This window comes from Loxodonta africana, chromosome 5 (genome assembly GCF_030014295.1).
Source record: "Loxodonta africana isolate mLoxAfr1 chromosome 5, mLoxAfr1.hap2, whole genome shotgun sequence".
In the NCBI taxonomy this organism is placed as follows: Eukaryota; Metazoa; Chordata; class Mammalia; order Proboscidea; family Elephantidae; genus Loxodonta; species Loxodonta africana.
The window spans coordinates 162,611,624-162,755,802 of NC_087346.1; the positions used below are offsets into that span (position 1 = coordinate 162,611,624).

Sequence of the window (144,179 nt, forward strand, 5' to 3'; positions counted from 1 at the left end):
TATGGATTGGAAGTGGCCCCCGTGACTTACCGGCTGTGACTACAGAGGAGCCAAGTCTGACAGGTTTTCATGAGGGAACTACTCTCGTTCATGCTCTCTCTAGGAACCCACTCCTGCCTTTGTTGTGGTAGGAAGAAAGGCAGCACAGAGTGGCACCTGTCAGTCTGGAAACACGTGACTTCCCTCCCACCTTAGCAGCAGAACAGAGTTGGCCGTGTGGGCTATCTTCCCCTCCAAAGAGCTGAGTGGCAGCCAGACAGCCAACTTCCTGCTTCATGTCATCTGGGAATGTTCCTACTTGTGTAACACCCCTGGGGACCAAGGGGATGGTTGTTGGCCATAAGAGGGTGTATGTATCAGCACAGGTGGCATAACGACAGGGGGTCAGAGTCTCAAGGACGTGGTGGCTCCGCCACTTCTAAGCTGTGCCATCTTCAAAACAACTTACTGTCTTCAGGTCCAATTCCTAGCACCTCTCAGCAGTGAGAGAGCACTCTGAGCCCCCGTAATTCTGGCCACTCCTCAGGGGCCACAGTATGCTTCTGGGATGCAAGCCTATCTTCTCCATCCATGCCAGCGACAGGCTCAGGGCACATGCTGCATTAAGTACACAGTGCATTCCCAGATGCCAGGAACAGGCTCAGGGCACAGTCTACCCTAAGTACATACTGCATCCCCAGATGCCAGCGACAGGCTCAGGGCCCAGTCTGCCCTAAGTACACACTGCATTCCTAGATGCCAGTGACACGCTCAGGGCACAGTCTACCCTAAGTACACACTGCATCTGCAGATGCCAGTGACAGGCTCAGGGCACAGTCTGCCCTAAGTACACACTGCATTCCCAGATGCCAGCGACAGGCTCAGGGCACAGTCTGCCCTAAGTACACACTGCATTCCCAGACGGCAGCGACAGGCTCAGGGCCCAGTCTGTCCTAAGTACACACTGCATTCCCAGACACCAGCGACAGGCTCAGGGCCCAGTCTGCCCTAAGTACACACTGCATTCCCAGACGCCAGCGACAGGCTCAGGGCCCAGTCTGCCCTAAGTACACACTGCATTCCCAGACGCCAGCGACAGGCTCAGGGCCCAGTCTGCCCTAAGTACACACTGCATTCCCAGACGCCAGCGACAGGCTCAGGGCCCAGGCTGCCCTAAGTACACACTGCATTCCCAGACGCCAGCGACAGGCTCAGGGCCCAGGCTGCCCTAAGTACACACTGCATTCCCAGACGCCAGCGACAGGCTCAGGGCCCAGTCTGCCCTAAGTACACACTGCATTCCCAGATGCCAGCGACAGGCTCAGGGCCCAGGCTGCCCTAAGTACACACTGCATTCCCAGACGCCAGCGACAGGCTCAGGGCCCAGGCTGCCCTAAGTACACACTGCATTCCCAGACGCCAGCGACAGGCTCAGGGCCCAGTCTGCCCTAAGTACACACTGCATTCCCAGACGCCAGCGACAGGCTCAGGGCCCAGGCTGCCCTAAGTACACACTGCATTCCCAGACGCCAGCGACAGGCTCAGGGCCCAGGCTGCCCTAAGTACACACTGCATTCCCAGACGCCAGCGACAGGCTCAGGGCCCAGTCTGCCCTAAGTACACACTGCATTCCCAGACGCCAGCGACAGGCTCAGGGCCCAGTCTGCCCTAAGCACACACTGCATTCCCAGACGCCAGCGACAGGCTCAGGGCCCAGGCTGCCCTAAGTACACACTGCATTCCCAGACGCCAGCGACAGGCTCAGGGCCCAGGCTGCCCTAAGTACACACTGCATTCCCAGACGCCAGCGACAGGCTCAGGGCCCAGGCTGCCCTAAGTACACACTGCATTCCCAGACGCCAGCGACAGGCTCAGGGCCCAGGCTGCCCTAAGTACACACTGCATTCCCAGACGCCAGCGACAGGCTCAGGGCACAGTCTGCCCTAAGTACACACTGCATTCCCAGACGCCAGCGACAGGCTCAGGGCCCAGGCTGCCCTAAGTACACACTGCATTCCCAGACGCCAGCGACAGGCTCAGGGCCCAGGCTGCCCTAAGTACACACTGCATTCCCAGACGCCAGCGACAGGCTCAGGGCCCAGGCTGCCCTAAGTACACACTGCATTCCCAGACGCCAGCGACAGGCTCAGGGCCCAGTCTGCCCTAAGTACACACTGCATTCCCAGACGCCAGCGACAGGCTCAGGGCCCAGGCTGCCCTAAGTACACACTGCATTCCCAGACGCCAGCGACGGGCTCAGGGCCCAGGCTGCCCTAAGTACACACTGCATTCCCAGACGCCAGCGACGGGCTCAGGGCCCAGGCTGCCCTAAGTACACACTGCATTCCCAGACGCCAGCGACGGGCTCAGGGCACAGGCTGCCCTAAGTACACACTGCATTCCCAGACGCCAGCGACAGGCTCAGGGCACAGTCTGCCCTAAGTACACACTGCATTCCCAGACGCCAGCGACAGGCTCAGGGCACAGGCTGCCCTAAGTACACACTGCATTCCCAGACGCCAGCGACAGGCTCAGGGCACAGGCTGCCCTAAGTACACACTGCATTCCCAGACGCCAGCGACAGGCTCAGGGCACAGGCTGCCCTAAGTACACACTGCATTCCCAGACGCCAGCGACAGGCTCAGGGCCCAGGCTGCCCTAAGTACACACTGCATTCCCAGACGCCAGCGACAGGCTCAGGGCACACGCTGCCCTAAATACACACTGCATTCCCAGATCTACATCGTTCCCACCTGAGAGAAGCGATGCAGCAGTAGGGCAGAATGATGGTTTTTTGATGGTTTTTTAAAATATCTTGAGAATTGCCATGTTGGTGTTGTTAGGTACCATATGACCTGGCAATTCCACCCCTGGTTGTACACCCCAATGAACTGAAAACAAGGACAAAAAGATATTGTACACAGGCATTCATTGCAGCACTATTCACAAGAGCCAAAAGGTGGAAACAACCTATGAGTCCATCAACAGATGGGTGCGTGAACAAAGGTGGTCCATCCATACGATGCGCTATTACTAAGCCATGAAGAGAAATGAAGTCCTAATACATGCTGACACGATGAGCCTTGAAGACATGCTGAGTGAAATAGGTCAGTGACAAAAGTGCGATCCCACTTATATGAACTATGTGGAGTCCCTGGGTAGCACAAATAGTTAAGTGCTAGACTACTAACCAAAAAGTTGGTGGCTCAAACCCACCCAGAGGTGCCTTGGAAGTCAGGCCTGGTGATATTCCAAAAGGCCACAGCCTTGAAAATCCTGTGGAGAAGTCCTACTCTGCACGTGTGAGGTTGCCATGAGTTAGAATCGACTTGATGGCACCTAACAACAACAGCACCATCCACGGAGACAAAAGAAGATCAGAGGTTACCAGGGGCTGGGGAAGGAGAAAGTGGGGAGGTAACAGAAAATCTCGGTGTCACCTTGTGGCAGCCACCCCTGAAAAGTGTGATCTGAGATGGAGGTCCGACCTTGAGCACAACTATACACCTGGGAGCAACTTCCTAGAGTTCCTAGGGAGAGGGGCTGTGTACTGCATCAGATTCTCAAGAAAAACAGGACCCTATGTGGTCAAGCCCCCAGCCTAAGGGGAAGGACTCTGTCAGGGCACCGGACATCCAGCTCTGCCTTGAATGTGCCAGTGACCTTGGGCTGACCAGGGCCCCGTCCCTCATCGGCAGGGAAGGGGCATGACCCCATGCCCCCAGCTGCCCCGGCCCTGACATCTGGAGTCCTTTGAAGAGGAGAGCCCTCCTGCGGGCAGCATGTCTGTACTGGTGGCTGCCAAGCACGCAGCCCTGGGTGGGGATGCTGTGTCCTCTTGCATGCAGGCCAGGTAGAGTCTCCCTCTTCAGGATCGTGTGCCCGCGGACTGCCTGGATCATGGAGGCCTCGCCAAGCCCTGCAGCCACCTCAGCTCCTGCCACCAAGCAGTTGGTGTATCATGCTCAGCTGTGCACTCAGATCAGGGTGGATCCCTCTGAAAACACGTCCCTGTAATTCCAAGACTGTGCAGTCAGCTTAGCAAGCAGCTGGGCTGAAGGGGACATTCGGATCCAAGTTCTTCTGACATATGCATCCACCAGGAAGGCGGTGTGAAGAGTAAGGAACCTTGGTGAGCCAAGGGTGTCCTGCCCTGCTGCTGGGAGATGAGGCGGACAGTTGGGATGAGGCCTGGTGGATAACATCTGCCCTGGCCATCTGTGGACCCGTTAGGGGTCTCAGGCCTCAGAGGACCCCCGGGGCTGTGGTTAGGGAGGGGTGAGCAGCAGGTAGGCCCCACGACCCCCAAACAGGAGCATGGCCACCCTGGGCCAGATCTGCTGCAAACATGTACTCTTTGTCCTGTTGTTGTAAGTCTGCTGTGACTCGTGGTGACAGTGTGGTGACCTTATGTACAACGGAACAAAATGCCACCCCGCCCCGCACCATCCTCTTCACAGTTGATGTGTCCGAGTCCATCGTTGTGGCTATTCTGTGAATCCACCTCTGTGAGGGGTTCTCGTTTTCGCGGACCCTCTGCTTTACCAAACGTAATGTTCTTTTCTGGTGAGTTTGGCCTATGAGGCATCTTTTAATATTAGGATTTACAAGTGACATTAAAGAACCCAGATATTTCTCATAAGGTCTGGACTCCTGGCTCCTGAAAAATCAGAGCACCCCCAGGCCTGGACACTTACAGCCACGTCAGGGCAACTGAGGCCAGCCACTCCCCAGCCCAGCGGCCATGGCCCCCCTCCCACTCACCTCGACGTCCACTCTGAGCTGGTGGCACCTGATCCAGCCAACATCCTCAGCTTACGGGTGAAAATGCAGGCCTGGAGGGGCAGTGACCGGCCAAGATCTTGCACCAGGAGTGGTTCGGCTGCTGCTTTATGGCAGTGTGGCCTGAGAAGGATACCCGGGTTTCACTTTGAGCTCTCCTGAAGCCCACCCAGTGGCCCGAGCAAGGCCCTTCATCTTCCTGAGCCCAGGACAGCCCTCCTTTCTGGTCTGCAAGTCCCTCAGGGGCTAAGTGGGGACAGTGTTACTGTCCCCACAGCACAGAGGAAAATGGGATGGGTTTGGCATGAAGCTGATGCCGGGAAAGGCTAGTTCCCTTCCTGCCCTTCCCAAGCAGGGCGTGTTTCCAAACATTCCCCAAGAAGAGGAAGAGAGGGGGTGGGCTGGCAGCTCCCCCCAAGCTCACAGTTACCAGGAGGTGAAGTCTGGGCTCACCAGGCTCATTCATTCACCAACCACCCAGCATTTACTGAGGGCCAGCCCCACCGTGGACACAGGGTCCAGGAGAGAACGAGACAGAACAGCTGCCCTGGGGAACAGGACTTTGCATTGGTTAGTCGGCAGATGAGTATTCATCCAGCCTCTCTTCTGCCCCAGGCTCTATGGATCCTGCCTTCACCTGGAGGCACCTGTCTATTGCTGGGTCTGGGTTTCCTCCATGTCAGGCCTTTGCTCCCCTGCCAGTCCACGTGGCCCTTTTGTCCTGGGTCTCTGCCCACCACTCCCCTCTGGTCCCCCTGTCCATTGTTTTTCTTCATATGTTATCTCTGACCTTTCCAAAGTCCCTGAGGGAGGTGTCAAGTACATCCCACTGTAAAGGGCAAACCTTTAGAGGTGCAGTTGTGTGAGGCCAGGTATATGAGGCAGGTGTGCAAGGCAAGGTGTGTGAGGCCAGGTGTGTGAGGCCATGTGTGTGATGCAGGTGTGTAAGAACATGTGTGTGAGGACATGTGTGCAAAGAAACTGGTGGGGGCCCAAACAGGACCCTGCAACTTACTTCACCTTCATACTTTGAGTCAAGCAGGAACATGGATGGAAAAGCATTTTTTCCTACTGCATAAATAAAGAGTTGTTGTTATTTGACTTGAGTATTCCAGAGAGGTGACACAGGCCACCTGGATTAGGAGAAAGAGATTGGCGTGCAAAGCCAGAAGAACTGGGCTGGTGTCCAGGTCCCGGAACTCATTACCTGTGAGGCTATGGGAAAATCACTTTCCTTCCTCAGTTTACTCACCTGGCAAATGGGGGTAATAAGATACTTGCGCCAACACCTGTTGCCAGCATTAACAGGTGAATTGCATGAAAAAACACTTTGCAAACTGAGAAGTATTGTGCACATGGCTTATTCATGTCACTAGTTGATACATGTTTATTATGTCCCTATTGTGTGCCATTAGGAAACCGTGGTGGCATGGTAGTTAAGAACTACGGCTGCTAACCAAAAGATTGGCAGTTTGAATCCCCCAGGTGCTCCTTGGAAACCCCTTGGGGCAGTTCTACTCTGTCCTGTAGGGTCGCTATGAGTCAGAATTGACTCAACAGCACTGGGTTTTTGGTTTGCGTGCCATTAAGAACAAGGTAATTCATCTTCTAACAATCTGGAAAAGGTCCCCAGGCTGAGAAAAAAAAAAAATTGCTTGTCAGATGGCAGTACTGTGCACTCATAGATTACGATTAACAACAGCGAGTGAGTTGGCATGGCAACATTGCGCTGTGAGCTGCTAGGAGGTTCTTAAAATAGGCATGCCAGAAGTGTGGCAGCAGCCGAGATACGAGGAGGCTCCGTGGCCTAGCTGCTCTGCGGACTGGGTAGTGGTACTGGAACCTGAGCAGTAACTAGGAGACCAGACATGGAAGCCTGGGAAACATGCACCGTTGTAGTGGAGACCGCCTTAGGCTTTCTTTGGACAAACTTCACGCCTTCGCCCATTTGCAGGCAAGGAAGCTGAAGCACAGAGAGGCTAGGTGACATAGCCAAGGCCAGACAGCTGCTTGACTGCAATCAGGCCTGATGTCTTTGATGGGGTCTTTCCAACTGTGCCACGATGCAGCTTTCCTGACACAGAGTTCTAGATCTGGGCCTCGTGCAGTCCACCTTTCAATGATTACAGTCCACATGGAACCACTCTACAGCACGTTTCAGACCAGGAATTCTTTGCTTTTATGTAGAATCCACGACCTCCTTTTTCCTTGAAGGGCCCTGAATCTCAAGGTACCTGTGAAACTCACCTCCTTTTGGTGAGGTATAGATGACTGGGGTTTAACTTCCCAGTGAAGAAAATCAAGAGCAAAGCTGGAGACTGAGGGATTGGTCTGAGCTGTGATTTTTGTGAGCTCAGCTGCCCATCACGCAGAGGACAGGGAACCCAAACGCTGAGAAGTTGCGGTCCTCTCCATTGGCTTACTCAGCATTCCCTGAGCAAACGTCACAGACTCCTGGAGGCTTTCAATCCCAGCTGGTGAGCTCCACAGCTCTGCTAGCTTTCCAAGGTGAAGGTACGGTGTGGCCTGGAACACGAAACCGTCTGAAAACTCAGTCAGCTTCTGAGAATAGGGTGCTAGACGTTTTCGACATACTTTAAATACTCAACGCTTTTCTCTATTGAGACAGTGCCAGACAAAGGAAAGGGCATGGGCTGGGCGTCTGGGAGGCGACTGTGGCCCAGGCTCTGCCCTGCCCTCCCTGGGCCATCCGTAAGAGACAAGGATTGCAGCTGCAGTTCACACTCCCCCTCAGAGCCTTCCAAATAAACCAAGGCTTTTCCCTCTCCCCAGGCCACTTATGGCAGCTTGACTTGCGATGGGGCCTGGGGCCTGGGGCCGAGGCAGGGATCTTTTTAAAAGCTCCCTCCCCAGGGATTATACAGGGAAGCCAGGGGGAGACACCAGACTCTCCTCTCCAGATCCCTTTTCAGTTCTCTCATCCACCGTGCTAATTAATTTCCAAGGTGCCTCTGTGACTTTCTTGCCTGTTAGACTTACACTTATTTTGACTCCTCACTAGGAAGGAAATGTGTACTCGGAGCTGACTGGAGGAGAGGACTCGTTTTCAGAATATTCTGACTGGATCGCTTTGTAACGGTCACCTTAGAAGGTGCTTTAAGCAGCTAATGGCTGTTACGAAAATGAAACGCAAGACATGACATTCCTTTCCGCTCTGCCAAGACAGAGCCTGGGGCTGAGCTCTGGGTAGTTAAAAACAACTACGTGAGAACGCAGATAATGCAATCAGTGACGGAATACACTCACTAAGTCTCTTGGGCATAGTTGCTTCCACCCTAACAGCTTCTAGAAATAGTTACTCTAAGTTCACTGTGACGTCAAATTTACCAGTTGTGCAAGGAAATAGAAGGAGATTATTAATTGGCCTCTGTCATGATGGGTAGTTGTATTCATACCTGGCTTTGAGACAAACTCTTTGGAAATTCTCTGGTACTTTAAGGAGGTGGAGAAGGAAAAACCCTTGGGATTTGTGACTGTATTAAATCCTCTTCCCTGTGTCAGGAGAATTTCTAGAAAAATGTAATCCATGCCTTGGATATAAAACTGCTTTCAAAAGAATCCAGTAGACTCAGGTTTGAAGGAGTTGGGTTTTCTTGATCCCATTTGATCTTCTCCAAAACCGTCTCTGACTTTGGCAAGCAAAGCTCCCACCCAAATCTGACTCCTGCATCCTTGGCGTAAACGCAATACCTAGTCATGAGAGCTACAGAAGAGTTAATGCCGTGGAAATAAGGTTTGCTCCAACACCTTTTCATTTTACTTTATTTATTTATTTTTGTCTCTGAAAAACAACCTGAGGCTGTGCCGACGGTGAGCTGATGACGTCTTCACAGGAAGGGAGAATGAGAGAAGAGAAAGACAAGTGTTAAATGGTTAAAAATCACTAAAACCTTGATACCGATGCTTTCTTTTTTAAGTACAGTAATGCAGCATAGTGTTTGCAAACATGGCACTGAAAGCAATGGAACAAGGACAAGACCTGCCTCCAACAGAGAACCGTGGGGACAGACACCCTGGGTTGGAGCCACGGCTGTGCCACCAACCAGCTGTGCATGCCTGGATGGGCACTTCACCCTCTCAGCAGATGTGCTGTCTACACAGGTGACAGCTACCTGGCAGGGAAGGTGTGAGGATTAGCAGGACAGCACACGTGTTTTAAAGTATCCAGCACATGTTGGTGCTCTGTGGGTCTTGGAGACCTTCCTTCACCCCTGAAACTGTCTCCACACAGAGATGTTTCATGGGGTGGGAGGATGACAGGCATACACCCCACAGCCTGGACTGGGTGGCAGAGCTGACCCCCCCTCGGTGCAGGCCTTCACAGCCAGCCCTTGACAGCGAGGCAGGGAAGGGGCATGGATGTCACAGAGCTTGCAAGTCTATTTTGGCAGGCTGCCCCCTCCAGGTAGATGTGGCCAGATCACGTGAAAGGCTTGCGCACACACATCAGTTTGAAAATCATGCGCTCCCCCACAGGCCCAATGCACAATAACCATTCACCTTGCAACTGCATGAACCCAAAAGGACGCCTCTGTGTTCTCATTAAGGTCCCTGGATGATGAATGTGGTTAGCATGCTCGGCTGCTATCCAAAAGTTTGGCAGTTCAAACCCATCCAGTGGCGCTATGGAAGAAAGGCTCGGTGATCTGCGTCCGAAAAACCAGCCTATCAGCAGAGCTCTACTCTGACACACGTGGGGTCACCGTGAGTCCGGATCAACTCGATGGCAATGAGTTTTTGGTTTTATTTTTTGGTGCACCCACTAATAAATCCAAAAGTCAGAGTTAGACAGTCCAGGTTCTGCCCCATTCCAATGAGAAGAATCCGTTCATGGAAGTAGTCCAGTGACAAACAGCCTCCTTCATCTCAGATGCTCCTTCAGCAGGGCCCCCCCTCAGGGCCTCTGAGAAGTGGGGCGTCCCCCAGCACTGCCTGCAGTGAAATGAACTGAGGGGCTAGTCCTCAGGGCTCGTCAGACTCCAGTCCAGCCCTGACCCAGGCTCAACACTCCCTCCTGGGCTCCCAAGATCTGCGATGATTGCTACAACCTAGTGCAGAACAGTCTGGCATTTTATTTTGTTACCAAAATGTATTTTTCTATGTTAGTCAAATGTACATTAAAATGCATGCTTGTTCACAATTAAAGTTTTCCACCTTTTTAAATGTTTATCTTATTGATGGTTCATTCCAAAGAACTGTAGACTCTGACAGAATTCAAAAAGGCAATGAATCTGAGACTCTCTCAACTTTGGGTTGAAAATACATAATCTTCTCAGCAGCTGAATCCATTTTGCCTAATAATGAAGTGATTTTCTGTATGAGCATTACATCCTACGTGAGTTTTCTGTTGCTGTTGTCGCAAATTGCCACGAATTAAAACCACACATATCATCTCCCAGTTCTCCAGCGCGGGCATCCCACCCGGGTCTCACTGGACTAAAGTCTAGGTGTCAGCAGAGCTGGTTTCTTCTGGAGGCTCCAGGGGAAAATCCATTCCCTTGCTTTTTCAGCTTCTAGAGGCCGCCCACGTACCTTGGCTGATGGACACCTCCCCCGTCCTGAAAGCCAGAAACGCAGCATCTTCCATCCCTCTCTGGCTCTGACCTCTGGTTCTATTGTCACGTCCCATCTCTGAATCGGACCTCTCGTCTTCCTCATTCACTTAAAAGGACCCTTGTGATTATATCGGGCCCAGCCAGCTAATCCAGGGCAATCTCACCAAGGCAAGACCTTTAACTTAATCACATCTGCAGAAGCCCCTTTGCCCTGTGAGGTGCCATATTCACAGGTCCGGGGATTAGCGTGTGGACAGCTTTGGGGGCTGTTGTTCTGCCCGCCACAGTCTCCTGCCAGCTGATCTGGAGGCAGTCAAAAAGCACACTTTTTAGAATCAGAGGGGCCTGCGTTCGAACTGTGTTTCTGCCACTAGCTGGCCATGTGACTTTTGGCAGCTCACTAACTTCTCTGATCCAATTCTCTGATATCTAAGATGAGTTCGGTATCCATTACTGACCTCACAGATTTGCTAAGAGTATTACATACTGGTAATAAATTCCTTTTTATCATTTTGGAAAACATTCTTTTTGCAATTTGTAATTTAAAAACTCTTTTCTTATTTGCTTGAGACAAGGCCCCTTGGAAAATATGATGTGTGACCTGAGCCAGCCTCTCTTGTCCCCCTGCTGCCTCTGGCCATCCCCTCCGCTCACTGCCATCACCCCGAAGGCTTCACAGTCTGATAGGACAACCTCTAGCTTGTCCTTCACCAAATGCCACAGTTTCATTCTCTGAGAGAGCTTGGGCTTGCAGGGCTGGGAGCAGTTAGGGCAGGTGGGAGTCTTCACCTTACCTGGAGGGACTCTGGTTGGCTCAGGTTCCCCTGTCAGTCTCTGCCAGGTAGTAGGTGCAGGTCCTAACTTATACTCTTGGCTCTGTCTGCCACACTTGGGGACTGGCCTTTCAGTGAGGGGTGCTGTGGAGATGATCCAGACAAACCTGAGTTGGAAGGAGCCTTAGCAGAAGGTTCTACATGGTCTTCACCAAGAAGTTCCCTTACCTACAATGTGCTGGGAATAGCGTCTCACAGGACTGAAAATTTGAAAACACTTCTGATGTAGCCTAGTGCCCTGCATCCTTAAGCATGGTTAACCATGATTTCATGACCCAGTATCAAAGAAGGACAGGCAAGTCCCTAGGAGACCATCTCTGTGTATCCCAGGAGAATTCACCGACCCACAGATCCCACGGGGATGATTTGGAAGGGAAGATAACAGGAATTTTGTGAGCTCCCACTGGGTGCTGGAGGCTTCCCACATGTGTTCTCAATATCATCTGCAACACTGACCCTGTGAGGTACGTTATCACAGCCTTCTCTGACAGATGAGGAGACATAAGCTTTAAAGTCTTTCTCAGTAGCATTCCCAAGGTCACCCAGCTGGTGTGTGGCAGCAGCAGGAGTCTAACAGGCTTTGAGCACACACTATGAACTTGCTGGGTCTGGATGGATGAGTGAATGGACAACACGTGTCTGTCCCATGCTGGGCTGAACACAGACCTGTTTCTAGGACTATGCAGCTAGGAGCAGCCTATCTCCTTCAGTGAGTCTCCTCTCTCCCAGGTTGCCCTTCCCCTGCTGCCAACAGAGTGATGTGGGGGTGGGAGGCTTCAGAACCTGCCATGATATCCCAAGGATTTATACAAGGGACAGCGTGTACCAAGGCTTATGTATGTGGGGGGGGCGGTGAGGTGAACACACCTCATAATAAACTTCATAATAACACATCATTTCTATGAGCAGCACCCTCTAATTCAGGTTTTTTATTTTATTTGGGAGGGCCCAGGAGTCCCCAAGTTCAACTCTGTTGGGAGCATACAGTAAAAATTGGGGCCAGTTCTTAAGGCCTGTGGGTCAGAAACCGATTGGATATCCTAGGGTTCTTTTGGAGTGGGAAGACCGAACTTATCCAAAATGCTCCTAAAGCTGCACTTTGGGGCTGAGGCAGGCACAGGTTTACGGCACCATTGCCAAGAGCAGCAATGATTCTTTTCTTTTAGGAGCCATCTGCTAGAGTCCTTCCCTCTAACCCCTCCAGATGAGGAGACACAAAGGGGCCATTGCCTTTTCCAGGCCCTTTCTTTCTCTCTGTTTCTATCTTCACCTCCCCTCACCCCCTCCGTATTGAACTTCTCCCAGCTCCTCCAGTGCACCACATGTCTCACACATGGCCTGTGCTCCACCTCTCAGGCTCCTTCTTCTGGAACGTTCTCCCACACTCCCCTTGATCCATTTCTTCCACCTCATCCTGGTCTCCTTGTCTGTGTCCCTCAGCACCCTGTACAGGTTCCCGTCTTGGTAACTGTGACACTCTGGTCTTATACGCACCCCTTACTCTCCCCGACTAGAATAGCTCTCCTTGAAGGCAGGACCTGATGCAAATTCATCTCTGCATCCTCTGCCCAGCCAGAGAACCAGGCCTGGCTGGCAGGCTGTGAGACCCAGGTAGGCTGTGAGACCCAGGTAGGCTGGGAGAGAAAGTACCTTCATGGTGGAAAGACAGCTAATGTGGGGCAGTGTTAAATGAGGCCATGGCTTCGGTGTTTCTGGAGTCATCAGTTCATGGGTCCCAGCAAGAACCGGAACGTGAATCCGGGTTGTCTGGGGCTCCCAAGCCCATCACTCTGCGCTCTGGCCGGCCGGCGGCGCCGGTGCTGAAAGGACAGCTCCCGACACCAGGTGGGCGGGAGGCGCTGCGCGAGGCGCTGATACTCGCTGCGTTGGCCCCCAAGCAGTCCAGCCCTATGCGTCTGTACTCGCCCGCGGAGGACATCCGCAGCTGGCTGGGACCGCCGGGGCCCTGGGGACTCTCAGGACTCTCCGCCTGATAACAATCATGGAGAAACGAGGGATGGGATCTAGGGGAGACCCATGGCGCCAGGCGTTGGAAAGGGTAGATGGGAACCTCAGCAGAGCGACCACCCCCGCCCCCACTCCCTGGGTCTAAGGCGCTGGCGCAGCAAGGGTAGTCTCTCCGGAGCCTTGAGTAGTGCTCCTGGAATGAAGAGAATGTGTCCAGGCCACCGCACTGTGTGCGTCTCTGTGTGTGTGCACTCGTTGTGTGCCTTTTCTATTTAAGATCCGAGTCTCCATATTTCGGTGCGGATTTGTGTGTGGGCGTCTTCCGAGGATTATGAGAGCACAGGTGTAGAGTCCGGTCCTAAGTTTGCCTTTCTATGTGTGTACAAATCTCTTTGTTGTGTGGTGTCGCTGGACTTGAGCCTCATGTACGCGTGTGAGCCACCGGTGCGTTACTCTTGCGTGTCTGTGTGAACATGGTCCTGCGAGACGTCTCCTGCGGCTCTTAGCTCTGCGGGGTACACGATACGGTGCCTATTGTCTCCTCCCCCCCAGTCCAACGGCAGCTCCCGGAGGGCAGAGACTGTGTGTGCTGTGTTCAAGGCCAGGTCCCCAGCGCCTGCGACAGTGCAGGACACTCGCGGGCGCTCAGTTCACTGCTGGCGAATAAGTGGTGTGTCCCATGCGTGTCTTCGGCTGTGCAGTTAGTCTCGGTGTGATGCTGTGTGTGCGTGGGCTGAGGATGTCTGAAGTGTGTACTAGCGTGTATGTGTATGTGTGTGCACAATTGTCTGTGTGTGCGTGGGCGAGCCTGCGAGGGGAACGAGTGTAATTGACTCTGGTATGTGTGCGGACATGTTCTTGCGCGTCTCCGGTAATTGCCTGTGCGCCTCCTGCGTGTTTCTGTGAGCGCGCGCCGTGCCCGCGGCTCCCGCCCTTCCCTCTCTCTCCTCGCACCCTGCGCTCCGCCTGGGGGGCGGGAAGTGAGGGTGCAGCTGGGGCACTGCGGCTCTGCAGCCCGCCCTCCGCGCTGCGGCTCAGCCGCGTCACCGGCCCTCGCAGCCCTAGTCCGGCACCCGCCTTTCGATCCTTTGTAGCCAGCGCTTGCCTACCCACAGCCTCCCGTAGGCCCCGCCCCGGCCCGCCCCGGCTCCGCCCCGCCTCGCGCCCCGCCCCGGCCCGCCCCTCCCGCGCCGCAGTCGCGCCGGGGCCGCGGCGGGCCCGCACCAAGGCGCCGAGTGCGGAGCGCACCAAGGCAAGGGTCGGGCGGGTGCGCAGGCGGGCGGGCGGCCGCAGTTGGACGGGCATGGCGGACCGGCGACGCGCGTGGAACACAGAGGACGACCTGCCGGTGTACCTGGCGCGACCTGGCAGCGCGGCGCAGACCCCGCGCCAGAAGTACGGCGGCATGTTTGCGGCGGTGGAGGGCGCCTACGAGAACAAGACCATCGACTTCGACGCGTACAGCGTGGGCCGCCGCGGCTCTGCGCGCACGCCCCGCAGCTCTGGCCGGCTGGATGCGTCCGGCATTCCGGGCCCCGGCGGCAGCGAGGACACAGCCAGCGACCTGAGCGACCCCTCGGGCTCTGCCGTCAGTTCGCCCGGAGAGCGCGATGAGCGGCCGCCCGCACTGCGCATCCGCTGCCCAGCGCCCCGGGATCTGCCGCTCGGCCGGGACAATGGCCAGGTACCCTGGGGGCTCGCGCGGGCCGGGGGCGGGGCGGAGCCCTCAGGGCCACTGGGCTTGGAGCCATCTAAGCGCAGTCCCCTGCCCGAACGCTGTCGCCACCACCGGGCTTGAGGGAGCTGCGGGCCGGCCCCTCCCCCACTCTGTCTTACAGAGGTTCCGAGAGGTTTTGCGATTCGGCCTGGATGGCCCGCATAGCCCATGAGACCCTGAAGGGACTTTCGAGGTCCATTTCCCGTCCATCTTTTGCAGAAACAGAGAGCGAGGTTCCGAGAGGGGAAGTAAGTTCACTAAATCCACCGCATGGACCCTTAGAAAAGACCTTTGGCGGGCAATTAATCCAGGGCTCCCCAGTCTGTCTTATGCAAGCAAGTGGAGGCTCGTTCCGCATTCGTCCATCCATCACTCATTAGTCATGATAAAGTACCTGCTACTACCAGGCGCTGGGAGAGGTTAAGCGATGGCCTGCGGCTACACAGCTTAGAGCTGGGAGAGACCTTTGCTAAGCGCTGCCCGCGTGCTTTCCCGGGGAAGGGTTTGGTAAAAGATTGAGATCCTCAAAGCCCCAGCCCTCAAATTTTCGGCGGGTCGCCATGTAGGTGTTGGAGGTGTTTTTTGTTTTCTTGCTTTTTCTGTTTTTCCCTGAAAGTGGGAGAACGTTAGGGAGAGGGAGCAGCCGAGCTTGTTCCTATGAGTCTCTCCCTTGAGCTAGGAGACCCCGGATAACTGGGAGATGGGTAGATAGGAGTGCAGCTTTGAGAGGGTCTCCAAGTGGGTGAGGGTCAGGGCAAGGCGCCTGGCAAACGAAAGGTGAAGCGCCCTAAGCCAAAAGCCAGCGAGTGGCCCTGCATGAGCGCTGCTCCGCGACAGGCCTTGTGGGCACTGGGTGCACGGGGCAGCACCCTGGGCCCGCCCGCCGTAAGTTCCCAGGCGACAGATTCATTGTGAGAATTAACTCAGTTAATGTCCGCAGGTAGTGAAATGTTCAGTAATTGCCCATCGTTGAGTCTTATTATCATTTTTATTCCCCCTCCCGCCCCCCCACCCCCTGCCTTACATGCTAAGAGAGGCATAAAGTGAGTCCGGAGGAGGCAGAACTGGATCCAGACAGAAATCTGGGGGGGCTTGCTGGAAGGGCTGGGGCTGGGCCGGCCCACGGTTGCCAGGGCAAGGCAGTGGGTCTCCTCTAGCCCGTAGCCCCTCTGCTGCGGCTCTGTCTCCCCCGGTAGCTCGGGAGCTCTCCGCGGTCCTGAATCCGGCGTGGTGGGGGGAGGTCTTCAGCGGGGTTGTGTGTGTGGGGGGGGGGTGCTGGTGAGGGAAATGGCGAGAGAGTCCCCGTCCCCTCCTCCTTATCCCTTTATCTCCCCCTGACCACCCCATGCCCTGGGGGCCCGACCTCGCTTGGGCGCCAGGCCCCAGAGACCGAGCAGGAGGTTTCAGGCCGCGGACTGCAATGCTGGGTTAGCGTCGGGGAACCCGGGTTTTCAGCCCTCTTGAGCCTCAGCTTCTCCATCTGTGAAATGAGGGCAGCGGCCTTCTCCAGGCTCGCTCAAGGCGTGGTGGAGTGTCAAGCAGGCGCGTCCAGGCTGGAGCCGCGGTCCACGTCCCCAACGCCAGCACTGCCAAGGGCTGCCCCCAGTCGCTCCTGGGCTCGGGCCGTGTCACATCTCCCGCCCCTCTCCCCTTCTCCTTCCTCTCAGTAGTGCGGCCCCCTCCCCTTTCTCCGCTGCTGCCCGGAAGGACAAAAGGCGGCGCCTCTAGCGCGCGGGGAACTCCAGACGCTCTCGAGTTCGAGACTGTGGAGCGGAGGGACTCCCGAGCTCCCAGGGGGAAGCGTGTCATTTTCGCGGACCGAGCGGCCGCGGCGCTTGGGTTCCAGCCGCTCTGGTTCCGGGGCAGGCCTCGCAGCTCCTGCGCTTTGCAGTGGTGCCCCGGCCCTTCCCCCGCCCACAGGCTCTTTCCTGGGGAGAGAGGAGGGGTTTCTTCGGCGCATGCGCAGTGTTTTCCGGGTCGCGAGGCTGAGCGGCTGCAGTGCTTTGTAGCCTGGAAATAGGTTCGGGAACAGAGGTTTGTTTGGCCAATTGCGGACTGGTGCCCCTCCCCCATCCTGTCGCAGTCCTGTCCCCATCCCTGGAGCTTCCGGCCGAGATCCCCAGACCGACCCCTGGGGACGCCCTGATGCAGGGAATCCAGCAAAGCAGAGGAGGCGGACCGACGTAGGAGTCTGGGGAGGTGGAGTGTCCCCACCCGTGATTTCAGCTCTTCAACAATGAGCCACAGCCCAGCTCAGAGCCCAGCTGGGGGAACCTCCGGATGGAGGCAGGGCCGCAGGGGAGGGCGCTCCAGACCGGGTGTGCTGCAGCTAGTGCTCTGCACCTGGGGTGTCTGTCTTAACTCTTCCGAGGTCCCCATCGCCCGTCTGTAAAACGGGGAGAATATAGCCTAGTCTTGCTGGAACCCTAAGATGCTGATCTCTATGAACCCACAGTCCCACCCCCATTTCTAGGCCCAGGCACCTCTGGTCTCCTGTCCTGGGGTGGATTGGGCTTTGTGGGGTAGGCATAAGGGCTCTAGGCCTTACCCCTCAGGTGAAAGCTTTGCCAGGCCTAGCCCATCACTCCCTCTGGATGGCAACTTGAAAGTAGAGAAGGGCAGTCTTTTCACGGGGCTTCAGGCTTGATTTTGCAGAACATAAGGGTTTTTTTTTTTCAAGGGACAGGGGAGGCTGGGATTTTATTCTGCTTGCTGATCTGAGCACCAGTCCTGCGCTGTGGGGGCTGTACTGAGGACCCCCCTTTCTCCCTCTCCCCTCTTTTAACCTCTAATGTTATGAGGTTTATCAAGTCATGCTCTGGCCTCCTGCCCACCTCCCCCCCAACAGCTGGATGGAGGGCCAGGACAGGACTGGCCTCCATTCTGCACTGGGGAGCCGGAGCTGCTTGTTGGTTCTTTTCTTCTGTCACCCCCCCTCCCCCCGCCAGCCTTCCTCGGGGCCGTGGGGGCCTTAGTGCCAAAGGCCTGGCCCTCGGGGCACTCACGGTTTGCTCAGCAAGATCTAACAGTGACCAGTGGCCCCATTGCCGCTGCGGTACAGCTGGTCAGCCACTGACTGGGGTCTCTTCCCTCTGTCAGGGCTGCCCCCTTGCCTGGCACAGAAGGGAGGGCGGCTTCAGTGATGGGGGGGGCAGGGAAAGGCTTTCTGGAGGAGGACGCCCTGGAGGTGGGCCTGGAAGGGTTGTAAACTTTGTGAATAAAATCTTGTAGTTGGATGTACTGGCTAGAGAGTGGACTCCGCCGAAGGGGGCTTTGGGGCCGGGTCTGGAGGGCCAAGAACGCTCCCAGAAGCTTGGGAGGTTCCTGCTGGCCCACATTCTCTCCCCCACGGGCATGTCCTGGGGCCGCCCAGGTGCGGTGCCGTACACCTGTAGCAGGGCCCGCGGGAATCAAAGGCTGTCTCCTGCTTTTAAAAACCAACCCTCTCAATCGAGAGAGCGAGGCCGGGGCCCAGCCAGGGGCGCTCGCGGGGCGGGGGTCGGTCGACTGGGCGGGGCGGGGGGGGGACGAGGGGCGGAGTGGAGGGATCGAAGGGAAAGCGCTTCCTGGTTCGAGCCGAGAGGGGCGAATCCGGCTCTGCTCCGCGCCGCCGGGAGGAGCTCTGTGTCTGCAGCCCCCTCCTCCCGCCCTCGCCCTCTCTCCTCCCGCCTCCTCCGGGAACCGAGTGGCGCTGGCATCCGGAGCTGCGGCGGTGGGCCGAGCGGCCGGGCACCGGGCGCGCGGGCACTCTCGTCCCTCTCTTCGCCCCTCCCGGAGCTTTGTCCCCGCGCCCGCGGGGAGCGGGACCGAGCGAGCCGACAGGCAGCCGCGCCAGGCCGAGGGCGCAGAGGGGCCATGTCTTACCAGGGCAAGAAGAGCATCCCCCATGTCACGGTAAGCCGCCCGCCAGGCGCTCTTTGTGGGTGGGGTGGGGTGGTAGCCCCTGGTGTCCGGATCCGCGGGCGACGGCGGCGGGGCGGCCCCGGAGGCTTCCTGCGTCGCCGCGGGTGGGGCGGGGCCGATCTCGGCATTGCATCCCCCTCCCCCAGCCTCTGGGGACAATGGCTGGGGGGGCCGCAGGGCGAGGCGGGGCTGGAGCCTCGGGTCTCGCTCCCCGTGGGCTTGGAGCCCCCTCCCCCTACGGGATGTGCCGGAGGATGGCTGGGACAGGCAGGACGCGAGCTGAACAAAAGAGGGAGGGGCGCGGGATCCGAATCGCTTCCCCCGCCCTGGCGCAGTTACCCGGAGGTTCAGCTGAGCCCCTGCGCGCGACCGCACGCTGCCCGGCTCTTGCCCGGCCTCGCTGGGCCCCTTCCCGGCTAGAGGGAGGTAAAAGACCCCCCCCCAATACTGATGGAGTGGAAATCCCACTCAGAGACAGCGCCATGACGGAGGCCCCCCTTCCACTCTTCACGGCAGCCCAAGCCAACCTCCTGGGGTGACCCTGGCAGCTGCGGCCCAAAAGGGTTAACGCTGGCGGGGGCCGGCCGCGTGAGGCCGGGAGGGCGGTGGGGGCTGGGCAGCTGCGCTGCCTGTCCTTGGGTGTGGCCGGAAACAAAGGAACCCCGTCTTTGCGCTTTGTCTCTTGGGGTGTGGAGCTGAGGGGCGGGAGTCAGCAGGTCGCCCTCTTCGCCATCTCTGCTTGGTGTCGAAGTGAGGGAGGGGACCTCAGCGTTGGGCGGCGTGGGGGACAAGCCAGATGCTGGGGGGAGAATTCGTGTGCGTTGTAGTCCTCAGCGGCAAATGCGAAGGTCTGAGGGGAGACCCACGTTCTCATTTATCCGGAATCCGGAGCCCAGGGACAGCCCCGGCAGTTGCAGACAGGCTGGCGGGGAGGAGGGGCTGACACTTTTCCACTGCCCAGGGTGTCGCAGACCTGGCTTTATTTTATTTTATTTTATTAATTTTTATTGTGCTGTAAGCAAAAGTTTACAAACCAAGTCAGTCTCTCATACAAAAACTTATATACACCTTGCTGTACGACTCTACGGCAGTGGGTTTTTTTAGTATTCTCCTAGTTGCTCTCCCTCTAATGAGACAGCACACTCCTTCCCTCCACTCTGTTTTTGTGTCCATCTGGCCGGCTTCTGACCCTCTCTGCTCTCTCATCTCCTCTCCAGACAGGAGCTGAGACCTGGCTTTATTGAATCCTCACAACAGCCCTGTGTGGGGGTGGTGTCCAGATAGAGCTCCCAGGCTTTGGGGAGCTGGCTAGTGGAGGGTGGGGCAGAGCCGCCCTGACTCTCCTGCTTCCTACCTGGGTGGCCTTGCTTCTGTCAGCAGGCCTTTGCTGAACTCCCGCTCCAGATGTGTGGCCCCTGAGGGGGGAAGCACCTCTCATCTATGCGCAGCCCTGAGCTATGGACACAGGGGTGAGTGGCCAGTCCACAGACATGCAGTTGGCAAAGAATCAGCAGAAGGAGTGTGGCTGCCAGTGTGTGTGGGGGGGGGGGAGCAGAGGCATCTGTATGAGCAGGTCCCTGCCCTGGGGATGGAGGCGGGTGTTGGGGCCATAATGATGCAGGATGACGCGCCAGGAGCTCTGGGCTGGACCTAGGCCTGTCCCTTTGTCATGGTATGAGTGTGGCAGGCCTCTGCACCTCTCAGGACCGGGTTTCCCCGATAATGATCAGGGGACGTGGCAAGGTGGCCTTTAAGGCAGTCCTGGGGAATGCTGCCCCCTGGAGTTGTACAGTTTGTCAACCTGGCATGGTGGTTACCCTGCCTCTGCCCATCCAGCTGTGATGCTTAGAAGTGGACAGACCTGGATCAGCACCCTGCTGCCTCCTTAGGCCCCAGTGGTCTGGTGTCCTCAGTGGGTACCACACTGGCTACGCTGAAGGACTGTGAACATCAGGCGTGCGGCAACACAGGAACAGCTCACAGCCTCTTGCAACTCCTGCCCCACCACTTGGGTGAAGCAAGTGGCTGGCTGTGCACAGGAGATTAAAGGGTCACCTCCGGTGAGCATGGGAGCGGGGACAGATCCTCAAAGCTTGCTTGGTACCCAGGAAAGAGACATTCACGTCTTGACAGACCCACATTGCCACCCCATCAAGGGCAGGGAGAGAACAGTCCAGAGAGGGTAGAGTGGGCCTCAGCCTCTCCATGGGACCCTCTGATTCCTGAGGATTTTGCCAATGCTGGGATGGGAGCAGAACCCTTTCCTTAACCATCACAAGATAACAGCCAGTACAGGGCCTCCAGATGCTGCAACCTCGTATGTTCATAGTAGCAACAGTGTCAGGACAGTGAGGCTGGCTTGCTATGCCGTCCTAGAATTACAGTTCAGCAGAGACCCACATTTAAACCTGAAATCACAACCCAGTGTGGTGGGGATGTGCAGGGGGCTGGAAGAGGCCCCAGGAGGGGGAGGGAGGCGGAGGTCCACGTGGGGTCCCAGAGGTAAAGGAGAAAAGCAAGGACCCCCCCAACCTGGTTCCAGGAGGGGGAGGGAGGCGGAGGTCCACGTGGGGTCCCAGAGGTAAAGGAGCAAAGCATGTTAGAGGAACAGAAGGAAGACCCGCCCAACCTCTATTCCGAGTGTGGTTTCTCTGCACAGCCAGGGCGAATGCTGGGGTCAGTGAAGGTGTTTCTGACAGTGTGTGTAAATGTGCTTAAGTGTGTGTGTGTGTGTGCGAAGCAGGACTAAGATGTGGGGTGTAGGGGAGGCTGAGGAAAAGGAGGTGGGCTCTCTGCTGCATCTCAGCCTCACCTCCCCCCACCATGAGGACCAGTCCCAGCCCCTCTAAGCCTCTACTTTCTTATCTGGACAATGAGGCCAAGGTCCCAGCTGTGCCGGTGAATTCAGAGATGGCAAGATGGACACTGGAGCAGGAGAGGCGAGAGGGCGTGCCACACACGTTAGCGTGGGCAAAGAGCACCCCTGCAGGTGCAGGTATGATGAGAGCCTCTCCTCCCTTCCCCGTCACAGTGAGAGCACATACGTTCTAGGGGTACTGTGGCTGGCTAGGTAAGATGAGGGATGCAAAACACTTGGCTGCAGCCCCCAGGGATGGTTTAAAATATTCATTAGGCTCTCTCATCTGTGGGTTTTTTTTTTTTTAATTGCTCAGCTGGGGAGTCCTGGCCATAGCCCTGAGCAGACAAAGGCACACACCTCTGAATGACAGGGGGGGGCACCTGATTGTGGGGTCACAAGCGTCCCCATGAATGGTGAGAATCATTATTATTAAAAACAAGACTTCTGAGCACTGACCATTGCTGCGGTTTTGTGGGCCTGTACAGCATTTGACGGGGTTTCCGTGGCCTCTCACTCATTCTCAGAGAATCTGTGGGGCAGGCAGCAGACAGATCCCACCCTGTGTGAAGAGCCACTGGACAGCCACTCCCACTCAGGCTCAAGCAGGGAGGCTAAGACCACTGCCCCATTTGAAGTCGGTGTTGTGCATGTGTGTGTAAATGTGCTTGAGTATGTGTGTGTTGGCATGTATGTACAATTGTGTGAGAGCATTGGTGTGTTTATGTATGTGTAAATGTGTGTGTAAACATGCTTAAGTATGTGTATAACTGTGTGTCTGTGTGTATAAATTTGCACTTGTGTGTGCATGTGTTTGTGTGTTCTATCAGATAGTGAAAATGAACAAGGGAGAAAGCTGTCAATAAGTAAAATTACCACTGTGCTGAATTCCTGACTCTAAGGAGAACACATGCAAAAATTGCGTGAGGCTGGTTAAGCCTCTTTCCAAGGGTGACTTTAGGCTTCTTCTTTTTTTTTTACCCAGTAAACCCAGTGCCGTCGAGTCGATTCCGACTCATAGCGACCCTATAGGAAAGAGTAGAACCGCCCCATAGAGTTTCCAAGGAGCGCCTGGTGGATTTGAACTGCCGACCCTGTGGTTAGCAGCCGTAGCACTTAACCACTACTCCACCAGGCTATCTAGACAGTTTATTTCTTGCCTTTACACAAAAATCCGTCAAGCACAGACAGAAAAATGTGGCAGTAGTGAGGGTCATGGAGGAGCAGTGGACTAGTTTGCCAGAGATGAGGGTCACTGGGCTGCACGGGACATCAGTGCTGATTCTGCGCCCCAGGAATCTGGGCAGAGAAGCAGACACCCTCAGTCACATCACACTCGTGATCAGACAGGAAGAAGTACACCATTTTCTCAGGGAGATTAATTAATTTTTTTAGTCAAATTTTAAAAATGTCTCCAAGTGAACATGAAGGTGATGTTTAACACTTTCTATAACATAACTTCACACACATAGCCCTGACCTCCTGTACGCACTTGGCCAGGACTGAGTGCACAGAACATGTGAACACCTGGCACATAGTCTGCATGTAACAAACAATAGCTCCTTTCCCAGACTTGGGCTCCCCCTTTGACGAAATTAGAATCCAGAAAGCAGCTAGTTACCTCCAGGGGCTACCTGCATATGTGCTGTGTCCTCAAACTCTGCAAAATGTGGTGGCAAATAAGAGTGTCCACTTCATTATCCTGCCTTGACTGAGCTCCTCATGTGAGTGCCAAGTGCACACATATGGAAAGCTGGAGAATGGCCACAGTGTGGAGCTGAGCTCAGGGGTTGGAGAAGCTCAGAGAAGGGAGGCTCACCTTGGCAGGACAACAGGAGATGGCTCCATGAGGCAGGGTGCCAGGAGTGCCACCTTGAAGGACATGATTGTAGGGGGAGGAAAAGAGCACCAAGGCATGGGGCAGCGTGGACATGGCCTGCTGGGAATTGAGCAAGATGGAGTGAGCTCACATACATGGCTAAAGGAGAGGGCTCCTACAGGGTGAGGAACTGGAGGAAAACTGAGTGGGTTGGGGATGGTGGGATTCTACAAGGCATCGGAAGCCGGCTGAATGCACCAGAAGTGATAGGAATTGTGTATGGGTTTTCATCCTGGCTCAAATGATAACGGAATATTTAGTGATGGGCAAGTTACTTCCTCTCCCTGAAAAGTCCCACAGTAAGAGGGTTGGACTAGACAATTCAATTCCAAATTACAGGACATGCTGGCTGCACTCTGTGGGTTGTAGAAGCCCTTAGGAGCTCTTGGCCTGGGAGGATGGTGTACTAAAAGTAGTATGAAAGAAGGTAGATTCTGGAGGTAGATCCAGGTTTGAATCCTCGTTTTTCCACTTGCTGGGTGTGCAATATGCATCTACTTCCATTTTTGTAAAATGGGAATAATAACCACTCACAGGGTTGTTCTGAGAGTTAAGTGACTAATACACCTAAAATGCTTAGACTGGTGCCTGCACTTGACAAAGGCTACACGATCGGCTGTTGTTATGATCACCGTGGATTACTTGGCTTCATTCCGTTGCACACAGTCCCAGAGTCTCAGTTTTCAACCACATACACTCACTTACTTCTTGATCATGCTACACGAGGGCTGTGGATTGCTATAGCTTTGCTCCTCATTCTGGGGATGGTGGGCTGCTCCAGGTATCTCCTGTCTTTGAGGCCCAGGGTGAAGGAGCAGAGAAGATGGCAGAACCTGCAATGCCTCCAAAAGCTCTGCTCAGATATGGTGTAGTTCACACCTGGTCAGGTCCATCGGCCGAAGCAAGTGCCACGAGTTTGAAACCAGTGGTAGGATCCCAGAGTCAGTCTTTCTGGAGGAGATGCAAGGACAGATGAGAACATTCTGGCACATAGTAGATGCTCATAAACACCTGTTGAAGCTGATGCTGAGGTAGCCATGTGCTCATTGCTCAGGTGCTCTCTGCTCAGGTAGCAGACAGGCTGGTGTCTTAAGCTGGGTTCTCTACAGAAGCAAAACCACTGCAGCGTATAAATATATGTAGAGAGAGAGACATATAAAGGAAATGGCTCGTGCAGTTGTAGAGACTGAAAAATCCCAAGTTCATGGGCCAGGCTGGAGGCTTCTCCTGACTCATGTAGTTGCAGGTGCTGGTGAATCCAAATTGCAAGGTCACATAGCAGACCTCTGGCTGTGGAGGCCGATGAATCCCAAGATTAGCAGGTAAGCTGCTGGCTCAAGTCCCAAGAACTGGAGGTCAAATGAACAGGAGCCAACTGCAGGATAGAGAGGAAGCTAAAGGTAATAAGCCTTCCCAGAAGGGCCACATATATTGGATGCAGGCCACACCCCCAAGGAAAATCCCTTTCGACTGATTGGCTGCTCACAACAGATCTCATCATGGAGGTGATCATATTATATCAGATCTCATTATGGAGATGATTACATCATTAAAAAGCTATCAAACTACATCATAACTGCCAGGCCACTGAGGACCATGGCCCAGCCAAGTTGACACACAATCTTAACCATCACAGTCCACCCCTTGTCAACTTGGCACCTGTACACATCTCCTTAAACCATATATAATCTCTGAAAAAAGACAATTATAAAGTCATACTTGCACCTAACATGATTTAAGGAACACACATACAACTGAAAATGCACTAACCCTGTTTGCATCTTATATTTTATAAGTGAAGAAGATAAAAATATCTGATGAACAAAGCAGAAATACTCATAAATATTACAGTCCTTATTTCTGCAACTGGCCACGTGGTTCTAACTGGTATTTAGAACTGCGTTCTTCTGCCACCCATTCTGTTTGTATTCCCTTTGCCCTCAGCAAGCACCTCAGCAGGTTGTGGTTCTTTGCCTGGTGGGTTGACCCAAACCTTTGTTCCTGAAGGGTCTGGGTCATTAGTAGTCATGTCAGAATTGAGCTGCTGTAGTTTTCCGTTGGCATTAATCACGGCTAGTACTAAGGGACACCTTATGGGATCTCCTGCATTCCAGACATAGTCTTCTTTACCTCCATTATGTAATACCAATCCGATTTCCTGTTGGTAACCAGGATCAATCACAGCGGCCAGTATGGTAACTCCCTTAGTTGCCTGTTGATCCAGAGGCATAAGGAGCCCAAAGTGAGCAGGTGGCACCCTTAAGGTCCAGTTCCATGGAATCAATGTGTCTTCAAGTGGGAGCATTCCTTCCTTTGGACCTGAGACCTCTAGACCCGCAGAATATAGGGTCATGAGAACAGGAAGCAAAAAAAATTTGCGAATTGGTCACTAGGGGTAATAGTGAGTAGTGCCACTCCCATTCCATCCCTTGTTTCCTGGACTCATAAATCCTGGCTATGGGAGAAACAGCACCATATATTGGATGCTGGTCACATGCCCAAGGACACTCCCTTTCAACTGATTGGCTGCTCACAAGAGATCTCATCACAGAGACGATCACATTATATCAGATCTCGTTATGGAGGTGATTACATCATTTAAATCTGTCAAACCACTGAGGATCATGGCCCAGCCACGTTGACACACAACTTCAACCATCACAGATGGGTTTGAACAGAAAGGGATGGCATTGGTTCTTGGGTTAAATGGGAGCTAGGAGCAAACACCAAAGTGAGGTGTCTCATAGGCAGTCAGAAATGCAGATTGAAATGGGTGTGGGAGGCAAAGGCCAGAGGTAGAGAAGAGGGAATCACTTGCTCAAGTCCCTGTTAGAAGATATGAAGATGCAAGATGTGCCAACAGCTGCTGGCCCTCAGCCCATGTGAGCACAAGATACCACAGTGTACCAAACCAGTTGCCATGGAGTCGACCCCAACTTATGGCAACCCCATGTGTGTCAGAGTAGAACTCTGCTCCATGGATTTTCCATAGCTGATTGATTTTTCAGAAGCAAATCACCGAGCCTTTCTTCTGAGGCACCTCTGGGTGGACTCAAACCTCCAAACTTTTGGTGAGCAGCTAACCATGTTAACCATTTGCACCACCCAGGGTAGTGTGCTGAAAAATCCCCCTATTTTGATCATTATTTAAAGTGTATGCTGCTACAGCCAAGTCCACAACTTGTTCTGTAACCTCATCAGCTGGAGCACCGAGCCATCACAAACAGAGAGGTGTTGGGTGTGAGTAAAAGGTGCTTGGAAGCTCAAGCCCTGGAAAAGGAACAGCAAAGGCTGCTACCCCTTGAGCAGGCAGAAAACATGGTCAAGGCCGTGGACATCGCTGCAGTGCTGATGGTGAGCTGTGCAGTGGGTATGGGGCTGGTACAAGAGCCATGAGGTAGACAGGGCCACTCTGCAGCAGTGGTTGTCTGATGATGGTGCCAGGCCTGTTTGATGTTGCCTTGGGTCTTTAATTCTTTCAAGAAAGATGCCAACTTTTATACTATTTGAAAGTGTATACTGAAGACAGAGAGGTTGAGAACCTTTGCCCTGGAGAGGTGTGATGACCAAGCCACAGCTCTGCTCTAAGAAAGGACAGCCCTGAGCTGGTGTTTGTGGTTTGGGAAATGGGGTGGGATCTAGGATGCTTCTCAGAGCAGCTGGTCTAGAAAACAAGAGCCAAGCAGGTCAAGTGAAGAGGTGGTGGACGTGGACACATGAGGCTCCTGCCAGCTGGGCAGCCCTCGAAGCTGGACCCCTTAGTGGATGGAGGAGCTTCTCTGGGAGGCAGAGACTCACTCCCCGCCCCCCCCGCCCCATTTGGGCAACTCCTCTTTTGAGGGCTGAGCTTATCATGGAGGAGAAGATAGGACATGGATCAGAGACTCTGCAGGAACCTCAATCTGGAGGAAATTCCCCTTGTCATCATGCAAAAGAGCCACCAAAGGCAAACGTGGGAGCAAAATATGTCCTCCATGTTGTTGTGCACACTGTTCCTTCTGCTTGTCCACTGGAGAACTTCTACTTATCCCTCAAGTTTAGTGGACACCTTTGTGGAGCCCCCAGCCCCCCCAGGCACCTGCTCCTTTGCTGAGCTCCTGCAGGATCCAGTAGTGCAGTGGGTCTCAGTGTGGTCACAAGACCAGGAGCATCAGAAACACTGGAGCTTGTTAGATATGCAAACCCCGGGACCCACTTGAGACAGAATGTGCTTAAACAAGCCTCCAGGTTACTCCATAAGGTTTTCATTGGCTGATTTTCAGAAGTAGGTCATCAGCCCTTTCTAGTTTGTCGTAGTCTGGAAGCTTCACTAAAACATGTCTACCATGGGTGACCCTGTTGGTATTTGAAATACCAGTGGCACTGCTCCCAACATCATAGCAACGCACAAGCCACCACAGTACAACAAACTGATAGATGGACGGTGGACAATGAAAAAGGAAGATCAAAGGAGAATCGATGCATTTGAATTGTGATATTGATGAAGAATATTGAATATACCATGGACTGCCACAAGGATGAACAAATCCGTCTTGGAGAAAGTACAGCCTGAATGCTCCTTAGAAGTGAGGATGGTGAGACTTGGGCTCACTTTATTTGGACATGTCCTCAAGAAAGACCAATCGCTAGAAAAGGACATCATAAATGGTGAAGTAGAGGATCAATGAAAATGAGGGAAACCTTCTATGAGATGGATTGACACAATAACTACAACAATGGACTCAAACATACCAACAAACATGAAGATGACACAGGACCAGTAATGTTTCATTCTGTTATACATAGTGTCACCATGAGTCAGAGCCAGCTCAATGGCCACTAACAACAATCAGGGGACTCCAGAGCTCACTTGCATCTGAGAACCGGAGCAAGGTTTAGGTGTCAAACAGGTAAAGGTTGTAGTTTGAACCACCCTTGTTCTGGAACTTGTTGTTTTTGTCTTGTGCCATTAAGTCAGTTCTGACTCATGGTGACCCTGTATTTTACAGTGTAGAACTGCTCCACAGGGTTTTCTTGGCTGTAATCTTTATGGAAGCATATTACAAGGCTTTTTCTTCCATAGTGCTGCTGAGTAGGTTTGACCAACCAACCTCTCAGTTGCACCACCTGTGGACATATTCTGGAGCTTCAGGCAAGTTATTAACATCTCTGAGCCTTAGCTTCCTCATCTGTTACACAGAGAAAGCAGTAGCCGGTTGGACATGCTGAATATTAAGTGCTCGTAATGAATGTTAGGGGACCTGCACTGCTCCTGGGGCCTTTGACATAGTTGAAACTCCTCTCCAGAGGGCCTGAAGCTCAACAACTGCAGGAGTAGCAAGGCTTAAAGCAAGCAGAAATAATCCAAATACCCGATTGTACGGAAATGGCCATGACATCGTGTTATTTCACTTCACTGAAGTATCAGGCAGCCGTCAACAATGCTGTTGTTAGGTGCTGTCAAGTCAGTTCTGACTCATACTGACCCTATGTACAACAGAACGAAACACTTCCTGGCCCTGTGCCATGCTCACAATCATTGTTATGCTTAAGCCCATTGTTGCAGCCACTGTGTCAATCCATCTAATTGAGGGTCTTCCTCTTTTTTGATGCCCCGACCCTGTACTTTACCAAGCATGATGTCCTTCTCCAGGGACTGATCCCTCCTGACAGCATATCCAAAGTACATGAGACGTAGTCTCACCATCCTTGCTTCTAAGGAACATTCTAGTCATACTTCTTCCAAGACAGATTTGTTCATTCTTTTGGCAGTCCATAGTATAGTCAATATTCTTCTCCAGCATCACAATTCAAAGGTGTCAATTCTTCTTCGGTTGAAAAATTTTAATGATCAAGGAAGGTGCCTGTCATATTTCTTATGAAAAAAGCTGAGCAGAGAATTGCACAGAGAGAACATTCTCAATTATGTAAAAAGGGTAATAATTAGTGTTGGCACAGATAGATCGGTTGTCAGGGAAGACTTCCAGATATTAATGGTGGCACGCCCATAAGTTAATTCACTCAATAAGTATTGAGCATCAAATATAAGCCAGGCATGGAGATTATGTTTGAATACTGTAAATGTTTTTTTTTCTTCTTTCTGCCACTCTGTATGTCACCATTTAAAAAATAAGTGTGTATTATTTTTACAATGGAAGAAGAAATAGATGTGTTCTCAATCCTTCCCTCCTTTTCATGGTGGCTCCTTCTTTAGCATCACAGTGAGAGTCCCTCTCTCCTGTGTGCCTCCTGCCTGCTCCCTCAGACCAGCGCCTGTCCACCCTGCATCTTGCTGCTTGAATGGAGACTCAGGTTAAGATACTCCTTAGTTCTGGCTCCATGACATCCAAGCCATGTGAGCTTTGGCGATGCCTTCAACCTGAGCCTAGTCTCTCCTCAGCAAGGTGGGGATCAGATGGTCCCTGCCTGATGGAGCTGGGAAGGACGAGGGGAGGTGCTGTCCATATAGTGCTGCAGAAGCTCCTGGCACACAGTAAGGCTCCATGAAGGTGAGTGGTTGTTTGCATTCACTGCTCCTCTGTGCATCTTTGTCCTTGTTGTTAGCTGCTGTCTAGTCAGGTCTGACTCATAGTGACCTTATGTGTAACAGAACTAAACATTACCCGGTCCTGCACCATCTTCATGACCTTTGGTGTGTTGAGTCCATCATTGTAACTATTGTGTCAATCCATCTCACTGAGGGTTTCCTTTGCCTTTGCTTGCCCTTCATTTTACCAAACATGATGTCCTTCTTCAGTGATCAGTCCCTCCCAATGACACATCCTAAGTAAGAGAGTTGAAGTCTCAGCAATGTTCTGTTTTAGATCATAGGGTTTTCACTGGCTGATTTTTGGAAGTAGATCATCAGGTCTTTCTTCCTAGTCTGTTGTAGTTTGGAAGCTCCACTGAACCTGTTCACCATGGTGACGCTGCTGGTATTTGAAATACCAATGGCTAGCTATAGGGTTGCTATGAGTTGGAACTGACTTGATGGCTCCTAACAACAGCGGCAGCTTTAACATCACAGCAACATGCAAGTTACCACGTTATCAGTTAATATTAGTTAATGTATGAAAACTCTCTTCCCCTTTGTGTGTCTCTGTGTCTGTTCTGGTCTTTTCATTACACAGAAGTGATTAGGTTTAGGATCCACCCTACACTGGTATGATCTCATTAATTAAAAAAACAAACAAACAAAAAAAAACCCTAATTTCCCAACAGGATCACATCCGCAGTTACAAGGGCCAGGATTTCAGTACATATTGGGGGAGGGGAGACACAACTCAATCCATAACATTCCACTCTTTGGCCTCTAAAATGCACGTTCTTTCCATGTGCAAAACCACATTCACTCCATCACATCATCATTCATCATCAACTCCGTAAGTCCAAAATCTCATCTGAATCATTGAAATAAAATATGGGAGCTTCTCTGGATGTATCCCATCCTGAGTCAAAATTTCTCCATCTGTGGACCCATGAAACCTAGAGTATAAGTTATCTGTTTTCAAAGTGTAATAGTGGAGCAGGCACAGGTAGACATCCCCATTCCAAAAGGGAGAAATTAGAGGGAAAGAAGTGATCATGGGCACCAAGCAAGTCCAAAACTCAGCTAAATCTCATTAGCTCTCAAGGCTTGAAAATAATTCTCTGTTCTCCAAGACCATCTGGGAAATAGCCCTGCCCTCTAGACAATGGGCATTGGCCATGCTTTCTGGACTCTGGGTAGAGAACCCTTGGCCCTGGATGTCAGCCCTACCTTTCCATAAAGAGAAACCACACCACCCCTTTAAGATATTGCTTAGAAATCTCAGCTAAACATCCAAGTTCATCACTTTCAAGTTCTATGTTCCATAAAATATTCTAACATAATTTAGACAAGTGCTTTTCAACTTTATAACAAAGGTATTTTTTCCAATGTTCAATAACATGTTTATCATTTCCTTTTAAAATCTCACAGAAGCACATTCAGCATCCACATTTCTAGCAACATTCTGTTCATGACAATAGAAGCTTTCCCTATAAGATGCCCAGTTTCTTTCTGAAGCTTCATCACAATCGCTCTTATTGTCCATAATTCTACCAACAGTCTCTTCAAGGAAGCCTAGGTTCTTATAATCAAAAGCCTCTGCCCATTACCCAATTCCAAAGCCATTCCCACAATTGAAGCATTTATTAGAGTAGTACCCCAGTCCTGGTACCAAATTCTTAGTTTCCCCGGGCTGCTGTAACAGAAATATCCCAAGTGGGTTGTTTTAAAAAACAGAAATTTGTTTTATCACAGTTCTGGAGGCTAAAAGTCCAAGCCATGGTCTCAGCTGTGTTGATCCCTTCATTGTCAGTAGCCCTGGGTGTTCTTTGGTTTGTAGACAATTTTCACATGGCATCTGTCTTCCCCCACATGAAAACACCTGGCTCCAGATGCTTTGCTGTTGCTTGCTGGGTGGATGGGTCTCACATTTAACACCTCACTGGAGCTCTGGTGGTGCACTGGTTAAGAGCTTGGCTGCTAACCAACAGGCCGGCAGCTCAAATGCACCAGCCACTCCTTGGAAACCCTGTGGGGCCCTTCTACTCTGTCCTATAGGGTTGCTATTTGTCAGAATTGACTCAATGGCAGTGGGTTCAGTGGTTGCCGGAGAGCACTCTGCAGCCTTTGGAGTCTTCAATCTGCCTTCCCCCTCTGACCATACTCACAGCAGGTGATGGTGAGGTATGAAGCATGGGGGGTATGTGGTCAATAAAGAGCTGATGGAAACTTGGGGTCTACGTCACTTCTCCCACTCCCTCTACTCAGGAGGGAGCTAAGGTGGAGACATGCTAACCAGGCACAGCTAAGAGGACCGGAGGTAGGTTGGCACTGCATGAGTGCCACATGGGACAGGCTCGGAGTCTGGCTCCACCTCCTGGCTGTGACCTTGAGCATTTACTCCACCTCTGCTTCCTCATCTGCAGCAATGCTAAATCCCATCTACTTCTTAAGGTGATTTAAGAACTAAAAACCCATGTAATACAGAACTGGAGTTTGGTATGAGCCCAACAAATGAGGTTTTCTTAAAGGTAGAGGGTTTATGTTCAGACTTTTTGCAGAAGATGAGGCACAGTGGTGAAGAACCACAGTGCTGGGCTGAGGCACAGACACAGACATGGTGTCCCTCCTCCAGGCAGGCCAAGGCCCATCCTCCTTAGGCTGTGGGAGAGATTGGTTTTTTAAAACCCAATACTCAGCCCATCAGTGAGTACTTCTGACTATCTTCCAGGTTCAAGGGGCCTGAGGCCCTTACTGTAGCTGCTGTTGTCATGGAAATGGGCTGAGCTCTCAGAGAAGACCTGGAGCCCTGGGGACTGCCTGTGCTTTTGATTCACAGAGGAGGAAAATTCTGCCCTGTCCCACCCACGCGAGTGGCGAGTGGAGGGAAATGTGTGTTAATTAGATTCTGTCTCTGCCAGCTGGCACTTCCCCAGGCTGTCTTCCTGTGTGTGTGGCAAACGGTCATCAGTGACAACCATCCTCCAAGGGCAGTAAAGGCAAGTAGTGGTTTCTGCAGATGAACATGACTGTACCACTGCACTGGATGGAGCAGTTACTCATACAGGAGCTGGTGGGAGACCAGCAAGGGACCTGGGAGTGAGGAGGGTCTGGTTCATGGAGGTATGAGCCAGTCAGGGAGCTATGAAGTGTCTGAGCTAAAAAAAAAAAACCCTCTGAGACAGCATCCCTGGGCCCCGAGCACAGAACATTGTTGGTGTATCTGTTCACTTTTGACTCAGTGATGCTACATAACAGATGGCCCCTATGCTCTGGCTGCAAGCATTTGCTAACTGCTCACAGGTCTGGCTGGCAGAGCCTCAGTGAGGTTGTCTTCAGACTGACCAGGTGTGCCTCTTGATCTTATTCTGGAGCCCAGACTGAAGGCACTGCTGTGCTCAGGTCTGTGGCAGTCGTGGCAGAGGGCAGATTCTTTTGAAGGGGAGTGGAGGAGTGAAGACTTACTGCCTCTTCAGGCCTGTGCTGGGGTGGGCACTCATACTTATTCCACTGGTAAAAGCAGCACCTGGGCAGGCCCAGAGCTATGGGGCATGGGCATGCGCCCCACCATGCTGGAGAATGGCAAGGGGGGACGAAGAACTGCGAACAGTTGACACTGTCTACACAAAGGGTCTACAGCAAGATCACCTGGAGTGTTTGCTAATGACATAAATTCTTGGCCCACAGCCAATGAAAACCTGAAAAGGGGGCCTGGATGTGCATTTTTAGTTAGTAACCCCAGGAGCCTTAGAGATCGGCTAGATCATGGCACCACGTTGTGTGCGTGTGTGTGTGTGAGTGCAGTTACTGCCTCCTACATGAGCTTTGGAGGACTCATCACCTTCACATCTCACCTGGCTCTTCCTCCAGTGGAGCGAGTGATCCCACCAGCATTCCATGTGCAAACAACCACGTGCCTGCCAACGTGAGTCCTCCCTGACCCTTCTCAAGGCTCACTTCTGTGCTTGTCGTCTGGATAGTTAGGCCTTTTGTCTCTTCCCAGGAGTGATTGGTCACTTATTGCCCTGAGCTGTCCTTCCACCCCGACTCATAAATCTGGCGGCACATCAGAACCTGCAGCATCAGAGCCCTGGTGGAGCTGCCGTCTCAATGTGAGGACCCACATCTAAGACCCTGTCTGACACCCATACACCCAGATTCTGATATCTGCACTAGCAGAGCTTGTAGGGGAGGGCATAAGGAGGTTGCATGCCCTCCACCCTCCCCTGAACTTCCTGGAGTGGGAGAATCAAAGTCCTGAAAGGATGATACTAAGACTTAAAAGTTCTTGAAACCAGCTACATATATAGTAAAGCTTGTTGTTAATTGCCGTCGAGTTGGCTGACTCATAGTGACCCCATGTACAAAAGAACAAAACACTGCCCCGTCCTGCATAATCTTCACGATCCTCGGTATGCTTGAGTCCCTTGTTGGGACCACTGTGCATTATGAGTGCCTGCCAACCTAGGGGCTCATCTTCCAGCACCATATAGGCCAATATTCTGTTGGAATCTGTAGGGTTTTCACTGGCCAGTTTTCAGAAGTAGGTTGCTAGACCTTTCTTCCTAGTCTGTCTTCGTCGGGAAGCGCTGCTGAAACCTCCCCACCACGGGTGACACTGCTAGTATTTGAAACACTGGTGGCATAGCTTCCAGCATTATAGCAACACACAAGCCAGCACAGGCTGACAAACTGGCAATTCTGTGGGAATGTGAAGATGACACATTTCTCAGTGAGCAGAGAAAGGAAAGTGGAAACCGCAGGGCTGAACGAGGTCTGGGAGTCCCAGGAGTTTCAGGACCACGGACAGCACATGCCTCACCACTACGTGGAGCCTAGTGCTTAAAGGACCTGTTGGTTATATACGGTTTTTCTGGATGAAACGTTCTTCTCCCCTGTTCTTCTGTTTGGTGAATGTGTCCTCCTTCTTAGTCCCTGGCTCAGGCATCCTTCCCTGGCTGTCTCTTCTGACAATGCTGGGCCTCCAGGCGGCTGTGGTTGCTGAAGCAGCTATTTTTGGATAAGTGTCAGTTTGAAGATAATGGTGCCTCTCTTTTCTTCTGAAGACCTCAGCCCCTAGTGGACTTTATAAAGCCCTGAACATACCTTTGTGGTGGAGAGGACAGACTTCTTCCCACCATGCAGTAGGAAGAACAGACCCAGGAATGTCTAATGCTCCACTCATGGACAGACACTGATGCAAAAGATTCAAGATCAGGAGTCTCCCGTGCAGCTGAGCCTAGCTCTGTTGACTTGCTGTCATGGGAGTGAGAATGCTTAGAGTCTTAAAGGCTCATTTTTGTAAACAGAGCTCAACATGCTACTTAATGTTTGCAAAGAGAACAAAGGGGTCCTGCCAGCACCAGCCTTCTCCCAGCGGGGCTAGTGAGGAGAAAATAGCAGATCTGGAGATACCACCCTTTCCGGGGCTGCTTCTGTGACTTGACAAGACATTGGAGTAGAGACGCAATGACAGCCCAGTACCAAGGCAGAAGCCTCACGAGGAGGTGGAGCTGCGTCTCCGCGTTGCATTGTATGCTCTGCACTCGTCCAGCTGAGATTCCCCAGCAGTGGGGCTGGGCCTTCAGGAATTCTAAAAACAGGAAAGGATTATCTGTCAGTCTGCCTCTTTCTCCCTCTGACTTTCTCCCTTCCTTCCCTCCCTTTCTCCTCTTCTCTATTTCCTCTTTCTTCCATCATTCCTTCCTTCTTTATCATTCTTTTGTCTCACCCTCCTTTTCTCTCATTTCACTCCCTCCCTCTTTCAAACTTTCTGTTCCTCCTTCCTCCTTTTCCCCCTGCCTCTTGCCTATCATCCTCTCTTCTCCCTCTCAAAACACATTTGCTAAATATCACGTAAGACCCCTGGCAGACCCCTGGGAGATAAAGAGATGGGCCACACTGAGTTCTCCTGGCCCCGGAGGGACACCTGAGTGGGGTGTGCCAGGGCAGTGGGGACTGGGCACCTCCACAGTCTTTCCTGGGAAAGTCAGCTACCACCAGAAGGATCCCACTGCCGCTTGAATTGCTAGTCTATGGAGAATTTTGCATTTTCATTGTCAAACATTTCATTATTTGTCATTAAAATTTCCTGGAAAGTATTTTCGTAGCTGAATGACACCCCACCAGTAGTATGGCTGTGCATTGTAATCAATTCTGGATCACATCTTTGTGGTATAATTCTGTGATCCTGTTTGGGATATTTTCCTGAGGACAAATTCCCTGCAGTAAATTTCTGTGTCCAAGGGCATGAACGCTTTTAAAGCCCTTGGTACATGTTCCAGACTCACTCAGCACTTATTCTTGCTGAGAAGTCCCAGGGTACAGCATTGAGGAGACATAAAGACTACCAGTTACTGGAAGGATGAGTGGGTGAGAGGAAGAGCAAAGCATCCAAGGCAGAGGGAAGCGCAGAGCTCAGTGATGTCTTGGTTGAGATGTTTGATTCTTCTGTAGTGAAAACCCTCCCACTGCCATCATGATGGAATCCCTGGTGGTGCAAAAGGCTAACGTGCCAGCTGCTAACTGGAAGGCTGGAGGCTCAAGTCCACCCAGAGGCACGTTGGTAGAAAGGCATGGAGATTTGCCTCTGAAAAACCATCCATTGAAAACCCTATGGAGTGTAGTTCTATTCTGACACACACGGGGTCACTATGACTTGCAGTCAGTGGTAACTGGTTTACCATCATGATGGTCCAAACTCCCTTCTATGCCCAGCATTGGGGTCCCATGATCTGGCATCTGAGACCTCCCCAGACCCCACTCTCAGCCATGAGAGCCTGTTACATACCCCAGCGTGCTAGGCTCCTCCCTGCTTCATTGCCTTCCCCAGCCTGGAACCTCTTCTCTCTTTTCTGGAGGCTGGTTCCTGCTTGTTCTTCAAGCTTGAAAAGCATTGTCCCCCCAGAGGGCTGGGGTGAAGGCCTCCTCACAGCCCTTCCCACAACTGGCTATGACTCAGTCCCCCCAACCAGGCTGAACACTCCTTAAGAGGAAAAACTATTTCCTTTCCTTGCATACACCCTTCCTTAAACAAATTCTTCTCATGTGCAGTTCCTACCACCACAGGCAGAGGACGAGTGGTACCTATCGCTGCTGAGTGTTGGTGTGTGCCAGGGCTATGCAGAGTCCTCAGGGGCCCTGAACGGCTGAGTCACATGGGTAGCAGGTGGGTGGCAAAAGTGGAGCCCGCGTCTGTCTGGCTTCACAGCCTTGGTGTTTGCGTGAGGTGACGCAAGGACATGAGCCTTGTGGGCAGGACAGATGCCCTGCTGGTCTGGCCACTGCAGTCACTGTGTTGGAAGCCCTGATGGTGTGGTGGTTAAGAGCTATGGCTGCTAACTCAAAGGTTGGCAGTTCCAGTCCACCAGGCGCTCCTTGGAAACTCTATGGGGCAGTTCTGCTCTGTTCTGTAGGGTCGCTATGAGCCATAATCAACTTGATGGCAACGAGTTTGGTTTTTAGTTTGGTTGCTGTGTCACTGTTAAAGTCAAAGGTTAGGTTTTTGCTGAATTTTTACTAGACATTTTATTTCCTTTGAAGTAGATAAATAATCACATCAGTGCTTGCCTTGTTATCAAAAACATGTTGGCATCTGAGACCCCAGGAGCTCCTGGTGCCCAGCTCATAGTGTCTGGGAGTGGGTGGCACCTCAGAGACCCCAGGAACAGTCCCCTGGCACCTGGTTCCTGGTGTCTGGAGGTGAGTGGCATCCCAGAGACCCCAGGAGCCCCGGTGCCTGGCTCATAGTATCTGGGTTGGGTGGCATTTCAGAGACCCCAGGAACTGTCCCCTGGTGCCTGGTTCCTGGTGTCTGGAGGTGAGTGGCATCCCAGAGACCCCAGGAGCCCCAGTGCCTGGCTCATAGTATCTGGGTTGGATGGCATCTCAGAGATCCAAGGAGCTGCCCCCTGGTGCCTGGCTCATAGTATCTGGGTTGGGTGGCATCTCAGAGACCCCAAGAACTGTCCCCTGGCGCCTGGCTCATGGTGTCTGGAGGTGAGTGGCATCGCAGAGACCCCAGGAGCCCCGGTGCCTGGCTCATAGTATCTGGGTTGGATGGCATCTCAGAGATCTCAGGAGCTGTCCCCTGGTGCCTGGCTCATAGTATCTGGGTTGGGTGGCATCTCAGAGACCCCAGGAACTGTCCTCTGGCACCTGGTTCATGGTGTCTGGAGGTGAGTGGCATCCCAGAGACCCCAGGAGCCCCGGTGCCTGGCTCATAGTATCTGGGTTGCGTGGCATCTCAGAGATCCCAGGAACTGTCCCCTGGTGCCTGGCTTACGGTGGTCTGGAGGTGAGTGGCATCTCAGAGACCCCAGGAGCTGTCCCTTGGCGCCTGGCTCATAGTATCTGGGTTGGGTGGTATCTCAGAGACCCCAGGAACTGTCCTCTGGTGCCTGGTTCATGGTGTCTGGAGGTGAGTGGCATCTTAGACGCCCCAGGAACTGTCCCCTGGCGCCTGGCTCACGATGTCTGTAGTGGGTGGTGTCTTAGTCATCTAGTGCTGCTATAACAGAAACACCACAAGAGAATGGCTTTAACAAAGAGAACTTTATTCTCTAACAGTCCATTAGACTAGAAGTCCGAATTCAGGGCGCCAGCTCCAGGGAAGGCTTCCTGTCTCTGTCAGCTCTGGAGGAAGGTCCTTGTCATCAGCCTTTCCCTGGTCTGGGAGCTTCTCAGCCAGGAACCTGGTGCCTGGTTCACGGTGACTGGAGGTGGGTGGGGTGGGGTGGGTCTGAACATAGCTCCACCTTCTGGTTCTAGGGAGTGAAGAGTGATTGGTCTGGTCTTTGGTGCTTGGTGGAATCATGCCCTTTGGGCTGAGCCAGGGAAGTCCTCCATTAGCTGTGACAGCAGATCGTGGCCTGTGGGAGCCATGTTCTGGAAGCTGGTGCCAGCTGCCAGTGCCAGCCCCCTCTCCCCCATTTTCCTGGTCCTGGTCCAGGGGACCTGACACAGCTTGTCTGTGTCCTTGGCTTCCACCTGCAGTGAGATAGGGACCCCCCACCAAGAGTCTGAGCAGCCAACTGCATGGTTTGCTTCTGCCCTCTGTCTCCCGGCCCCTCAGGCCTCCTGGCCCCTCGGCTCTCCTGGCCCCTCGGCTCTCCTGACTCCGAGGATGTGAGGTTTGGTTAAGCTCTCCTCTCTGGGCCTGTGAAGCATCCCCTCAGCTCCTGGCGGAGATACTATTGGCAGGCTCATTGTGCCCATGGACATTCTGGGCACATTCCACATGGGTCTTCAAGGCTCTGGGAGCAAGCAGTGCCCAGGACCGGGCCAACCAGACCAACACACACCCTTACTCTGAACTTTCATAGCTGCCTCTCCCGCCCCACATCCTCCTCCTGCTTCCTGGAATCTCTTCCCAGATAAACTTGTTGTTAGCTGTCGTCAACTAGGCTCTGACTTATGACAACTCCACATACAACAGAACAAAACAAAACGCTGCCCAGTCCTGCACCATCTTCATGATCATTGGTATGCTCAAGTCTATTGCTGCAGCCACTGTGTATTTGAGTGCCTTCCAACCTAGGGGTCTCGTCTTCCAACACTATATCAGACAATATTCTGTTGTGATCCACAGGGTTCTCACTGCCTGGTTTTTGGAAGCTGATTGCCAGACCTTTCTTCCTGGCCTTAGTCTGGAAGCTCCACTGAAACATGCCCACTGTGGGCGACCCTACTGGTATCTGCATAGCTTCCAGCATTGTAGCAACATGTAAATCTCTGCAGTACAACAAACTGACAGACAGTGGTGATCCAGGCGAAGCCCTTGTCCCAGGCCCTGCCTCCAGGGAACCCACCCTGTCTCCTGCAGAAGTGTTTGCTCTGAACCCATATTGTCTGTTAGACCCTCCAGGGGCAGGGCTTAGGGAGGGGCTGTGATTGTCCATCGCCACGTCTCCAAGTCACAGACAGTAAGTACGCACCCCAAAAAACGCTCTACCCCTTGGAGAATTGTGAACGGACAAGTATCACTGACAGCCCCGGTGCCTGGTGTCCTCAGATGTTGCAAATGGGGGCAGTGCTCTTGGAGACTGCTTTGTCACATTCATCAAGAGCCACATCAAGGTTTGCACTGTTCGACCTAGTTGTTAAGTATCTCAGAATTTAGCCTGACAGGATTATCCAAACCAAGGAGAAAGCCCTGCATGCATGAATGTATTTGTTGCAGCCTTCGTAGAGCCGTGAACTTAAACATCCAACAATGAGGGAGTAATTACACATCTGTAGGCTAGACTCTGTGGTGGTCATTTGAGAGTTACGGTTGTGGGAAGCATGCTGTAATTTGGGGCACGCTTATGGTACGCAGACAGTGCCCCTCCCTGCTGTCCTGGGCTGGCATGTCATTAGTCTGCCAAGAGCTCCCGCCTTCCACCCTCCCTGGCCTCTCCCCAGTCTTGGCCACCTTATCCTCACCTGTTTTCTGGGTCTGTGCTTGCCTTGTCTGGCCTCCCAGATGAGGCTGGCACCCCTTTACTGTGCTCCTGTAGCAGACGCCCCACTTCAATCTCCTGCAGACCCCAAGGCACCACATGTCTGTCTGTCTGTCTGTCTGTCTATCCCAGGAGAGCAGATCTCACCCTATCTCTGTCTCGTTCCTAAGAGCTTGACCCTGGGCTGGGCTGAGTAACAGCAAACCTCTGGTTGGTGCCTGGGTGTGTGGGTGGGTGTATACTGTGACCCCGAATATGGAAAATAGACGGAGAAGAACTCCAGAATACCCATGGAGGCTGTGTTGGGGAGTAGCTTTTTTTCTTCTTCTCACTATCTTTTTTTTTTTTAAATACTTTTTATTGTGCTTTAAGTGAAAGTTTACAAATCAAGTCAGTCTGTCACATATAAGCTTATATACACCTTACTCCATTCTCCCACTTACTCTCCCCCTAATGAGTCAGCCTGCTCCCTCCTTCCAGTCTTTCCTTTCGTGACTGTTTTGCCAGTTTCTAACCCTCTCTACCCTCCCATCTCCTCTCCAGACAGGAAATGCCAACACAGTCTCAAGTGTCCACCTGATACAAGTACCCCACTCTTCATCAGCATCTCTGTCCAACCCTCTGTCCAGTCCCTTCCATGTCTGATGAGTTGTCTTCGGGAATGGTTCCTGTCCTGGGCCAACAGAAGGTTTGGGGACCATGACCGCCAGGATTCTTCTAGTCTCAGTCAGACCATTAAGTCTGGTCTTTTTATGAGAATTTGGGGTCTGCATCCCACTGTTCTCCTGCTCCCTCAGGGGTTCTCTGTTGTGCTTCCTGTCAGGGCAGTCATCGGTTGTGGCCGGGCACCATCTAGTTCTTCTGGTCTCAGGATGATGTAAGTCTCTGGTTCATGTGGCCCTTTCTGTCTCTTGGGCTCATAGTTATCGTGTGACCTTGGTGTTCTTCATTCTCCTTTGATCCAGGTGGGTTGAGACTGATTGATGCATCTTAGATGGCTGCTTTTTAGCATTTAAGACCCCAGACGCCACACTTCAAAGTGGGGTGCAGAATGTTTTCACAATGGAATTATTTTGCCAATTGACTTAGAAGTCCCCTTAAGCCATAGTCTCCAAACCCCCACCCTTGCTCTGCTGACCTTCGAAGCATTCAGTTTATCCTGGAAACTTCTTTGCTTTTGGTCCAGTCCAGTTGAGCTGACCTTCCATGTATTGAGTATTGTCCTTCCCTTCACCTAAAGTAGTTCTTATCTACTAACTAATCAGTAAATAACCCTCTCCCACCCTCCCTCCCTCCCCTCCTCGTAACCACAAAAGTTTGTGTTCCTCTCAGTTTATACTATTTCTCAAGATCTTATAATAGTGGTCTTATACAATATTTGTCCTTTTGCATTTTTATCTGACTAATTTCACTCAGCATAATGCCTTCCAGGTTCCTCCATGTTATGAAATGTTTCACAGATTCTTCACTGTTCTTTGTCGATGCGTCGTATTCCATTGTGTGAATATACCATAATTTATTTAACCATTCATCTATTGATGGACACCTTGGTAGCTTCCAGCTTTTTGCTATTGTAAACACAGCTGTAATAAACATGGGTGTGCATATATCTGTTCGTGTAAAGGCTCTTATTTCTCTAGGGTATATTCCGAGGAGTGGGATTTCTGGGCTGTATGGTAGTTCTATTTCTAACTTATTAAGAAAACGCCAGATGGATTTCTAAAGTGGTTGTACCATTTTACATTCCCACCAGCAGTGTATAAGAGTTCCAATCTCTCCACCACCTCTCCAACATTTATTATTTTGTGTTTTTTCAATTAATGCCAGCCTATTTTTGTGGGAGTGAGATGGAATCTCATCATAGATTTAATTTGCATTTCTCTAATGGCTAATGATCGAGAGCATTTTCTCATGTATCTGTTAGCTGCCCGAATATCTTCTTTAGTGAAGTGCATGTTCATATCCTTTGCCCGCTTCTTGATTGGGTTGTTTGTCTTTTTGTGGTTGAGTTTTAACAGAATCATATAGATTTTAGAGATCAGGCGCTGGTCGGAAATGTCATAGCTGAAAATTTTTTCCCAATCTGTAGGTGGTCTTTTTACTCTTTTGGAGAAGTCTTTAGATGAGCATAGGTGTTTGATTTTTAGGAGCTCCCAGTTATCTGGTTTCTCTTCGTCATTTTTAGTAATGTTTTGTATTCTGTTTATGCCTTGTATTAGGGCTCCTAACATTGTCCCTATTTTTTCTTCCATGATCTTTATCGTTTTAGTCTTTATGTTTAGGTCTTTGATCCACTTGGAGTTTTTGTGCATGGTGTGAGGTATGCGTCCTGTTTCATTTTTTTGCAAATGGATATCCAGTTATGCCAGCACCATTTGTTAAAAAGACTGTCTTTTCCCCAATTAACTGACACTGGGTCTTTGTCAAATATCAGCTGCTCATATGTGGATGGATTTGTATCTGGGTTCTCAGTTCTGTTCCATTGGTCTATGTGCCTGTTGTTGTACCAGTACCAGGCTGTTTTCACTACTGTGGCTGTATAATATGTTCTAAAGTCAGGCAGAGTGAGGCCTCCCACTTTCTTCTTCTTTCTCAGTAATGCTTTACTTATCCAGGCCTTCTTTCCCTTCCACATGAAGTTGGTGATTTGTTTCTCCATCACATTAAAAAATGACATTGGAATTTGGATCGGAAGTGCATTGTATGTATAGATGGCTTTTGTTAGAATAGACATTTTTACTATGTTAAGTCTTCCTATCCATGAGCAAGGTATGTTTTTCCACTTATGTAGGTCCTTTTTAGTTTCTTGCATGAGTACTTTGTAGTTTTCTTTGTATAGGTCTTTTACATCTTTCGTAAGATTGATTCCTAAGTATTTTATCTTCTTGGTGGCTACTGCGAATGGTATGGATTTGGTGATTTCCTCTTCGATGTTCTTTTAGTTGATGTGGAGGAATCCAAGTGATGTTTGTATGTTTATCTTATAACCTGAGACTCTGCCAAACTCTTCTATTAGTTTCAGTAGTTTTCTGGAGGATTCCTTAGGGTTTTCTGTGTATAAGATCATGTCATCTGCAAATAGAGATAATTTTACTTCCTCCTTGCCAATCCGGATGCCCTTTATTTCTCTGTCTAGCCTAATTGCCCTGGATAGGACCTCTAGCACAATGTTGAATAAGAGCGGTGATAAAGGACATCCTTGTCTGGATCCCGTTCTCAAGGGAAATGCTTTCAGGCTCTCTCCATTTAGGGTGATGTTGGCTGTTGGCTTTACATAGATGCCCTTTATTATGTTGAGGAATTTTCCTTCAATTCCTATTTTGCTGAGAGTTTTTATCATGAATGGGTGTTGGACTTTGTCAAATGCCTTTTCTGCATCAATTGATAAGATCATGTGGTTTTTGTCTTTTGTTTTATTTATATGGTGGATTACATTAATGATTTTTCTAATATTAAACCAGCCTTGCATAATTTTTCCTGGTATAAATCCCACTTGGTCGTGGTGGATTATTTTTTTGATATGTTGTTGAATTCTATTGGCTAGAATTTTGTTGAGGATTTTTGCATCTATGTTCATGAGGGATATAGGTCTGTAATTTTCTTTTTTTGTGGTGTCTTTACCTGGTTTTTGTATCAGGGATATGGTGGCTTCATAGAATGAGTTAGGTAGTATAGCATCATTTTCTATGCTTTGAAATACCTTTAGTAGTACTGGTGTTAACTCTTCTCTGAAAGTTTGGTAGAACTCTGCAGTGAAGCTGTCTGGGCCAGGGGTTTTTTTTTTTTGTTGGGAGTTTTTTGGTTACCTTTTCAATCTCTTTTTTTCTTATGGGTCTATTTAGTTGTTCTACTTCTGATTGTGTTAGTTTAGGTAGGTAGTGTTTTTCTAAGAATTCATCCTTTTCTTCCAGGTTTGCAAATTTGTTAGAGTACAATTTTTCATGACAATCTGATATGATTCTTTTAATTTCAGTTGGGTCTGTTGTGATGTGGCCCATCTTGTTTCTTATTCAGGTTATTTGTTTCCTTTCCTGTATTTCTTTAGTCAGTCTGGCCAATGTTTTATCAATTTTGTTAATTTTTTCAAAGAACCAGCTTTTGGCTTTGTTAATTCTTTCAATTGTTTTTCTGTTCTCTAATTCATTTAGTTCAGCTCTAATTTTTATTATTCGTTTCTTCTGGTGCCTGATGGATTCTTTTGTTGCTTGCTTTCTATTTGTTCAAGTTGTAGGACAGTTCTTTGATTTTGGCTCTTTCTTCTTTATGTATGTGTGCATTTATCGATATAAATTGACCTCTGAGCACTGCTTTTGCTGTGTCCCAGAGGTTTTGATAGGAAGTGTTTTCATTCTCATTGCATTCTATGAATTTCTTTATTCCCTTCTTAATGTCTTCTATAACCCAGTCTTTTTTGAGCAGGGTATTGTTCAGTTTCCAAGTATTTGATTTATTTTCCCTGATTTTTTTGTTATTGATTTTTACTTTTATGGCCTTGTGGTCTGAGAAGATGTTTTGTAATATTTCGATGTTTTGGATTCTGCAAAGGTCTGTTTTATGACCTAATGTGTGGTCTATTCTAGAGAATGTTCCCTGTGCGCTAGAAAAAAAAGTGTACTTTGCAGCAGTTGGGTGGAGTGTTCTGTATAAGTTTATGAGGTCAAGTTGGTTGATTGTAGCAATTAGGTCTTCCGTGTCTGTATTGAGCTTCTTACTGGAAGTCCTGTCCTTCTCCGAAAGTGGTGTGTTGAAGTCTCCTACTATAATTGTGGAGGTGTCTATCTCACTTTCCAGTTCTGTTAAAATGTTTTATGTATCTTGCAGCCCTGTCATTGGGTGCTGAAATATTTAATATGGTTATATCATCCTTGTCTATTGTCCCTTTAATCATTATGTAGTGTCCTTCTTTATCCTTTGTGGTGGATTTAACTTTAAAGTCTATTTTCTCAGAAATTAATATTCCTACTCCTGCTCTTTTTTGCTTGTTGTTTGCTTGATATACTTTTTTCCATTCTTTGAGTTTTAGTTTGTTTGTGTCTCTAAGTCTAAGGTGTGTCTCTTGTAGACAGCATATAGACGGATTGTGTTTCTTTATCCAGTCTGAGACTCTCTGTCTCTTTATTGGTGCATTTAGTCCATTTACATTCAGCGTAATTATAGATAAGTATGTGTTTAGTGCTGTCATTTTGGTGCCGTTTTGTGTGTGTTGTTGACAATTTCATTTTTCCAGTTACTTTTTTGTGCTGAGAAGCTTTTCTTTGTAAATTGTGTGTTCCTCGTTTTCATAGTAGTTGAATTTATGTTTGCTGAGTCGTTATGTTTTTCCTGGTTTTTATTTTGAGTTATGGAGTTGTTATACCTCTTTGTGGTTACCTTAATATTTACCCCTGTTTTTCTAAGTAAAAACCTAACTTGTATTATCCTATATTGCCTTGTTTCCTGCTCCGTATGGCAGTTCTATGCCTCCTGTATTTAGTCCCTCTTTTTGATTATTGTGATCTTTTACATATTGACTTCAATGATCCCCTGTTTTGAGCATTTTTTCTTTTTAAAGTTAATCTTAATTTGTTTTTGTGATTTCTCTTTTTGAGTTGATATCAGGATGTTCTGTTCTGTGACCTTGTGTTGTGCTGGTATCTGATATTATTGATTTTCTGACCAAACAATTTCCTTTAGTATTTCTTGTAGCTTTGTTTTGGTTTTTGCAAATTCTCTAAGCTTGTGTTTATCTGTAAATGTTCTAATTTCACTTTCACATTTGAGAGAGAATTTTGCTGGATATATGACCCTTGGTTGGCAGTTTTTCTCCTTCAGTGCTCTATATATGTCATCCCATTGCCTTCTTGACTGCATGGTTTCTGCTGAGTAGTCTGAACTTATTGTTACTGATTCTCCTTTGTAGGAGACCTTTCTTTTATCCCTGGCTGCTTTTAAAATTTTCTCTTTGTCTTTGGTTTTGGCAAGTTTGATGATAATATGTCTTGGCGATTTTCTTTTTGGATCAGTCTTATATGGGGTTCGATGAGCATCTTGGATGGATATCCTTTCGTCTTTCATGATGTCAGGGAAGTTTTCTGCCAACAGATCTTCAACTATTCTCTCTGTAGTTTCTGTTATCCCTCCCTGTTCTGGAACTCCAATCACACGCAAGTTATTCTTCTTGATAGAGTCCCACATGATTCTTAGAGTTTCTTCATTTTTTTTAATTCTCTTATCAGATTTTTTTCCAGCTATATTTTGGTGTCAATTCCCTTATCCTCCAGCTCCCCCACTCTGCATTCCAATTGCTCGAGTCTGCTCCTCTGACTTCCTGTTGAGTTGTCTAATTCTGTAATTTTACTGTTAATCTTTTGGATTTCTGAATGCTGTCTCTCTATGGATTCTTGCAGCTTATTAATTTTTCCACTGTGTTCTTGAATAATCTTTTTGATTTCTTCCACTGCTTTATCAGTGTATTCCTTGGCTTTTTCTGTAGATTGCCTTATTTCATTTCTGAGGTCATCCCTGATGTCTTGAAGCATTCTGTAAATTAGATTTTTATGTTCTGCATCTGGCAATTCCAGGATTGTATCTTCATTTGGGAAAGATTTTGATTCTTTAGTTTGGGGAGTTGTAGAAGCAGTCATGGTCTGCTTCTTTATGTGGTTTGATATCGACTGCTGTCTCTGAGCCATCACTAAGATATCGTAGTGATTTATTTTATATTTGCTCACTGAGACTTATCTTGTTTTGTTTACTTTCAGTATACGTAGATGGGCTACTAGATTGCACTTTCTTGAATGTTGTAGCCCTTGAATCACTTATGTCCTATTACCAGCTGGTTTGGGCTGTTACTAGATGTATAAGCCTAAGAGTCCATTCACTATTCTTGAGTAGAATCTGATTTTGGGTCACCACGTGTGTGGTGCAGACTGTCACCTATCCACCTAGAGGAGTAGTGGTGATAGATGTGTGCACCAGATTCTAGTAGCAGCAGAGAGGCACACTCCAGGGGGGCAGGATGCTGACAGGCTTCCCCCAAGTGCCAGTGAGGTAGATGTGTCTCTGTTCCTAAAGCACTTTGGTGAGTGGGCTCTGCAGCTGTTCCTTAGGCACCTAATGCAAGTACCTCTACAGATTGGTAGGTGTCACCATCCTCAGACCCCTAAGGCAGGAGGCTAGGTGGTCTGCAGGGAGCTTCAGCCCTCAGTTCCCCGTTGTGGGTCAGTGAGGGCTCTGTTGAATACACAGAGATATCAGACCTGGGAAACAGATCCCTATCAGAATTGCCTTTGCATTTTAATAGCCACCTTGTTCCCTGTAGGGATGAAAGCCCAAGACTGTGGATAACATATGCTTGGCTGGAGCTGGTTCTGTATTTTTAGTCCAATTAGGGAAGGATTTTTGGTCCCTGGGTTTTTTGTAGCTGCTTCTCTCAGGCCAGGAGAATGGGTTAGGAAAAGACCAAAAAAAAAAAACAAAAAAAAACCGCAGAGCACTTCACTCTCTGGCTCAGGAAATTCCAATGTTAATGAAGCTGCCTGGGAAGGGGAGGGAAGGGATCAGATAAATAGGAGAGAGTAGCACCCCAGAATATAGACAAAGTTACTTATCTTGTTTGGTGATGACTGTTTTATCTGAGATTCCCGAGGGGTGTGTAGCCTGTGTGTGTTGGCTGAGTCGAGATTGCCGCTGAGGGTCAGGCCCGCATCCTGTGCTTGTGCTGTCTCAGAAGCCGTGGTCAGTTCCTCCGCTCCCAGTCCAAAGCCCAGCGCCAACGTTCCCCGGCTGGGATGCCGCACTCCAGGCTCCAAAACCAGTCACTGCCTCCCGGTGACTTCTCCTCCTGTCAGCTGCATCGCTGCGCTGCCTGCGTGCACTGGCTGGGCTTCCCCCGAGGTCACTTCTGGTGGCTAGGGCTGCATCCTGTGTTTGCGCCGTCTCAGAATGCCATGCTCAGCTCCCCTGCACCCAGTCCAAAGCCTGGTGCGAAGGTTTTCTGACTGGGACGCTGGCTCCAGGCTCTGAAAGCAGTCATTGCTTCCCTGTGGTTGCTTGTTCTCAGTCTCTGTCACTCAGGTCAACTCTTTAGATCTGTGTTTGATGGTCAGGGTTCATAGATTGTCATGTATATGATCGATTCACTTGTTTTTCTGAGTCTTTTTTGCAAGAGGGATCCGAGGTAGCTTCTACCTAGTCAGCCATCTTGGCCCCGCCTCTCTCACTATCTTTTAAATTTTCCCTAAGTTGATCATTTCTGTATTCAATAGTAATACCTTAAGAAATTCCTGTTCACAAACACCCGGTCTCATCAACAAATAATCGGCATTAAAAAGGGGGGAGGAACTGGTGTGGATTTCACCAGCTTACAGAGAATGGGAACTGAGGCGGGGGGGTGGGGATTGGGAGGCTCAAACATACCCACTGCAAAAAGGCAGGTTTGAGGCAATCAGGCAAAATTGAACATGGACTGGTTGTCAGCTGATCTGAGGGCTTGTGTCAATCGAGTAGTTGGGATAGTGGATTCTGGTTATGTTTATTTAAAAAATTCTCACGGCTAGAGATAAATATTGCATTATTTAGGGGTGAAATGACAAGATGTTTGGGATTTTTTTTTTTTTTAATCAGCAAAAACAAATCAAGGCAGAAAAGAACACCAGAGGGATAGGACCAAACACAGTGGAGGCTGAAGCTGTTGATCCAAGTGGCAGGCCTATATGCTCTTTGTGCCAGTTCTTTAGAAATATTTGCAAATTTTACACTAAAAGTTAAAAAGGAAAACCTCTCCTGGTTTTCCCCGGTGACACCTAACGCTCTGCTTACTTTCCAGAGCGACCGCCTGTTCATCAAAGGTGGCCGTGTCATCAACGACGACCAGTCTTTCTACGCTGACGTCTACCTGGAGGACGGGCTCATCAAGTTGGTGATGTGGTGTCTCCCTGGGGTGGCCCTGTGGGGGTGCTGCTGCTCTGTCCAGCAGGATGAATCCTGGGGGCTTCAGGGGCAGACACTGGGAGGCAAGGGAGGCCCAAGCTCAAGTGCAGCAGAGACTGGCAGGTGCCCTAAGCTAGGCTTTTGCTCCACACCTATGCAGCCACTTCATTTAAAACTACAGGAACCTTGTGACCCCGCTTCTGTTTTTTACGGAGGGGAGGGCTGGGGAGGTCCAGCAGTAGCCCCATGTTGCCATTGAGTCTATTCCAACTCATGGTGACCCTATGTGTGTCAGAGTAGAACTGTGCTCCATGGGGTTTTCAATGGCTCATTTTTTGGAAGTAGACCACCAAGACTTTCTTTCGAGGTATCTCTGGGTGGACTCGAACCTCCAACCTTTTGTTTGGCAGCCAAGCATGTTAACCTAATACTTCCCAGTAAATTCATTTCTCTGCCTTCTGCCTGCCCAGGCTTTCCAGAATTGGGCTGAGGGGGTCGGGGAGGGAGGAGGTACGTTTGGCCTTCATCCACAGCCTGGCACATAAAGAAAGACATGTGTCAGTCCTGGGTTTCCCTTTGCTGTCTTCATCTTGGTTTATGAGACCCCAGGCCTCCCGAGTTTTGTTGGCTGATGGTGAGGTGCAGCTGTCTCTCTGGCGTTGGGCGTGTCCTGGAGTCCCTGGCTGCTCATCTCCTTCCCATGGGACCGAGAAAGTGGGGGAGGAGGGGGCTGTTGGTACAGGAAGGAGAGGCAAAGGGATCTGAGTGAAGTGCAGGTCAGACAAGAACGTGTCCCACAACAGGACTGTCCGGATCCCTGTGGGCTTTGATGATGATGGTGATGAGGAGGGGAGGGATCTGTGGACTGTCATGAGCACAGAGTAAGACCACGTTCAAGGTGCAAGTGAGAGTGTGCCCCTCCTGCGTCCCAGGCAGCCGCATCTGCCAGCCTCCAACTTCAGTCCCAGACTGACCATTCCAAGCCCAGCTCAGGCCTCCCCTTCACTGGCTCCATTATCCTTTTCCAGGGAACCCCGCAATCCCAAAGCTGTGTGGGGCTCACCCCTTGTGCCCCTGACCCTGAGGCTATGTGGGGTTCACTCCTTGTGTGCCCTGACCCCAAAGTTGTGTGTATGGCTTGCCCCTTGTGCCCCTAACCCTGAGGCTGTATGGGGCTCACTGCTCATCTCCCATGACCCCCACCCTGTGTGGGGCTTACCCCTCGTGCCTCCCAATCCTGAGGCTGTGTGGGGCTCACTTCTCGTGCCTCCAGCTGTGTGCTGCTTCCTGTCACCACTCAACACTGGAACCTCCAGTGTTTTTGCCAGTGTTTCCAACAAAACCATGCTCTTTAACAAGGGGCCTTGTTGCCCCTCACCACTGGGTCCCAGCAGTGTCTGGTAGAGAATGGGACCAGAGATACTGATGACATGAAGGTGCAGACCAGTGAGCCTAGGCACATGGGTGGGGGGATTTTTGGTCTCAACCAAGGCACAGCCTGGAGCCAGGAAGGGCGTAAAGGCAGAGTGGATGTGAGGAGGTGAGGGAAATACATTGAAAAATGTGACTTCTAACTCAACCCATTCTTGGATGTCAAGAAGATAGCCATGAAGTGAATCCCCACCCCCTCTATGTGGGTAAAATAGCACTAAAAATGATTTCATGGGAACATCATCCCCCAGGCCACTAGCTATTTGTCCCACTGCCCAGCCCCTTCCCCTTTCTTCCTCTTGTGACTTTGAGCCCCTGGAGGGCAAGAGCCCTACTGAGCACATGTCTTCCAGTGCCCATGTGGGACCTGGCTCAGAACCAGTTACTTAACAGAACTGAGCTCCACAGTTGACCCACCTGTTTCATTTTTCTTTTAAGAGCCAAAGACTATCTCTGTTTGTTTGTTTCCAGACAAATAGGAGAGAATTTAATAGTCCCTGGTGGAGTGAAGACCATTGAGGCCAATGGGCGAATGGTCATTCCTGGAGGCATTGATGTCAACACCTACCTGCAGAAACCCTCCCAGGGCATGACTGCAGCTGACGACTTCTTCCAGGGGACCCGGGCAGCCCTAGCAGGCGGAACCACCATGATCAGTGAGTCACCCCCTCCCCTGCCACAGGCTGTAAGCACGAGTTCTCCTCTTCATTACCAACAGCATCACAAGTTCTCAGCATATACCAGGCACTTTACTCAGGGTATTAGTCACTGTAATTCTAATCACAACCTTAGCACAAAAGTCAATATTTCACAAAGCATGTTATGTATGCCACCAGTGATGCACAAGAGGATTTTATTGGCAATATGGGCATTAAACGTTTTAAAATTATTTTCATGTGTGTTAAAATAACCAGAGCATCATGGATATCATTGTCCAGGATAAGTTTGAAGTCAACATTTTTCAAAACTGTTGAATGATTTAAAGAAAAGTATTAAATAAATACTGATATGGATTTTGGAGAGATAAAGCAAGGAGAGTGAGAATTGGACAAGCCCGTCGGGTCTAGAGACAGGAAGGTCAAATTAACCAAGGCCAGCGCTTTAGGATGGAAGAAGAATGAGTGAGAGCAGGTGAGCAGAGATCACTCCTTACAAATGTTTGGCACTGAAGGGGTGATGTCTAGAGAAACAGGACAGGTGTTGTTGTTAGTTGCCTTCAAGTAAGCTCAAATTCATAGCATCCATATGTATAACAGAACAAAACATTGCCCAGTCCTGTGCCATCTTCATGATCATTGATATGGTTGAGTCCATTGTTGCAGCCACTGTGTGAATCCATTTCATTGAGTGTCTCCCTTTATTTTTGCTGACCCTCTATTTTACCAAGCATGATGTCCTTCTCTAGTGATCAGTCTTTCCTGATGATGCCATCCTTGTTTCTAGGGAGCATTCTGGTTGTACTTCCTCCAAGACTAATTTGTTGTTTGTCTGGCAGTTCATGGTATATGTAATATTCTTTCCCAACACCACATTTCAAATGTGTCAATTATTCTTTCATCTTTCTTTTTCTTTATCCAGCTTTTATATGCATATGAGGTGATTGAAAATACATGACTTAAGTCAGACACACCTTAGTCATCAAAATGATATCTTTGGTTTTTAACATTTTAAAGAGGTCTTTTGCAGCAGATTTGCCCAATGCAATACATCATTTTATTTCTTGAATGCTGTTTCCATGGGCATTGATTATTTATCCATGTAGAATGAAATCATTGACAACCTTAATTTTTTCACCGTTTATCATGATGTTCTTTATTGGCCCAGTGGTGAGAATTTTTATTTTCTTTATGTTCAGTGTAATCCACACTGAAGGCTGTAGTCTTTGACCTTCATCGGTATGTGCTTCAAGCCGTCTTCATTTTTGGCAAGCAAGGTTGTGTCATTTGCATATCACAGGCCGTTAATGAATATTCTTCAGATCCTGATGCTGTGTTTTTCATTTATTCTCACTTCTTGGAGTATTTGCTCAGCATACAGAATGAATAAGTCAGGTGAAAGGGTACAACCATGCTGCATACCTTTTCCAGTTTTAATACATGCAGTGTCCCGTTGTTCTGTTCGAATGGCTGCCTCTTGATCTATGTACAGGTTCTGCATGAGTCCAATTAAATGTTCTGAAATCCCCATTCTTTACAATGTTATCCATAATTTGTTATGACTCACAGTCAAATGGCTTCGCATAGTCCATAAAACACAGGTAAGTATCTTTCTGGTATTCTCTGCTTTTGGCCAAGATCCCTCTGACATCAGTGATATTCCTTGTTAAACATTTTTTTCTGAATCTGACTTGAACTTCTGGCAGTTCCCTATCGATGTACAACTGCAGTCATCTTTGAATGATCTTCAGCAAAAGTTTGCTAACATGTGATATTAATGATATTGTTTAATAATTTCAACATTTTGTTTGACCATCCTTCTTTGGAATGGGCACAAATATGGATCTCTTCCAGGCAGTTGGCCAGGTAGCTATCTTCCAGATTTCTTGACATAGAAAAATATGCACTTCCAGCATTGCATTTATTTTTTTGAAACAACTCACTTGATAATTTGTCGCTTCCTGAAGTCTGGTTTTTTTGCCAATGCCTTCAGTGCAGTTTGACCTTCCTTTAGTACTAGCAGTTTTTGATCATACACCACCTCCTGAAATGGTTGAACATCAACCAGTTCTTTTTGGTGCAATGACTCTGTATATTCCTTTCATCTTCCTTTGATGCTTCCTACATTATTCAATTTTTTACTTATAGAATCCTTCAATATTGCACGCTCAGGCTTGAATTTTCTCTTTGGTTCTTTCAACTTGAGAAAGGCCAATTGGGTTCTTCCGTTTTGGTTTTCTAACTCCAGGTCTTTGCATATTTCATTATAACAGTTTACCTTGTCTTCTCTAGCTGCCCTTTGAAATCTGTTCAGCTCTTTTACTCCATCTTTTCATCTGTTTGCTTTAGCTACTGTGCACTTAAGAGCAAGTTTCAGAGTCTCTTCTAATATCCATTTTAGTCTTTTCCTTCTTTCCTGGCTTTTTTTTTTTGTGTGTGTATGTGCTTTCAATGGAAGTTTACAAATCAAGTCAGTCTCTTATACGAAAATTTATATACATCTTGCTATATACTCCTAGTTGCTCTCCCCCTAGTGAGACAGCACACTCCTTCTCTCCACCCGCTATTTTTGTGTCCATTCAGCTAGCTTCTGTCCCCCTCTACCTTCTCATCTTCCCTTCAGACAGGAGCTGCCCATATAGCCTTATGTGTCTACTTGATCCAAGAAGCTCACTCCTCTCCAGTATAATTTTCTATCCTATAATCCAGTCCAATCCCTGTCTGAAGAGTTGCTTTGGGAATGGTTCCTGTCTTGGGCAAACAGAAGGTCTGGGGACCATGACCACCGGGGTCCTTCTAATCTCAGTCAGACCATTGAGTCTGGTCATTTTATGAGAATTTGAGGTCTGCCTCCCCCTGCTCTCCTACTCTCTCAGAGGTTCTCTTGTGTTCCTTGTCAGGGCAGTCATCGGTTGTAGCTGGGCACCATCTAGTTCTTCTGGTCTCAGGCTGATGTAGTCTCTGGTTTATGAGGCCCTTTTTGTCTCCTGGGCTCATAATTACCTGTGTCTTTGGCGTTCTTTATAGGGTCTCTATGAGTCGGAATCGACTCGACGGCACTGGGTTTGGTGTTCTTCATTCTCCTTTGCTCCAGATGGGTTGAGACCAACTGATGCATCTTAGATGGCCGCTTGCTAGCCTTTAAGACCCCAGACGCCACTCTCCAAAGTAGGATGCAAAATGTTTTCTTAATAGATTTTATTACGGCAATTGACCTTGATGTCCACTAAAACCATGGTCCCCAAACCCCCACCCCAGCTACACTGGACTTTGAAGCATTTGGCTTATTCAGGAAACTTCTTTGCTTTTGGTTTAGTCCAGTTGTGCTGACCTCTCCTGTATTGTGTATTGTCCTTCCCTTCACCTAAAATAGTTCTCGTCTACTACCTAATTATCGAATACGCATCTCGCTCCCTCTCTCCCCACTTTCGTAACCATCACAGAATATTTTCTTCTTTGTTTAAACTATTTCTTGTGTTCTTATAATAGTGGTCTCATGCACTATTTTTCCTTTTGCAACTGACTAATTTCACTCCGCATAATACCTTCCAGATTCGTGCATGTTATAAAATGCTTCACAGATTCATCGTTGTCCCTTATTGATGCGTAGTATTCCATTGTGTGAATATACCATAATTTATTTAACCATTCATCTGTTGATGGGGACTTTGGTTGCTTCCACCTTTTTGCTATTGTAAACAGTGCTGCAATGAACATGCATATATCCGTTTGTGTAAAGGTTCTTGTTTCTCTAGGATATATTCCAAGGAGTGGGATTGCTGGGTCATATGGTAGTTCTATTTCTAGCTTTTTAAGGAAGCGCCAAATTGATTTCCAAAGTGGTTTTACCATTTTACATTCCCACCAGAAGTGTATAAGTGTTCCAGTATCTCCACAACCTCTCCAACATTTATTATTTTGTGTTTTTTCGGTTAATGCCAGCCTTGTTGGAGTGAGATGGAATCTCATTGTAATTTTGCTTTGCATTTTTCTAATGGCTAATGATTGTGAGCATTTCCTCATGTATCTGAATGTCATCTTAGGTGAAGTACCTGTTCATATCTTTTGCCCTTTTTTTTTTTTTTTACTATTTCTCAAGGTCTTATAATAGTGGTCTTATACAATATTTGTCCTTTTGCCTCTGACTAATTTCACTCAGCATAATGCCTTCCAGGTTCCCCCATGTCATGAAATGTTTCACAGATTTGCCCAATAACATTTTTTTTTTCTCTCTCCCACCCGCTGACCAGTCCCTTTCATTTCTGATGAGTTGTCTTCAGGGATGGTTCCTGTCCTGTGTCAACTGAAGGTCTGGGGAGCATGGCCGCCGGGATTCCTCCAGTCTCAGTCAGACCATTAAGTTTGGTCTTTTTATGAGAATTTGGGGTCTGCATCCCACTGATCTCCTGCTCCCTCAGGGGTCCTCTGCTGTGCTCCCTGTCAGGGCAGTCATCGATTGTGGCTGGGCACCAACTAGTTCTTCTGGTCTCAGGATGATGTAAGTCTCTGGTTCATGTGGCCCTTTCTGTCTCTTGGGCTCTTAGTTGTCGTGTGGCCTTGGTGTTCTTCATTTTCCTTTGCTCCAGGTGGGTTGAGACCAATTGCTGCATCTTAGATGGCCGCTTGTTAGCATTTAAGACCCCAGACGCCACATTTCAAAGTGGGATGCAGAATGATTTCATAATAGAATTATTTTGCCAATTGACTTAGAAGTCCCCGCAAACCATGTTCCCCAGACCCCCGCACTTGCTCCGCTGACCTTTGAAGCATTCATTTTATCCCGGAAACTTCTTTGCTTTTGGTCCAGTCCAATTGAGCTGACCTTCATGTATTGAGTGTTGTCTTTCCCTTCACCTAAAGCAGTTCTTATCTACTGATTAATCAATAAAAAACCCTCTCCCACCCTCCCTCCCTCCCCCCCTCGTAACCACAAAGGTATGTGTTCTTCTCAGGTTTACTATTTCTCAAGATCTTATAATAGTGGTCTTATACAATATTTGTCCTTTTGCCTCTGACTCATTTCGCTCAGCATAATGCCTTCCAGGTTCCTCCATGTTATGAAATGTTTCAGAGATTCGTCACTGTTCTTTATCGATGCGTAGTATTGCATTGTGTGAATATACCACAATTTATTTACCCATTCATCCGTTGATGGACACCTTGGTTGCTTCCAACTTTTTGCTATTGTAAACAGAGCTGCAATAAACATGGGTGTGCATATATCTGTTTGTATGAAGGCTCTTGTATCTCTAGGGTATATTCCCAGGAGTGGGATTTCTGGGTTGTATGGTAGTTCTATTTCTAACTGTTTAAGATAACGCCAGATGGATTTCCAAAGTGGTTGTACCATTTTACATTCCCACTAGCAGTGTATGAGAGTTCCAATCTCTCCGCAGCCTCTCCAACATTTATTCTTTTGTGTTTTTTCAATTAATGCCAGCCTTGCTGGTGTGAGATGGAATCTCATCATAGTTTTAATTTGCATTTCTCTAATGGCTAATGATTGAGAGCATTTTCTCATGTATCTGTTGGCTGCCTGAATATCTTCTTTAGTGAAATGTGTGTTCATATCCTTTGCCCACTTCTTGATTGGGTTGTTTGTCTTTTTGTGGTTGAGTTTTGACAGAATCATGTAGATTTTAGAGATCAGGCGCTGGTCGTAGATGTCATAGCTGAAAATTCTTTCCCAGTCTGTAGGTGGTCTTTTTACTCTTTTGGAGAAGTCTTTAGATGAGCATAGGTGTTTGATTTTTAGGAGCTCCCAGTTATCGGGTTTCTCTTCATCATTTTTGGTAATGTTTTGTATTCTGTTTATACCTTGTATTAGGGCTCCTAGGGTTGTCCCAATTTTTTCTTCCATGATCTTTATCGTTTTAGTCTTTATGTTTAGGTCTTTGATCCACTTGGAGTTAGTTTTTGTGCATGGTGTGAGGTATGGGTCCTGTTTCATTTTTTTGCAAATGGATATCCAGTTATGCCAGCACCATTTGTTAAAAAGGCTATCTTTTCCCCAGTTAATTGACACTGGTCCTTTGTCAAATATCAGCTGCTCATACGTGGATGGATCTATGTCTGGGTTCTCAATTCTGTTCCATTGGTCTATGTGTCTGTTGTTGTACCAGTACCAGGCTGTTTTGACTACTGTGGCTGTATAATAGGTTCTGAAGTCAGGTAAGGCGAGGCCTCCCACTTTTTTCTTCTTTTTCAGTAGTGCTTTGCTTCTCCGGGGCTTCTTTCCCTTCCATATGAAATTGGTGATTTGTTTCTCTATCCCCTTAAAATATGACATTGGAATTTGCATCGGAAGTGCGTTAAATGTATAGATGGCTTTTGGTAGAATAGACATTTTTACTATGTTAAGTCTTCCTATCCATGAGCAGGGTATGTTTTTCCACTTAAGTATGTCCTTTTGAATTTCTTGTAGTAGAGCTTTGTAGTTTTCTTTGTATAGGTCTTTTACATCCTTGGTAAGATTTATTCCTAAGTATCTTATCTTCTTGGGGGCTACTGTGAATGGTATTGATTTGGTTATTTCCTCTTCGGTGTTCTTTTTGTTGATGTAGAGGAATCCAAGTGATTTTTGTATGTTTATTTTATAACCTGAGACTCTGCCAAACTCTTCTATTAGTTTCAGTAGTTTTCTGGAGGATTCCTTAGGGTTTTCTGTGTATATAATCATGTCATCTGCAAATAGTGATAACTTTACTTCTTCCTTGCCAATCCGGATACCTTTTGTTTCTTTGTCTAGCCTAATTGCCCTGGCTAAGACTTCCAACACGATGTTGAATAAGAGCGGTGATAAAGGGCATCCTTGTCTGGTTCCTGTTCTCAAGGGAAATGCTTTCAGGTTCTCTCCATTTAGAGTGATATTGGCTGTTGGCTTTGCATAGATGCCCTTTATTATGTAGAGGAATTTTCCTTCAATTCCTATTTTGGTAAGAGTTTTTATCATGAGTGGGTGTTGGACTTTCTCAAATGCCTTTTCTGCATCAATTGATAAGATCATGTGGTTTTTGTCTTTTGTTTTATTTATGTGATGGATTACATTAATGGTTTTTCTGATATTAAACCAGCCTTGCATACCTGGTATAAATCCCACTTGATCAGGGTGAATTATTTTTTTGATGTGTTGTTGGATTCTATTGGCTAGAATTTTGTTGAGGATTTTTGCATCAATGTTCTTGAGGGATATAGGTCTATAATTTTCTTTTTTTGTGATGTCTTTACCTGGTTTTGGTATCAGGGAGATGGTGGCTTCATAGAATGAGTTGGGTAGTATTCCGTCATTTTCTATGCTTTGGAATACCTTTAGTAGTAGTGGTGTTAACTCTTCTCTGAAAGTTTGGTAGAACTCTGCAGTGAAGCCGTCCGGGCCAGGGCTTTTTTTTGTTGGGAGTTTTTTGATTACCGTTTCAATCTCTTTTTTTGTTATGGGTCTATTTAGTTGTTCTACTTCTGAATGTGTTAGTTTAGGTAGGTAGTGTTTTTCCAGGAATTCATCCATTTCTTCTAGGTTTTCAAATTTGTTAGAGTACAATTTTTCATAATAATCTGAAATGATTCTTTTAATTTCATTTGGTTCTGTTGTGATGTTGTCCTTCTCGTTTCTTATTCGGGTTATTTGTTTCCTTTCCTGTATTTCTTTAGTCAGTCTAGCCAATGGTTTATCAATTTTGTTAATTTTTTCAAAGAACCAGCTTTTGGCTTTGTTAATTCTTTCAATTGTTTTTCTGTTCTCTAATTCATTTAGTTCAGCTCTAATTTTTATTACTTGTTTTCTTCTGGTGCCTGATGGATTCTTTTGTTGCTCAGTTTCTATTTGTTCAAGTTGTAGGGACAGTTCTCTGCTTTTGGCTCTTTCTTCTTTTTGTATGTGTGCATTTATTGATATAAATTGGCCTCTGAGCACTGCTTTTGCTGTGTCCCAGAGGTTTTGATAGGAAGTATTTTCATTCTCGTTGCATTCTATGAATTTCCTTATTCCCTCCTTGATGTCTTCTATAACCCAGTCTTTTTTCAGGAGGGTATTGTTCATTTTCCAAGTATTTGATTTCTTTTCCCTAGTTTTTCTGTTATTGATTTCTAGTTTTATTGCCTTGTGGTCTGAGAAGATGCTTTGTAATATTTCGATGTTTTGGACTCTGCAAAGGTTTGTTTTATGACCTAATACGTGGTCTATTCTAGAGAATGTTCCATGTGTGCTAGAAAAAAAAGTATATTTTGCAGCAGTTGGGTGGAGAGTTCTGTATAAGTCAATGAGGTCAAGTTGGTTGATTGTTGTAATTAGATCTTCCGTGTCTCTGTTGAGCTTCTTACTGGATGTCCTGTCCTTCTCCGAAAGTGATGTGTTGAAGTCTCCTACTATAATTGTGGAGGTATCTATCTCGCTTTTCAATTCTGTTAAAATTTGATTTATGTATCTTGCAGCCCTGTCATTGGGTGCATAAATATTTAATATGGTTATGTCTTCCTGATCAATTGTCCCTTTTATCATTATATAGTGTCCTTCTTTATCCTTTGTGGTGGATTTAAGTCTAAAGTCTATTTTGTCAGAAATTAATATTGCTACTCCTCTTCTTTTTTGCTTATTGTTTGCTTGATATACTTTTTCCATCCTTTGAGTTTTAGTTTGTTTGTGTCTCTAAGTCTAAGGTGTGTCTCTTGTAGGCAGCATATAGATGGATTGTGTTTCTTTATCCGGTCTGTGACTCTCTGTCTCTTTATTGGTGCATTTAGTCCATTTACATTCAGGGTAATTATAGATAAATAAGTTTTTAGTGCTGTCATTTTGATGCCTTTTTATGTGTGTTGTTGACAATTTCATTTTTTCCGCATACTTTTTTGTGCTGAGGCGTTTTTCTTAGTAAATTGTGAGATCCTCATTTTCATAGTGCTTGACTTTATGTTAGTTGAGTCGTTACGTTTTTCTTGGTTTTTATCTTGAGTTATAGAGTTGTTATACCTTTTTGTGGTTACCTTATTATTTACCCCTATTTTTCTAAGTAAAAACCTAACTTGTATTGTTCTATATCGCCTTGTATCACTCTCCATATGGAGTTCAATGCCTCCTGTATTTAGTCCCTCTTTTTGATTATTGTGATCTTTTACCTATTGACTTCCATGATTCCCTGTTATATGTATTTTTTTTTTAATTAATCTTAATTTGTTTGTTTTTGTGATTTCCCTATTTGAGTTGATATCAGGACGTTCTGTTTTGTGACCTTGTGTTGTGCTGATATCTGATATTATTGGTTCTCTGACCAAACAATATCCTTTAGTATTTCTTGTAGCTTTGGTTTGGTTTTTGCAAATTCTCTAAACTTGTGTTTGTCTGTAAATATCTTAATTTCGCCTTCATAATTCAGAGAGAGTTTTGCTGGATATATGATCCTTGGCTGGCAGTTTTTCTCCTTCAGTGTTCTGTATATGTCGTCCCATTCCCTTCTTGCCTGCATGGTTTCTGCTGAGTAGTCAGAACATATTCTTATTGATTCTCCCTTGAAGGAAACCTTTCTTTTCTCCCTGGCTGCTTTTTAAATTTTCTGTTTATCTTTGGTTTTGGTGAGTTTGATGATAATATGTCTTGGTGTTTTTCTTTTTGGATCAATCTTAAATGGGGTTCGATGAGCATCTTGGATAGATATCCTTTCGTCTTTCATGATGTCAGGGAAGTTTTCTGTCAGGAGTTCTTCAACTATTTTCTCTGTGTTTTCTGTCCCCCCTCCCTGTTCTGGGACTCCAATCACCCGCAGGTTATCCTTCTTGATAGAGTCCCACATGATTCTTAGGGTTTCTTCATTTTTTTTAATTCTTTTATCTGATTTTTTTTCAGCTATGTTGGTGTTGATTCCCTGGTCCTCCAGATGTCCCAGTCTGCATTCTAATTGCTCGAGTCTGCTCCTCTGACTTCCTAGTGCGTTGTCTAATTCTGTTATTTTATTGTTAATCTTTTGGATTTCTACATGTTGTCTCTCTATGGATTCTTGCAACTTATTAATTTTTCCAGTATGTTCTTGAATAATCTTTTTGAGTTCTTCAACAGTTTTATTAGTGTGTTCCTTGGCTTTTTCTGCAGTTATCTTAATTTCTTTTGTGATATCATTAAGCATTCTGTAAATTAGTTTTTTATAATCTGTATCTGATAATTCCAAGATTGTATCTTCATTTGGGAAAGATTTTGATTCTTTTGTTTGGTGGGTTGGAGAAGCTGTCATGGTCTGCTTCTTTAAGTGGTTTGATATGGATTGTTGTCTTTGAGCCATCACTGGGAAACTAGTTTTTCCAGAAAATCCGCTAAAAAAAAAATGCAGTCAGATCCCTATCAGAGTTCTCCCTCTGGCTCAGGCTATTCAGATGTTAATGAAGCCGCCTGGGGAGGGTGGGGGAGGGAACAGAGAGATAGGAGAGTAGCACCTCAGAATATAGCCAGAGTTGCTTGTCTTGCTTGGAATGACTATTATATCTGAGATTCCCGCGGGCGCGTCACCTATGTGTGCTGCCTGTGTGGAGATTGCCCCCGGGGGGTCTGGCCCGCTGGAGTCACGGTCAGATCCTCCGCTTCCAGCCCCACGTCCAGCGTCAAGGCTCCCCTACTGGGACGGTGCACTCTCGACTCCAAAATCAGTCGCTGCCTCCTGGGGACTTCTCGTCCCTCCAGCCGCGTGGCCGTGCCGCCTCAGAGAACCAGTTGGGCCTCCTCCCGGGGTTAGTTCAGATGGGTGGAGCAGCTCCCCGTGCTTGTGCCGTGACCGAGTGTCCCGGCTGGGATGCTGTTCTCCCCGCTCCAATACCAGTCGCTGCCTCCCGGGGACTTCTCCTACCGGCTGCGTCCCACGCCGCCCGTGCGACCCAGCTGGTCCCCTTCCCGGGGTTAGTTCAGGGGGGTGGAGCAACTCTCCGTGTTTATGCCATACCTGCGTCCAGTCCAAATCCCTGCGGGACGATTCCCCGGCTCGGACGCTGCTCTTTCTGCTCCAAGACCAGTCACTGCCTCCCGGGGACTTCTCCTACTGGCTGCACCCCACGCTGCCCGGGGAACCGGCTGGTCCCCCTCCTGGGGTTAGTTCAGGGGGGTGGAGCCGCTCTCTGTGCTTGTGCCATACCTGACTGGTACGCTGGCTCCAGGCTCTGGAAACAATCGCTGCTTCCCCGTATTAGTTCGTTCTCCGTCTCTAAATCTGTGTTTGTTGTTCAGGGTTCGTAGATTGTTATGTATGTGATCGATTCACTTGTTTTTCCGTGTCTTTGTTGTAAAAGGGATCCGAGGTAGCGTCTGCCTAGTCCGCCATCTTGGCTCCGCCCCTCTTTTGCCCATTTTTGAAATGGGTTATTTGTCTTTTTGTAGTTGAGTTTTTGCAGTATCATGTAGATTTTAAAGATTAGAGGCCAATCGGAAATGTCATAGCTAAAAACTTTTTCCCAGGCTGTAGGTAATCTTTTTACTCTTTTGGTGAAGTCTTTGGATGAGTATAGGTGTTTCAGTTTTCGGAGCTCCCAGTTATCTAGTTTCTCTTCTGGTTTTTCTGCATTGTTAGTAATATTTTGTATACTATTTATGCCATGTATTAGGGCTCCTAGTGTTGTCCTTATTTTTTATTCCATGACCTTTATCTTTTCAGATTTTATATTTAGATCTTTGACCCATTTTGAGTCAGTTTTTGTGCATGATGTGAGACATGGGTCTTGTTTCATTTTTTTGCAGATGGATATCCAGTTATGCCAGCACCATTTGTTAAAGAGACTGTCTTTTCCCCATTTAACTGACTTTAGGCCTTTGTCAAATATCAGCTGTTCATATGTGGATGGACTTATGTCTCGGTTCTTACTTCTGTTCCATTGGACTATGTATCTGTTGTTGTACCAGTACCAGGCTGTTTTGACTACTATGACAGTATAATAGGTTCTAAAATCAGGTAGCGTGAGGGCTCCCACTTTGTTCTTCTTTTTCAGTAATGCTTTTTTTTTTTTCTTTTACTTACCCATGGCCTCTTTCCTTTCCATATGAAGTTGGTGATTTGTTTCTCCATCTCATTAAAAAATGTCGTTGAAATTTGGATCGGAATTGCATTGTATCTATAGATCGCTTTTGGTAGAATAGACATTTTTGCAATGTTGAGTCTTCCTATCCACGAGCAAGGTATCTTCTTCCACTTATGTAAGTCTCTTTTGGCTTCTTGGCAGTAGTGTCTTGTAGATTTCTTTGTATCAGTCTTTTACATCTCTAGTAAGATTTATTCCTAAGTATTTTATCTTCTCGGAGGCTGCTGTAAATGGTAGTGATTTGGTGATTTCCTCTTCAATGTTCTTTTGGTTGGTGTAGAGGAATCCAACTGATTTTCGTATGTTTATCTTGTATCCTGATACTCTGCTGAACTCTTCTATTAGTTTCAGTAGTTTTCTAGAGGATTCTTTAGTTTTTCTGTATATAAGATCATGTCATCTGCAAATAGAGATACTTTTACTTCTTCCTTGCCAATCTGGATGCCCTTTATTTCTTTATCTAGCCTAATTGCCCTGGCTAGGACCTCCAGCACAATGTTCAATAAGAGTGCTGATAAAGGCCATCCTTGTCTGTTTCCTGTTCTCAAGGGGAATGCTTTCAGACTGTCTTCATTTAGGATTGTGTTAGCTGTAGGCTTTGTATAAATGCCCTTTATTATGTTGAGAAATTTTCCTTCAATTCCTATTTTGCTGAGAGTTTTTATCATGAATGAGTGTTGAACTTTCTCAAATGCCTTTTCTGCATCAATTGATAAGATCGTGTGATTCTTGTCTTTTGTTTTATTTATATGATGGGTTAAATTGTTTTTCTAGTGTTGAACCATCCCTGCGTACCTGGTAGGGATCCCACTAGGTCATGATGAATTATTTTTTTGATATGTTGTTGAATTCTATTGGTTAGAATTTTATTGAGGATTTTTGCATCTAAGTTCATGAGTGCTATAGTTCTAGAATTTTCTTTTTTTTTGTGGTGGCTTTACCTGGTTTTGCTATCAGGCATTTGCTGGCTTCACAGAATGAGTTTGGGAGTATTCCGTCCTTTTCTATGCTCAGAAATACCTATAGTAGTAGTGGTGTTAGCTCTTCTCTGAAAGTTTGGTAGAACTCTGCAGTGAAGCCATGCAGGCCAGGGCTTTTTTTTGGTTGGGAGGTTTTTTTTTTTTTAATTTTTATTGGGCTTTAAGTGAAAGTTTACAAATCAAGTCAGCCTCTCTTACAAAAATTTATATACACCTTGCTACATACTCCTAATTTCTCTCCCCCTAAGGAGACAGCACACTCCTTCCCTCCACTCTCTGTTTTCGTGTCCATTCAGACAGTTTCTGACCCCCTCTGCCCTCTCCTCTCCCCTCCATACAGGAGTTGCCAACATAGTCTCATGTGTCTACTTGATCCAAGATACTACTTCACCAGAATCATTTTCTATCGCATTGTCCAGTCCAATCCCTGACTCAAGAGCTGGCTTTGGGAATGGTTCCTGTCTTGGGCTAACAGAAGGTCTGGGGACCATGACCACCGGGGTCCTTCTAGTCTCAGCCAGACCATTAAGTCTAGTCTTTTTATGATAATTTGGTGTCTGCCTCCCACCTGCTTTCCTGCTCACTGAAAGATTCTCTGTTGTGTTCCCTGTCAGGGCAGTCATTGGTTGTATCTGGGCACCATCTAGTTCTTCTGGTCTCAGGCTGATGTAGTCCCTGAGTTATGTGGCCCTTTCTGTCTCTTGGGCTCATAATTACCTGTGTCTTTGGTGTTCTTCATTCTCCTTTGCTCCAGGTGGGTTGAGACCAATCGATGCATCTTACATGGCCACTTGCTAGCATTTAAGACCCCAGATGCCACTCTCCAAAGTGGGATACAAAATGTTCTCTTAATAGGTTTTATTATGCCAATTGACTTAGATGTCCCCTGAAACCATGACCCCCAAACCCTCACTCCTGCTACGCTGGCCTTCAAAGCATTCAGTTTATTCAGGAAAATTCTTTACTTTTGGTTTAGTCCAGTTGTGCTGACCTCTCCTGTATTGTGTGTTTCTTTCCCTTCACCGAAAATAGTACTTATCTACTATCTAATTAGTGAATGCCCCCTCCCTCCCTCCCTCCCTCTCCCCTCTCATAACCATCAAAGAATATTTTCTTCTGTTTAAACTATTTCTCATGTTCTTATAATAGTGGTTTTACAATATTTGTCCTTTTGCAACTGACTAATTTCACTCAGCATAATGCCTTCCAAACTCCTCCATAATAAGAAATGTTTCACGGATTTGTCACTGTTCTTTATCGATGCGTAGTATTCCATTGTGTGACTATACCTTAATTTATTTATCCATTCTTCCGTTGATGGACACCTTGGTTGCTTCCATGTTTTTGCTATCATAAACAGTGCTTCAGTGAACATGTGTGTGCATATATCTGTTTGTGTAAAGGCTCTTACTTCTCTAGGATACATTCCAAGGAGTGGGATTGATTGCTGGATCATATGGTAGTTCTGTTTCTAGCTTTTTAAGGAAGCGCCAAATCGATTTCCAAAGTGGTTATTCCATTTTACATTCCCACCAGCAGTTTATAAGTGTTCCAGTCTCTCCACAACATGTCCAACATTTATTATCTTGTGTGTTTTGGATTAACGCCAGCCTTGTTAGAGTGAGATGGAATCTGATTGTAGTTTTGATTTGCATTTCTCTAATGGCTAATGATCGTGAGCATTTCCTCATGTATCTGTTAGCTACCTGAATGTCTGCTTTAGTGAAGTGCCTGTTCATATCTTTTGTCCATTTTTTAAATGGGTTATTTGTCTTTTTGTTGTTGAGTTTTTGCAGTATCATGTAGATTTTAGAGATCAGGCGCTGATCAGAAATGTCATAGCTAAAAACTTTTTCCCAGGCTGTAGGTAATCTTTTTACTCTTTTGGTGAAGTCTTTGGATGACCATAGGTGTTTCAGTTTTCGGAGCTCCCAGTTATCTAGTTTCTCTTCTGCATTGTTAGTAATGTTTTGTATACTGTTTATGCCATATATTAGAGTTCCTAGCATTGTCCCTATTTTTCTTCTGTGATCTTCATCATTTTAGATTTTATGTTTAGGTCTTTGATACATTTTAAGTTCATTTTTGTGCATGGTGTGAGGTATGGGTATGTTTCATTTTTTTACACATGGATATCCATTTATGCCAGCAGCATTTGTTAAAAAGACTGTCTTTTCTGGATTTAACTGACTTTGGGCCTTTGTCCAATATCAACTACTTATATGTGGATGGATTTATGTCTGGATTCTCAATTCTGTTCCATTGGTCTATGTATCTGTTGTACCAGTAACAGGCTCTTTTGACCACTACAGTGGTATAATAGGTTCTAAAATCAGGTAGTGTGGGCCTCCCACTTTGTTCTTCTTTTTCAGTAATTCTTTACTTACCCACGGCCTCTTTCCCTTCCATATGAAGTTGGTGATTTGTTTCTCCATCTCATTAAAAAATGTCGTTGGAATTTGGATTGGAATTGCATTGTATCTATAGATCACTTTTGGTAGAATAGACATTTTTACAATGTTGAGTCTTCCTATCCATGAGCAAGGTATGTTTTTCCACTTATGCAGGTCTCCTTTGGTTTCTTGCAGTAGTGTTTTGTAGTTTTCCTCATATAAGTCTTTCACATCTCTGGTAAGATTTATCTCTAACATTTTCTCTTCTTGGGGGCTACTGTAAATGGTATTGATTTGGTGATTTCGTCTTCGAAGTTCTTTTTGTTAGTGTAGAGGAATCCAACTGATTTTTATGTGTTTATTTTGCATCCTGATACTCTGCTGAATTCTTCTATTACTTTTAATAGTTTTCTTGAGGATTCTTTAAGGTTTTCTACATATAAGATCATGTCATCTGCAAATAGAGATACTTTTACTTCTTCCTTGCCAATCTGGATGCCCTTTATTTCTTTATCTAGCATAATTGCTCTGGCTAGGACCTCTAGCACAATGTTCAATAGGACTGGTGATGAAGAGCATCCTTGTCTGTTTCCTGTTCTCAAGGGGAATGCTTTCAGACTCTCTCCCTTTAGGATGGTGTTGGCTGTTGGCTTTGTATAAATGCCCTTTATTATGTTGAGGAATTTTCCTTCTATTCCTATTTTCTGATAGTTTTTATCATGAATGGGTGTTGAAGTTTGTCAAATGCCTTTTCTGCATCAATTGATAAAATCATGCAATTCTTGTCTCTTGTTTTATTTATATGATGGATTACATTAATTGTTTTTCTAACATTGAACCATCCCTGCATACCTGGTGAATCCCTCTTGGTCTTGGTGAATTATTTTTTTGATATGCTGTTGAATTCTATTGGCTAGAATTTTGTTGAGGATTTTTGCATCTAAGTTCATGAGGGATATAGGTCTGTTATTTTCTTTGTGGTGTTGTCACCTGGTTTTTGTATCAGGGATATGGTGGCTTCATAGAATGAGTTTGAGAGTATTCTGTTCTTTTCTATGCTCTGAAATACCTTTAGTAGTAGTGGCGTTAACTCTTCTCTGAACGTTTGGTAGAACTCTGCAGTGAAGCCGTCAGGGCCAGGGCTTTTTTTGTTGTTGTTGGGAGTTTTTAAATTACCTTTTCAATCTCTTCTTTTGTTACGGGTTTATTTCGTTGTTCTACCTCTGTTTGTGTTAGTTTAGCATAAGTAGTGTATTTCTAGAATTTCATCCATTACTTCTAGGGTTTCAAATTTATTAGAGTACAAATTTTCATAGTAGTCTGATATGATTCTTTTAATTTCAGTTGGGTCTGTTGTGATATCACTCATCTCATTTCTTATTCAGGTTTTTTGCTTCCTGTCCTGTTTTTTGGTCAGTTTGGCCAATGGTTTATCAATTGTGTTGACTTTTTTTTGAAGGAACAAGCTTTTAGTCTTGTTATCTCTTCCAATGGTTTTTCTGTTCTATATGTTATTTAATTCTGCCCTAATATTTATTATTTGCTTTCTTCTGGTGCCCGAGGGTTTCTTTTGTTCCTCTCTTTCTATTTGTTCAAGTCGTAGGGATAATTCTTTGATTTTGGCCCTTTCTTCTTTTTGGATGTGTGCATTTATTGATGTAAATTGACCTCTGAGCACTGCTTTCACTGTGTCCCAAAGGTTCTCATAGGAAGTGTTTTCATTCTCATTGGATTCTATGAATTTATTTATTCCGTCCTTAATATCTTCTATAACCCAGTCATTTTTGAGCAGGGTATTGTTCTGTTTCCAAGTATTTGATTTCTTTTCCCTGCTTTCTTTGTTATTGATTTCTACTTTTATGGCCTTTTGGTCAGAGAAGATGCTTTGTAATATTTCGATGTTTTGAATCCTGCTAAGGCTTGCTTTATAGCCTAATATGTGGTCTATTCTAGAGAATGTTCCATGTGCGTTGGAAAAGAAAGTATACTTGGCTGCTGTTGGGTGGAGTGTTCTGTATATGTCTATGAGGTCACGTTGGTTGATTGTGGCATGTAAATCTTCCATGTCTTTATTAAGTGTCTTTCTGGATGTTCTGTCCTTCACCTAAAGTGGTATGTTGAAATCTCCTACTATTATTGTGGAGCTGTCTATCTCACTTTTCAGTGCTGTTAGAGGTTGTTTTATGTATCTTGCAGCCCTGTCATTGGGTGTATAAATATTTAGTATGGTTATATCTTTATATTGTCCCTTTAATCTTTATAGAGTTTCCTTCCTTATTGTTTGTGATGGATTTAACTTTAAAGTCTATTTTGTCAGAAATTAGTATAGCCACTCCTGCTCTTTTTTGATTGTTGTTTGCTGATATATTTTTTTCCCATCCTTTGAGTTTTAGTTTGTGTCTCTTAAGTCTAAGGTGTGTCTCTTATAGGCAGCACATAGATGGATTGTGTGATTTTATCCATTCTGCCACTCTCTGTCTCTTTTTTAGTGCAGTTAGTGCATTTACATTCAGCATAATTATGGATAGGAGTTTAGTGCTGTCATTTTGATGTTTTTTTTGTGTGTGTGATGATGATAGTTTCTTTTTCCCACTTAATTTTTTGTGCTGAATAGTTTATATATTGTCTTTTCCTCTTATTCATTTTTGATTTTGTTTTTGTTGAGTCTTTATTTTTTTCTTTTGTTTTATTTTGATGAGTAGTATTGTTAGTCTCCTTTGTGGTTACCTCAATATTTACCCCTATTTTTCTAAGTTTAAACCTAACTTTAATTTTTTTATATCACCTTGACTTCTTCTCTTATATGAAAGATCTATGACTACATTTCTTAGTCTCTTTTTATTGTTTTAATGTTGTCTTCTTTTTATGTAATGACATTGTTGTTTCCCTGTTTTGAGCATTTTTTTTATCTTGATTTATTTTTATGATTTCTCTGTCTGGGTTGACATCTGGTTACTCTGTCCAGTGTTCTAGTCTTGGGTTGATGTCTGATATTATTGATCTTCCTTCCAGAGAGCTCCCTTTAGTATTTCTTGTAGTTTTGGTTTGGTTTTTACAAATTCCCTAAACTTCTGTTTATCTGGAAGTGTCCTACTTTCGCCTTCATATTTGAGAGACAGTTTTGTTGGATCTATGATCCTTGGCCGGCAGTTTTTTTCCTTCAGTGCTTTATATAAGTCATCCCCTTGCCTTTTTGCCTGCATTATTTCTGCCGAGTGGTCCGAGCTTATTCTTATTGACTCTCCTTTGTGTGCAACTTTTCATTTATCCCTAGCCACTCTTAAAATTCTCTTTTTCTTTGGCTTTGGCAAGTTTGATTATAATATGTCTTGGTAACTTTCTTTTGAGATCTGCCTTATGTAGAGTTCAATGAGCATCTTGGATAGATAACTTCTCATCTTTCAAGTTATCAGGGCAGTTTTTCTGCCAACAAATTTTCTACAATTCTCTCTGTATTTTCTGTTCTCCCTCCCTATTCTGGTACTTCAATCACTTGTAGGTTATTTCTTTTGATAGAGTCCTACATGATTCTTATGGTTTCTTCATTTTTTTTTTAATTCTTTTACCTGATTTTTCTTCGAATGTATTGGTGCTGAGTGTTTTATCTTCTTTCTCACTAATCCTGCCTTCCACTTCCTCAGTTCTGCTCCTCTGACTTTCTATTGAGTTGTCTAATTCTGTGATTTTGTTGTTAATCTTCTGAATTTCTGATTTCTGTCTCTCTATGGATTCTTGCAACTTACTAAATTTTTCTTTATGTTCTTGAATAACCCTTTTAATTTCTTCAACTGCTTTATCTATGTTTTGCTTGGCTTGTTCTATGTTTTGCCTGATCTCCTTCCTAATCTCATTTCTGATGTCTCGAAGAGTTTTGTATATTAATCTTTTGTATTCTGCGTCTGGTAATTCCAGGAAAGCACCTTCATCCAGAAGATTCCTTGATTCTTTGTTTTGAGAGCTCGTTGAAGCGATCATTGTCTGCTTCTTTATGTGATTTGATATTGACTGTTGTCTCTGAGCCATCTACAAGTTATTGTATTAGTTTATTTTATGTTTGCTTACAGTATCCTAGCTTCTTGCTTTGTTCTGTTTTGATATGCCCAAATAGGCTGCTTGAGTGAGCTAGCTTGATTATTTTTGCCTTTGAAGCTCTAACGTCCTGTTATCGGATGGCTAGAGCTGTTACCAGGTATATGAGCCTAGGAGTCTATTCATTTTTCTTGTATGGATTCAGCTTAGGTGTCCAGGTAGCTGGTCATCAGCTGTGTGGCACAGGCTCTGTCCTACAGTCTTACAGGGGCATGGGTGATTGGTGTAGGTACACGTATCTGGTTGCAGCAGGGGATCATGCTCTGAACAAGGCAGGGGGCTGACAACTGTCCCCCGAGTGTCTGCAAGGAAAGTGCATACCTGTTGCCTAGAGTGCATAGTTGGGTGGGTTCTGCAGACAGACCATGGACACCCAATGCTTTTGGTTGTGAGGACTGGGAGGTACCACTTATCCTTGGACCCCTGTCTCAGGTGGCTAGGTGATGTGGGTGGAGCCACCAGTCCTTAATCCCCTAACGTGGGTAGGTGAGGTCCCTGTTTAATAGGCAAAGCAGTGACAAATATCAAACACCCACCTCTCCACCACACAGCTGAAACAGTTGCAGTCTGCCTATTCTCCTGAAATGGGCCCATACAGGTCTATTCAAGGGGGAAAAGTATTCAATGTCCATGTTCTGTTTATGCCTGGACAGGAGCCGCTTCTGTCCTGAGCTCCCCAGATTAGTGGAGCTGGCAGATTATCTTTTCCCCAAATTGTGAATTTATTCCTTTTCCAAAGCCAGGAGAATGGCTCAGGATATTCAGTGGCACCTATCTCAGGCCCAGGGAAATTAATAGCCACTGAAGCTAGTTTGGGGGCTGGGGACACAGTAAAATATATGAAAGTACTTAGCTTTTGCCAAGAGCACCGTTCTTCCCTGGTTCTGGAGGTGTGAGTAGGCTGTGCGGCTGGCTGTCTCTCCCTGAGGAAACTGTGTCTGGAACGCTACTGCCAGCCCCGCCGTGGTCACTCCAGGGAATGCTGCCTGAGGGTTCCCAGTGATTCAGGTCTGCACCGGTTTCTGAACCGGCTCTCCCTGCCCCTGCCGCTCAGTCCATTTTCTAACTTTGCCTTTGAGGTTCAGACCCCTAGCTTGTCATAAATATAATGGTTTCACTTGTTTTTTCAGGTCTTTTTTGTAAGAGGGATCCCTGGAAGCATCTAACTACTCTGCCATCTCAGCCCCAGTTCCTTTCCTGGCTTTTTAATGACCTTATACTTTTGTCATGTATAATATCCTTGATGTCATCCCACAATTCCTCTGGTCTTCTGTCATTAGTGTGCATTGCATCAAATCTTTTCTTGAGATAGTCTGTAAATTCAAGTAGGGGGTGTACTCAACGGTCATATCTGACTCTTATAGACTTGTTTTGATTTTCTTCAGCTTCAACTGGAACTTTCACATGAGTGAGCACTTAATGGTCTGTTTGAGGTAAACAGAGACTACTCTTTACAGATGTTTGACAATGAAGGGTCGATGTGTAGAGAAACAGGACAGTACTTAGAGGGATATGTGAAGCCAAGTGAAGTTTAAGAAGACAGGTGGCTCCCTCTTTGCTCTGGTGTACATTTATGATTTTATTTTATAAAAGAGATGATGAAAGGAATATTTTTAGTCTCTAAAGACCCATTCATATTGGCAAGGAAGACAGTATGCAGTAGTGATTAAGAGCTCAGGTTCTGCATCTAACAGGTTTCTTCTGGGATCCTCTACCCACTTGTTACAGTTGTGTGACCTTGGACAAATTCCTTACCCTATATGAGCCTTAATTTCTTCACATGCAAAATGAGAATACTGATATTCATTTCATGAGATCATTGTGAGGTTTAATGAGATAACTTATACAAAGCTCTTGTGCTAGTATTTGACACGTAGTAAGCATTCAATAGTTGTGATAATGATATAATGATGATGATGACAATGGTGTTGATGATGGTGCTAATGAAGACTAAAGATGATGGTGATGATGTCACTGTTGACTGTTATGATAATGATGGTGTCAATGATGGTGTCAATGATGGTAATATTGGCAGTGATGGTGGAAGTCATGGTGAAAACGATGGTGATGAGAAGGATATTTATCTCGATGATGGAGGTGGTGGTTTTGATGGTGGTGATGATGGTCATGGTGGTTGTGACGGTGGTGGTGTTAGTTATGGTGGTGGTGGCGATGGGATAATGGTCATGATGATGGTCATGGTGGTTGTGATGATGTGGTGGTGGTGATGATGGTGATTGTGGTGATGGGATAATGGTGATGATGGTCGTCATCATACCTTAGTGGTGGTGAAGATGCTACACTTTGTGAGCCCAGAAGATCAGTAAATACTTGCTGGAACAACTTGGGTTCAAAGTAGCTTGCAACATAACATATATTTCTCTATCCCAGTTGACCATGTTGTCCCTGAACGTGGGTCCAGCCTGCTGACCTCCTTTGAGAAGTGGCATGAAGCAGCCGATACCAAATCCTGCTGTGACTACTCTCTCCATGTGGACATCACAAGCTGGTACGATGGTGTTCGGGAGGAGCTGGAGGTGCTGGTGCAGGACAAAGGTCAGTTAAAGCCCTAAATGTGGCAGGGTTCTACAATCCCTGGTTCTTTGGTGGACCCAACTGTGTAGAGTTAAAAGTTTCTTTATCTGTGCCTGTTGTGAGCCCAACGTGAGCTTCCCATTGCTACACAGAGAACTGTGGAAACATTCTACCCTCTCTAGGAAGTCTGCCCTCTTCTTCCCTCAGCCCTTCAGAGGTACCCCCTCATTCATAGAAGAAAGCCTGATTTCCTTGGCCTGGCACACAAGGTCCCACCTGACCTATCCTCACTTCTTCCTCTGGCTCATCTTATACTCATACCATAAACTCATGCTGAGTGCATGCCAACCTGGATGCCACCACTCGAAACCTGCTACACTTCAGGGCTTTTGCTGTTCCCCCTCAGGAAGGCCTTTTCTTCTTCCCTGCCCTTCAAACTACAACACTACCCTCTCTTAAAGACCCAGCTCAAGAATCACCTTCTTCAATTCCCCCAATCAGAATTTCTTCTTTCCTAGAATATGCAAAACAGATACTCAGGCCTCTTTTGGAGCATTTTCCTTTGGTTCTTGGACTACAGGTCACTGGTTGCCTGTCTGGCTCTGCCACTAAGCATTGAACTCCAGGAGGGAAGGGACTGTGTCTATATACCTCCATGTCCTACCCTTCCTCCCTCTATTTGGGCTCATATGAAGGGTTCTTGCTGTGTAGACCCTTCATGATGTGCACAGCATTGAATGGAGATGAACTGAACTGAAGACACAGGGAAGAACCGAATGAGTTAGAGCATGTTCTTTGCTCACTCAGGAAAGGGGCATCCAGAGAGCCATCTGAGGGGGGGCAATATCAAACGGGGGTGCTTTGAGGACAGCTTGGATGCATTTTTCAGTTTTTAGTGTATATATACTATGTTTTCACATTATAAAAGTGTCATCATGACAGTACAAAAAGTCAGAAAACTGAGAAAAGGGAAAACAAAATTATCCCCCTTTCTATCCTTATTTCATTTTACAATAGTGTTAAGGGTTTTCTCCTCTAGCTCCTGTCCAATTAGGGTGGTTCCTCATCTAGTCGCTCTATAGCTGCTATATTAGAATTCTGCTTTTTTCAATTAACATTTTATGAGTAAGCATTACTCTTCATTAATAACTTTTTAATGGCTCATAATACCAATATAATGGTTAAGTTGCTTAGCTATTTTCTTTTTATTGGACATTTAGGTTTTCTATTTGTTTTATTATAAATCATATTTTGTATGATTTATATTATTCATATTATATAATATATTCATATTATGTATGAACATATTCATACAGAAACATATTTTGCATTTATAATTATTTCCCTAAGTTTCCAGAAATGGAATTACCAGGTGTCTTAGTTGTCTAGTGCTGCTGCAACAGAAATACCGCAGGTGGATGGCTTTAACAAAGAGAAATTTATTCTCTCACAGTCTAGAAGGCTAGAAGTCCAAATTCAGGGTGCCGGCTCCAGCAGAAGGCTGTCTCTGTCAGCACTAGGGGAAGGTCCTTGTTATCAATCTTCCCCTGGTCTAGGAGTTTCTCAGTGCTGGGACCCTGGTCCAAATGACACATTCTGCTCCCGGTATTTCTTTCTTGGTGGCATGAGGTCTCCCTTTCTCTCTGCTCGCTTCTGTTTTTCATATCTCGATAGAGGTTGATTCAACATATGACCCGATCTTGTAGATTAAGTCCTGCCTCATTAACATAACTGCCTCTAATCCTGCCTCCTTAATATCATAAAAACCAAATCAAACCCTTTGCCCCATCTAGTAAATTCGTGAACCACAGTGACCCTACGGGACAGAATAGAACTGCTTCGTAGGGTTTCCAAGGAGCAGCTGGTGGATTTGAGCTGCTGACCTTTTGGTTAACAGTCTAGCACTTAACAACTGTGCCACCTGGGGTCCTAATTAGGATTTACAATACCTAGGGTAATCACATCAGTTGACAGAATGGTGGACGATCACACAATACTGGGAATCCTGGCCTAGCCAAGTTGACATACATTTTGTGGGGACACAATTCAATCCATAACACCAGGTCAAAGACTTTTCAAGATTTTCTCAAGATTATGACCTGCATTTGCTAAATTGGGAACCCTGGTGGTGTAGTGGTTAAGAGCTGTGGTTGCTAACCAAAAGGTCAGCGGTTTGAGTTCACCAAGTGCCCCTTGGAAACTCTGTGGGGCAGTTCTGTTCAGTTCTCTTGGGTTGGTATGAGTTGGAATTGACTCGATGGCAACGGGTAACGGGTTTATGGCTAAATTGCTTTCCAGAGAGATGCACCCACTCCGTGCCCACCAGCCATGTGGCAGAGCCTATAATGCACCCACCCCATGTTTGCTCTATGAAACCCCTGCGCACTTGATGGGTGAAAGCTGATCTGCCACAGTTGTTTTCATTTTAGTTCCTTAATTACTAGTTAAAATTTTTCCGTATTTTTTTTTCTTTTGTGAATGTCTGATTGTATTCTTTGTACAATTATCAATTTGGATTTTTGGGTTGTTTGCTTGTTTAAGCTCTTTATATTAAGAAGTTATTATCCCTCCATCATATTTGCTGTGAACTACACTATTGTTTTTTACATAACCATAATCCAAGGGGATTTGCAGTTTTGCATCTCACCTCCCTCACCTAACATTAAGCTCTGAGCAGTTTTCCATGTTACTCCAAGGGTTTCGTCACCTCAGTTTCGGCAGCCTCTCGTGGACGTGGAAGGAGAGACAGGCACAGAGAGGGGCCGGGTGGAACACTGGAATCCTTTAGCTGACCAGGAAGCATCACAGAACTCCATCAGAAGGGGCTGTATGTGGGGTCACGACATCAAGTTGTCCCAGAAGAGGGAGAGGGCTGTTTTCCTCTCTTGATGAGAAACTTACCAGGAAAATACCTGGTGAAGTTTAGAGGTGCATCCATGGGTTTTGGATGCCTAACCAGCATCATAAAATCCTTTTTGCTGATTTAAGTCTCAAAATTAGTACATGCTTATGGAAAAATACAGATGTGTTTAAAGAGTGATAATTTGACATTTGTGTTTCCAGATATTTTTCCTATTTGTATATGTGTATACACAATTGCATGTATATGATCTTTACATAAATTGGGTCATAATATGCATAATTTTCTGCAGTGTGCTTTTTTTCACTCAAAAATGTGTTATGTGTATCCAGGCCCCTTCACTTAGCTGCTGTGTGACCTTGGGCCAATCACTCAACTTCTCTGTGCCTCAGTTTTCTCATCTGGAAATTGGAGGTAATAGAAAGGTTGTTATGAGGATCAAATGAGAGGATATATGCAAAGTGCTTGCATTTATATGTAAAGTCTCTGTATTGTTAGTCACTTCTTCGATCTTCACTCCATATCAGTGCATACCTCCTGTCTCATAAGGCCTCCAGTGTAACTGTTCTGTGGAGGCCCTGTGTCTTGCTGGTCTCTTTCCTGTTGAAGGGTTTTTAAAGGTTGTGTTTCCAGAGCTCCAGGGAGTGAACTTGGAAGCAAGGATTAGCCTGTGTGAGAGTCCTGAGGCTGTAACAAATGTGGAGCTGCCTGGGTGGCTCCACACTCGGTCTTCCACCCTCCTCAGGCTCTCTGGGCATCCTTACGTGGTGGCGTTGTTCACAGAGGGTGAGGCAAAGGCTGCAAGGTCCCCCGATGCCCAAGCGTGGAGCTCACCAAATGTCACTCTGTATCCTCTTGGTCGAAGCAGCCACAGATTCAGCCCAGTTTATGGGGATGGGGAAACGACTCCCCTTGATGGGGGCTTGAAGGACTTGTGGTCATGTTAAATCTACCATAGCTCTTATCCTGGTCATATTTATCATACTCCTCCCACATGCACCGACAGCAACCCCAAAGTACCGTCCATGTGGCACAGGCTTAAATGCCAACATCTCACAATCAGCATCTGCCCAGGAGCAGGTGCAGCCCCATGGGTGTGGGCTCGCTGATTCGAGACCTATGAGCACACACACCCTGCACACAGTGGTGGGGAGGGGCAGGAGACCAGAACAAACACCCCCATGGAAAGGGGGAAACAATGACATGCAGCAGCTAGGACTCCATAGAAATCCCGGAGCCCAGCTGTACACATGTTGCCAGGTCTCCCTAGCCTGATGGGGGCACCCCTTGATCAGGCCCAGAACTCTTCTCTGGGGTAGATCCTGACTGACTTCATGGACTGGCAAACTACAGCCAGTGGGCCATCCCTGACCTGTGGTCTTTTCTTAGTTATCTAGTGTTGCTGTAACAGAAATATCACAAGTGGGTAGCTTCAATGAACAGAAAGTTATTTTTTCACAGTTCAGGACTGTAGAAGTCTGAATTCCGGGTGCTAGCTCTAGGGGAAGGCTCTCTCTCTGTCTGCTTTTGGGGAAGGTCCTTGTCGCTTTTCAGTCTGTGTTCTTGGGTTCCTTGGCAATCATGTGGCATGCATCTTCCCCTCCCTTTGGGTTTGCTTGCTTGCTTAATATGGTGTTTTATATTTCAAAAGACACTGACTTTAGACACATACTGCCTCATTAATATAACAAAGAAAATCTATTCCCAAATGGGATTATAACCACGGGTTAGGATTTACAACACATATTTTGGGGGGACACAATTCAATCCATAGCAGGTCTGGTTTTTCTTGGCCCTCTAGCTAACAGAATGTTTCTTATATTTTTAAAGGTTTGTCAGAAGAAAATGTGACAGAGACTGCATGTGGCCACAAAGCCTAAAATATTTACTATCTGGTTCTTGGCCGAAAAGGTTTGCTGACCTCTGTCCTAGCCTACTGATTTGCATAGCTTGGGCTCTACCCTCTGTAATCTTAACTTGGCCCTCTGGGATGTTCTTCCTTTTAGAGAAGAAGTGGCCCAGGTTTGCAACTGAGTATCTTTCTCAGTTTGTTTTCTACCTATAGAAATTTGGCAACCGAGAGCCTCTCTTCATTTTGAAGTGTGTCGTTTTCTTTTAGTCCAAGATGATGCAACTCCCTCAAATCCTTTGTGGGTTTCCTATGTATCAGATTCTAGCCCATTCTCTGAGACAAGTCTTTTCTAAGACAAGATTCTGTCCCCTTGGGTGGCTGTTGGTGCACTGTGGGACAATGCCCTTAAGATTCTTAGAAGTCCTTTGTCTAGCCGAGGGGGCTTACCAGGAACCCCTTAGATCTTTCTGAGGTATTAACAAAGAAACTTATAGATAGACCCTTCATTTAACCTTTACCCTGAGACCATTTCTTACTTTAAGAACCTTTCATAGGTTGGAGAGAGTAGACTTGGAAACAGTTTTGTTTTCTAATTCAGCAAACCCTGGGCCTTCTATATGTCCACTAAATTCTGGTTGCAAACTGAACAGCTCCTTCTTTAGTTCATATCTCTCTCTTGTGCCACATCATACTCAGCTTAAAAAGCCTAATGACATTCTCAACATTCTGCATGGCAATCACCTTGGCCAAATCCAAGTTCTCTGGTCCATTGACTTCTAAGTTGCCATAGGTGGCTCTTTTCCTATTGGTTTTCTACTATGTGGCATGGATCACCCCTCTTCTACCCTCCACTCTTTTTCCAGCCTTCAGGACATTTCCTGGTAACTGCACCCTCCTGTCCTTCCCTTCTCCTCACTATCCATGTTCATGCCCCTTCACCTTCCCTCTCTGGCTGGACAATTCCCCTCTTCCCTGTCTTTCCTTCCTCTTGCCTCTTCTCCTGCTCTGTCCTCCTCTTTGTCCTCCTATTCTTTTTTCTCCTCTCCTTTTTCCTTCTCCTCTTCCTTCTCTTCTTCATCGTTCTCTTCTTCCTCCCCACTTCCTCCTGCTCCTCCTCTGGTCTTCCTCCTCTCCCTCTTCCTCCTCATCCTCCTGAGTCAGCTTACTTGTGACCCTCCCTAGAAGCCTCCTTTGACCCTGTTTCACACCCCAGGAGGGATAGGTGTCCCCTCCATGAATTCAGTGGCTCCCAGGACTCCTCTATCCTGTGGTTACCACACTGCTGTGATCATTGATTTACTAAAAACATGGTTATTTTTTTCTTAAACACATTTTTCTATTCTGCTTTTATCTTAAAACAGGTGTCAATTCCTTTCAAGTCTACATGGCCTACAAGGACCTCTACCAAATGTCTGATAGCCAGGTATGAGCACATACCTGCTGTCTTCTCTGCCAGGCAGGTGGGCTGGGGAGGGCTCTGGGATCCAAGCTGGCTCAACACTGAATTGCTGGGTGGTCTTGAGCAGACATTCTCCTCCCTGGGCTTCCTCTTCTCCTGACACTAGACTGGGTCGAACAGGTGATTTTTTTTTTTAAGTTGTGCTTTAGGTGAAAGTTTATAGAGCTAATTAGTTTCTCATTAAACAATGCACGAATTCTCTTGTGACATTGGTTGCCAGCCCTGTGATGTGTCAACGCTCTCCCCTTCTCCACTCCGGGTTCTTTGTTTCCGTTAGTTCAGTTTTCCTGTCCCTTCCTGCCTTCTCAAATTTGCTTTTGGCCTAGTGTGCCCATTTAGTCTCATATACATGATAGAACTACAAAGAATGTAACCCTATAGGCCTGTCTAATGTCTGGCTGAAAGGTGAACCTTGGGAGTGACTTTAGTTATGTTAAAAGGGCATCTGGGGGTGGGTGACCTTTCATGAAGTTGTTTCCACACTTAGCCACCTCAGAGCCACCTGAGATCTCACTGAAAGTATAGATGTAGAGTCCATCACAGATGCTTGGTGAAGGCTCAGAGGTCTCCTCCTCCTGTGACCTCAGCAGTTGATCCTGGCTTAAGCAGGTCTAGGGCCAAGGCTGTTTCATTAGCTCTGACACTCGAGCACCTGGATCTGCTTAAACAAAACCAACATAAGACACTGGGCAAGTCCATGCTTTCTCAATTTTCTCACCCATAGATGTCTAATAATGTCCCTTTGCACCTCCCCATCCATATAGACCCATAGAAGTGTAATAATGTCCATCCATACTTCCTCCATCCACACCTACACATAGATGTGTGTTAACATCCATCCACAGGTACCCTTAGATGTATGATAACGTCATCCATACCTCCTCCATACATACCTACCTACAGATGTGTAATAATGTCCATCCCTCCTCCTTCATCCACACCTCTAACCCTAACCCTCCCCATAAACAAACACAAGTGTGAAAATGTCCATCCAGTCTCCCCCATTCACACCTACCTGTACACATATAGTAATGTCCATCCACACCTCCCCAATCCACACCTACCTATAGACATGTGATAACTCCCATTTATGCCTCCTCCATGCACAACTACTGTAGACATTTGAAATTGCCCATTCACACCTCCTCATTCCACACCTACCCATAGACGTGTAATAACATCATTCACACCTTCTCTAGCCACACCTACTGCAGATGTGTGATAACCCTCATCCACACTTTCTCCACCCACACCTACCTGTAGATGTGTAATAACATCATTTACACCTCCTCCATCCATACCTGCCATAAGCCTGTAATAACGTCCACGTACACATTCTCCAACCACACCTTCCATAGACATGTGATAATGTCCATTCACATGATCTCCATCCATACATATCTGTAAACGTGATAATGCCCACTCAAACCTCCTCCATTCACACTTACCCGTAGATGGGTAATAACATCCTTCGGCAACAAAAGAGCTCTTTACAGTGCTAAAAAGCAAAGATTTCACTTTAATGAGTAATGTGTGCCCGACCTAAGCCACGGTGTTTTCAATCGCCTCATATACATGCAAAAGCTGGATAATAAATAAGGAAGATTGAAGAAGAATTGGTGCCTTTGAATTATGGTGTTGGGAAAAATATTGAATATACCATGGACTGCCAGAAGAATGAACAAATCTGTCTTGGAAGACGTACAGCCAGAATGCTCCTTAGAAACAAGGATGGCAAGACTTCGTCTCACATACTTTGGATATGTTATCAGGAGACATCAGTCCCTGGAGAAGGACATCATGCTTGGTAAAGTAGGGGGTCATTGAAACAGAAGAAGACCCTTAATGAGGTGGATTGACACAGTGGTTGCAACAATGGGCTCAAGCATAAGAGTGATTGTGAGAATGGGGCAGAACCGGGCAGTGTTTTGTTCTGTTGTACATGGGGTCACTATGAGTTGGAACCGACTTGACAGCACCTGACAGCAAGAACAACATCTCCTCCATCCACACCTACCCACAGATGTGTAATGACATCCATCCATACTTCCTCCATCCACACATACCCAAAGGTGTGCAATAACATCCACCCACGCCTTCTCCATCCACACTGATGCATAGACATGTAATAATGTCCATGCACATAAATGTACCCATAAATGTGGGATAAAGTCCACCCATGCGTTCTCCATCCACACGTACCCACAGACTTGTAATAATGTCCATCTATGCCACCTCTGCCCACACATACCCATAGACGTATAATAACATCCATCCACACCTACCAATGGACATGTAATGACATCTGTCCATAGCTCCTCCAGAAACCCTGGTGGTATAGAGGCTAAGAGCTATGGCTACTAACCAAAAGGTTGGCAGTTTGAATCCACCAGGTGCTCCTTGAAACCCTATAGGGACGTTTTACTCTGTCCTTTAGGGTTGCTATGAGTCAGAATCGACTTGACAGCAATGGGTTTGTTTTTTTTTTTTTGTATGCCTCGTCCATCCACACATATCCATGGACGTGTAATAGCATCCAACACCGTCATTTTCCAACAGTGGCTATGTGGGTGAAGATGGTGATGTGTTAGGTTTGAGGTTATTACCTATCCGGTACCTGGCTGTCTTATACCCAGGACTCCTGGTTTTGTTCTGCCACCTCTGCCCCACCCTCCCTTGTTAAAAGGTAGACATTGTGGCAGGCAGAGTGTGGGAGCTAGAGCCGGATCCCCCAGCCATGCCGGCTCCTAATTGTGTGCTGTGGCAGCCTCCCAACCTCCCTGTGCCTTAATTTCCCTGTCTTTGTGACAGATTTGTATACACCTGTCTCATGAGGCCATCGGAGGATGGGTCGTGCTAACATGGAGTCTGACTACAGGCTCCTCTCATGGGAGGAGGCACTGGCCAATGGGCAGGATGATCTTGATGTGGGAAGTACTCTCTGAGCACGAGTCAATACAGCACTTGTTGCCTACACCCACCACAGTTCATGAGGTCACAGGGGTTGAAATGTTCGTAGGACATGCACGTCTCCATGGGATGAGGGTGGCTGTGGTGCAGGTTAGTCACGATCCCATAAAATGAAGGGCTGACCAGCTCCAGTGTCATCATTGACAGCTATGGGCACCCCAAAGTAGCAAAGCCAAGGAGAAAGCCAAAGGCATTGACAGGCCTGAGATTAGGGGTATGACCAGCCAGGGGGTGCTCTCCACCCCCAGCTTTGGGACCTTCAGGCTGTCAGGGCTGAGAAGTTTCTTTCCAGGCCATACCTGCTGTTGAGCAGCACAGTCTATTGTGAACACCACATTGCACTGTGTCCGAGGTGGCCAGTGGGCAATGGCTGTGGGGGACAAGGGTAGCATTTACGAGTATGTGCCATGTGGCATTTCCATCTACACTGATGCCTTTACCCCTCCTCAGCTCTATGAAGCCTTTACCTTTCTGAAGGGCCTGGGAGCTGTGATTCTGGTCCATGCAGAAAATGGAGACTTGATCGCTCAGGTGAGTGTGAATTCCCCCTGACTCCTGTCTGCTTGGTCTTGTTGGGAAGCAGATGATAAAGGCGGTATGGATTAGTGAGGTGACCGGGCAGTGAAGAGCCAAGCCAGGAGCTGGATGCCATCTCAGACATACCAGGTGAGTCTCCCACACCTGCCTGCAGAATGGCCTTGGAATCCTTGTCATCATCTTTACAATAGGGGTGACAGAACTGCTGTGGGAGCCCAGGGAGTCTGTAAGGGAAAAATGAGGATAGAATAAGAATGAGCACTCCGCAGACCCAGGGGCCAAGGTGACACACACAGAAGCAGATGTTGCTCAGGGGAAGTGGGGGGCATGCTGGTTGGAGCCCAGGACAGAAGCAAGTGTCCAGCCCAGTGTGTGTCCTTGGACAGGAGCCCAGCCCACCACGAAACTCATTCATCGTCTGTAACACCTGCCTTAAGAGTGCTTGTGAGGAGCAAACAAAATTGCGTGTGTGGTGCATTACTGGTGTTTGACCTCCAACGCACACCAACCCGGGTTTGGGGAGGGTGGGACATGAGTAGTTATAAGGATCAAACAAGATCACATGTGTGGTGTCCAACCTCCAGTGCACACAGACCTGGGTTTGGGGAGGGTAGGATGTGAGTAGTTGTGAGGATCAAGTGAGATCGTGTGTGTGGTGTCCTACCGCCAACACACACAGGCCCAGGTTTGGGGAGGGTGGGGCGTGAGTAGTTGTGAGAATCAAGCAAGATCGTGTGTGTGGCATCCTACCGCCAACACACACAGGCCCAGGTTTGGGGAGGGTGGGACGAGAGCACATCTGAATCTCTAGCTGCAGGCAGAGGGTCTGATTCTGCCTCCTTTTGACTCCTCCCTGGCAGCGTCCTCTAAGTCCTCGTTTCCACTAACAGTTCACTCAAGGCCATTTTAGGCTTTCTCTAACAAATTTCTCAAAATTCTTCACACCTCTGTGCACTGCCTGGCTCTGCAGCCCTCCCACATTTTAGGTGATTGTTGTGGTAGCACCCCACTTCTGGTACCAGACTCTGCCTTGGCTATCTATGGCTATCTGCGACAAATTACCCCAGAGCCCAGCATCTCAAAACCATAAGCACTTCTTGTCTCATTTCTGTGGGTCAGGAATTCACCCAGGATCTCTCGCAGGCTGTGGTGAGGTGTCACCGGGGCAGCCTGAGTCACCTCTGGGCTCGCCTGGAGCTGGGATTTGCTTCCAAGATCATGTGCATGGTTGTTTCTAGGGCTCTCGAAGACTGTTGGGCTGGGGGCCTCTGTTCTCTGCAGGCTGCTGGCCAAGCCCCCACCCATCCCTGGTTCTGAGCCTATGGGCATCTCGCAACTTAGCAGTTTCCGTCAGCATGAACGAATGAGAGAGTAGGAAAGCAGAGAAAGGAAGAAGCCAGGTGTTTCTGTAACCTGGCCTCAGAAGTGAACCCCGCTTCTCAGGCTGCATCCTGCTCATCAGAAGCAAAGTGCAGAGACCAGCTACACTCAGGGGAGCAGATTCCATAGGCCATGATGACCAGGAGGTGAGCCATGGGACCATCCAGAGCTGCCCACCACATACATCCCAACTTTGCGTGGTTCTGACCTTCCTGTGAGTGGAACTGTGCAGTCGGGGTTCATGGGGGCTCTTTGCTGTGTGAGGTCTGTGAGACACATCCACGCTGCTGTGTGTAGTTTGTTCTCTCTAGTGCTGCTTGCATATATCACAACTTATTCTTCAACTGGTGGACATTTAGATTCTTTCACATTTGGGACTATTTGGAATGAAGTTGGACGTATGTTAGCGTTTCTGTGGGTGTGTACTCAGGAGTGTGATTGCTGAGTCACACCAGTTGTCATCGAGTCAACCCCAACTCCTGGTGACCCCACACGTGTCAGAGTGGAACTGTGTTCCACAGTGTTTTCAATGGCTGATTTTTCAGAAGTAGATCACTACACCTTTCTTCCAAGGCATCTCTGGGTGGACCAAACCTCTAACCTTTCGGTTAGCAGCCGAGTGCATTAACGTTTGCAACACCCAGGGACTCCACTGGGCCTTCACATGTGCATGTCTTGCCTGAGTAGCTGCTGCTGAGCCATGTCCAGGTGTGTCGATCTCATTCCCTGGGATGTGAGTTCAGCTCTCAGCCTCCAACTCTGGAGGTTTTTTTTTCCCCTCAGGCTACTTGGCTCTAGCCACTGACAACTTAATATTTAGCTTTCTCAGTTCCAGTAAGTCAGTTACTATTTGTCCATCTGCTTTCTCTTTCAGAACTACTGTCTACTGTCTTCTCTGCATTTTCTTGGTCCTTGTGGACTCTTCTATTGCTTTAGTGGGTTTCAGAAAGGAGGAAAGATAGCACATGTTCTCAACCCGTGCTCTTTAGCTGAAAGACTTTCTCTAAGCTTTTTTTTTTTTTTACCCCCTTGGTGTTTTCCCCATTGTGTCATGTTTCCTCCTTTCTTCTTGTAAACAGAGGAGTCACTGATATTTGAACAATCTTGCATAGAGATTTCTCCATATCGTAAACAATTTATGCAAAGGCTTCATAAACACCATCTTCAATAGCTGTAAGTTATTCCCTAGTTTAATCACCTCCACCCCAGCTGTGAGACCTTGAAGATGTTTCCAGTTTATGTTCCTGTGATAACCCTGAGCTTCCGTCCACAGATGGACAGTTGAGGTGACTCTCTTCCATGTGTTGCGGGGCCAGGATCACAGGGGGATGTGTCCAAGATGAACAATACCAGGATCACAGGGGATGTGTCCAAGATGAACAATACCAGGATCACAGGGGAATGTGTCCAAGGGGATGTGTCCAAGATGAACAATACCAGGATCACAGGGGATGTGTCCAAGATGAACAATACCAGGAACACAGGGGATGTGTCCAAGGTGAACAATACCAGGATCACAGGGGGTATGTCCAAGATGAACAATACCAGGATCACAGGGGAATGTGTCCAAGGGGATGTGTCCAAGATGAACAATACCAGGATCACAAGGGGTGTGTCCAAGGTGAACAATACCAGGATCACAGGGGAATGTGTCCAAGGGGATGTGTCCAAGATGAACAATACCAGGATCACAGGGGGTATGTCCAAGATGAACAATACCAGGATCACAAGGGGTGTGTCCAAGATGAACAATACCAGGATCACAGGGGAATGTGTCCAAGGGGATGTGTCCAAGATGAACAATACCAGGATCACAGGGGATGTGTCCAAGATGAACAATACCAGGAACACAGGGGATGTGTCCAAGATGAACAATACCAGGATCACAGGGGGTATGTCCAAGATGAACAATACCAGGATCACAAGGGGTGTGTCCAAGGTGAACAATACCAGGATCACAGGGGATGTGTCCAAGATGAACAATACCAGGATCACAAGGGGTGTGTCCAAGGTGAACAATACCAGGAACACAGGGGATGTGTCCAAGATGAACAATACCAGGATCACAGGGGGTATGTCCAAGATGAACAATACCAGGAACACAGGGGATGTGTCCAAGATGAACAATACCAGGATCACAGGGGGTATGTCCAAGATGAACAATACCAGGATCACAAGGGGTGTGTCCAAGGTGAACAATACCAGGAACACAGGGGATGTGTCCAAGATGAACAATACCAGGATCACAGGGGAATGTGTCCAAGGGGATGTGTCCAAGATGAACAATACCAGGATCACAGGGGATGTGTCCAAGATGAACAATACCAGGAACACAGGGGATGTGTCCAAGATGAACAATACCAGGATCACAAGGGGTATGTCCAAGATGAACAATACCAGGATCACAAGGGGTGTGTCCAAGGTGAACAATACCAGGAACACAGGGGATGTGTCCAAGATGAACAATACCAGGATCACAGGGGAATGTGTCCAAGGGGATGTGTCCAAGATGAACAATACCAGGATCACAGGGGATGTGTCCAAGATGAACAATACCAGGAACACAGGGGATGTGTCCAAGATGAACAATACCAGGATCACAAGGGGTATGTCCAAGATGAACAATACCAGGATCACAAGGGGTGTGTCCAAGGTGAACAATACCAGGATCACAGGGGAATGTGTCCAAGGGGATGTGTCCAAGATGAACAATACCAGGATCACAGGGGATGTGTCCAAGATGAACAATACCAGGAACACAGGGGATGTGTCCAAGATGAACAATACCAGGATCACAGGGGGTATGTCCAAGATGAACAATACCAGGATCACAAGGGGTGTGTCCAAGGTGAACAATACCAGGATCACAGGGGATGTGTCCAAGATGAACAATACCAGGATCACAAGGGGTGTGTCCAAGGTGAACAATACCAGGAACACAGGGGATGTGTCCAAGAATGAACAATACCAGGATCACAGGGGGTATGTCCAAGATGAACAATACCAGGAACACAGGGGATGTGTCCAAGATGAACAATACCAGGATCACAGGGGGTATGTCCAAGATGAACAATACCAGGATCACAAGGGGTGTGTCCAAGATGAACAATACCAGGATCACAGGGGATGTGTCCAAGATGAACAATACCAGGAACACAGGGGATGTGTCCAAGATGAACAATACCAGGATCACAGGGGGTATGTCCAAGATGAACAATACCAGGATCACAAGGGGTGTGTCCAAGGTGAACAATACCAGGATCACAGGGGATGTGTCCAAGATGAACAATACCAGGATCACAAGGGGTGTGTCCAAGGTGAACAATACCAGGATCACAGGGGATGTGTCCAAGATGAACAATACCAGGATCACAGGGGATGTGTCCAAGATGAACAATACCAGGATCACAGGGGGTGTGTCCAAGATGAGCAATACCAGGATCACAGGGGGTGTGTCCAAGGTGAACAATACCAGGATCACAGGGGGTGTGTCCAGGATGAACAACACCAAACACAGAAGCAGGCACACGTGCACCAGCGATTGCTGCAGCATCATCCACAACAGCCGAAAGGTGGAAAAAAACCAAGTGTCCGTCAACAAGTGGGTGGGTGAACGCAATGTGGCCCATCCATACAATGAAATACTCGTTGTTGTTGTTCGGTACCATCGAGTCAGTTCTGACTCACAGTGACCCTACCTACAACAGAACCAAACACTGCTTGGTCCTGTACCATCTCGACAACTGTTGCTATGTGTGAGCCCATCGTTACAGCCACTGTGTCAATCCATCTCCTCAAGGGTCTTCCTCTTTTTCACTGACCCTCTACCTTACCAAGCATGATGTCCTTCTCCAGGGACTGGTCCCTCCTGATAACGTGTCCAAAGTGTGTGAGACGAAGTCTTGCCATCCTCGCTTCCAAGGAGCACTCGGGCTGTACTTCTTCTAAGACTTGTTAGTTCTTCTGGCAGTACATGGTATATTCAGTGTTCTTTGCCAACACCATAATTCAAAGTCATCACTTCTTCTTCATTTTTCCTTATTCATTGTCCAGGTTTCACATGCATATGCATATGAGGCAATAGAAAACCGCATGGCTTGGGTCAGGCACACCTTAGTCCTCAAGGTGACATCTTTGCTTTTCAACACTTTAAAGGGATCTTTTGCAGCAGATTTGCCCAATGATATACATCCTTTGCTTTCTTGACTGCTGCTTCCATAGGCATTGGTTGTGAATCCAAGTAAAATGAAATCCTTGACAACTTCGATTTTTTCTCCATTTATCATGATGTTGTTTATTGATCCAGTTGTGAGGATTTTTTGTTTTCTTTATGTTAAGGTGCAATCCGTACTGAAGGCTGTAGTCTTTGACCTTCATCAGTAAGTGCTTTGAGTCCTTTTCACTTTCAGTAGGCAAGGTTGTGTCATCTGCATAACACAGGTTTTAGTCTTCCTCTGATCCCAGTGCTTCATTCGTATTTATGTACTCCAGCTTCTCAGATTATTTGCTCACATACAGCTAGAGTAAGTATGGTGAAAGGATACAAGGCTGACACACTTTTTTTAAATTTTAAACTATGCAGTATGACCTTGTTCTGTTTGAACAACTGCTTCTTGATCTATGTACAAATTCCACATGAGCACAAATAAGTGTTATGGAATCTCCATTCTTCTCAATGTTATGCATAATTTGTTATGATCCACACAATCCAATACCTTTGCATAGTCAATAAAACATAGGTAAACTGGTGTCATGGACTGAATTGTGTTCCCTCAAAACATTTGTCAACTTAGCTAGGCCATGATTCCCAGTGTTGTGTGATTGTCTACCATTTTGTCATCTGATGTGATTTTCCTGTGTGTTGTAAATCCTACCTCTGTGATGTTAATGAGGCAGGATTGAAGGCAACTATGTTAATGAGGCAGGACTCAATCTACAAGATTAAGTAGTGTCTTAAATTAATCTCTTTTGAGATATAAAGGAGAGAAAAGAGTAGAGAGACAGGGGGACCTCATACCACCAAGAAATCAATGCCGGAAGCATAGTGCGTCCTTTGGACCCAAGGTTCCTGCTCAGAGAAGTGCCTATACCAGGAGAAGATTGATGACAGGAGCCTTCTTTCAAAGCTGACAGAGAGAGAAAGCCATCCCATGGAGCTGGCACCCTGAATTCGGACTTCTAGCCTCCTATCCCAGTGCCGTCCAGGCTCCTAGACTGTGAAAAAATAAATTTCTCTTTGTTAATACCATCCACTTGTGGTATTTCTGTTGTAGCAGCACTAAGTAACTAAGACAACAGGTAAACATCTTTCTGGCATTCTCTGCTTTCAGCCAAGATTCATCTGACATCAGCAGTGATATCTCTTGTTCCACCTCTAATCTAGCTTGACTTTCTGGCAGTTCCCTTTCAATGTACTGCTGCAGTCGTTTTTGGATTATCTTCAGCAATATTACTTGTGTGTGATATTAATGATATTATTTGATAATTTCTGCATCTGTCGGATCGCCTTTCTTTGGAATGGATCTTTTCCAGTCGGATGGCCAAGTAGCTCTCTTCCAGATTTGTCCAAATAGATGAGTGAGCCCTTCCCATGCTGCAACCGTTTATTGAAACATCTTGATTGGTATTCCGTCAATTCCTGGAGCCTTATTTTTTGCCAATGCCTTCAGTGAAGCTTGGACTTCTTCCTTCAATACCATCAGTTCTTGATCATATGCTACCTCTAAAAATGGTTGAACATCAATCAGTTCTTTTTGGTACAATGACTGTATTCCTTCCATCTTCTTTTGATGCTTCCTGTGTCACTCATTATTTTGCTCCTAGAATCCTTCAGAATTGCAACTCGAGGCTTGGATTTTTTCTTCAATTCTTTCAGCTTGAGAAATACCAAGCATGTTCTTCCCTTTTGGTTTTCTAACTCCAAGTCTTTGCACATTTCATTATAATACTTTATCTTTTGGAGCTGTTCTCTCATTTCTTTCATTTGCTTTAGCTACTCTACATTCAAGAGCAAGTTTCAGCATTTCTTCTGGCATCCATTTTGGGCTTTTCTTTCTTTCCTGCCTTTTTAATGACCTTTTGTTTTCTTCATGTATGGTATCTTTGATGTCATCCCACAGCTTTTCGGTCTTTGGCCATTAGTATTCAATGTGTCAGATCTTTTCTTGAGGTGGTCTCCAAATTTAAGGTCATATTTTGGCTCTCATAGACTTGCTTTCAATTTTCTTCAGCTTCATCTTGAACTTGCATAGGAGCAATTGAAGATTTGTTCCGCAGTCAGCCCCTGGTCTTGTTCTGACTGATGATATTGAGCTTTTTTCCATTTTCTCTTTCCACAGATGTAGTCAGTTTGATTCCTGTGAGGTCCACATGTATAGTCACCATTTCTGTTGTTGAAAAAAAGATATTTGCAATGAATAAGTTGCTGGTCTTGCAAAATTCCATCATGCAATTTCCAGCATTGTTTCTATCACCAAGGCCATAGTTTCCAAATACCAGTCCTTCTTCTTTGTGTCCAACTTTCACATTCCAGTCACCAGTAATTATCAATGCATCATGGGATACTACTCAGCCCTAAGGAAAAATGAAGTCCCTTTAGTCTCGTTTTGTTTCATGGCCTGTCTAATCTTTGGCTCAAGGATGAACTACAGGAGTGACTTCATTGCTGAGCTAAAAGGGCATCTGGGGGGCATACCTCAGAGTTTCTCCAGTCTCTGTCAGGCCAGCGAGTCTTTTTTTTGTGTGTGTGTGTGTGTGCGTGTGTGTGAGTTAGAATTTTGGTCTACATTTTTCTACAGCTCTGTCTGGGACCCTCTATTGTGACTTCTGTCAGAACAGTCGGTGATGGTAGCTGGGCACCATCTAGTTGTACTGGACTCAGCCTGGGGGAGGCTGTGGCAGATGTGGTCCATTAGTCCTTTGGACCAATCTTTCTCTTGTGTCTTTAGTTTTCTTCGTTCTCCCTTGCTCCTGGATGGGATGAGACCAGTGGAGTATCCTATATGGCCGCTCACAATTTTTACTACAACTAATTAAAAAAAAATGTTAGCATAGCTGGCCTCTAGGGCATGTGATTTTTTAAAGCAATCAAAAGTGCTCCTGGGGTGAGGAAGTGAATGGATGTGAACCTGGGCCCTCAGCTTAGAGCTCCATTTGGAGGTTGTATGATGAGCTTGAGGTGGAGGCTTCCTGCCAGAAGGCAGTGTCAAGAGGGAAGCTGAGTAGACTGATGACAGACACTGCCAACCCATGAGCTCCTCCTGGTGCCAGTTCTGTGCCTGCACCCCATGGTCCTTGTCTGCATTCACAGAATGACTTTCCATGTCACCCAGCATGAAGAGGAGGATACTGAGGTACCACAGCTGGTCAGTTCAGGAGCTGGACCCCAACTTAGGGCTTCTTGACTTCAGCATCCATGCAAAACCCAAACACAACACTTGTTCACAGGGGAGATCCATGCCATGGAGACTCACAGTGGAGGGGTGGTAGCTGGCTGTGCTTCCTACCACCTGCTTCCTGTCCTCCTCCAGAGAGCTAGGGACAGAACAGATTGTCAGCATGGCCCATTTTAGACCCTGTGCAAACCCCTCACCCTCCCAATCTCGGCTGCCCCAGCAGTCTACCAGGGTGTTGGAGAGGGTTCTCCTGGGTCCAGTGTTCCATGATCGCTGACCCATGTATCCTTGTCTTGTAGGAACAGAAGCGGATCTTAGAGATGGGTATCACGGGTCCTGAGGGCCATGCTCTGAGCAGACCTGAAGAGGTAAAGCTCCTCCCCGGGTGGCACTTGGTCTGACATCCTGCGAGTCACCTGGTGCTGCCCTGGTGGAACAGCCCCCAGACCATTTCCATCCCTTGTCCTCTCTGGGTAGGTCACCTGTTTGCTCTGGAGGAACAGCCAGCTGGCCACCTCCGTCCCCTGTTTTTCCCAGGCGAGTTACTCTGTCCCAGTGGAACAGCCCCTTTGCACTTCTGTCCCCTATTTTCCCTGGGTGTCACCTCATATGCCCCAGTGGAGTAGCCTACAGGCCACCTCCATCTCCTGTCCTCCCTGGGCAAGTTACCTCCTCTGCCTCAGTGTAACAGCCCTCAGGCCACGTCCTTCCACTCTCCTCACTGGATAAGTCAACCCCCAGGCCACCTTTATCACCCGTTCTCTCTGGGAGGGTCACCCCATCTGCTCTGGTGGAGCAGCCCCCAGACCACCATTGTCACCTGTTCTCTCTGGGAGGGTCATCCTGTCTGCCCTGGCAGAACAGCCTGCCAGCCTCCATCCTTCCTTCCTTCCTGAGTCACCCCATCTGTGTACTGCCGGGGGGGCTCACCACAGGGCAGGCGGGAGCTCTTGGGTGTCATTAGACTCACAGCATAAGCAGCGCAGACAAAACGTAACTGGGCGATTTATAAGTGATGGGTATGTCTTGCGCCTCGCCCACCTGGGTAGAGTCTTCTCACGTGGCATGTAGAGCGCGTTCCCTCTCCCAGTCCGGGTCCACATGCATTTGACTGACTTCTTTGCTCTTGGCCCACGTGTTCCTCCTCTAACCCCCTAGATCTCCCTGGGACACATTAATTTAGAGGAGCCCAAGCACACAGCTGGGACAGCCCCGGGAACATGGGTGGTAGCTGCCCCCCTGACCCTGTCTTTGTCCGCAGCTTGAGGCTGAGGCTGTGTTCCGGGCCATCACCATTGCCGGCCGCATCAACTGCCCCGTGTACATCACCAAGGTGATGAGCAAGAGTGCAGCAGACATCATCGCACTGGCCAGGAAGAAAGGTGCACAACCAGGTTGGGGGGGCAGGGAGGCGTGTGTGTAGTGCAGGGCCCCCAGAGCCCCCAGGCAGGGACCAGAGCAGGGGTAGCCCCCACCCCATCCCGCACAGGGAAGACAGGGCAGACGTGGATGTGGGGTTCACTGATTTGGAGTTTGACTCCTGGGTGTGCTACGCGTCTGTGCGATCTCAGGAAGGTCATAGACACGTCTGAGCCTCAGGTTACCCATTTGTGGAACTGCCTGAGCCATCCCCACCTGGCACATCAGAAGTTGCTCTGCAGACTCTAGGCTCTGTCCTGAGGCTTTGTCACCCAGCGGGGTAGCTCAGTGGGGAGCTGGCCAGGCTGCAGCCCTCAGGCCACCCACCCTCCTGGCATTTCCTCCTGGGCAGGGGTACCACAACTGGTGCCCCATCTGGGTTTGCTGGGCCTGCACCCTGGTCTCAGCTGCAAGTCGGGAAGGAAGGAGGCATTTTCCTGAGGGAGAAGACAGGGGCAGACCCCTGACGGACTCCAGGGGTCCCAGGAGGAAGCTTTGTGCTCAGGCCTGTTGTAAGCTCTCAGATTCTCATGTCCTCATCTGTAACGTAGACCAAATGAGCTGACGGCCATGAGGGGCCTCACTGATGCATCTGTGTGTCACCAGGTGTGACCTGACGCTGCTTTCAGGCCCAGGCCAGTCATCCCCTCCCTCGTGACTGCACCCCACCCAAGCAGCACCCACCTCCCACCCTCTCAGTGCTGTTACACCCATCTCCATGTGGGGCCCACTCCCCACCCACGTGGCACCATCCCCATCCTCATGGTGCCCACTCCCCCCACACAGAGTGCCCCCCCACCTTTGCAATACTCATACCCCCATCTCCATGTGGGGCCCAACCCCCACCATCCTGGTACCCACTCCCCACCCACTTGGTGTCTGCCCCGCACCCTCCCTCATTCATGCCTGTCACCCACCCTCCAGTGCCCATCCCCCACCCTCCTAGTGCCCACCCCCACCCACTCAGTGCTCATACCCCCATCTCCACATGAGGCCCACCTCACCCTCATGAGGCCCACCTCCCCCCCACATGGTGTCCTTCTCCCACTCTCCCTTGTGCCCATCCCCCACTCTCCCTCTGCTCATCCCCCACTCTCCCTCACGCCCGTCCCCCACTCCCTCACCCCCATCCCCCACACTCCTTCGTGCCCATCTCCCACCTTCATGGTGCTCCTACCCCCACCTCCACATGGGCCCCACAGGTCGTTCTGCACGGTGCAGACCAGGGTGGATGTGCAGTGCTCTTGTGGTAGGGGCTCACTGGAGGCACTGTCACTGGCTTGTTGACTCATTGCAGAGACTCAGGGGTGGGGGTGTGTGCAGGAACAAGGATTGTGAGGTCCATAAGGTATCTGTGATCCTCAGTCAGAATGAGAAGGGCAAAGGCTGCCCGGAGCAGCCCCTTTCTTCCAAACTCAGAGATAGACACACAGGGTGTGGCTAGAACCCCGTGGAGCTTGTGACCAAGGCCTTTCCCCACCTGGCCATGGTCAGCCCAGTTCATTCTGAATCATGTGATTCAGACCTGGCAGCTGTGGTCAGTGGGACAGCCAAATGGGGAGAAGCACCAGTGACAATGACAGCGAGACAGCCACGCACTGGACACAGAACTGCTCCGTAATCCTCACAGGACCCTAAACAGGAAGCAGGGCTAACTCCATTTTTAAAATTTTAATAATCTGTATTTAACCCCCTGGAAACCCTGGTGGCATAGTAGTTAAAAGCTACAGCTGCTAACCAAAAGATCAGCAGTTCGAATCCACCAGGAGTTCCCTGGAAACTCTATGGGGCAGTTCTACTCTGTCCTATAGGGTCACTATGAATCAGAATCGACTTGATGGCAACAGGTTTGGTTTTCTTTCTTTCTTTTTTTTAACCCAAGATATTCCCGCATGTGGCCAATATAAAAGTCACAATGGGCATCTTGTGCGATTCTCTCTGCCATCCCCAAGTTCTGATCTGCATCCGGCACTCAGTGCGTCTCAGGTCCGGAGAAGCCATTTCAAGTGCTCACACTGCCTTCTGCTCCTGAGAGGCAGTTAAGGCCTGCGGTGCAGAGCTGTGCTGCCAGGAGGATGGCCACAGACACAAGCAGCTGCTTAAATTTAAATTAAATAGAATTCAGTGCAATTTAAAAGTCAGCTCCCTCCCTCTCACCTCCGTGCCCCAGCCTGGGACCCTGGAATCACTTCCCAGATGCAGCACTTACTCCTATCCCCTCTTTGGCAGACCCCAGATCAGCTCAGAAAACTCTTTCTGTGTGGGGCCACAAATCTGTCAGAGGAGAGAGGCAATGAGAAGACCCTAGCACCCAGCAGGCTCCTGAATGGATCAGCAGGCACAAAACCCCCAGCTTGGCGCTGATGATGGCGGGGCGGGGCGGGGGGGGCTCACACCCAAGCTCACGATGTGGGAGTGCCTGGGATCTGGGTGAGGGGGGGAGGAGGCTCGGGGCCTGTGGCCCACCAGGTCTTCCTCCCTTGAAGGTTCTGCTGGCGTGCCTGCAGCCTCACCCACAAGAGGCTGCCATTCTGACTTGCTATGTCTCACTCTCCCCAGGTCCTCTTGTCTTTGGGGAGCCCATTGCCGCCAGCCTGGGGACGGATGGCACCCACTATTGGAGCAAGAACTGGGCCAAGGCGGCTTCCTTTGTGACGGCCCCACCCCTGAGCCCAGACCCCACCACGCCTGACCACCTCACCTCCCTGCTGGCCTGGTGAGAGTGGACGTGGGTGGGGGACCCTGGATGGGCTATGGACCCCTGTTTGGGCTGGATGGGAGCCAGACATGGGTGAAGGGATGCCAGGCTGGCTGTGGGCAAGAGCTGGATGTGGGGAAGAGGGCAGGATCCGGGTGAGCTGCTGACACCCATCCAACCTTTCCAGATCGGGGCTCCACACCCACAGAGCACAGAGTTCTTATCATGTCCAGTGACCTCAGGGAGCTGAGAGTCTCTTTTGTTAAATATCTGCCCCTTGCTGTACTGACACCTCTGATCTGTACCACAATCATGTGAACTCCTACTGTGTGCCAGGTCTGCGGTGCATCTAGAGGCCAGGATTGGGAGTTAGAGGCTGGGTCTCCCCGTACACAGCACTGGCCTGTAGCTGCTCTCCGCCTCGATTTACCCATTAGCAAGGTGGGGGAAAGTAGTTCTCACTGCCTGGACTGGTGGTGGAGCTCTGGTGGTGCAGTGGTTAACAGCTGGTCTGCTAACCAAAAGGTCGGCAATTCGAATCCACCAGCTGCTCTTTAGAAACCCTGTGGGGCAGTTCTGCTCAATCCTACTGGGTCACTGTGAGCTGAAATCTACTCAAAGGCAATGGTTTGATTTTTTTAGGTTGGTACAGAGACATGCAGGTGAAGGCTGGGGACTTAGGGCTCCATTTGCTACAACTGTCACTTGCAAAGCACCCACAATGGTACATGTGTGTAGTAGGAGCACAGCCACACCACCCCCCTGTCACCTGGCATGGGGAAGGCTGGTGGGTGTGCACAGTAGGAGCACAGCCACACTATCCCCCTGTCAGCTGGCATGGGGAAGGCTAGTGGGTGCACCTAGTAGGAGCACAGCCACCCTGCTCCCCGCTTCTGTGGGCTGTCGTGGGGAAAACTGGCAGGTGCACATAGCGTGAGCATAACCATGCCACTACCCCTCTTTTTCCACATGAGGAAGGCTGTTGGGTGCTTGTAGTAGGAACACAGCCGCACTGCTCCTCCTCTGTCAGCTGGCATGGGGAAGGCTGTTGAGTGTGCACAGTAGGAGTGCAGCCACACTGTTTCTCCCTTTCTCGGTCTTCGTGAAGAAGGCCAGCAGAGAGGAGTGGGCTGCTCTGGAAGCTCAGAGCAGACTGGGGATGGGGGGTGGGGGAGCAGAAGGGGCTGTGGAGCTTCCTGGAGGCTAGACCTTGGGGGCAGAGAGGGTCTGCCTGGTAAATGAAGACCAGACTAGGCCTCTTGGCAGAAGTAACAGCATGAACGAGGCAAGGAGGGGTACCCCTCATGGAACCTCTGACTCAGCGAGGACAAGCCCTGCTGTGCCCGACCCTGCCCAGCCTGGGGGCACCACTAACGTAGGAAGTCCAAGGGCACCCCATCTCCCCAAGGCTGCTGCCCCCAGGCTCGCTCATCCCGAAACTCAGTCCAAAGACCTTGGACTCTTGGTCCCTTTGGCCTTCCTGGCTTTCATCTCCTTACAGGCCCTTCTGTTCCCAAATTCGGCCCCCTATGTCCACCCAGCACAGTCTGGTCTCAGCAACTGCACAGATGTCTTAAAACCTAAATCAGCTGAGCCAGCCTTCACTCAGAAATGGTTTCTCATCTCAGATTAAAACCCAGGGACCCTATGGTATGGTTTTCACAGCCTCCTCCACTGGCCTGCTCCACACAGCCCACTGGCCACAGGGCCTTAGCACTCGGGAGGCTGGTGGCATGGTCCTGCTGAGTGAACGAGGAGCCTGACCTGTAAATCCCCCCTGGAGTGTCCAGGGGGCTGCCATGACACCCAGACTCTGCATTGGTAATCCCATTCATAATGCCTCCATGGTTCAGGCGGCCAAAGGGCCCCTCACGGGCCAAAGGGCATGTCCTCTCCAAGGACCCTTGAGCCACTTCCTCAGGGAACAGGGTTCACCCACAGCGGCAGCCGCCCCACCCATGTGAAGACCAGTGTGTGACTTCATGTTACTGCCTTGTGCACCTCAGACCCCCAACATGAGCATCTCAGCGTCTGTGATGCTCACAGTACTGCGGGGTTCTTTTTTCTTTATTTTTACTGCACTCAATTATTCTTTTTTAAAATTGAGATAAAATTCACATAACACGAAATTTGCTGTGCATTCAGTTTTAAAGAGAAAGGAAAAGGAGGGGAGAGAAAGGGAAGCCAGGCCGGAGGAGGGGAGGGGCAGGGCATTTGGTGCCTGCAGGGACTGAGCAGACCTGGTGGAAGGTCCTTTCTCCTGCATTTCGCACATGGAGAAAGGTGGCACAGCTTGCCCAGCTGGGAAGCACAGAACCAGAATCCAGAAGCAAGCCTGTCGGAGTTGGAGTTGCAAAGCCAGGTTGCGTAGAGCAGGCTGTCCCGGAGTTTCCTGAGATCCCCTCCTGGCAGGGTGGGAGTGGTGACTGCCTGGCGCGTGCTCTGGCCAGCCCTTGGTGTTCAGTGAGGACACAGCTCCCCAGGCCCCCGCTACCCAGAGCCACCTGACGTAGAGCCTTCTCCTGCCACCCACCTGGCTCCTCCGTTTTCACAGAACATCGTAGGCAGAGGCCTTTACGTGTCCGCACACCCATGACGTGCCCAGAACACTCCCCCCGAGGCTCCTGGTTTGGAGCTCATGGTGGGTTGGGTCTGGAGTCAGGGACCCAGGTGAACACAGGTCTGAGCCCGCCTGTTCCCTCCTCCCAGCGGAGACCTGCAGGTGACAGGCAGCAGTCACTGCCCCTACAGCACGGCCCAGAAGGCAGTGGGCAAGGACAACTTCATGCTAATCCCTGAGGGCGTCAACGGGGTTGAGGAGCGCATGGCTGTCGTCTGGGACAAGGCGGTGGTAAGAGGCACTGGCCGTCCCCAGAATGTTTCAGAAACACCCTGACAGGTCATCAAAAGGGGATTCACTGTGCACAGCTGGCTCTCAAATCACCCTCTTTCTTGAAGTGAATGCACATGGAGGAACTCAGGGAAGCCCACAGGAAAGCAGTTGCAGTCCCTTATAGCGCTCTCCCACCTCAGAGTCACCACCCTGTTCTGTCTTAACCACAGCTCCACAAACTCGAGGGCACATAAACTGTGTGTGTGCACGTGCACATGTGTGTGTGTGCATATGTGTGTTTGGAGCTGGGGGAAGAATGTGTGTGGGTGTGTGTGTGCACATGTGTGTTTAGGGCTGGGGTTAGAGTATGTGTGTGCGCACACACATGTGTGTTTGGGGCTGGGGTTAGAGTGTGTGTGTGGATGCACACACGTGGGTTTGGGGCTGGGGGGAGAGTGTAGAGAGAGTTCTTTTTGCAAAGTGCCCAGGTCACTCACTGTCTGACCAGTAACTTGAGCCAGGGTTTTCCTTTTCTTTTAAACTTGGGCCCAGTGGACCAATGAGAGGCCACCATTGCTCCCATGTGCCCTTGATGAGCCAGGCCCTGTGCACTCTCTCCGTGCCCTCCCACTAGGAGTCCAGGAGGCCACTCAGTCTAGGCTCAGTCCTCTTGTCATCAAGGGTCTGCCTGCAGGCCACAGGGTCTGGGCTTGGGGCTCCTGTCATTACAAGTTTGCCTGTAGGCCACTGGCAAGATGGACGAGAACCAGTTTGTGGCTGTCACCAGCACCAATGCCGCCAAGATCTTCAACCTGTACCCCAGGAAAGGGCGGATTGCTGTGGGCTCAGATGCCGACGTGGTCATCTGGGACCCTGACCGGGTGAAGACCATCACAGCCAAGAGCCACAAGTCGGTGAGTCTGCCCCTCCAGCTGCACCCACCCTGCCAGCATCTCAGAAGTCGCTGGTTAAAACCAGTGCACGCTTTCCCAACAGGGCACGGCCTGTCACCTGTGTGACTCAGTCATTCAAACCGCCCATGGGAGTGGGGAGGAGGGCAAGGTAGGGCAGCTCTGCTGGTTCTGGGCTCTGGCACCCACAGCCAATCTCTCTGTCTCTATCACTCTCCACCCTCTCTGTTTCTCTCTGTGTGTCTGTATTTCTCTGTGTGTGTGTGTATCTCTGTCTCCATCTTCTCTTCCTGTGCGTGTCTCTCTCTCGTGTCTCTGTATTTCTTTTTCGGTCTGTCTCTCTCTCCTCAGGTTGGAGTAGGGCCCACCCTACTCCAGTCTGACCTCGTGTTAACCTCTCTGTAACACCTTCAAATAACTTATTTCCAAAGTTATTTAGAACTTCAATACATCTTTTGAGGAGGACACAATTCATCTCGTAACACCAGCTATACTAGGTTCTGTGTTAGGGGCAGGCATCGTCATGATTCAGCCATATCTTATTTCGGCATTGTTCTGTGCTTTTAGTCTCCACAACAGCCTTCTTTGTTGGGTGTGTTGCTATTAATCAATAAGAAAATGGACAGAAAGAGAATTAGCCACCTGCTTGAGGTTACCTGTCTAGGAAGTAACTGTTTTGGGTTAAACTCAGGATGGTGTCCCATTTCTGCGGGCCAATTTGAGTTGTGCCGTTAGCAACGAGAGGGACACTTCTGGACACCTGAGACAGTTTGTCCAAAGGATTTTGTCTCTTCCATTTCTGTGTCCAAAGCAATGCCACTCACTTGCTGCAGAGAACTGGTGCTTTGTAGAACAAAGACCTAGAATGTGTAAAAAAAAATGTGTACTAGAGGTTAATTTTCTTTTTTAAAGTTTTTGAAGTATTACCTTTCTTTTAACAATTAAAAGAGACAGTTCTTATGTCTTGGTTGGTGATTAAATTTTTAAATCTACTTTTCTTAAAAAAGCAAACAAACAGCTTTAATCCTTTCATATCTTGGTGGATAAAGCATTTGCTTCAAAGTGCCATGCAACAGATGGGCATATATGTTTCTATGTGTGTAGCCTATATTTTTAAACTTTTTTTATTGAGGTATAATTCATACAACATAAATTTTACCAACATGCAGCTCAGGGATCTTCGCATATTCACAAGACTGTGTGGCCACCACCACTATCTAATCTCAGAGCACCTTATCACCCAAAAGGAAGCCCCACACCCACTGACTGGCTCTCCCCGTCCTCCGTCCCCCAGCCCCTGGTAACCACCAGTCAGTGTTCTATCTGTGGGCTTTCCTGTTCCATACATCCCGTATACATGGAGTCATAAAATAGTCGGCCTTTGTGTCTGGCTTATCTCACTCAGCTTGATGTGTTCAAGGTGCATCCATGTTAGAACTTCCCTTCTCGTTATGCTCAGTTAATACTGCACCGCACGGCTGGACCACATTTGTTTATCCATCATCCATTGCTGGATGAAAAGAGCCAACAGCAGGCCTGGCCTCCCGGCTCAAGGATGGAAGGAAGAAGAGTTTTTATCACGGTCTTTTGTACTGTTTGAATTTTTTTGTTGTTCACATACTACCTTTAAGAAATGAAGTAATTAACTTTTAAAGTCTTATGTAACTGTGGAATATAGAGTATGGCATTTGTGAGTAATATCACCCAACTGGCAGGAACCCCCCAGGTTAGGAGTACCTCACAGCACGCTGTGTCCTTCAGCTGAGAGTAGGAACAAGTCCATCCTGAGCCGCGGTTACGGGAGGCTGGCAGTTAAGACCGGCAGAAAAGGGGCTCTCTCCTTGCAAATCCACATTTGTACTTGAGCAAAAGTATGCATTACTGAAAATCCAGGCATTCAGGGTGACTCCAGGTGGGTCTTATTAAAATGTAGACTCTGGCTCAGTATATCTGGGGTGGGAATGCAAATTCTCAGCAGAGGGTCTGATTGAAGTGAACAAATTTGAAGCCCTGAATGTGAGAATAGCAAAAACATGTCCGAAACAAGGGAAGACAAAGGAATGATCACCAGGCCCAGTTATTCAAACGTATGATAAAACTGCAATAATTAAAACAATGTGGCATTAGTACAAGAGACAAGAAAGTCAAGAAATACACTGACCACACATGAGAACGTGGCTTACAAGAAAGAAGACAGTTAAATTAGTTAGAAAAGGTAGGTCATTCAGCCAACTGTGTGGAGCACCTGCCTCCTAAGGCAGTTCTCTGCTATACTCTTTACCACAAAATAAATTCAAAATGCATCAAAGATCAAAATATAAATACAACTACAAAAGGACTGGAATAAAACACAGATTTTTTTAAATAATGATTTTGAAGAGGAGAAGCCCTCTCTAAGCAAGACACAAAACTTAGAAACCATAAAGGAAAAGATTGGTCTATCTGACCAGTGACTACATAAAAATAAAATTAAAAAACTGCGTGGCAAAAAAATTACTTCATATATGAAATCAAACCACAGAGGACAAACTGGAGAAGTATTTGCAATACACAGGACAAAGGGCTAAATTCCATAACATTAAAGTGACCCAAGCCATGGTATTTTCAATCACATCATATGCATGTGAAAGCTGGACAACGAATAAGGAAGACCGAAGAAGAGTTGATGCCTTTGAATTGTGGTGTTGGCGAAGAATATTGAATATACCATGGACTGCCAAAAGAACTAACGAATCTGTCTTGGAAGAAGTGCGATCAGAATGCTCCTTAGAGGCAACAATGGCGAGACTGTGTCTTACATACTTTGGACATGTTGTCGGGAGGGATCAGTCCCTGGAGAAGGACATCATGCTTGGCAGAGTACAGGGTCAGCGGAAAAGAGGAAGACCCTTTACGAGGTGGATTGACACAGTGGCTGCAACGATGGGCTCGAGCATAACAACGATTGTAAGGATGGTGCAGGTCCGGGCAGTGTTTTGTTCTGTTGTGCATAGGGTCGCTATGAGTTGGAACCGAATCGACAGCTCCTAACAACAACAACAACACCTTTTGTACCACTGGACTTTTTAAAAATCATGTGTGTGACATCATTTAAAAATAATAAATAGTAAACTGTTGATTTGATCCACAATCAACACTCATGGAACGGAAGTCAAGAAATCAAACGATACATTGCATTGGGCAAACCTGCAACAAAAGACCTCTTTAAACTGTTAAAAAGCAAAGATGTCACCTTGAAGTCTAAGGTGTGCCTGACCCAAGCCATGGTGTCTTCAGTCACCTCATATGCATGTGAAAGTTGGACAATGAATAAGGAAGAACAAAGAAGAATTGATGCCTTTGAATTATGATGTTGGTGAAGAATATGGAATATACCATGGACTGCCAAAAGAAAAAACAAATCCGTCTTGAAAGAAGTACAGCCAGAATGCTCCCTAGAAGCAAGGATGGTGAGACTTTGTCTCATGTACTTTGGACATGTTATCAGGAAGGACCAGTCCCTGGAGAAGGACATCATGCTTGGTAAAGTAAAGGGCCAATGAAAAAGAGGAAGACCCTCAATGAGATGGATTGACACAGTGGCTGCAACAATGGTCTCAAGCATGACGACAATTATGAGGATGGTGCAGGACCAGGCAGTGTTTTGTTCTGTTGTATATTGTGTTGCTATGAGTTGGAACCGACTTGATGGCACCTAACAAAAACAACAACAAACAGTTGGTTGTAGTCACTGGGAGGCACAAACTGTTAAGCCCTCCATTACTAGCCGAAAAGTTTCTGGTTCAAACCCACCCAGAGGGGCCTCAGAAGACAGGCCTGGCCAACTACTTCTCAAAGTTCAGTCACTGAAAACCCTGTGGAACATTTCTTTTCTGCACACGTGGGGTCTCCATGAGCTAAACTGACAACAACAACAGCAAGAAACAGTTGATCATGGTCATTAACAGGGTCAAATATCGATTTTAGGAGTAGCAAAGAAATGTATGTTGTTAAAGAAATGTTTTGTCTTTCAAATTAGCGATACAGAGATACTCCCTGATGCTGGACAGTGCAGACATGAAATGTCACTCTCGCCATTACTGATGTGATGTAAACGGGTCTGACCCTCTCAGAAAATAGTCTGGCAATATGTAACGAGCACCTTTAAAACGTTCATACCCCTTTACCTCATAAAGAAAACTATCCTAAAGGAAGAATATTAATTATTTTTTAAAGGCATCAGAATATCCATATCCATCAGTGTGGCCGCATTGCACTTTGGGGGCACCATTCACATTTGTGACACCCAGTAGAGTATTAGTTTGAAAACACAAAACCACCAGCAATGTAAATGCCCAGTGTTGAGGAGCTGGCTGTGCAAGTGAGAGCATACAGTAGAAACTACACAGTCCTAGAGAGACATTTTCACACAAAACACATTGGAAAATGCGTACAATATAATATTTGACGAAAACAGTGTTAGGAATGGCAGGGCTGTGCAGAGAGGAATTTAACAGCCCTCAGAAAGAAATGTTAAAAACTAAGTTCAAAAGAATTGAAAGCAGAGACTCAAATATTCATTGCAGCTCTATTCACAACAGCCAGAGGTGGAAACAACCCAAGTGTCTATCAGCAGATGGATGAATAAACAAAAGGTGGTACAGCCATACAATGAAATATTACTCAGCCATAAAGAGAAAGGAAGTTCTGATACATGGTACAACGTGCTTCAACCTTGGAAACACTGCTGAGTGCAACGTAGCAGCAGTAGTGTTGGTCCTTGTCTAACCTCCAGGAAAATGATAATCACCATTAGCACAAAGCTGACTCCTGTGAGGTGGAAATCAGACATACCTCCGCTCTCCAACTTTCTTACCAGTTCTGACACCAGCCGTCCTTCCCACGGTACCCTCTACGCCTCTGCTGGGTTTGAGAATTCATTGCAATGGCCACACAGAACTCACAGATCATGCTCAGTTATACGGTTTATTAGGGAAGTAACACGGGATCAGGATTAACTTGGCAGCAACAGGAATAACTCAGGATACAGGTCTTTGGTCAGGACAGCTTCTTCTCAGCTGCTGCCACTGGGCCCCCACTTCGGCCCGGCCGCACCCCCTGCTGGGGCCTGGCCTCCTCCTTGCTCAGGTAAGGGTTACAGCTTTTTAACTCCTCAGCAGGTGCCTGGAGGCACCCCACTCTGCTGGCAAGTCTCCTTTTCGAAAGCCCTCAGCCCTCTCTGTGGGTTGGCAAGCTCCTTTTGCTCTGCCTACAGGTGCTGGACTATATGAGAAGCTGGACTATATGAAGAAGAAGGGGCATCAGGATTGGAGGAAGACTCATTAACAACCTGCATTATGCAGATGACACAACCTTGCTTGCTCAAACTGAAGAGACTTGAAGCACTTACTGATGAAGATCAAAGACCACAGCCTTCAATATGGATTACACCTCAACATAAAGAAAACAAAAATCCTCACAACTGGACCAATGAGCAACACCATGATAAATGGAGAGAAGATTGAAGTTGTCAAGGATTTCGTTTTACTTGGATCCACAATCAACACCCATGGTAGCAGCAGTCAAGAGATCAAAAAATGCATTGCATTGGGCAAATCTGCTGCAAAGGTCCTCTTTAAAGTGTTGAAAAACAAAAGATGTCTCCTTGAAGACTAAGGTGCATCTGACCCAAGCTGTGGTATTTTCAATCACATCATATGCATGTGAAAGCTGGACAATGAATAAAGAAGGCTGAAGAAGAACTGACACCTTTGAATTGTGGGGTCGGCAAAGAATATTGAATATACTATGGATTGCCAAAAGAATGAACAAATCTGTCTTGGAAGAAGTACAATCAGAATGCTCCTTAGAAGCAAGGATGGTGAGACTGCATCTTACATACTTTGGACATGTTGTCAGGAGGGATCAGTCCCTGGAGAAGGACATCATGCTTGGTAAAACAGAGGGTCAGAGAAAAAGAGGAAGACCCTCAAGGAGATGGATTGGCACAGTGGCTGCGACAATGGGCTCAAGCAAAACGATTGCAAAGATGGCGCAGGACCGGGCAGTGTTTCATTCTGTTGTGCACAGGGTTTCTATGAGTCGGAATCGACTTGATGGCACCTAACAACAGCAACAAGTGCCCAAGGTACCCCACTCCACTAGCAAGTCTCCTGCCCAAAAGCACTCAGCTCTCTTGCTCCATGGGTTGACAAGCCCACTGCAGCCATCTCACTCCGTGGGCCAGGAAGCCCACCACAGTGTATCACGCCAGTCTTCCGGTTCTGCTGCTGCCACTCCAGTGTTATAGCTCTCGCTCTGTCTCCTGGGACTAGGAGGTTCTCAGTGCACTAACCCCACATCCAAAGGACGTGCTCCGCTACAGGCTCTTCTTGATGATAATGAGTGCCCCCTCAATCTCTGTGGGATGGGTGCTTATATAGGCAAGTGGCTCAGTCCTACTGGACAGATTTTACACACCCTATTTGCATAAAAACTGACCAGTCCCCTCGCAAGTGGCTCCATCTATTTGCATAATAGCTGACATATTCTGCCGGCAGGGGCTGGCTTTTTCCCTGGGCAAGAGGAACAAGCTTCTCCAGAGGACCAGGGTGACTGTAACAGGAACAAATGTCACAGCTCCTCAGGGCCCATGGGAAAGTCTCCCCAGCTGTTCGTTGGTTTGTTTTTTCTCTCTCTTTTTCACAGAACCAAGGCAAAAGCCCACATAAAGAAACTCATTTCACCACACTGAGTGAAATAACCAGACAGAAAAGGACAAATACTGTAGGGTCCCATTTATATGAAATATCTAGAATAGGCAAACCCATAGAGGCGAGGGGGCAAGGGAGAGCCACTGCTTACGGGGCACTGAGCTCCTGTTAAGGGTGATGGAAAGTTTGGGGAGCGGATGGTGGTGATGGCTGCACAACACGATGGACATAATTAGTGTCACTGAATTGGACCTGTAAGAAACTTTGAAGTGGCAAATGTTTTGTTACCACAATAAAAATGTATTAAGAAAAAAAAAAAAGGAAGTGAAACTCAGGTCTCTGTCGCAGGCTGTTGAGTACAACATCTTCGAAGGCATGGAGTGCCACGGCGCCCCCCTGGTGGTCATCAGCCAGGGCAAGATCGTCTTCGAGGATGGAAACACAAATGTGAACAAGGGCGTGGGCCGCTTCATTCCCCGGAAGCCTTTCCCTGAGCACCTGTACCAGCGTGTCAAGATTCGGAGTAAGGTGAGCACATCTGTGGAGGGCAGGGTCAGCCTGCTGGGGTCTCGGACCATATTCTCAGTGAGGGAGGATCAGCTGTGGGCAGTTACATGTCAGGCCTAGAGTGAGGTCTGCAGGGACCACGGAGGCTTTGTAAACTGTAAGGGGGTGTGCATTTCAGGGACAGAGGGGGCATGGTGCCACGAGAGGACGGTCCCCCATCATCTGGGTCACCTCACCCCCCCCATGTGACCCTTGTCCTGCAGATTATAAGCCTGCTGCTCTGTGGGAGGTCCTGAGGCCCCCTGTGGCAGAGCACCACACCCTGGTGCTAACACGGTCTAGAGGCTGGGAGTCCAAATTCAGGGTGAGGGCAGGGCTGTGCTCCCTCCAGAGGCTCTGGGGGAGGATCCTGTCTCTTACAGCTCCTGGTGGACCCAGGCATTCCTTAGCCTGTGGCAGCATCACTCCAGTCTCTGCCTCCATCACATAGCCTCTTCTCTCTGAATCTCTTTTTCTCTGTGTTTCTTCTTGTAAGGACCCCAGTCATTGGATTTGAGCCCACCCTACTCCGGGGTGACCTCGTCTTAATTATTACACCTTATTCCAAGCAAGGCCATGTTCTGAGGTTCTGGGGGACATGAATTTGGGGGGACACAATTCAGCCCAGTGAAGGCACCTTCCCATACTCACATGGCCAGTGAACCCATTGTAGTCAGAAGCACCGCCCTTTTGATACGTATACACAGGCATCCCAGCACACCCAGGGAGAGGTGGTGTGTCCAGGGATGGCTCAGCTGCTGTTCGCTCCTTCCAGAGCAGACCTCTTTCCTCGCCCCCTTTTCCCTTCCGTCTTTCCGTTGTTTCTTGCATTTTCTTGAAGACTTGCTTGTCCCTGGCCTGGCACCCTAATTCAGGGTGAAGACCTTTTCACAGCTTCAGGTGGACCCAACACCAGTGTACTTGGGGGGGGGGTCCCCCCGTCACCATGACAACATGCTCCCATATGGCACAGCTGATGTGGGGGGCTGGGGTTCGACTCTTCTTGTGCCTCATAAACTCCTTGCCAACACCACTTTAGATGAGAAACCCGGTGACCTGTAGTTCCCAGACCCCCGGCACTCATTGCGAGGTTCTGGGTCTGATTCTGTCCCTCTCCACCTACATATGGTACCACAGGTCGTGGGCATGGAGATCCAGAGAGTCAGGTAGAGAGTGGGGGAATTGCCAGGGTGGGGATCACAGCAGGCTTTGTGAGGACAAAGGGCTTAATGTAAGCTCTGGCTGACTCAGCTCGTTCCTCCCACAAAGTCTGTTTCAACTGTAGGCCTGTGATGAAGGGGCTCAGTGGTCTGCACTCAGATATCCACGCCTCAGAACCTGCCTCTGGGCCACGGAAGCTATGGGGAGCTACTGAGGAGCATCAGGGGTGGGAGACACTCAGAATGGGCTGCGACTGGGTAAACTGAGGTGCTGAGAGGAGTGGAACAGATAGGGCTCAAGTAGGGGGAACGCAGAGCCCCTGGCGCAGAGGGGGACTATACAGGGTGGGGGGAATGTCCACAAGATGGGGACCTAGCTGGAGTCAGACAATGCCCATGACCCATACAGTGACCTGAGCGGTCCCTGGTGCTGCTTTCATGGGCCCCGCCAATACCCACACCTCTTGCTGTCCCCAGCCTGACACTCCCAGCTGGCTGATAGCCACCCTTACCCTGAGCCTTCTGAATTCTCTGCCCAGGGCCATCCCCACAGCCCAGCCAGTGGGGTGGGGTCCGTGGGCACATATGTGGGCACGCAAGTCCTGGGGGTCAGGGCTGGGGGTACCCCAGGCTCTCTGAGCTCAGCTTCCAAGGCCACCCACATGTCACCCTGCCTAATCTGGGTTTGCTCCTTCCACCTCCCTCCTTTCTGGAATCTCTTTCCAAACACATTGCCTTCCCCAGCGCCTTGTCTTGCGGGGGGCGGGGGGGGGGGGTCAGCTTCTAAGGAGCCCAGAGAAGACGGCTACGACCCATTCATCCTGGTATTAGGGCACCATGGGGGGGCAGTCAGGGCAAGTGTTCCCCTCTTGGAAATTGCTTTGGGGTCTTCCTACATGAAGCTGTGGTGTGTGTGTGTGTGTATGTGGTGTGGTATGGTATGGTATACACGCATGTGTCGTGTGTGTATGTGGTGTAAGTGGTATGTGGTGTGTATGTTGTGTGTGGTGTGTGTGTGGTGTGTGCTGTGTATGTCGTGTGTGGTGTGTTTGTCATGTGTGGTATGTATGTTGTATGCGCTGTGTGTCGTGTGTGGTGTGTGTGTGTGGTGTGTGTGTCATGTGTGGTGTGTATGGTATGGTATATATGTGTATGCTGTGTGTAGTGTGTGTGTGTATGTGTGTATATGTGGTGTGTGAGTGGTGTGTATGTGTGTGTACACATATGTGTCTGTGTGGTTCATGTGTGTGTGTCCAAGCCCTCCTCAGGTCACTCTCACCTGAGGCCCTTGGGCCGGTCCTAGCAGGAAGACCACCTGTGCTGTCTTGCCAACCAGTCCCCCTGCCCATCCTGCAGGTGTCTGGGCTGCAAGGTGTCTCCAGAGGCATGTACGACGGCCCTGTGTACGAGGTGCCAGCTACACCCAAATATGCAACCCCTGCTCCTTCAGCCAAGTCCTCACCCTCCAAACACCAGCCTCCACCCATCAGGAACCTTCACCAGTCCAACTTCAGTTTATCAGGTGAGAGGCACCTGCAGAGACAGACAGATGCCGACATGGATGAGGAAGCCAGGAAGGGCAGGTGGTAGCCTCCACCTGGGGTGGCCAGCAAGCCAAGAGCCTGGGGCCACCTGGAGAGTGTTCACAAGCCCCTGCTCTCTGCTTGTTCTCAGCACACCTGGTCCGTGCAGTCAGCCTCACAGTGCAGCAGATGTGTGTGGGGTCGACAGTGGGACCAGCATGGACAGCACCTCCTGGGGACATGCTCTGGCCAGCCCAGACTCCTCAGTCTCTTGGATTTACAAAGCACGTTCTTAACCCCTGGGTTTATCCCATCCAAATAGCAGTTTTAGGTTAGAGAGACATTGCACTGAAGGTATGGAGAGTTCCCATCTTACCCTACACAAGCACACAGTTCCCCTGTCATTAACATCTCTCATTCCTGTAGTACATTCCTTATAACTGACAACCGATACTGATACTTCATTATTCACTGAAGTCCACAGTTCATACCAGGGTTTGCTTTGTGTTGCACAGGCCCATTGTTTCTCCTTTTTAAAGAGGAAACTGAGGCCCAGGAAGCTGCTCAGCACAAGGACGCAGTGTGAACACAGGGGACTCCTAAGCTCCATCCGCTGTACTGCCTGACTGCCACATGGGGGCAGCACTGAGACTGGGGGCACTGGGAGAGGGACTTTGTCCAGCAGGATGTGGGGAGGAGCCTCTGATGTGCACTGTGCTGGTGCTGGACACCGTGGTGGGTGGGCCACACGTCACCTGCTCAGTGCAGAGGCCAGGACACCATGGGTTACAGGGCCAGAAGGTGAATGTTCTGGCTCCCTAGCCAAGCGGCAAGAGCCGGGGTATATGATACTGCACATTTAAAAATGTAAAGACACACAACACAGGCAGGAGTTGGATACAGTGTAGCCATTTAAAAACGTAAAGACACACAACACAGGCAGGAGGTGGACACGGTGTAGCCATTTAAAAATGTAAAGACACACAACACAGGCAGGAGGTGGACATGATGTAGCCATTTAAAAATGTAAAGACACACAACACAGGCAGGAGGTGGACACAGTGTAGCCATTTAAAAATGTAAAGACACACAACACAGGCAGGAGATGGATACAGTGTAACCATTTAAAAATGTAAAGATACGACGCAGGCAGGAAGTGGATACAGTGTAGCCATTTAAAAATGTAAAGACACACAACATAGGCAGAGGGTGGGTTTGGCCCGTGGGCTATAATTTGCTGACCCCTTAGTCTCCCAGGAGAGATGGATATTTAAGCAGGAAAGGGAATAAAAAAAAAAGAGAGTGGGAGGGCAGAAGGGAAGGGAGGGCCGTGAAAATCTACATAAATTGTGAGTGATGGCACCCAGCTCCCAGTCCACGGTGTCTGTCTCTGTGGGGATGTGGGCGGAGTTCCCCAGTGTCCCCCTCACTTCCAGGAGTGGAAGAGCATCTTGCACATTGAACGTGACTCCAGCATTTAAAGATAACTAATGTCTTTACAACCCGGGCCCTAAGCACAACCTGGGCATCTTGAATGATGCCCACCAACAAGGCAGGGGTCGGCTGCAATGCCGGGAAAGGCTGGCTGGTGGGACTACGTACACACTTATTCTTAGGGTCGGCTGCAGTGCCGGGAAAGGCTGTCTGGTGGGACCATGTACACACTTATTCTTAGCTTATGCAGCTCACAATAGCAACTGGACGTGGAGAGAAAAGCCCCTTTGAGAACAAGAATAACAATAAAATTAGAAGTAGCCTGGTCCTCTGCAGAGCCCCTGACGCAGCTGTAACTCAGCCTCAGGCAGCTTGGCAGCCACTTCATTTACTACCATCAGGGCAGGTGTTCTCTAACATCAGAGACACCTTCACGCCGTCCTTCGCAGTGTTGTACAGATGCGGCGTGGTGAACTGAACTAGTGTCCTGCTGGCCAACAGGTGTTTTCAAAGTACCTGGCATGAAACCAGCAGGCGCAGATGGTTCTGGGGACAAGGTCTTAAGCTTTAGGCCTGATTCCTGATTCGTGGGTTTTAGGAGATTCCTGTGTTACCTGGATGTCACATTGTCTACCAAAGGAAGGACGGGAGAAAACAAACATCAGGGCTGTAAACCAAAGCACCAGTGGCCGACAGACCACACCCTCTCAGAGTTGGGGCACTCATCTGGTCTGCTGCCCTTAGTTTACAGAAAAGGAACTGAGGCTGACAGATGAGATGTCTTGTACCAAAGTAACCAAGCCCAAAGCACAATTTGTACTAGGACCCAAGCCTCTTGGCTGAATCCAAGGATGTCTATACAACCTCTCACCTTTCAACATTATCCACCATCAGCTTATTCATTCAGTTAGTGCACATTTACTGAGCACCAGGCAGCAAGATTGGCGCTTGACTTTTAAATCATGGTCTAACAGCAATAGAAAGCCAAGGATTAGAATGATGGTTGGCAGATCTGTCCATTGCCAGTGAGGCAGGTAAGTCCACCTCTGAGTAGTTCACACACATGTCCATGCAAACACATCTCCGTGTGCACACATGCAGACACACATGCATGTGTACCTGTGCAAACACCAAACACATATGTACACATACCATATATACACCACCATACTTGGACACACGCATACACACAACATACGTAAATACCTTTGGATCATCAGGAACTCTGTGGAGTGTTGTAGACTGGGACAGCTCTGTTCCAACAGCATATTAAGAGCAAGTGCTTTGGAGGCACACCAGCTTGGCCTTGAGTCCTAGCTTCCCATCCCTTAGCTCTGCCACCGCTGACCTGAGCCTCAAATTTCGCATCTGTAAACTGGGGATAAAAACACCCTCCTGGTAGTATTGTTGTATGGCCTAAACACAATAATGTATGTTGAAGCCCCAAGGCAATCTTGCCCACATTGGTTGTTGTCATTGTTAGGTGTCGTCGAGTCAGTTCTGGCTCATAGCTACCCTATGCACAACAGAACAAAACACTGCCCCATCCTGTGCCATCCTCACAATTGTTACTATACTCGAACCCATTGTTGCAGCCACTGTGTCAATCCATCTCCTAGAGGGTCTTCCTCTTTTTTGCTGACACTCTACCAAGCATGATGTTCTTCTCCAGGGACTGATCCCTCCTGACAACATGTTCGAAGTATGTGAGATGCAGTCCCGCCATCCTTGCTTCTAAGGAGCATTCTGGTTGTACTTCTTCCAAGGCAGATTTGTTCGTTTTTTTGGCAGTCCATGGTATATTCAATACTCTTCTCCAACACCACAGTTCGAAGGCATCAATTCTTCTTCAGTCTTCCTTATTAAATTAAAAGCATATGAAGCAGCTGAAAATACCATGGCTTGGGTCAAGTGCACCTTAGTCCTCAGGGTGACATCTTTGCAGCTGATTTGTCCAATGCAATGCATCTTTTGGTTTCTTGACTGCTGCTTCCGTGGGTGTTGATTGTGGATCCAAGTAAAACAAAATCCTTGACAACTTCAATCTTTTCTCCGTTTATCATGATGTTGCTTATTGGTCCAGTTGTGAGGATTTTTGTTTTCTTTATGTTGAGGTGCAATCCATGCTGAAAGCTGTAGTCTTTAATCTTCATCAGTAAGTGCTTCAAGTCCTCTTCACTTCAGCAAGCAAAGTTGTGTCATCTGCATATCGCAGGTTATTAATGAGTCTTCCTCCAATCCTAATGCCCCGTTCTTCTTCATACAGACCAGCTTCTGGAATTATTTGCTCAGCATACAGATTGAATAGGCATGGTGAAAGGATACAACCCTGACACACACCTTTGCTTTGTATCCCCTTGCTCTGTTTGAATGACTGCCTCTTGATCCATGTACAGATTCCTCATGAGCACAATTAAGTGTTCCGGAATTCCCATTCTCCACAATGTTATCCATAATTTTTTATGATCAACACAGTTGAATGCCTTAATATAGTCAAAAAAAAAAAACAAAAAAACACAGACAAACATCTTTTGGTATTCTCTGCTTTCAGCCAGGATCGATCTGATATTAGCAATGATATCCCTGGTTCCACATCCTCTTCTGAAACTGGCTTGAATTTCTGGCAGTTCCCTGTCGATATACTATTGCAGCCGCTTTTGAATGATCTTCAGCAAAATTTTGCTTGAATGTGATATTAATGGTAACCCTTTGCCATTGAGTCAATTTCGACTCATAGTGACCCTATAGGACAGAGTAGAACTGTAGTAGAGGAGAGCCTAGTGGATTTGAATTGCTGACCTTTTGGTTAGCAGCCATAGCACTTATCCACTACGCCACCAGGGTTAATAATATTGTCCGATAATTTCTGCTTTCCGTTGGATCACCTTTCTTGGGAATAGACGTAAATGTGGATCTCTTCCAGTGGGTTGGCCAGGTAGCTGTCTTCCATATTTCTTGGCACAGACAAGTGAGTGCTTCCAGCATGGCATCTGTTTGTTGAAACATCTCACCTGGTGTTCTGTGAATTCCCAGAACTTCCTTATCCACCAGTGCCTTGAGTGGAACTTGAAATTCTTTCTTCAGTACCATTGGTTCCTGATCATATGCTACCTCCTGAAATGGTTAAATGTCTACGAATAACTTTTGGTATAGTGACTCTGTGTATTCCTTCCATCTCCTTTTGATGCTTCCTCCGTAGTTTAATGTTTTCCGTCAAAGAATACTTCACTATTGCAACTCGAGGCTTGAGTTTTTCTTCAGTTCTTCCAGCTTGAGAAATGCCAAGCATGTTCTTCTCTTTTGGTTTTCTATCTCCAGGTCTTTGTACATGTCATTATAATACTTGTCTTCTCGAGCCACCCTTTGAAATCTTCTGTCCAGTTCTTTTACTTCATCATTTCTTCCTTTTGTTTTAGATGCCCAACATTCAAGAGCAAGTTTCAGAAAGATCCATTTTGGTCTTTTCTTTCTTCCCTTTTTAGTGACCTCTTGCTTTCTTCATGTATGATGTCATTTCACAACTCATCTGGTCTTCAGTTATTAGTGTTCAACCTGTCAAATCTATTCTCGAGATGGTCTCTAAATTCAGGTGGGATATACTCAAGGTCATATTTTGGCTCTCATGGATTTGTTCTAATTTTCTTCAGTCTCAACTTGAACTTGCATATGAGCAATTGATGGTCTGTTCCACAGTCGGCCCCTGGCCTTGTTCTGACTGATGATATTGAGCTTTTCCATTGTCTGTTTCCACAGATGTAATCGATTTGATTCCTGTGTATTCCATCTGGCGAGGTCCATGTGTATAAAAAACAAATAAAAACAAACCCACTGCTGTTGAGTCGATTCCGACTCATATAGTGACACTGTAGGACATAGAACTGCCCAATAGAGTTTCCAAGGAGCACCTAGTGGATTTGAAGTGCCGGCCTCTTGGTTAGCAGCCGTAGCACTTAACCACTATTCCACCAGGGTTTCCTCCAAATGTGTAGTCTCTGTTTATATTGATGAAAAAAGGTATTTGCAATGAAGAAGTCGTTGGTCTTGCAAAATTCAATCATGCAATCTCTGGCATCGTTTCTATCACCAAGGCAATATTTTCCAACTACCAATCTTTGTTCTTTGTTTCCAACTTTGACATTCCAATCACTAGTAATTATCAGTGCATCCTGATTGCATGTTTGATCAATTTCAGACTGTAGAAGTTGGTAACAATCTTCAATTTCTTTATCTTTGGCTTTAATGGTGTGTAAATTTGAATAATAGTCATATTAACTGGGCTTCCTTGTAAAAATAGGCATATGGATATTATCCTATGACTGACAGCCTTGTTCTTCAGGATTGATCTTGAAATGTTCTTTCAGACTATGAATGCAATGCCATTCCTCTTCAAATTGTCCTTCCCAGCATAGTAGACCATATGATTGTCTGATTAAAAATGACCAATACCAGTCCATTTCAGCTCACTAATGCCTAGGATATTGGTCTTTATGCATTCCATTTCATTTTTGACCATTTACAATTTCTCTAGATTCATACTTCATATATTTCAGGTTCTGATTATTATTGGATGTTTGCAGCTGTTTCTTCTTATTTTGAGTCATGCCACATTAGCAAATGAAGATCCCCAGAGCTTGACTCCATCCACGTCATTAAGGTTGACTCTAATTTGAGGAGGCAGCTCTTCCCCAGTCGTAGTTGAGTACCTTCCAACCTAAGGGGCTCATCTTCCAGCACTATATCAAACAGTGTTCTGCTGCTGTTCAGAGGGTTTTCACTAGCTTTTTCTTTTAAGAAGTAGACTGCCAGGCCCTTTGTCTTAGTCTGTGTTAGTCTGGAAGCTCAGCTGAAACCTGTCCTCCATGAGTGACCCTGCTGGTATTTGAATACTGGTGGCATAGCTTCTAGCATCACAGCAACACACAAGCCCCCACAGTAGGACAAACTGACAGACACTCACAATAGGTGCTCATAAGTGTTTGATCCTCATGTTAAGAGGGTCAGATTCTCCTGGGGGAAGCCAGACAAGTAATCTTTAACCCTTAAACTCAATCTTGAGCATCATGCTCTTTTAAAAATTATCTTTATGTGATCAAACTGACAACAGCAACTCAAAAAATTAGATGAGAAGCGTAGGGGCAGTGAGTTTATGTTAATGGTGGTGAAATAATTTTTAAGAGGATAATGAGAATGTTTGTATAATTTGAAGAGTGTAATCAATGTCACTGAATTATATGTGTAGAAATTCTTGTTTTGCCCTGTGTATTTTCACCAATAACAATAATAAAAGAGAGACAGGCCTGAGACAGATGCAGTGCGGGTGGCCAGGGCTGTCGAGCCAGATCCCAGGGTGCACAGTGGAGAGAGTGTGAGGCATCCAGAAGTGCATGTGGGCTGAGCCCTTAGGGGGAGCAGACTGGAGGCATTGCCACCGAAGGGCTCAGCATGCAAAGGTGAATGGTGATAGAGGCCAGTCTTTCGGAACAGCAAGTCTAACTGGTGTCCATAGTTCTGTCCAGGAGTCACCTCCTGCTCTGTTCCAGGTGCCCAGATCGATGACAACAACCCCCGGCGCACTGGCCACCGCATAGTCGCTCCCCCCGGTGGCCGCTCCAACATCACCAGCCTCGGCTGACAGGCAAGCGAAGGAGTCTGGAATTACATCTGTTCCTGGCACTGTGGGTGTTCTAGAAACCCACAGTTCCATTTGGTACTGATGGGGAATTGAGTGATGTCCTCTCTATTTTTGTTTAGGAAGAAGCGGTACTAGTGTGGTGTGTTTGCTTGGAAATACCTTGCCCCACAGTTGTGTACTTATATGGACTCACCTCAGAGCATGGTGTCTTCATTCCTTCCTAGTGACCCCAGGTGGCCTTGTCTCGTACTGTCCCCCCACTCCCAGCCCCATGGCTCCATGATTCTCTGAGTGCTGGCTCCTTGTACCGTGTAGCTGTTTTAGGATAGTCAATGCATGTCCCTAAATTGTGTATGCAAGTCTTCGAGTATGTCTCACAAAACACGCCAAGGACCGACATTGGCACGACGCCAAGACCTCAACCCTTGAAGCAGTTCCAAAACTCCTAAGTTGAAGATGTTTACTCACTGCTCCTCCCCAAGTCTACCCTAGAAAGAAGCCCTCTCCACCCCACCCCCACTGAGATCTCCTGCGAATCCTCAGAAAGGCAGGGCCACTGCACTTGGCTGCAGAAAAGCACCATCTACGTCCTGAGTCAGAAACACTCATCTCAGCGACTGTGACTGCTGTCACGTTGCTCTGGTCTGTGTGTCCTTCAGTCAGCTCTGGTCCCACTGAGACAGACTCACACAGAGAGGCATCTCTCCCTCCTCATTCAGGCCTGACAGTGGTGGTGGCCGTGGTGGCTACTCCTGGCTTGCCTGAGTCCTGTTCCCTCCAAAGAAGGATGGGGCAGCCTGATTTTTAAAGTTTTGTACAAAGGTTTTCTTTGTAGTCACCCCCATTTTTACTTAACAACCTACTTGTTGTGGCTTTTATTTCTGAATTCAAAGCTTGTGAAAAAATAAAGAAAATTAACTGCCCACTGACTAGACTGGGTGTTTTCATTTATATGCCAGGTCCATGCCAAATGCTCACAGCCCCCAGCAGGAAACACACGGTAGTTGTAGAGACAGGGAAGCCTGACAGAGGAGAAGAAAACTGATTGAGGCTCTGGAATATGGGCTACAGGTGGGAAGATGGGGAAGATGACAAAGGGGTGGGCTGGCAACAAGCTGGTCACAGCTGCCCTTCACTCACATGCCTCTTCCCCTGCTCACTGTCTTGTGGACTCTCAACCCGTGTTTGATGTAGGTCTGCCGCGGACTGGAAAGAAACTCCAGTAACTAAGCTTCACATTTCTTCAGTCCAGTTCCAGGACCCAGATGTAAATTCTAAAGAGGAGTAAAAACTTAGCAACGTGGCTCATCTCCATTAGCTGCTAGCAATACTGATGATGATGGTGATGATGATGATGGCGATGATGGTAGTGATGATGGAGATGATGATGGCAATGATGGTGGTGATGATGGAGACGATCATGGTGATGATGACGATGATGGTGATGATGTTGACAATGGTGATAGTGATGACGATGATGGTGATGGTGGTGATGGTGATGATGATGGTGGTTATGAGGTTGACAATGGTGATAGCGATGATGATGATGGTGATGATGGTGCAGGCTAATATCTGTATGCACTGCCTGCTACTCTATGAGGTAGGTACTATTATTGTCACCATTTTACAGATGAGGAGACTGAGTCATAGGTGGATGTCTCGTCTAAGGTCACAGAGCTAGGAAGTGGCAGGACCAGGACCTGAGTCCAGAACCTAGGCAGATTGGTCAAAGCCCGAAGCTCCTTGCTCCTAACCACTGTGCCTTATTGTCATTAGCAGCAGGATGGTTTTGGCTGCCCCATCCACTCACTGGTTTGATTGTGTTCTGTTCACCACCCCCCAGCTTGGCCAGGACACCTTGTTTAAAGTCCAGAAATGTGTTGCTCAGAGTCAGTTATGGGCTTTACCAAAACAGGCTGTAGGCTGAAAAAGGTCAAGAGCAGGTGGTAAGGAATTCTGATGTTTGGCTTTGGTCCATCTGGACTATTAAAAGGTAAAACAGGACACTTCCAGGACAAAAAATAAGTTGGCAATAGCAGTTACTGGCCCAGGTCTCCGGAAGGGCTCTAACTCCTCCACATCACTGTCCGGCCCTGTCAGGAGTGGGCACTGGAGCAGCAGGCCTCTAACATGACAGACTTGGGCAGGGCCACCACCCAGCCAACACAACCTGCTGAGGCCACTGGCACCCACTGTCCTTACTTAAATTCCCAGGACCTCCAAGAGGCATGATGTCAAGGAAGTGCTTGTCCAGGCACCTGGAAGAAGATCTACAGGTCTTGGAAGCTGGGCTGCAGCATTTCTTTTATGGCCTACAGTTTTCTTTAATCTTTTTTTTTTTTTTTTTTTTGTGAGAAGAGATGGTACTTCTCAAAAAGCTTTAACCGAAACCAAACCCATTGCCATTGAGTTGATTCCAACTCACAGGGACCCTCTAGGACAGAGTAGAACTGCATCATATGGTTACCAGGGCTGTAATCTTTATGGAAGCAGACTGCCACATCTTTCTCCCAAGGAGCAGCTGGTGGGTTTGAACCACTGACCTTCCAGTTAGCAGCTGATCACTTAACCACAGTGCCACCAGGGTCCTTCAGAAAGCTTTAGGGGAAAGCAATTTATAATCTCACTCATTCATTCATTCATCCAACAACTCTTTGCACCTTCTGTGGGCCAGACACTGCTCAGTGCAGGATGGCCTTACAATGATGACTTCAACTCACTTTGGCCTTTCATGCCTTTCTCAGACAGGTGTTCTAGAATGTTCTGCAGGTGCCCAGTTCCCTGAGAGAATGGCACTGGTGTGCTTTCTCCACTTCCCACTTTAATTGTCTTTTCTCCTCACTCTGAGCAACCCCATGCCTCCATCCTCTGTGGTGTTGGCCTGAGTCTAGCTCTTAGTCGGATTTCCCTTCTGAACCCCAGATGGGTACAGCAGATGGCTAAGATGCCCCAGACACCTTGACCTCAACATGTCTGGGTCCAAATGCCTCATCTTCCTCTCATACCTATTGCCTGCCTTGCTCCCTGTCCATCACCACCCATTCTGCTGCCCAGTAAAAAACCAGAGACCCCTGCTCCATCTCCTCCCCTCCTCCCCGTGACCAGTCAAAACTGGACAATGCCTCCTAAATAGCCCCCGAATCTCTTCCTGTCCTCCATCATCAAATATGCCCCTCATGTGATCACCTTTTCATCCTGTTTTGGGCTTCGGCAGTAGCTTCCCACCCAAACTCCACAGCTTTCAATGTAGAATGCATTCTGACGCATTCATCTCAGCCCTTAAGCAGCTCACAGGCTCACGCAGGATGAAACCTAAATTCCTTGGCTTGGCACCCAGGATGTGGGATGAGACCCCAGCCATCTGCTGGGCTTCAAGCTGTCCCCCACCTCACACATGTGGACCCCCAATACCAGATGTATGCCAAGCTCTGGAAGCTTCTGGGGGTCTCCAACCTTGCTCTCTGCTGTCACCAATGCAGGGGAAGTTGGGTCCTGCATCTGCCCTCTGTCTATGCACGGCCCCTGGGCACAGGGAGGGTGGGTGGCACTGCAATGTGGATGTCTCATGGTGAGAGCAGAGGTGAGCCTAGTCCAGGCAGCATCTTTACCGGGATCCTCCGGCTACCACCCTGTATCTACCTCCACTGTGCCCACCTGACGAAACACCAGCTCTGGGCAAGCAGACTTCCTCCTTGCTCTGTACCCCATTCTCCAAGAAATAGGAAGTGGTGGGAGTGCATATACCTGAGGATGGTCTTGTTCTAACTCTGGACCACAGGCCCAGCGCTGCCCAGACAGCCTGCGCAGCTTCCTCGTCAACTGCCACCCTCTCCGATCTTCAGACTCTTCACTCTTTACCTCCCCAAGTCCCTCCCTGTCCACTTGGAGGATGACCTCCCCTCCTCTTCAGGAGGATTCAGAGGAGGATTCTCGGTGTTTTCTGCCCACGTGTCCTGCCTCCCCTTCAAAAGGCCCTCTTGTCTACAGGGCCTTTTCTCCCAGTGCAAGCCCTGTCCTTCTCCTGGGTGGTTTCCATCAGCACACAGACATGCTACAATGTGTCCCACTTCAAAAGCTCCCTGGCCCCAAGCCCCTGCCGTGCTTGCCTCATTTTCTGTTTCCCTTCCTGACACCATCCTGGAAGGGACCATCTAGAATTGCTGCCTCTACTTCCTCGCCTCCCACCCTCTTTTTAATATATATATAATTTTGTTATTTTTATTGTGGTGTCATTCACTACAGTGAAATGTATAAATATTAAGTGTAAGTTCAATGGTATGAAATATGCATACACCTGTGTAACAACACTGACCCACTCACACCAAGGTGTGGGCAATTGCTACCCCCCCCAGAAAGTTCCCTGGAGCCCCTCCCTTACCCCACCCCACCCACCAACCAGAGGCAACCACATCTGACCTCCATCTCCACAGAGGGCTTTACTTGTCCTTGCACTTTATGTCCAGGGAACACTGCAGCATACGGTCCCTGCCTGTCTCCATCGACACAACAAGCTTCTGTTGCCCAGGAACTCCTGTTTATCACTGAGCATTACCCTACTCTGTGGACGCACCACAGTTGCTTGTCTATTTCCCTGTTGGTAGACACGGGTTGTTTCCAGTTTTTTTGCTGTTATGAATAAGCTGTAGTGAACATTCGTGCTAAGTTTTTTTTTTTATAAACTTGTGTATTTCGTGTGTATGTGTGAATGTTGAAGTCTGGAGTTGCTGGACCGTAAAACAAGTGTATGTTTAACTTGATAAAAACCTGACAGGCAGTCCCATCCACTGTCCCATTGAGGGTGAGCACTCCAGCTGGTCTGTGTCTTTGCAACATCAGGTGTCATCAGCCTTTCAGATCTCCACCATTCTCTGGGTGCAGAGTGGTATTTCATGATCTTTTCACTTGCATTTTTTCTGATGACTTGCCAATTACCTGAACACCAAACAGTCTTTGAGAAGGAGGAAGTAACTTTATTGCAATGTGCAGAGCAAAGAGCCGGGAGGAAATTCCTCAGATCCAGCTCCCAGAGCTGTAGCAGGGCTTATATGTGATCTAAGCAGTGAGCTGGCAGCTGCACAGGTGTTCTGGGGGAGGGAAAATTCTAGAAGGCGGCCAGGAAACAGGAGGTCAGACCTCTGGCTTCGGAATAGGGTCCAGGTCATGGTTTTCCTTCTGGCTCATTCCACCTGCTGCTGCATCCTCCGCTGAAGTCAATTAGTGGTCACAGCTGGCCCTTCTGCAAATGCGGGCTGGGCCAAATCTGGCTTGGGCTAGTTTTGTTTTTGTTTTTTTTTAAATAATTTTTATTGTGCTTTAAGTGAAAGTTTACAAATCAAGTCAGTCTCTCACATATAAACTTATATACACCTTACTACATACTCCCATTTACTCTCCCCCCAATGAGTGAGCCCGCTGCCTCCCTCCAGTCTCTCCTTTGGTGACCATTTTGCCAGTCTAACCCCTCTTCCCTGCCATCTCCCCTCCAGATAGGAGATGCCAACATAGTCTCAAGTGACCACGTGGTGCAAGTAGCTCACTCCTCATCAGCATCTCTCTCCAACCCATTGACCAGTCCAATTCAAGTCTGACGAGTTGGCTTTGGGAATGGTTCCTGTCCTGGGCCAACAGAAGGTTTGGGGACCCTGACCGCCGGGGTCCTTCTAGTCTCAGTCAGACCATTAAGCCTGGTCTTTTTATGAGAATTTGGGGTCTGCAACCCCCTGTTCTCCTGCTCCCTCAGGGGTTCTCTGTTCTGTTCCCTGTCAGGGTGGTTATCAGTTGTGGCCGAGCACCATCTAGTTCTTCTGGTCTCAGGATGATGTAGTCTCTGGTTCATGTGGCCCTTTCTGTCTCTTGGGCTCATAATTACCTTGTTAGCTTGGTGTTCTTCATTCTCCTTTGATCCAGGTCGATTGAGACTCATTGATGCATCTTAGATGGCTGCTTGCTAGCATTTAAGACCCCAGACATTGGGCTAGTTTAAGGACTGGTGGAAATTTACTGGCCTTTGTAGGGTCAAGTTACATTGCTGGCCCCTCCTCTCAGGTCCTGGGAACCCTCTTCCTCTTCCTCACATCCAGAGGCTCTGGGATCCCGTCCTGTTCTTTTTGCATCTGCATGCTTGAGCTAGTCTAGATGAATCCTCCCATCCCATAGCTCCAAATACTGTTTACTTGTTATTACTGGTTTATGCAAACACCCCACAGTGCTGACTATTGATACAAGGTCCCGTGGGGGCATGTGAGCGAAGGGAAGAAGGTGCAGAGAGGCAGTGGGTGGACAGATGTCTGAGGGAGCAGGACATCTCACCCAGAGGTTCTGGAAGCCTCTGTTTGGATGAGGTGGCCCTGGAGGGGTGGATGGGGGGAAATGATGGACAAAGGGCAGCCTCCAAGGAGCTTCTGAAAGGTAGGAGGAAACCAAGTGAGAAGGGTGAGGCTGGGCACTGAGACTAGGCTTTCAAGGAAGGGAGGCCATTGCAGAAGCTGAAGGAGTTCAGGAAAGGCAAAGCTGGAGAGTGCCTTCTGTGGAGTGGCTGTGAGGTTGTGACCTCAGCAAGGGGAAGGGTCCACCTGAGGGCTTGAGGACAGGCTTGGTGAGGAAGGTGACTCAGTGTGGGAAGGAGGCAGCTGCTCAGGGAGGCGCAGTGGAGAGGGGTCTTTGTTTCAAATTAAAGACAGAACAAGCAGATTTATAAGAGGGAGTGTGGATACTGATGAGAGGCTACCTCACTGTAAGGCCCCAGGAGATGGGGGAAAGAGGCTTAGGTGGGGGAGATGGAGTTACTTGGCATATTCGTCAAGGTTGGATGGGCCCTTACTGAGACCCAAGAGCAGAGGAGGGTGAGCTCATCTGCAGAGAGGGTAGGGGTGTGCAGTAAGGGCAGAAAGCCTCTGCTGGTCATGGAACCCCACCCCCACCCCCACCAAGGCTATGGGATGAATTGGCCTGGCTGAGCTGGAGACTGTGACTTCTACAAGGTGCACACCATCCGCTTGTCTAGATATAGGAGCTGGAGGGCTGTTGGGCATGTGGGGCAGAGGATGGGGCCAGAGCACAGATGAGGGGGCTTGAAGTCCTGCTGGAGAGGGAGGATGAACCAGGGAACCAAGGACTGGAGCCTCAACAGTGATGGGGAGATGGCCTGCTGGGTGTACTGTGGCAGTGGCTGAAGGGAAGGAAGGCACCTGCCACTGTGAACTGGAGGCCCCACAGAGGGAGGGGGCCTGGCCATGAGGGGGTCAGCCTGGGATGCCTGGCCTGTCCGCCGAGCACAGCCCAGAATGCAAATCTGTGCCTGCTCCCCTTTCTCTCTCTGCACGTGGCATCGGGTCCTTTTCCTGTCAGTGAGGCAGGGCTGCAGCTGGTGTGTGGAGTTCCTGCTCCCTCTGTCCCCCAGGCTCTGTCCATCCATCCATCCATCTGAACTGTATGTCTATGTGTCATGGCTTTCAGGGTAGGGGAGCTCCCTCCTACCCTCCGCCTGGACACAACACATGCCATGGGCCCTGCTGCACACCTGAAATGACATTCAGGCAGACAGGTGCTAGCGAGCCATCCCATAAATGACAGGTGAGGAGACACAGCAAGTTGGGAGTTAGGAGAGGGCCAGATGCCATGTCCATGCTCCAGCCACCCTCTTGCTTCTGGTTACTCTCAGGCCCAAGTCGAGACTGTGCCCTTCCCTCTTGAGAGCACCCTCACTTCCTCATCTTCCCCAGGCTGCAGCCCCCACCCCACACAGCCTGGCCAGTCGTTGGTGCTCCCTCAGGATTAGGGCTGGGGGATCCCTTCCTCAGAGCAGCTGCCGGGAGACCCTCAGGGCAGACTTGGGTCCCCCTCCAGGTCTTGTAACCTTCCTCCTCCTCCTGCAGTCCCGGGGTCAGGAGGAGGATCTCCAACCTCAGGCTGTCCTTCTCTGTTGACATTATACCAAGTGACAGGCACAGACAGACAATGGGGAAGGTAAGAAGTGACCAAGTCACCTTCTACATTCCTTCCCAGGAGGCAGCCTCTTTGTATGTCTGTCCCAGCCCTCTTGTCTTCCCACCCACTGCCACCTTCCTGACCTGATCACTGTTTACCTAGGGCCTCATGGGCTGGGGGTCCAGAGAGAGACAGGAGACCACCTGCCCAGGAGAGTGGAGTAGAGTGTACCTGGAGATCCTCCATGTACCCAGCCTGCCTTGAGTCCTTGCCTACAACACAATGTCACACCCTGTCCAGCCAGACCCACTCCGTCTTCACTCATGGAGTGGGCAGATCCAGCACAGAAAGCCAAGTCTGCAGGGAAATCAGCCCACCAAGTGCTGGACCACTTGTTCCACTAGTTCATTTATAATTCATACTTGTTTCTTCCAAAAGAGGCTTGAGAAGCTCCTAGAAAGGGTGGTGCCTCCCACCTGCAGCTCCACTGAACCAGCATCAACACCCATAACCACAGCAGCCCACATGGCCCTGAGCAGCCCCAGGAACCTCCCAGATGACCCAACACCCCTGTCACCAACCATCTTTCCACCAAGAGAGGCCCAGGCAGAGGGAACCCACCCACACTCGGTTCAGGTACATGCTTGACCCTGAGTGTGGCATCTCAGTGCATCAGGAGGACAGGAAGGCTGCAGATGGTGGGCGGCCAGGGCAGGGCATTGCCTGCAGCTACCTGTCCTCAGTGTGTCTCACAACTACGGAGGTAGCTCACGTGATAGATCTCCAGGTTGAAAGTGGAATAATGCAGGAACTTCAAGAAAACCTGAGACAGGAATTGTAACAAGAGTTAAAGATTTCAATTCCAGACCTGCCAGGTGTGCGTTTGCAGCAGAGGCGATCACCTAGCTGCCTGGAGAGGGCACCACACACACAAAAGCACATTGGGAAGATGTGTTCCTGTATTTGGACCATGGACTTGCACACACCACACGGGCCACATGCAGACAGACACATACTCATGCAGGAAGCACGCAGGACCAGACATGCGGTCATGTGTGCGCAGACACGTGCTCAAAACAGGCATGCACAGGACCATACACGAGTGCAGACATGTATGCATGCAGGAGGTACACACAGGATCACATGTGGGAACAGACTCACTTGTACATGGGGACACACACAGGACCACACAAGTGCACAGACACATGTGCACATAGGAGGCATACACAAGATCACGTGTGGCAAAGACGTGTACAGGAGGCACACAGAGGATCACATATGTGGGCTCAGAAATGTGTGCACACAGGAGGCACATGCAGAACCACACATGTGGCATAGGCAGGCACACAGGAGGCACACACAGACATGTGCACACAGGAGGCACATGCAGAACCACACATGTGGGCACAGACACATGTATACACAGGAGGCACACACAGGATCACATATGTGGTGCAAACACATGTGCACACAGGAAGCACACACAGGACCACATTCATGGGCACAGACACATGTATACACAGGAGGCACATGCAGGATCACTTATGTGGCACAGACATGTGCACACAGGAGACACATGTAGAACCACATAACATGGTGCAAACGGAGGCACCCCACTGAGAGGCCTTCCTTGCACAGCCATGGTCACAGCAACAACTTTGCCATTTGTGATGGGCTCAGCCAGGAGTTTCCTTGTCACATACTTGGTGGCGTGTTAGAAAAGAGGAGCGGGTGTTGCTGCTTGACATGGGGCCCTCCGTCCTTGTGAGTCAGGGCTAAGCTCGTGGAGACCACTGACTAGGGCAGGGAGCCCAGCCTCAGGCATTAGGACACGAGTCATGGTTGTGGGAGTTGGTCTGTATATGTGCACACCCACGTATGCATACACTCATGCGCACACCTCACATTCCGGACACACCCTCTGAAACACCAAGTGATGCCACCCAGCCCTGCCCTGGGAGACAAAAGCAGAAAGTTCTAATTGGAACAATTTTCAGGCCCCTCTTAGCCAATCACCAGGAACCACAGACCAGGAACCTCAACTGAGAGAAAATAGTGAAAATATCTTTGTATCTTCCTTATTTTTCCAATGTCTGACAGGAATAATTTTTTTTTTTTTTTAATAAAAGCAGTAAGGAGAATTATTGTCACTATACTTATAACCAGGCTGCAGGGCTTATGTGTGATTTTTACTGCATTCAGCTATTAAATGTGTGTGCACATGTATGCAAGTATGTGTGCACCTACACATAGATGCAGGTGTGAGGGTGTGCATGTGTGCACATGCTTGTGAGTTAGTGTATCGCACATGCTCGCGTATGTGTGTGAGAGTGCGGACGTGAGAGTGTGCACATGTGAGCAAGTGTGCACATTGCATAAGTGTATGCACAGTTGCTAGTGTGTATGTACATACAAGTGAATATGTATGTGTGTGCATGTATGTACACGTGTGTGAGTGGACATGTGAGTTCATTGTTTATGTGTGAGTGTGTACACATATGAGTGTGCATGTGCGAGCAGGCAAAGGCCAGAGTGTGCCTCATGGCTTAGTAAAGCTTTCTTGGCACTAGTCCAGAGAAGCTTCCGTGTGCGCTCTGGGCTGGCACTGCAGCAGCTGTCTGAGCTCGGGTGGCTGCGTGTGATGAGGACAGAGGCTGATCTAGGGGAGCAGCTGCCACTGGCACAGTGGGCCCAGCTGGCTGAGCATAGGGCACGGGTCCTTGTGCTATGACATCCCTGCCTCCACTTAGTCACGAGCAACTTCTCTTTCAAGGATCTGTTCCAAGGTCTCCCCTTTTCCTAAAAATAGTGAGCTCCAACTGGGCATATGGAGGTGCCAAGTGCTGTGAGCAGGCTGGGAGGGATGGTGGTCATGCTCTGTGTCAGTCCAGAAGTGGCTTCCAAGGCCAGCCCAGCCCATTGTCTCCCGGGTGCTCTTGCCAGGATGTGAGGACCTGCAGGTCCAGCCATCTGGGGCTGGCACAGGGACCTGGGGCTCTGGGGGACACTGCCCAAGCCTTAGTTCACCCCTGGGCCTTCATCACCAGGCTCAGTGCTCCAGCCACCCCACCCCTCATTTCTCCCTGTTTGAGGCAGGTCCTCTCTACCTGTCCTAGGTCACCAAGATGACTCTGGCCTGGATCTTTCCACAGCAAAGGAGTGAGACCCTCAGGAGAGACACCCCAGTCAGGGTGAGTGTCCACATTGGGGTGGATCCTCCCCTCCTGGCCCTGCTCCTGCTGGCTCATCCTAATTCCTTTTGGCCACAGCGCCCCCCTTCTCTCTTCTGCCGCCTCTGGCCCAGCCTACCCCCCACCCCCAGCAGGTGGTGTATTTTCTACAAAGCTGAGAACAGTGCAGCCCAGGTGTGAAGAGCAGGTAACTGCAAGCAGAGCAGGGACACCTGCCCTGCTGAGAGAGGCCTGCAGGTGACATTTCAGCTGGACCTTGAGAATCCAGAGTTTTGGGATGCTGGGGGGCAAGAATCAGAGCAGAGGGAGCAGTATGGCCATTGGCTCAGAGGCATGGGATGGGTGGCCGGGATGTGGTACAGGGTGTGGGTGTGGGGCGTGGGGTGAGGGCAGGGACAATGTTGACCGGAGCATGGGGGGTCAGGCACAAGGACGGACTGATCCTGCTGTGAGGTGGGGAGGGTTGGGCACCAGGCTGAGGCTGATGAGACCATGGAGGGGCTTGGGTCCTGGGCTGAGGAGTTTGAGGCACTAGTGGGGCATGGCCAAGAGTGAGCTGGAGAAGAGATGGAGTGAGAGGAGGCATAGTGGATGAGGTCAGTGCATTCACACATCCCCTTATCTCAACACCAAGACCCCGTTAAATGTCGGCTGCGGCTCCTGCACTGCTGGACCTGTGGCTGCCCCAGATGCTGGGCCTGTGGGATTATGGGTGTTTGGGAGCCCAGAGGCACTGGGGTTAGTGCCCTGGGGAAATCTCAGCCAGGATTGCTGGGGTTTGTGTATGAGCACCCCTGCTCCTCGCCACAGGTACCCACAGTGCTCACTGCTAACTACACTAGGTACAGACCCTCCCCTCCCTGTCTCTCTTCCCCACACCCTATGCTGCTTCCTGGAATCGCCTCCCAACAAACCATTTTCACTGGAATCCTTGTCCCCAGGGTCTGCTTCAGGCCCCTACCTCAGAGAGGTGTCTGAGGGGAGGTGAGAGGACAGCAGGATGAGGAAGGAACAAGACGTCGAGCGGTCTGGGCTGTCGTGGTGCGTGGAGGTCAGAGCCGGGTGGGAGTTTCTGGCCTGGGGGATATTGACTCAAGTATGGGGTGCAAGGGGAGGATGGCCTGGGAGGACAACGGCAGGAGGTTCTGGGGCACCCATGGCTGTGGGGCCTAGATGGTGTCTGTGTCCAAATGTACCAGAACTGGCTGGTGTTTTGATCTGGCTCAGGAGTGCCAGGCAGAGATACAACCTGGGGTCCTCATGGGAGGAGTTGGTGCTGGGGATGCAGGATGGGAATGTGGAGGGGGGGGCATGCTTAGGACAGGGCTCTGGAGAGCATCTGAAAGCCGATAATAGGAGGGCCCCGGTGTGGGAGAGCCCTCTGAAGATGAGTGTGGCAGTGGAGGGGTGCAGGAGGGTGGGCAGCAGGAAGTTGGAACCAGACTACGGGAGACTCAGATTCCCGATCGGGCATTTCCACATCGTGCATTGGGGATGCAAAGTCACTGGAGGTTTGCAGCAGGCCGTAGTGAGGGAGAGTTGTGCTTTGGGAAAATATAGTTGGGGTGAGCCCGAAACCGGAGGACAGTGCCTCTCTCCTTAGGTCCCCACGACTCAAGGGGTCAGGACTCGGGTTCCCCAGCCCCAGGCCCTCACCCACTCTGGGCCGCCCCTGACACTCCGGGGGCTCAGGAATCTATGTGTTTAGGAGATATCAAGGAGGTTCTGACCTTCAGCCACGTCTGGGACCAGCCGTGCTAGGGTAGACTCCGCGGCAGTCAGACAGACACACCTGTGCTTGGAGGCCACCTGGACTCACCAGGTGAGGCCTCCACGGATGCTTGTGGATGTTTCGGGAGGAATGGATGGCTCTTCCCTCAGCTGCGAGTCATTTTGCCTCATCTTGATCTTGGAATTTTAATTTTAAAGTTAGTGAGCACATCCTGGGGGTCGATTAGAACAAGGAGTTTGTCAGAAATAGCTGTTAAAGGAAGAGAGTTCGTGTTTCTGGTACCGCAAGGCAGAGAGGGTGCAATTACACAAGGAGCAATATCCCCTGAAATTAAAATTAACCCCTCAGAGGAGTGGTGAGAGAAGAAAGTGGAAAGAAAATTGGAGCTCACAACCAGAAACTTCATCAAATTTGAGATGCAGGGAGACGGACAGGCCCATTACGACCTGTAATTTCATGAGATGAGCTTGAGGGGACAGCAGAGGGGTGATGAATTGGCTGTGGACGATGGAAAGGGCAAGATATTAATCTAGTGAGGAGGCAGTCGAGGTGGGAGACAGACCAGACACTCCACCCCGGAACCCTGATGCCGAGACGAGGCTTGAACATCCGTGCAGATGTGCATGACTTCCACCCTTGGTCACCGAGCCCCTGCCCACTGCGGCTGTCTGACACCCCAGGCCAGTCTCTCAGTGTCCTAGGTCCTGGTCTTTCTGGGGAACAACCGTCTTGCAGTGTTGTTTATCGAGTGACAAGTTTAAGAAGTACACACAGTGCTGGTGCATCCTGAGTACCAAGGGAGCGAGGAGTCCGCGGGATCTGCAGAGGCCCCAGCACCTGGTGGGGGAGATGCGGGATCTGAGGGAGCCTGGCAGGAAGGAGGGAGAGGGGAAGAGAAAGGGAGGAGGGAGGAGGGAGGAGGGAAGCCATAGTCGGAGAGGGTTTGGAGGGAGGTCTGGGGAAACAGTTGTAGGTAGAATGAACTGGGAGGCAGGCGAGGCAGAGAGAGCTGGTTTGGGAGCAGAAGTGAGAGGCAGCCATCCTGACTGGGGTCTGTGCTGCTCTGGCTGGGAGACACCTCCCCACAGCTGACGTCGTCTGACCATGCATTCACTGTTTGGGAAAGGTTGCCCAGGAGCAGCTGGACCTTCTGAGGACACAGTTTACACCCAACTTCTCTGTCAGAGCCCTGGTGGCGTTGTGGCTAAGAACTTGGCTACTAACCAAAATGTCAACAGTTCGAATTCACCAGCCACTCCTTGGAAACCCTATGGGGCAGTTCTACCCTCTCCTGTAGGGTCACTGTGAGTCACAGTCGACTTGATAGCAACGGGTTTTTCTCTGTCAGAGTCTTCAGGATGCCCCAGGGGAGGTGTCTGATCACAGGGCCCCTGTTTCCATGTATCCAAGCCCACTGAGCACAGACCACAGGCTTCAGAGCTGCAGGACAGTGGAGGGGCCAGCCTCCAGCAAGGAGAGAACCTTCAGGAGCAACAACAGACAGGGCTAGGGGGAACGTGGGGACCGGGACACAACCTCCAGGTCCTTCTTCCTCATCTGTTTTAGTCTGGAAGTTCAGCTGAAACCTGTCCTCCATGGGTGACCCTTCTGGTATTTGAAATACTGGTGGCATACCTTCTAACATCACACCAACACACAAGCCACCACAATACAACAAACTGACGGACATATGGGGAACCTTTAGATAATTGCTATCATTTAATTAGTGGGCCTTTGTGTAATGTAATCCCTAATTTATGTCCACGTGATGCTCTGGAGATTGCCAAGATAATGAAAGCATTTCAGTCTGAATAGTACCTCTTAGGTGGGGTGCTCTGTGTTCTGCACAACCTGAGCAACTGTGCCTGGCAACTGGTGGTGGCTTTGTTTTGCTGTTCCAGATGAAGTCTGAGCCTGAAGCAATAGGATGCTGGAGTCTCTGAAATTCCCATTATTTTATTATTTCTTATCCTTTCTATGATCCCATAATGATCACAGTAAATCTTTAAAAAATGTGTATGGCATGGGTACAGATGCTAGGATGAACAGTACATCTAAGGAATGAAGCCACCAGGAAACACGGAATGAGAGAAGATCAGCCAAAGATAAATTCTAACTGGCTCTTGAGGTTGCATATGGATGGAGGTGGGTGACTGATGTAATGGGACAGACGAAGCCAGCCCAAAGTGCTTATGAGAAGTTTCGATTCATCCCACACCTCTGATCCCGAGAGGCTGGGGGTGGGGGGACCTTAGCTGGGGCTTCCAGGGAGCAGATGCCAAGACAGATTTAGACAAGGAGGAGATGTACTGGGGGAAGCTCCAGTGAGGCATAAAGGGGAGAGGGAGCAGAAAGAAGTGAGAACCCTTGAACTTGGTGCAGGGATATTCCCAAGGAGGGGAAAGGGAGGAAGTTAGGATTAGGCAGGATGGGTCTTAGACTGCAGATCAACTTTGAGGCCTCTCAGCCAGGCCGATGGGGAGCCTGGAGAAGACCCCATTGACATTCTCAAGGGTCAGAAATCAAGAATAAGGTTCCATCCATAAAACTACCACAGGATGCTGTGACAAAGGAACTATCAGACAACAAGAAACAGCTCTTGGAAATTAAAGATATGATGGCAATTAAAAAAAAAAATCAGCAGAAGGATTTCTAAAAAATATCCAGAAACACACCCTCCCACACACACATACACACATCAACTAGAATCAAAAGACAAATGGAAAATGGAACAGATAAGAAGACTAGAGGACCAATCAGGCCAACAACCAATTCTCAGAAGTTCTAGAGAGAACCAAGAAAGCAGTGCAAGAGAAATTACTAAAGAAAATATTCCAGAACTGATTAAAAGGGCTGATTACAAGGAGTAAAGGAACTGTACCCAATACAGATTCCTGTGAAATTCCAGGACCCTGGAGATAAACAGGAAGACCCAAAACTTCCAGAGATGGGAAAGAAAGTCACCCACAAAGGGAAAAAGAGCCAGACTGACATTGGCCTTCTTAAGGACAACACTGGAACTAGACATAAGAGGAGCACGCTCTCTACATTCTGACAGTTCAACCAACAACCCAACAAGTGCAAGGGTAGAGCAGACACTTTAGAACATGAAAGGGCTCAAGTAATCAACCCCATGCCCTCTTTGGTGGGAAGCTACTGAGATTTATGCTCCAGCAGAATCGGGAATAAATCAACACAGACAACCGGGAATCTGGAGGAACAATTGCAAGGTAGCAAGTGCAGATGGAGCAGAAGGTGGGAAGTGTTTGATGCCCCTGGGAAAATGCTATGCATCTCCCCATTGTGATGGGGCATTGGGGAAAAGTGAAGACAGGTAGATAAAAAATCTTGCAAGTTTAGAAAATGAAGCAAATGTTAACAGCAGCTTCAGCAGAACTTCAGGCAAATGGACTTGTAACCAGAGCCGACAAGGCTCTGCAAGGACAGTGTCCACACAGTCTAAAGGTGCAAACGCTATTGGACGTTGCCTGAGACTGTGCGGTCTCTATTCAGAGGATGGGGGCTGGAGTGGGGGTGGCCATAGTGAATTCTTATCTACCAAGCGAACAAGTCAACAGCTAAGATCTGGAACACAGATCATGTCAGAGAGATGTGCAATATGGAGATCAAATCAGAAGAAGCAGTTAGAAATGGGGGCCTCTGGGGACTGGACCCCCAGAGGGAAAGAGGTAGATCAGAGGCCTTCTGATTCACAGTATGAGCCTTTCAATGTCCATTTATTTTGAAATGTATGGATGCATTCCTTAAGGATCCCTGGTGGCACAGTGTTTAAGTGCTTAGCTACTAACCAAAAGGTCAGTAGTTCAAACCCATCAGCCACTCAGTGGGATAAAGATGTGGCAGTCTGCTTCCATAAAGACTTATAGACTTGGAAGCCCTACCGGGCTGTTCTACTCTGTCCTAGAAGGTCATTATGAGTTGGAATTTGACTTGACAGCAATGGATGGGTGTATTCTTTATTTAGATTTTTTTAAAAAATTAGAGGGAAAAAAAGTCAAATGCCTGGGGTCAGCATGTCACGTGATGCTATCTGGAGGCTTTAAGAATGGGGGTTCTGGGGAAGGAGGGAAAGAGGGCTGGGCCCTAGGGGCCATTTTCGGGAAGAAAGGAGACCCCGAGAAGCCCGGTGGGCCTGACAGGGGTACTCACAAAGGCTGGGAAGCAGCTTCACAGTGTGGGTGGGCTGCCCAGGGCTGAGAAGCAAACAGGGAGGCCAAGATAAGTCCTCAGAGAGGAGACCAAGATGCCCAGAGGAGCCTGGAGACTGAAGAACAGCCGAGGGCCATGAGTTATGTGGAATGATCTGGAATGCCACTGAGATGGCCCTACAGAGTCTGTCCTGAAGGACCTGAGGCCCAGACCTGGGACCAGTCCAGGATGCCTCCAGCTGGTCCCAGGCTGGGCACCCACATACAACTGTACCTTGGCTCCTCCCTCCTCATTCTTCCAGGGCCATGTTCCCCCAGAACAGAGCTGGCACAAGAAAAAGAGTCCACTTCATTACCTCAACTTAAATTTTGCTGAAAAAGCCAAATTGATAATTGAATGACCTCAAAATATTAGTCAACATCACTTTACAATTAGAGGGTTTGGGTGCAATGTTTTGTTTTGTTTAGAAAATGTGTGGTCATTTAAACTTGTAGTCAACAATAAATTCATTTAAAACATCAAAAAGATTGTTAATTTTCTTGACATTCTGGAGAATACAACTCTAATTGTTGTGATCACAAACAGTTTTATAAATTTTTTGGCAGTTTGCCTTTCACAAGCGAGCAATGTGATTCTGTGTATTCTCTTCAAGGTAGACTAGTCTATGGGCCCACAGAGAAGTCTCTTTCTTGGCGTGGTTTCTCCAGGAAAAATTCTCCCAACTTCCCAGCTGTGCCTAACTTTTCCTTTGTGTTAAATATTGCCTCTCTTCTTTTAAAATGAAAAGATCTCTGGCTAGAATGCCAAGAAAACCCACTATTGGTTGCCTTTTCCACAGCTTACTGGATTCTCTCTGGTTACAACAGGGTGTAGATATTGGAACTTTAGAGGGAAGAGGGGGAGGGCTGGTTCACTGGGATTGGGGGGTGTTTAACAAGTACTTGCTGACTCATGGGAGTTCTGGACATAGCAGCCCTCCCCATGCACTTGGCAGGGGGAATATCCACAGGTCTCAAGTGATAGGTCAGGGAACATTGGGGTTCCCCTTGTGCATGGATTCGCCAGTGCTGCACCATAAAAAGAAAGCCGAGAAGGCCATAAAGGGAGGCCTGACCACCTTTGGATACTATTCTGGCCACTTCTGTACCAGCTCCTCCTGAGGCCTGGCGGTGAGTGGATCTTGGACTCTGCGAGCCACCAGAGTATCTTCCCAATGAACCCCACTTACTGCTTAAGCCAGTTCAGATTAGGTTTCTGTCATGCCCAGCTGGAGGGTGCACCTGACACAGGGTATCTGGGGCACTCACTGACAACTAGTGGCCCCCTTCAGGGCTGGCGGTAGAGGTACCATTTATGTGGGCTGTTCGAAATTTTTAGACCCCCAACTGGCAACATACGGAGACAATTGGATCAGGGCCTGAAGCTCAGGTGGAGGTCAGGGCTGGGGAGAAGGGTCTGCAGGCCCTCAGGCATGGGCTCAGTTTTATTTTTACTTACATTCACGTGCAAGAAAAGGGGAGAAGCAATGGTCAAACAGAGAAGGAAGAGGCATCAATTTAAGTATTGCCAGGGCAGGAAACACTAGTCAGGACGACAGGCTTCTAGGGTAAAGCAAATTTCTCAGTTCACAGCATTAATCCCTGACATCAAGGGGTTTTTCAGGAGTCATTTCTAGGAACAGCTTTATGACACAGACTTGCATCTGCCTTTCTGCAGCTCTAGGAGAAGAGGAAGGAGCCTTGGTGGAGCAGTGGATAAGCACTCAGCTGTTAACCAAAAGGCTGGCAGTTCGAACCTATCAGCTGCTCCATGGGAGAAAGATGTGGCAGTCTGCTTCTGTAAAGATTACAGCCTTAGAAACCCTGTGGGAGACTTCTACTCTGTCTTATAAAATCACTACGAGTCAGCATCAACTCTACGGCAATTTTTTTTTTTTTCCTTATTTTGTCAAATTTATTTCACCAGAAATTAGGAGAGCTGACACATTTGAAGGCTAGGTTCTGGAATTCCATTAGTTGACACAAAATCCACCAATGTCGAGTCAATTTCGATTCAAGGCAACCTTATAGGGTTTCCAGGCTGTAATCTTTGCAGAAGGACACTGCCATAAGACGAAAGAAAACAGACAAGGCTGGGAAACTCAACGTTTACAAAATGGAAAAGAAAAGGCAAAAAAAGATGATACAGGAAGTGTCATGTTTTGCAATTACATTTGATTACAGTATTTAAAACCACAGGGCTGGTGGAACCCGAGGAGAGCACAGAGCTGAGGACAGGGTCAGGTGAGAGCCTGGTCTTTACCCTCCTGGCACAGGCTCATGGAGGGGTGGTATGAGAGATGACCGACTCGGAGTGGACGGAGGAAGGTGAGGCATGGTCCAGAGAACAGAAGACCAGGAGGAGCTCCACAAAGGAAGCAGAGAGGTGGGGCAGGAGCTGGGGCGCTGGGGCGCTGGGGCGCTGGGGCGCTGGGGCGCTGGGGCGCTGGGTCAGGGGAGGTGTCGTGGCATATTTGTGTGCTCAGGGAATGACACACTGAGAAAAAGAAACTGTGGGTGCAGGAAAGGAGGAGTTGCAGGAGAAAGTCCTTGAAGTAGTGAGGAGGGGAGGACCATGGTACAAGCCAGCCTGCGATGCCAAAGGGTGGGGACAGACACAGCAGGGAAGGCAGCTTTAACATAGATGCTGAAAGCCCTGGCTCACTCTTGATGGAAGTCCATTTCATTCTTAAGGCTTCACTGAATCATGCTGTCAGTCCTGATGCTTTTTCCGTCCGTTCGTGCACATCTCTCTAGACATTCAATCACATGATAAAAAGCAGTTGTCAGGCCTCTTCCTGAGGGGCAGGATTTCCAACACAGCAGTAGGTGGCAGTTTCGATGGCAGCATCCTATGCTCCACGGCAGGTTGTTGGCAGAGATGGCCACGTTCCTCCGTCTTGTCCACACCTCTTTGCAAGATGACATTATTGCTTCTCCCATCGGGAGATGAGGCTACTTTTCCATTCTTGACTTACCTTGACCATCAGAATATGGCACAAGTGGGACATCCAAGGATGGACCTCAAGGATCCTGCAGCTTCTGCCCTTGCCTCCTGAAAACATCACACTGTCAGGTGAAGAGGCCTGGTCTAGCCTCCCAGAGCAGGAGAGGGAGGAGGAGGGGCTGTGGGGAGCCCCATCCAGCTGCCAGACTACCATAGCCGCATAGTGACATCAGGCAAAACCAGCAGAAGAACTTTCCAGCTGAGCCCAAACACCTGACCCACAGAGTCATGGGCACATAAAATTGTTCAATTCACTAAGTTCGGGGGCAGTTTTTCAAACAGCAAAAGAGAACTGAGACACCAGATTCCCTAGAAAACAGCATGGGAAAAGGATTGAAGGTGAGTACTTTATTAGTGAGGTGTCATTCCAGGCAGCAAGTGGGGATGGGGGAGTGGTTGAGAAGAGCCAAAAGCAAAGCTGGGGAATGGTTGAGCATCCCAACCTAGGTTGGTGAAGGACACAGAGAGACATGGTGACTGCTCTACAGATGTGCTCACTTGGAGGTCTCTGTACCCAGGGGAACCTGTCACGACAGTCTACAGATAATGGAAGGGGAAGAGTTTGTTGTCTCAGGTCTCTCCAGTCCCCTATCTCCCATTGGTCAGCATTCACCTGATGGGAGACTAGGTTTCCCACATTTGCAGGGGATATATCAGCAGCCATTCAGATACCCAGATCCCATGACCCTCAGCATGGCATTTCATCCACATCTAGAAGTGGCAGGAAAAGCCAGCCAAGAAGCAGAATACGCTGCATGGGCAGGTGATTGGTCAGGGTCAGTTGGATCCAGGTGACACCACAGGGACCCAGAGGAGCCAGGTGCAGCCAGTCAGAGGTGCCGAGGTGGAACAGCAGCTGAAGGACTCGGGGAGAGGGACCCTGGTAGAATCTCAGGGGCCACAGGATGAGTCTAATTCAGTAACGAGTCTGGTTTCATGCTTGATTTTACTGGTAATGTTTCCAGTGTATCACCACCAAACAGGATGTAGTTCTTCAGTTGAAACGGAACTTGTTAAAAACTACACAGGCAAAGCTTATTCGTGGTTGGAAAGTTGGAAAATACAGAGAAAACAATCACCCCTCCTCCCTACCACACAGAGGTCTGGGTGTAAATCAGTAGAAGAAGATAAGGGCCCAGCTTACTGATGGCATTTCTGTTCTGAGAGCTTTTACATTTATTCATGACTTAAGATCCCTTGGACTGTTTCCTCTTCATGTACACGTGTTGATGTGAATGACTACATAATGGTACCATAGTGTGCATGTCATGCTGCAGCCTGCTTTAATATAAAAATGTACATGGCCATTTTTAGTGGATGCACTAAATTCCATCAGGTGGAACTCCATCATGTGGCGGTTCCATAATTTACTTTGTTAATCTCCTATTAGTAAGCACTTAGGATGTTTCTGATGAGGTCTTTGAGGGAAAATCAGTGACGCACTGTTCTCCTCCCAAATCCTGGGTAGTTGAGAGAGAGAGAGGCATGTGGGAGCCATTAGATGGATATAATAAAGAAATACTAGCTTTATTCCTGATAATGCTTTATTGGGGGTATGGCCTTGAGGAGGGCTTATTAACACTCTCTGCCTTTCAGGCTAGAATCAGGAACAGCTCATATTTACCTAGGCTCCTTACCTGATACAAATCCAGGGGTAGGAGGGCAGAAAGGGATGGAATCCCTCAAGCTTACAGAATTTTATAGGCTTAGCTCCACCCAACCAAAACAGCACAGAACAATGGCTACCATTGCCAATCAAGTTATATTCCATCTCCATAGGGAGATGTGTGGGTGGAAGAGAGGAGAAAGAAGGAGCGGGAGAGAAGCGAAGAAGTAGGGGACAGGTATTTCCTTCAATGCCACCGTGTTTGTCTTTTCTTTTTTGAAAATAGAATAAAGAAGACTATGATGAACTAATTTCTGCCTTTGGTTTTTTTTTTTTTTTCACCTTTATTACCTTCTTTATTTTTATTGAAAAATTTTAAACATATGGAACAGTAGGCAGAATATAACTGTGGTAGCCAGCCTCCAGGAGAGTCGCAAATGACCCCCATCTCCTGGTATTCACATCCTGTGTAGTTCCCCCCATGTTGTGCCCGGCTGGCTCAGTCTTCATGACCAGCAGAGTATGGCACCAAGTAAGAGTGTGTCACTGCTAATATAGGGTTAAAAAAGACCTTGCAGCTTCCATTTTGGAAGTTTTCTTCTTCTCCTCCTTTTTCTCCCCCTTCCGCTTCCCTTTCCCTCCACCTTCTTCTCTCACCCCCCCCCCCCCCCCGCCACCACCTCTTCATCCTTTAGTCTGGAAGAAGCTAGCTGCCCTTTGGAGAGGTTCACATGGAACAAACAAGAAACTACAGAAGCAAGAAACTGAGGCCTCTTCCGATAGCCACATAAGTTAGCTTGGAAGCAGACCCTCCAGCGCCAGTCAAGCCTTCTGATAACTGCAGCTCTGACCTTGATCTTGACTACTGCCTCATGAGAGACCCTGAGCCAACACTACCTTACTATGCTGCTCCTGAATTCCTGACCCACAGAAACCATGAGATAATAAATGCTTCCTGTTTTAAGCTGCTTGTAAAAGGGTGGTAGTAGTAGCAGGAGCCCTTCTAACCTCAGAGGAGATAGTGACCAGGATCAGCCCAAAGCTGATTCCCACGAGGTGGAGGTCAGATATACCTTCACCTTCTAACCTTTCTATCAATTTTAACACCAGCTATCTCTCCCACAGCACTCCCTACTTCTCTTCTGGGTTCCATAATGCATAGCAGTGGCCACACAGAACCTACAGACCATACTTATAGTGAAGAGGTTTATTAAGGAAGTTTTGTTGTTAGATACCATCGAGTCAGTTCCAAGTCATAGCGATTCTGTGTAAGACAGAATGAAACGAAACACTGCCCAGTGCTTTGTCATACTCACAGTCTTTGCTATGCTTGAGTCCATTGTTGTAGACACTGTGTCAATTCATCTTCTCAAGGGTTTTCCTCTTTTTCACTGACCTTCTACCTTACCAAGCATGATGCCTTCTCAGGGGACTAGTCCCTCCTGATAACATGTCTAAAGTACCTGAGACCAAGTCTCACCATCCTTGCTTCAAATGAGCATTCTGGCTGTACTTCTTCCAAGACACATTTGTTTTTCTGGCAAAAAAAAAAAAAATATATATATATATATATATGTATATATATATATTGTTTTTCTGGCAATCCATGGTATATTCAATGTTATTCTCTAAAACCATAGTTCAAAGGCATCAATTCTTCTTTGGTCTTCCTTATTCATTGTCCAGCTTTTGCACACGTATGAGACAAATGAAAACATTATGGCATGGGTCAGGGGCACATTAGTCCTCTAAGTGACATCTTTGCTTTCCAACGCTTTAAAGAGATCTTTTTCAGTAGATTTCCCAGTGGAATAAGTCCTTTAATTTTTTAACTGATGCTCCCATGGGAGTTGACTGTGGATCCAAGTAAAAACAAAATCCTTGACAACTTCACTATTTTCTCCATTTATCATGATGTTGCTTATTGGTCCAGTTGGGAGGATTTTTGTTTTCTTTATGCTGAGATGTAATCCATGCTGAAGGTTGTAGTCTTTGATCTTCATCAGTAAGTGCTTCAAGTCCTCTTTCAGCAAGCAAGGTTGTGTCATCTGCATATCACAGGTTGTTAATGAGTCTTCCTTCAATCCTGATTCCGTGTTCTTCAAATAGTCAAGCTTCTCCGATTACTTTTTCAGCATACAGATAGAATAAGCATGGTGAAAGGATACAACCCTGGCACACACCTTTTCTGATTTTAAACCACACAGTATCCCCTTGTTCTGTTTGAATGACTGCCTCTTGGTCTATGTACAGGTTCCTCATGAGCACAATCATGTGTTCTGGAATTGTCATTCTTCTCAATGTTATCCATAATTTGTTATGATCCACACTGTTGAATGCCTTTGCATAATGAACAAAACACAAGTAAACATCTTCTGGTATTCTTGGCTTTTAGCCAAGATTTATCTGACGTCAGCAATGATATTCCTCATTCCACATCCTCTTCTGAATGTGGCTTGAATTTCTGGCAGTTCTGTGTCAATATACTGTTGCAACAGTTTTTTAATTATTTTCAGCAAAACATTACTTGCATGTGAAATAATGATATTGTTTGATAATTTCTGCATTCAGTTGGATCACCTTTCTTAGGAATGGGCACAAATATGGGTCTCTTCCAGTCAGTTGGCCAGGTAATTGTCTTCCAAATTTCTTGGCATAGACGAGTGAGCACTTCCAGGCTTGCATCCATTTGTCGAAATATCTCAATTGGTATTCCGTCAATTCCTAGAGCTTGTTTTTCACCAATGCCTTCAGTGCAGCTTCTTCCTTCAATACCATCATTTCCTGATTATATGCTACTTCCTGAAATGGTTGAACATTGACCAATTCTTTTTGGTAAAATGACTGTGTATTCCTTCCATCTTCTTTTGATGCTTGCTAAATTGTTCAATATTTTGCCCATTGTTGTTGCTATTAGGTGTCATAGAGTTAGTTCTGACTCATAGCAACCCTATGTACAATAGAACTAAACACTGCCCAGCTCTGAACCATCCTCACAATTGTTGTTATGCTTGAGACAATTATTGCAGCCGGATTATTTGCTCAGGGTACAAATTGAATAAGTATCGTGAAAGAAACTGCCAGGCACTCCTTGGAAACTCTATGGGGCAGGTCTACTCTGTCCTATAGGGTCGCTATGAGTCTCTATGAGTCAGAATCGACTCGATGGCAGTGGGTTTGGTTTTTGGTTTATGGTGAAAGGATACAACCCTGACACACACCTTTCCTGACTTTAAACCATGCAGTAGCCCCTTGTGCTGTTCAAAACACTGCCTCTTGATCTATGTGCAGTTTCCTCATGAGCATGATTAAGTGTTCTGGAATTCCCATTCTTCACAATGCTATCCGTAATTCGTTATGACCCACAGTTGAATGCCTTTGTATAGCCAATAAAACACTGGAAAACATCTTTCCGGTATTCTCTGCTTTCAGCCAGGATCCATCTGACATCAACATTGATATCCCTCATTCCATGTCCTATTCTGAATATGACTTGAATTTCTGGCAGCTCCCTATTAATATACTGCTGTAACCACTTTTGAATTACCTTCAGCAGAATTTTACTTGCCTGTGATATTAATGATATTGTTTGATAATTTTCTCATTCTGTTGGGTCACCTTTTTATGGAATAGGCATAAATATGGATCTCTTCCAGTCAGTTGGCCAGGTAGCTGTCTTCCAAATGTCTTGGCATAGATTAATGAGCGCTTCCAGTGCTGCATCTGTTTGTTGAAACATCTCAGTTGGTATTCTGTCAGTTCCTGGAGCCTTATTTTTTTGCCAATGCCTTCAGTACCGCTTGTACTTCTTCCTTCAATACCATCAGTTCCTGATCATATGCTATCTCCTGAAATGGTTGAACACTGACCAATTCTTATTGGCATAGTGACTCTATGTATTCCTTTCATCTTCCTTTGATGCTTCCTGCTTCATTCAGTAGAGAGAGAGAGAGATTTAGCTCAAGGAAATGACTCACATGGTTGTAAGGGCTGGCAAGTCCCAAGTCCTTGGGTCATGCATCAGTCTGGAGGCTTCTCCTGACTCATGTAGCTGCAGAGGCTGATGAACCCAAGATTAGCAGGTAAGATGGCAGACTGGTGGCTCACAGGCTGTGGAGATTGACAAATCCCAGGATCGGCAGGTGAGATGCCAGGGCTGACTCAAGTCCCTGAAATTGGAGGTCAGATGATGATAAGCTAGTCACAGGATCCAGATCAAGTGGGCTTTTCCAGAACATTTGTATATATATTGGATGCAGGCCACACCCCCAAGGAAACTCCCATTTCAACTGATTGGCTGCTCATATCAGATCACAAAATGGAGGATAACTACATCATTACATAACTGCAAAACTACATCATAACTTCCAAACCACTGAGAATCATGGCCCAGCTTTAACTGTCACAACTACTCAGTCATGCTGCTCCTGGATCCCTGACTCTCAGAAACCATGTGAGATAATAAAGACTATTTTAATCACTAAGTTTTGGTGTTACTGGTAATCCAGCAATAGATAATTAAAACACTAATTGGCCCCAACTACCTGCCACTCAGCAGCAGCAATTAATAATTCTTGGGTCAGTTATGTTTTATCTATTCCCCAGCCACTTCCCCCCATATCATATTTTTTTGAAATCCCAGACATCATATCATTTCATCCTTAAGTATAACTCAGTTGTGAACATGCTTATTCTTTCCCTTGGCATGAACTAATTAACTAAAATTTAATTTGTTCCTAAAGAGTTAGAAACCTTTTCTTCTTTGCTATGAATGTGTAGTTCTGTGTCTTTTTAGAGCTATATTATTCTAGTAATAATCCTGCAAGATAAATTACTTCAGTACTAAATGCAAAATGCCATTATTATCATGATCATTGTGAAGGAATAAATGGCTAAATTTAGGTTTCATTGTTTAAAATTAGTTGGTTTGATGATTTTCTTTGTAAAAACACAGGCCTGTGACCAAGTGACACCTGCCACTCTCTTTTTATAACATTTTTTTTTTTTTCCTTAAACAGTTTAGGCTTAAAAAAGAAATTTTTTTTTCTCCCAAAGTGCAGGGATGGTGCCTCCCCATAAAATCCCAGAACAGGCCTAGATCAAGGGTGGTGGGAGGGATATGTTGTCTCTAGAGACCACCTCTCAGCCCACAAGTGAGAGACATACCAGTTGCAGCCCCATGGGGGAGAAGGTTCTGTGGGTGCTAGCTGCAAGCAGTAATTTGATGGGAAATGAGAACTGATTTTTCGTTTGAGTAGATTTGTGTTTTATATTGACCACACTTTTGTTAAGGAAGAAACTACAAAGAGATGAGAAAGAGGAAAGAAAGAAGGAAAGGAGGGAGGGAGAAAGGGAGAAAAAAAACAAAAATTCAATAGTAGGACGATATAATACAATCTGAGAATACAGTTTGAGAAATATGCACTTTTCACTGGACACATATCTAAGTTTGGGGGTTTATTTATTTAATTACCTCAATGTGAGTGGGAGAATTTTTTGTGTGAATTAATCAGTTTGGGAATTTTCTGTACCCTGTGGTGAACTCCCTGCAGATGCTGAGGGACCTGCTGTTGGGGGTGTGGTGTGATGTGGGCTAACACTCTCCTTCCATTCAGCAAACACCAAGCTTCTGTGCTCTAGGCTGTGGGTTGAACACCTGACCAACCTGCACAAGACACTGGGAAGCTTGTCCCTGTGCAGTATGGTTTGTTCTTATTTGGAAAAGAACCCCC

General features: G+C 47.8%; 1 protein-coding gene across 2 annotated transcripts; it reads left to right on the forward strand.

The window, feature by feature from the left end:
• Positions 1 to 14,441: 14,441 nt before the first annotated feature.
• CRMP1 (collapsin response mediator protein 1) lies at positions 14,442 to 117,688 on the forward strand. 2 transcript variants are annotated; one of them, XM_064286251.1, is made up of 14 exons: positions 14,442 to 14,822; positions 49,251 to 49,339; positions 51,257 to 51,441; positions 73,334 to 73,498; positions 79,551 to 79,612; positions 83,069 to 83,149; positions 92,229 to 92,297; positions 93,191 to 93,311; positions 95,908 to 96,064; positions 98,756 to 98,897; positions 99,623 to 99,793; positions 106,831 to 107,010; positions 109,545 to 109,710; positions 116,686 to 117,688. In XM_064286251.1, exons 1-14 carry the CDS (start codon positions 14,442 to 14,444, stop codon positions 116,775 to 116,777), a joined length of 2,061 nt encoding a protein of 686 aa, XP_064142321.1. In that variant the 3' UTR covers positions 116,778 to 117,688. The 2 variants fall into 2 exon arrangements, with proteins under 2 accessions (XP_064142321.1, XP_064142322.1); XM_064286252.1 differs by lacking the exon at positions 14,442 to 14,822 and adding an exon at positions 18,618 to 18,749.
• Positions 117,689 to 144,179: the final 26,491 nt, after the last annotated feature.

Bases quoted from the DNA above. Each gene is read 5' to 3' on its own strand.
- CRMP1 (XM_064286251.1), top strand. From the start codon at position 14,442: ATGGCGGACCGGCGACGCGCGTGGAACACAGAGGACGACCTGCCGGTG. The intron at 92,298-93,190 runs GTAAAGCTCCTC...CTTTGTCCGCAG, and splicing joins CTCTGAGCAGACCTGAAGAG to CTTGAGGCTGAGGCTGTGTT. The intron at 93,312-95,907 runs GTGCACAACCAG...CACTCTCCCCAG, and splicing joins CGCACTGGCCAGGAAGAAAG to GTCCTCTTGTCTTTGGGGAG.